The following is a 141,655-nucleotide window of genomic DNA, read 5'->3' as shown; positions in this document are numbered from 1 at the left end:
CTTAAAAAACACAGTGGTCACTATGTCAACAAGCTGACACTGACAATGCTAGCATGCTAATGTTTGCCATTACAATGTTTCCCATGTCACCATGTGGGCAACAGACCAAGCGACAAACAGCAATTCTGATCATCGTTGTGATTTTGGACTGTAAGTTGGACAAAACAAGCAAACTGAAGATATCCCTTTGAGCACTTGGAGATTACAAATTAATAATCTATTCTCAAATTCACTGGATATTCAGAAGTTTTCAAAACTTTTTATTCAAGAAGGCAACACGCTGCTGCCGCACCAAGTTGGCAGCTGACAAGCCTGGCAGGACTTCCCTCAGTCTTTCTCCTCACACCATCGCCCTCCCTCCGCAGACTCTCTCGCTTTCTCTTTCTACATCTTGTTAATTTCAGGGACATGAAAGGTTCTCCGCAGAACAAAGTCAGTCTTTTGTTTCCTGGCATCAAAGGTTCGAAATCTCCTTTTAAGCCTCCTGATGACCGACTTTAAAAAGAAAGAGAAAGGTGTGCTCAGCTGAAGAGCAGAGTGGAGAGTTGACAGGGGGAATAGATCAGAAACAACACTCCAGCTCCTCTCCACCTCTTTTCCTCTTCATTTTCTCTTCCCCACATCATGACGAGCTGTGTAATGTCAACTTTAAATTAACAGAAGGAACAAGCAAGAAAGAGAAAAAAAAACAAAAAACAGGGAGACAGATGGAGGGGGAAGATTTACTGAACTGCTTACGTCTGTTCATGCCAAGGTGATGCACATTATATACAACCCACATTATTATCGCGTTGCTGTCATCACTTGTTAGCTATAGCCGTGACAAGGAGATGTGTTCTGCGCAGAGCCAATTTATTCTGGAGTGTTATGTACAGCAATCTTTTTAAATTCGTCTTTTTGATGGTGTGATCTTTTTAATTGAAAATGCCCTCATCACCTGGTGTGTGCAAATCAAGCAGCCACATCCGACCTCCACCTCCCAATATCAACAATATCAACACCATAAAAGCAGAAATTAGAAGACGTTAATGGGCAAGTTCAGCCCAGTTGTAGACATTTTTATCCAACAGATATCCAATACAGCGATCAGAACAAGAACAAAAAGAAAGAAAAAGAAAAGAAAGACTCATTAACGCTGGAAAGCAAATGGCTGAACATGAGAGAGCTCCACATGCGCACACTGACACACACACACACACACACACACACACACACACACACACACACGAAAATACACTCCCTAATCCACTAACATATTCTTTTACATGTTGTTGGCATATAGTGCACCACATGTGATCAAATCCCTTCAGATCTCTCTGTATTTTGATTTCATTGGCTCAACATGGAAACACATACACACACACACACACACACACACACACACACACACACACACTTCAAATGCTCTTTGCTTCAACACATGGGTGGGATAAATCCTTATGCATTATTTATAGTTGGCCATTTTAGTCTCACACACAAACACATGCGCACGCACACACACGCACACACACACTCGTCTCGTCTTCACAGTCGATGTGCATGAGATAATGATCCCAATGAACATGTGTGTCACCAGCTTTCTGCCACTTGCGTCAGTGTGGAAGCACTCCCACTGTTACATGTTTTACACATTGTGGGTGAAGAATGTGTCATTCTATTGGAAACCTTCTCGGTTAGTCTTGAATTTCTAATCTTTAAGATCTTAGTCTTTGTTGATTTGGCAACACCTGCCCTTGCAGTTGGTCCAAATACGTGCAGTTTAATGCTACAGGTCCCTGAAATCCAGGAGCAGAAAACCCTCCTTGAGGAGTTAATACAACAGAGGAGCAACTGTTGCATTTGTTTAACATAAAGTGTATTTAAGACAGACTACAGTTCAGCATTTCTGTAAGATTTTCTCTGAATTATCACTTCAATTAGAAAGACAGATCGCTTATTTTCAGCTTTTCTGTCAATACTAGGTTGTATCATAGTATAATTTCCACCAGCGACTGAAAGATCAGACTTGCATACTTCCCTCATGGAGCTAGAGAACGGCCATTCAAATGTGTTGAAATGTGCAAAAGGTTGGGGAATTAGATGGCTGTTAATCAGAAATGTTTTCAGTCTGCTGTTTTCAAAGTTTTCCAGCTCTGCAATTTCCCCTGCACAAAGTGACAGTATCCTTCAGACATCTATCAAACCTAATATCTACCACAGGGTTTTTAAAGGAATGAGACCAGAGAGAAAACTGCTGAATTGACGGGACAAACTGATCAGAATAAGGACAGAATGGAAATGGGCTGACCACTAGCCCAAGGACCACAGGCCACAAGAAGAAGATGCCTTTCACACCTGAACAAGTCTTCTCTCGTCTTCTCTTCCTTTATCTGGAAACCTTCTCTCTCTTCAGCAGGGGAGGTAATCTTTGGAAGTCTTGCAAAACTAATTATGAAGTCATTAAATCCAAAAATGAAGACGCACAGTCCGGGTGCTGCACTGTGCCCTCGCGGTCAATCAATTCAGAATCGCGCAAGATAGGCACTGCGATTCTTCCCTCAATCGATTTTTTCATGTAACAATCTTGTTTCTGTTAAACGCAGCTTCCAACGATGTAACCTCCCAGCTTTTCAATCCATGTATACGACTGGATTTCATTCTCCTCCTCTATTTCCTTCCATTTGAGCGCTGTGTGCTTACCATGTTCCTGGAAGCAGAGTTCACCACAGCTAGACGTAAAGTCTAATTTGAGTTTAAGGTCAATTTAGTCAAAGACTCTGAGGCTGTGAGTTGTTGAGATGAATTTCAGATTACAGGTTGAAAAAAGGAAAGATGGAAGTAATGTGTACACACCATATTATATTATATATTATACAGAATCAGCTGTTCAGCACGACATTTACAGTGATGGGTGGTTGAAAAATACAATTAATTGCTTTGCAGTCAAATTAGAATTGGAATTATTTACGCCCCAAGAACACCACTGTGATGTTCACATTTCAAAGAGTCTTGACTAGAACCAGTTGGAATTACAGAGGAGGTCTCTGTGTGACTGACTCACTTGATTTCTCTCTCTCTCTCTCTCTCACACACACACACACACACACACACACACTCACAGACAGTCACACAGGTGCACATTAATGGACAGTCGAGATTTGTTGGAATGGAATGAGGACGGCTAGATTGGATTTCCAGGCGAATCTCATTTCAGTCAACTCTAATCTGAGAGAGAGAGAGAGAGAGAAGGGGGTTGGGTTGGAAGGGGGTGGTTGGGGGCAGTATGGGGGGAGTATGTACTGCCCGTTATCATGGTTGCCACAGTGACGTGCAGAAGTGTGTGATGGGAGACGTGGCCTTTTTTGCAGAGCTTTTTAAATTCTGCTACTTGGAGAGTCTGTATCTGAGGATGTGTGTGCATGAGTGTGTGTGTGTGTGTGTGTGTGTCTGAGAGATAAGTCCTTTGGTCCTGTGATCCTGTGAGAAGAGTGCCAAGGCTTCAAGGAGACTTGGTTTGACCCCTGCCACCAACAGCTAGTTCCTGGAGTAACTATTAGGTAAAAAAAAAAAAAATTTAAAAAGAGCCCTTTTCAGAACCATAGAACTGAAATCAGGAAACAATTAGGAACTAAATATCCCCTTTGCTGATTACTGTTTGCTTTTCCACCACATCTGAAGATCAGGCAAATTAGGCCGATGAAGGATTAAAAAACGACTGAGGCATTTAAGATGCAATTTTCACACAGAGGAAACAACAACAGCCTACAGAGTCATCCTGTTCTTTGTATTTACTGTTGTGTGACTGATGTTTTAAATGATCTAATGAATAAATGCAAATGAGACGTGCTTTAACCGCAATGAACGTTTCAAATATTTTCCCTCTAATCGCCAGTCGCTTTCAGCAGCCACTCCTCTCCACTCGACGCTCTTCGCTTTTTTTTTAACTACTCGGGAAGCCGATGACATAACAAGCTGCGTACACAACGCTGACATATGATCATCCTGACAAACTGATATGGGAAAGGTGTCAGCAAACAGTTGCTTTTTTAAAATCCAGCAGGCTCCGAGTCAACATAAGTCACAATAGTCACTCTCCTCTTAGCTCTATTTAGGTCTCCACCGACTCCTGAGAAACACGTGTACTTCTTATGTAAATATATGTATATTACAACACGTCATTTGTTAGCCCTGCATTCTGCCCCAGTAGGTCCTGAACCTGCAGCTTTTTTCACACAGGGAAGCATCGTAGAGAAATTCAGTTTAGTTCCTCGTTCCTCTGCAAACTAAGGTAAAGTTTCTCAAATGGTTCTGCGAAAACAAGTCATGAACACTTTTCTGAAGTGTTCATGATGCTGAAAGCTCTGAATCAGTCATTGTACTACACACCAAATCTTATGTTTGTATTACTGTGTTCTGACTGTTTATGCCCCTCTTCAAAAGATCCAAATCCAACATGCATCGTGTCCATTATTGTTTGTTCACTCTGAGTTTGAGGTCAATTTATCAGCCGACTAACACAAAACATTCGATTTCCTTTTATTCTATTGCCCGCTTTGGATTTTCCCCCGCTTATGTTGAGAAGGTTTTGCTTTGTTCTAACAGCGTTATTCAAAAAAAAAGTTGTGCTTGTTGTGCTTCCAGGCAGCACAACATCAAGACACACAGACCAGAGGACCAAAAAAACTAAAGGCAACAAGCAAAGAGATGAAAATGCTGCTTTTATTGCCAAATGTGGACCTTGATTTTAGATGATTGGATTTGAAAAGCAAAGGAATACAAATTTGGACAGACGGGGTGTGTGTGTGTGTGTGGGGGGGGGGGGGGGGGGGGAGGAGGCAGCAGCACAAGAAAGCTCTAACATGTTCGTTCTGTTGGATGGAAAAGGATTGCAAAATAATGTTCACGGGAGGAAGAAACACATGGAAAGAGTGAGAGAGAGGCAGGGAGGGAGAGTGGTTGAGCGATAGCTATAAAAGTCCCATTAAGCTCTCAGCCTTGATTGCTCTACAATTAAATGTCCATTTTCTTTGCCTGCATAGACAAGGTTGGCAATTTCACCTCAGCAGTTGGTTTACTCTGTGTGTGTGTGTGTGTGTGTGTGTGTGTGTGAGTGTGTGTGTGTGTGTGTGTGTGTGTGTGTTTGTGTGTGTGTGTGTGTGTGTGTGGGAGGGTGCGTGCCCGAGTGTAAAAGCCAGCCATTAGTTGTTGAGTCTGAGTGGTGTTGCTAGACATTCACACTTACACATCGGGGGCCAAGTTCCAGTAGCCTGCCAAATTGATTTCAGGTCAAAATCAGTTAATTAAATAAAGACTCCAACAGCTCCAGAGTCCAAAACCCGGTGTCTGTAATCATACTGTGTTTACCCTGGAAGTTGACATGAGGGAGAGCAGTTAAACAATCTTCTGTGTGACAGGGTGGGAAATAAATCACCAATAAAGCTTTCACAGAGTATTTCATCAGGCAACAGCGATGCACTGGAGTCTCAATGGATGCTATTATTTGGATGATGTTTGGGAAGCTGGAGACAGCTGGAGAGAGTGCACGTCAGCGGCGGATGCATCAGGCATTTTGATGTTCGTTCTGCTGTGTCTCGTGGGCTGTCCTGGTCAAACTGGCTGACTGGGGATCGGCTGGCTCAGAGGATTGGTTTTCCTACACTGCACTGGCATATGCTGGTCAAATCATCTGGTTTAATGATCATTTATGAAGAATGCAAACAATTATAATCACTTAATTATTCACATCATCATACTGGTATGTTAGCTTCAGAGCTCTTGATACATTTCAGCATAGAAACAGCTACTGTGACGCACAGTAAGCTAGTTGGGCTTGCTGTAAACCAGTTTGCGTGGATGGTTGTCTTGAGTCTTGAATCAGTGAGGTGGTGTCAGCTAATATAACCTCCTCATGAATCTGGATGTGTGTTACCAACACTGAGAAATGTGCAGGAGGTGAGCCAAGGTGATCAGGACACTGATTTTATCATTGTACTTCACTTCCTGTGTCTTCCTGCCCTTGTGATAGTTTGATTTGTTTCACCTGTGTCTGATTAGTTCACCTCCCTGTCTCTTTGTGTGTGTTCCCCTTTGTCAGTTCATCCATTGTAGATGGATTAGATCAATTACCTGTTTGTTGGACCCTTGTTCATGTTGTTTCAAGTTTCTCGTCTGTTTGTGAGTGTTCCCTTGGATTCCCTGCCAGTTTTGGATTCTTGCTCACGGGGACTTCACCTGCTTCTTTTGGATATTTGTATTTTGCTCCTCTTTTGGTTTTTGTTACCGCATTGCACTTTTACTTTGCTTTTGACCTCACCTGCCTCACCCTCCTGTAAGTCTCTGATTAGTTTGCCTTTTATTATTATACATATTGAACTGCACCAGCTCCACCTTTTGTTTGGTCTGCATTCTGTTTCCTTGTGACAGCATTGTAACAGAATGAACCAACCAAGGCATGAACCCAGTGGACATATGTACCCATTTGGAAGAGATAAAGGAGCATTTCTCTCTATTTGCTCTTCTATTGGAACAATTCTCTGGACACTCAGAACAGGTGAAAAGCCTTTACCCCCTTAGAATACAATTGATTAAAGCGAGGCTGGAGAAGCTCTCCATTCGTCCTCCTTTCGTTGCAGCTCTGCTAGCCCCCAGCCAGCTCCAGTCGATTAGTCACAGGCCTGCTAGCATCCTGTTAGCTCCAGCCCTTAAGTCAGCTAGCTGACAGCAGCCTTTTCTGCAGCCATGTCCCGTTCCTGATTTGGCCCCGGCAAGAAAGAAGTGGGGTTCCCAACGACAACGTTGTGCCACACTGCTGCCCAGCTCTGCATCCTCACTGCTGCCCAACTCCTCCAGAAGGATTCAGCCTTTGCTGCCAGCATCCAGAAGGGTTCTGCCTGTGACCACAGTCTCCTGAGAGGTTCCATTTTCGCCACCAGCCTGAGGATGCATGCATGTAGTCCAAATGGTTCAAACAGCTTTCAGTTTACTTTAGGTATATCTCGGATAGGCGTTTTAAGCTAATTTTCTGTGGAATGGTATGAGGTTAAAAGGCACATGCTTGTCTGTAATGAAATTCAGTTTAGTGTTTTCATAAAAAGTCTAAGTTTGGATAATAAACTGTTTTGGTAAACCCAAAATCACTGCAGTAAAAATCAGACAAAAATGCTTGTTCAGCAAAGTGAAAAATTCCTTTTGGCAGTGATACATAGTTTGATTGTCATTTCATTTCATTTATTTGGATCTGGTGGAGTAGGCCACTGAGCCCCAGGTGGAACAACTAGGAGACAGATCGACTATACCAGGGTGGTTTACCTTCACTGGTTGTCTGGTGGACTCAGGACAACAGCCAAGATCCATCTGCTGAAACAGCAGTCCATTACCATGAGGTGTAATCAGCTGAACTTAAAATTATAAATAAATAACATCCAGACATATGATGACTAAAATATTTTACCTTGTTAAAACACTAAGCTAATCAAGAAGAAGTTTTAATAGTCCTTTAATTTTAGCTACATATGAAGTGAAGCAAAGTAATGTTTCTCAGGTAATGCTCGTCTGCTTTAACAGCGCAGTTTAGACACTTTTATAACTGCTGATTAATTAAATCTACAGAGTGAAACATGACAGAGTTAACAGAGGATCTCAGTAATATAGTCCCCCTGGTCAGGTAATAAACATTACAATAAAGCACGCTGTGACCTTTCCTATAACTCATCACACAGCGTGGTGACAGAGGGGCCCTTCACGGGTCCGTAATTTAATGACTATAACATCTGTAACGTCAACAATGTGGGATGAGATTGTTTTGGGCAAACCAAACATCAGGAGGACATAAAGAATCCTTGTTTTGTCGATAGATGCTTTTTACAACCAGGAGAAATATCCTTCAGCAAAAACCATTACAGTATCATGAATCTGTGAGAACAATCAGCGGTGGAAGCAGTGGAAAGAAGAAATACCACACTTTAAAAATACAAGGCCTGCATTCAAAATCTCTACCTCTAGTTAGGTAGAGGTACAAAAGTATTAGCATCAATATGTACCTAAAGTACCAAAAGTAAAGGCACAGAACGGAGAGGTTTCATACTGGTACATATTACTGCATTGTAATTATTACTACATTACTAAAGGCTTAATCTATAATAATACATCCATTTTTTGGTTTATTTCAATCTGCACTATAACAAGTTGTGAGTAAAGTTATCAAATAAATGTACTGAAGTAGAAGTATAAAGTAGCAGAAAATGGAAATACCCATGTAGAGTACTAGTACATCAGAGCGCAGCACTTGAGTAAATGTACTTAGTTACACTCCACCAGTGGAGAAAATTATCAAACATTGACTAAAATAAGACTAAAATTAAGTTTAAAATGACTAAATCTTGTCTGGAACAAAAGGAAAATACTAAAATGTGACTTTAAATTAACTGCAATTTTTCAGTAAGTGACTAAGAATAAATTAAACACTCTTGTGAAAATGGGCGTCACCGTGGTTTTACATGGGACATGAACCCCTGTCGCCTTGCTTAAGTTGCTGTGAGTGTCTAATGTTGGGGATCATGGTTGGCTTTACATTGGAGTAAGTTGAAAGTCCGGTGTGTGTCAGATGCTTAGGGACATGACCAAACATCTGTATTTGAGAGCAAACCTTCTACGTGTATCAAGAGTATTCAGTATCTCATCCCACCTGCTTTATAACATGGAAGCCAAAAACACAAATGCATTGGATAATCATTGAAAATGTGGCAGACCCTGTTGTAAGTGGACTGCAGTGTTTGAAAAAAAGAAAAAAAAAAAGCCTTCAAAAGTCCTTTATGGTCGTCTGAAAGCCTTCGCCTGTAAGAGCATCACACTGTGGGCATCCCCGCAGCTCAGTCCTGCATCTGTCTCAGCACGACACATCGACTGAGGAGAAAGGAGAGAGAGGAACAACAGCAGACACACAGACAAAAGGGTGAATAATTGAGCTAAGTTGTTTTGGGACCCACTCAGGTCTCTCTGTGTGTTTCCCCAAACAGGACACCTCTGACCCACGGCCCATCACTGCCAGTCTGCCTCTGTGCCTCCATGAAGACTGATGCCCGATATCTGTCACTCATCAGTGTATTCCCCTCGTCTTGTCTGACAGGTACGCTGCAGAATAAGTGAGTTCCCCTTCCTACTAATTAGAAACACAAAGGCCCGAACATTTGTTTGTCACAGTGAAGCCAACGATTTTAGCTACAAATGTTTGCTTGGTTGCAGGCTTGTTAAATTAGCTTGTTGGCAAACGCTTGTAAATGACTTCAGCTTGTAATGAAGTTATTCCAAGTCGATACTTTGTGCCAAAAGATGAATGTTTTTGGTAAGTAGCTGCGTAATAAGCAGCATGATGTACAGGCTGCAGCTCAGGGCAATGAGGTCCACTTTGCATCAATTGATTTACCCAGTTGGGCTTAATTCTGTGATAATGAGCGCCTAGATTGCTCCACAATATTGCTTAGTCACAAAATTAAGCATTTGCACTTTTTTTTTTCTTGTATTTCTGTTTTGCCTATGCCATGTTTGCATCGAATACATTTTCCTCATGAATACTGTATTTCTTGTTTGCCCACGTGCCATTTGCTCTGCTCTCATGTATATTCACATGTGGATTCATTTTGCTCGTTGTAGCCCTTTTTATTTTCCTGTTGTTATAACTCAGTCACCCCACGGGCAACATTAAAATTTCATTTGTTGTTATTTCTTTTATTTATGCTGTCTACTCACATAGTTGTACAGCAGCAGTTAAAGCGTCAGGAAACCCAAACACTTGTGTAGGTTTTAGCTGTGCTTAATGCTGATTTTCTGTTGTTTTTTTACCTTTTAATGTCACGTCTCTGCAGCCAAAGGATGATCACAAGAAGCTGATTCCAAATATAGACCTGATGAGCTTATTTAGCTTGAATCAAGAGAGAGCACTGACTTGACAGAATCACAGAGATGAGTTTAGTTTTATTTGATGCCGGACAGAAGCACATCTCAACTAAACTGGATATTTATTGTGTTTGCAAGGCATTTATCAGCGATGAGACCATAGAGAACCACATCACAAAGAAGATAACGTTTGCCACAAATGAAGAGTCACACATATTTAACAAAATAGTATCACAAAGTTAGCATGGCAGGCATGAAATGTTTCGAAAAATAAACCAGAAAAATTCCATGAAGCTGCGAGCTAATTCTGTCTTTAGTGTCGGATAGCAGGAGCTGGCTTTCACACTGTCTAAAGTAGCGGGGCCTGCTCACTCTCAAACTTTGTGAACAGCATGCTTTAGTGAATGCGGGGCTCCTTTTTCCTGTTTGCATAATGAAACCAGACAGCAGCACTAATGTGAGTGCGACAGTTACTGCAGTTACATTAAAGCAGAACTCTTTAAGAGGATCTTAAATGTTCGAGAGAGCAAGGTGAAATCCAGCTACCTATTTCACCGCGTGTGTGCCTCAGTTTGAGCCCGTCTCAGTATGTTAATTTGCTGAACAGCTCAGGCACAATCAGTATTGACACTGACAGCTTCAGTAACACCAAATACCTTATTGAATAAGGCATTTCTTTTCTCCGAGGCATAAAAGTCAGTTTAGAAAATAGCAAAACCTGGTCCACATGTCTATTTTTTACAGTGCTTAGTTGCTGCATGGATCTGAGGGTGGCATTGTCAGTCAGCCTGTCTGTCCGTCTGTCTGTCTGTCAGTCAGTCCAGCACTTTGGTCCAGATTGAAAGATGTGAAGATGATAGATATACATGGAGTGGATACATGGAGCACTGCGGTACTTTGCCAAGCTCTGAATGGCTCATTCACTCAGCTTGTCTGAGCATGATCAAGAACTGTTTAAGGACAAAGAAAGCATTTGTCACATTCTTTAACTGTATCTCAACAGGGACGCCTTCTCCTGGATAAGTTATCTGGACTCGCTGAGTCATCAGCGGTGAAAAACACAGCTCTTCGTTTGACATGTTTCTCACTGTCATTGGATTGAATATGGACCAGTTTGACGGCAATGAAGTTAAGGAGGCCACGCCATTTTTTATCATCCTGTTTTCTTCATGTTGTGAAGTTCTGGATTAACTCAAAATGACTTAAAGTTAAGATTGAACTTTAATGTGACTAAAAGGCATTCCACAGTTAATATCAACATAATTAAATGTGATTAACCTTCATGCGTTTTCTGTCCGTGGCTTCAAAGGCTTCAAAGACGTGCCGTTCTCTGCCTTCAGGAAGATGTGGTCCCAAACCTGATTGGAAGACAATCTTGTCATGGATGAGCTGAAGAACCCACCTCAGGCAATGTGCCTCTTGTCTGCTCTGCATAATGAACTGAACTGCATTTTAGCTTCACTCAACAGGTCGTGCTGAACCTGCACAGAGGTGAGCTGACACCCAAAATGGCTGTGCCAGCTCGGGAAGTTCAACCCGCCTCCGGAGCTGCTGATCCAGGTGCACTCTGCAATCATCCAGTCTGGTCCCTGTACATCCATCACTGTCTGGTTTGGATCAGCCACCAAACAGGACAAGAACAGACGACAAGGGACAGTCTGGACTGAAAAAAATAGAAAAATCACTGCTGCCAGCTTGCTCTCTATTTAGGATTTTTAGGTCTCCAGAGTCGGGAAACAGGCAAGAAACATCACTGCAGATCCATCACACCCAGGTCCAACTTCTCCCCTGCGGTAGACGCTACAGAGCTCTGTAGAACAAAACAACCAGACACAAGAACAGCTTCTTTCCACAGGCCGTCACTGCGACGAAGAGTTAAACCAGTCATACAGTGTAACACTAAAACATTTACTTATGTACAAATGATATATTTATAGTTTAAAAAGCACATTGTAGGACATGTGCTGTAAAGAAATCTAGTGCTTTATCCATTTCATTTTTATTCCTTTGTTGCTTTGTTGACCTTTTTGCTGTGAATATGTATATATGATACTTAGTTCAATCAGCCGCAATGCTGCTATTCTTCATATTTACACCAACATCATTCCAGCTAGTTAAAACCTAATATACAGTCCAGGAAAAGGAAGACTCCCTCACTTAGATAGCATTTCAAGTCATGAGCCACCGCTGAAGTGTTGTGTAATGAGACTGAATGATTCATTGGCCGGATCACGGTGAGCAATCATTTATTTAACACATTTCTAATGTTATTTCAATTACAGTTTCGATCCTGCCCTGTTCATTCCTGCTTTAAATTGATTCATCCACATGCTCTTAATAACGGCTGATTTATAATCCGACTGCTGTGGAAATCCTGCATAAATTCAATGAGTTACATGCTCATTTGATATAAACAAGTAAAAATCTCAGTGAGGAAAACAGGTTTTTTTTGTCTCGCTGTGTCCTGTATTTTACAGCACTGGAGAGACGGGCAGGCAGGCTCACCATTGTGGCCATAATCACATTTAAGGACTACAGCGTTATGGCCACAGTAACCATATGCTGTTGTTGGATGATTTAAATCTCCCACCATCCCCTTTTCCCCTGCCTCTCTATCTCTTGCTCTCTCTTTGCTTCTCTCTTTTAGCCTCATGAATACTGAGTAGCACATCAAATATTCATGCCGCACACACACAACACACACTCACGCATGTGCAGGGATGCACGCACACACACGCACGCACACAGCCGCACACAGGCTTGCCCTTGCCCCCTCTGTCTTCTGCACTTGAACGCACCCATACACACATATAGGTACAACGCTGCACTTATTCACATGCTGCGAGAGAAAGAACCAGCTCAAACCAAGTGGCCATGAAAGTTTAATACACCGGGTGTCCACCGGATTCGCTAACAGAGACACACATACACACGCGCGTGCGCACACACGGTGTACACAGACACAGACACCCCACATCTCTTTCTTTTTCACTCAGAGCCATTAAAGTTTAATCTACAGGATGTCAAGTGGATTCAATTTATTGAGCTGTTTGTAGCACCTGTATTTTTATACTCCTTAAATATTTAAAACATTTTCATACTCCAGGATACAGCCAACATCATCATCATCATCATCTTAAGCCACTGTAAGTTTGGGCCAGCCATCAGGACTGTTGCACGGTGTCATATTCATCAACAGGAAAGAAAGTAATACGGCTCCTTATCGCGGTATTCCGTCAGGCATGAAGCTGTGCCAACTGCAGTCTGCTGTAAATCTGTACACACAGCTAACCTTTGCTCAAGACGCTGTCCTTTAGAGGCCTGTGATTGGCCAGCATGTCCACTGTTAGTCAATGTAATTAACTATAAATGAATGAATCTCAGTGAAAGTCAATGCATTTTGCAATTCAATAAGTGAAAGCATTGTCACCATTTTGTGTACTCTATTTACCTTTGTAAAAAGGATGAATAAAGACCCAAAAAGATGACGTGACCCTCCTGAAATGAATTCAAAGGAATAGTTTAACATTCTGTACATGTCTCCGCCAACAACTCGGAAGATCCATTATAAACTGTAATGTAAAAACAACACCGTCCTTTCTGTGGAAGGTGTGTCTCATTATTTCTTGACAAGCAACATTTTACCGAGCCACTCAGCACTTCTGTGCAGCGTTTACATCTACAGCTGTAAACACTACAGTACACTGCAGTGTGTCCTGCTGTCGATCACCATATTTTCAGTGCATAATTCTCTCTAAAATGGCAAAGTGTCATTTTTGCATTTCTACTCATGAACAAATTAAACAACAAGATACAGCATGTTCATTAGCAAACTTCAGGGGTGCTGGTGAACATATTTCAGACTTAGATTTCAGACTTTCTACTTCTTTCTTACTCTTAGAAAGAAAGTAGAAAACAGCAATAATAACCAACAGTGGTGGAAGAAGCGTCCTGATCCCACCCAGCTGTTGAACGCACCCTGCAGTTAGAGCAGTGTCAACACTGTCCAAGCTTATATTATAAAGTTATCATTTATTGGTAAGCATGAGTGTCATCTGTGGACTTTTGGTACAGATTGGAGGAAACAATATGAGGATATTGATTGGTCTCGGTTTGTCACTCTCTGTGGAGAAAAGTGGCCTCCAGTCATGCACACGGCGGCTTGAAGGAGAGAAATCTCAGAGAGGTATTTCAAAACCTGGGAAAATGAAGGCAAATCTATCTACATGGCTAGATATCAATAGGAGAAAGAATAGGGTTTTTCTTATATTTGGGTGAGGTAAGCCTTTTGAAACCATGATCTCAAGCTCACATGATAACTACTTGAGTTTTTCACTTCTTTTACAAATGCAGCAACAACTGAATTGTGTAATGAGGACAAGGAGACGTCATCCTTCAGCAGGCAAGTCCAAATTCCACCACTGGTGCACATAAGCCCATGCTGAATACCCTTGACAAAAATACAGGGTCCCTGCCGCTTCCTGGAGTGCTGTTTGTTGCCATTGTTGACCTTTCAACCTCCCTCTGGAGGGGGGTGAACACACGTTTTTCTTTGGAGAATTGAGAGTATCACTTAAAAAGAGGCAGGTTTCAGAGAGCCGCAGGTTTAAGTGGAAGAACACAAAGGCTGCAAATGCGAGATCAAAGTGGTGGAGGATGTCTGAAAATGAAAGACAGAAAATGGAACAGAGGGAGAGCAATGCAATCAAGGCGTGAGAGGGGGAAGGACGAGGCGAAGGAGGGGAAAAATTAAATTAAGTAGATACAGATTGTAACAATGGATTCATTACCGTAATAATTAATGGACCACTTTTGAAGTTCAAGAGTGCTCTCATAAACACCTACACTCTGTGGCCAAAAGTATGTGGATAATCCAATATTTCATCCATGTGTGATTGCTGAACATGTTATTCCAAGACCAGGAACATCAACACGTTGCTAAAAGAGCCTCTGCAACGTGTTGGAACTTGGCTGCACAGATTTACTCCCATTCAGCCACCAGAGCATCAGTGAGGTCAGCCTGTGGGCGATAAGGTGTTCCACTTCATCCACGAGGACAGGGCTGAACTTTTCCTGGTTTCCTTGTTTGAAAAACACTTTTTCAGAAGCTAAAGCTATATGAGGGTGAGCTATATGACGATATGGCCCATCTTTGTAGGGAACCAATCTTGCTGTCGATCTGGTGCTTGTTATAGATCACTGCTGTTTTAACTGAACCACAATCAGGAAAACAGCTTGAAAGCTTGTTTGAATAATGGTGTTTGCACCCAAGTTGTGCTCAAGTTAGGACAAGCAGATCCCACAGGGTGAGTTCACTGCATGGTCTGTGCTGATTTTCAACCATTTGTCCAATGTGTATGCAGCAATCTCCTCTCCACTTCCCTCACATGTAAACTGCAAGCTATAAACACAGATCAGCCCACAGTGCATTATTCTGCTTTGTTTCAAGAAACTGACACCCATCTGTAGAACATTTTGGAAACAAAGAAAACTGCATCTGCTGTAAACAGAGTCAAGTGAAGATCAGAGGAAAGACACAAAGCAGATGTGAGTATCATTTTCTTCAACAAATGGCTGCAGTCAGGGAGAGAAACCAAACCGTAATGCCGCCAGCCTTCACACTAAAGTTTCAAAAAGAACAAACAGAACAACAGCTCTGAGCTCTAAAAGCTCTAAAACTTAGTAAGAACACAATGTTTGGCAAAGCTCCCTGTGACTCACCAGCCGGGAGTACAGAGAAGGGAACTGTATAACCACATTAACAAGTGTATTTGATGATTAAACAGGCTCAGTCATCATCTTAGAGGCTCCCGCTACCACCAAATAATTCCAGCTGGTTCAGGACCTTGCTTCAGGACCTTGGACAGCTCCTGTGGTGCTGGCAGCAGCAGCAGGATCAAGGCCTCGCTGTGAGCTGGAACACATGGTCCTGAGAGGAACCAGTGAAGTAAAGCTTTTCATGTTAAAAGACACTGCAGGTTCACTATTAGCATGCCCATACATACAGCGAAAGAGATATGGGTCGCTGCAATTGCTCTTCTTCTTGACGGGACTGCAGGACATATACATATTTCTGTCGAAAACATACATGTGAATTAATATTGAATTCAATTAAGTTGTACGATTCAGCTGTTCATTGTGCCCACAAACGAGATACAAAATACACTTCATTTCACCCAGTGTAGAACATGAAAGCGGGGGGCCGCTTTGGCCTCACTGCTGTATGTTGGGTTACTTCAGGCTGTCCATGGTCATCTCATTTTAAAAATATCCGTTCTGTTTATCAGCTGCCTTGAATGAGACACACATCCCCACACAGACACACAGTTGCCATAGGGAAGAGTACAGGTAGACAGTGTTTGATAGTCTGCCTGCCTCTCTCTCTCTCTCTCTCCTCCCTTCTCTTCATAATCTCTCCTTCTAGCGATCATATCCCCCCCTCCCCACTCCCCCCCTCCCTGTCTGCCCTTCTCTCTCCCCCTTTCCTCCCCATTACTGTCACAGCCTCTTTCTTCCCCTGACTCACATTTCCTGTCCCCCACTTAGCAAAGCGAAGAGCGACAACTCCTCTGCCTTGATATTCCCTCAGGGGCCCCTGCTGAAAAATAAAAACTGGTGTTGCCCTGATGCTGATCCCAGTGTAAATGAGCTTCCTCTCAAGAAATACAAATCTATCAGGTTGTACAGGTTACCAGCTGTGATAATGATGTAAAAAACACACAGTTAAAACAGAACCTGTTCTGTTAATGTGGAGAAAATCACTTGCTAATACAAAGAACACACAACTGTGTTTTTGATTTGATTTCCCCTTGTGACTTTGTGACCTACCTGGCTCTTGGACACACTTCGCAAAATTCCATAATATTTCACAAGTCAATGACAAGTTGATGCCCTGTTATTAATACTTAATAATGTGCCATAAAAAGCAGCTTTTGAACATATCTATATCTAATTAATGTGCTACCCTGAGGGGCCCTGGAGAGGCCCAGGTGCCTGAACATGGGTCACACCTGAATAAAACTGGTGTGCTATCAACCATATGCTTACATGGGCATAAAAAGACTGGCCTTGGCCATGCCTGATTAGAATTAGTTTAACATCCATAGTGATCATCTCAGGGGTCCCAGAAGCAAACAGAGTCTGCACTTGGGACTTGCCTGATTGTAATTAGTGACCATAATGTTAATCGATGCGGGAGTCATACAGAGGCTGTCCTACAACATGCCTGAATAAAACTGATCTCATATCCAAAAGGGGTCATTCTGAAGGGCTTTATCAGCCATGGGACATGCTTGCATGTTATACCTGTAGGGAGGGCCATTCTGGGGGTTTTACTGTGCAGAGGCCGCCTATGGGATTTTACGAGGTTATAATTAATGTATCATTCCTTATATGGGGCCCACAGTGGAGTAAGAGGGAGATAGGCATAGAAAAGGTCTTTATACTGTCTCCACATCCTCATATCTCCTCTCTCTCTTAAAGGGCCAATGGGCTGCTCTCTGGGGTGCTATAGGTGCAGAGATCAGCTTTTTAATATCAGTAAAGTTCGGACTGTTAAAATTGATTAAAGTTATCACTGTAATCTATCATTGATAGCGGGGGGACATTGTGGGCCTGCCCTCATTAGCAAGTAAAGAGGATTCTCAGAGACAGGAAAGGAAGGAGAGAGAAGGAGGGCTGGAAAGGAGAATGAGGAGGACACAGAGAGGAAACGAGAGAGTCACACAACAGATGAACACAAAGGGTGAGAGACAGTGCTGTGTGGATTTACTGCAAGGGAGAGTATTGTATTTTTGCATTATTGAAGTATGCTTGATAAAGGTGGTTTGTGTGCTTTTCTGGGCTTTCATGTGTGTTTCTCTGTACTTGGCTTGAAATGACTGAAGTGATTAATTCAAAGGCACTCGGCACGATTCCTGAGGAGGCCCAATTTGACTTGAAATAAATCAATGAAGTTGGTGTGTAAAGCATTCTACACAGAGTGCAAGCATGCTAACATTCATATACGAAGTGCAGGAATCTGACCTGCAGCCTAATGACATTTTTTCTATCTTAGATGCAGAACTACATATTTATCAGGTGCACCGTGATTCTAAAGTGCTATCCTCTAAAAACTGCATTTGAAATGCTGCTGGGGGTGAATACTAAGCAAACCTGTCATAAGTGCACCAGATGTACTCTGTTTTAGAGACATAGTAAGACACCACAGCAAGTGCTCCTTCTGCAGGAATCAGGAATCAAAAGCACGCTGAAGCAAGACAGGAACTGAGAAATGTCACCGACATGCAGAAATGCGAGGATTCTTTTTATAAGTTAGCAACCAACATGAGTTCACTCACTTTTTGGAGGAAAACCCATGAAAAAGTGTCAGCTGCTGGAGTGAACTGCACAGTCTGATTCATATAGGGAACAAATTAATCAATAAGACAAGTTACAATCATTCCCATTTTCATTTCAGGGGCACCATTAACGTCATCCTCATTCACAAACATGCAGTCTGACATACACCTGCAGAATTATTATGTCATTATTTATTTTGGGGTTTTGCTGTCTGCTGTCCCTATTTTTTATACTTACTGAACCAAAGACCAAGAATTAGTTGCCAATTTCCCAAAACAGTTGCCAGACATTACTGTGGAGCCCTGTATGGGCTTTTCCTTTGTCAGTCGTTCCTCTTGTGCCCACTGGTTGTCTCCACTGAGTTTTCCTTCTGTCCACATCACCTGATTTGGATGCCCAGCTGCTTCCCAGCATCAGTTAGTCTGTGTGTTTACAGAGAGCAGTTCACACTAAAGCAATGTAACCAATTAAAAAAAGGACAAGATTGTTCTTATTATAGATAAGCACAGATGTCCATAATAAAATGAATGATGGCCCAGATCCATATAGTCGCCTTTGTTTCAGGGGCATGGTATTGTGCATGTCGGCTCAATGTCACACTGTCTTGGCTTACAGGGACATTTGAATAGCACGGACATATTGCTAATGTAATTACACTGGTGCTTTTCCTGCTACAACAAAATGTCTGCTCTGAAAAAGGCCTCTAGTCACGGGGCGGCTTCGAAAAAAACAAAGACAAATAATCCATTCATAGCTTGTTGTAGAGTTTCATTACGATAAACTCATAAATAAACATGTTGTCGGGTGTTTGATATGATTCAGTCACAAGTCCAATAGTCTCAACTGAGATGACCTCTGCTACAATTATTGAGCTGATTTCGAATCCTGTCCACACTCATGGCCACGGCCTCATTACAGCTTGTCTTTGGTTGTCAATGATTAGTTATACATGACTGCCATCTTGTGGCAGCATGTGAGAGATGAGAGATGACTGAATATATTCACATATCACCAATAACTCTAAACGAAGCAGTATTCCTTCTTACTGCTTTACTGTGTCAAATATATTGAATCAAACTGAGGGATGTTATTGTTAGATTGTGGTCTACAGGTTGTTGACTGTGTAACCTGAAAGGTCACTTAGTGTGATTTCCCCCATCCCTCTCATCTGCTTTCACTCCTGACAGATGGCTATACATGATATCTAATCAATGCTACACTGGCTGCCGATAAGAAGCCTTTACTCTTTTGTGATAGCCTATGAATACATATAAAAAGAAGCTGCTTCCAACAGGTTTGCTCTTAATATTTCGGTGTAGGTGTCTGCCTTCAAAGTCTTTATTGATTGAATCCTGCTCCCCAGCCTCTGGGCCAACACACCAACATAACAGCCTCTTTAGCACAGCACTGGATCAAACTAGTTAGTACATACACGGCTGAGGTAAGATGTGACGTGCATGTCCAGCATGTGCCAATGAACTGTGTGTATTTTTGATATGATTTCTAATGATCAATAATTTCTTGTCTTTCCTTTTCATCTGTTATCACGTACTGTCCCCTCTGTAACTTTGACGTGCAAGCTGATTTTCCACAAAATGCTCCCAAAGGAACGAGCAGTTATTCCAGTCACACCTCTGCCTTAAAGGCAGCGAGAGAGGAAGACAACGAAATGGAATGGTGAAATGGAAGATATCACTATATTGAACGTATGATTCCAGTGAGAAACATGCTGTCTTCACTTACAGACTATTTTTACAGAGGACAGAAAACTTTCATCACAACTAATGAGCCTATTAGTGCGTAAGTTGATTGAGAGAAACAAAAAAAACAGCATCAGATTCCCTGTATGTGTTCACATGCTTGGCCAATAAAGCTGATTCTGATAGAACACAAAGGTGCAGCCATGACAGCAGACACGGCTTCAAATATGGATGTTGCTGCAAAGAAGCTACTAATTATAAAACGTGGATGCTTCACACACATCTTCAACCTGGCAGCACAGGAGATCGATACAATCAGCACAGTTTCAAGGTGGACACCCAAGATTAGTGTCACCAGTTCAGTATCTGACCAAATGAGAACTATGGTCACAGTCTCACCTTCTGTTCCTGAGTTCTGGTGTTGAATAATGGCCAGAAAAATGTTTTTGCAGATCATAATGATGTCACAGTGTCACCTTTGACCTTTTGAATATAAAATGTCATCGCTTCATCATTTTATCCTATGAGACATTGGTGTGAAGTTTGTCATAATTGAAGTATAGCAGCAAAAAAAAAAAAAAAAAAGGGTCACATGACCTTTGACCTTTGACAACCAAATTTTAATCAGGTCATCCTTGAGTCTAACTGGATGTTTCTGAAGAAATTCAAATGCAAATAGGGGCAAAATGACAGATGTCAAGTGAAGGGATAGACAGACGGATGGACAACCTGACAACATAATGCCCTCAGTCACAGCTGACACCAGCATGGAGGAATAAGAAGGAAGCAACAGCAGACAGTAAGACAGACCTCACTGTAGCTCTAGTCCTTGAGCATATTCTCATTTCAAGCTGAAGGCGATGTTGCCCTCGATCCTGGCTGGACATGTGCTGTAGTTCCCATTTATCATTTACAGTTCAATGCAGTGATTCACGGTCCAGCTAATACAATGCTACAGCACGCTGTCATAGCGAATATATATGATCATTTTTCACCTTTTTTCACATGGTTTTAAAGAAATGAAATTGTGTTCACCTCTGTCTTTGTGTGAGGATGAGTTACATGTTTTGCTATGGCTGGTATTCTTCACCTGTCCAGCAGGTGTGTCTCTCATGCTCCACACACCTGCTGCAGTCTGTTTCATTAGCCCTTCTGGCCTCTTGTTTGCCTCCCCACCTGTTACCGATTGTCCCTAATTATGTTCCTGACCTGCGTTTAATATGTCCTGAAATCCTACATACCTGCAGTGTTTCCCAGACTGTTTAATTAAACAGTTAATTAATTGCTTTGTGTGCTGCATTTGAGACACAAAGGTGTTTTGAGGGCACATCATTGTTTGAGGTGAGTAACATTACAGCACCCACTGCAGGTCACGTTAGGTAACATTAACATTATCTAAAAATCTCACCTGTCAGTCTCCTCATTTCCGTTGGCTGACATGTCCAGCTGGTCAGTGGTCAAACAGATTATTTATAGGCTTTTGTTAAGAAATAAACTGGAGTAACAGTGAACTTTTAACATTACAGAAGAGACAGCAGAGGTGTCAAGAGACTCAGCTGAAAGACTTTCAGAGCGGGGAAGCCGGGCAGGTGGTTTCCATATGGGGAGCAAGAGAGACGGCATCCCCTGAGGGAGGGACAGCAGGTGTGTTTGACAGTCGGTTAGAGTCGTTTCAGTAGTTGTTGGTGTGTGGGGAAAATATTTATTTTGTTTATGTCATGTAGGTGCAGGCAAACGCTGGAAATCAGGGTGGAATCCTCTACGGCTGCAACTGCCCCACTTTAAACACTGGCTTTATGTTACTCCACATGCTAAGTTTAACATTTGCATTTAACAGTAGAGTGAATTTGAGCCCTTTTTCCTGCCTGACCTCATGACCACATGCTAGTTTCTAGTCCATAATAAGTGTATTCTCCGTCACTTCTTGGCTGGTATTAAACTCCTTCTAGAGTGGAGAGGTGTCCGTGAGTCCGTGGTCAGGTCATCATGTCCATGTTTGGATTATTGGTTCTGATTATTGGTCACTGCCCAATCTGTTAATACACTGCATAGGTCGAATCTATTTTCATCTCGGTGTTCATTGGCTATTCCAGTTGCCTCTTCCATTACTTCACCTCCTGAGTCAGGACATGCATCGCTGTGTCTTTCTTGATCCCTGTCATCATCAACTGTGTGGCAAATACACAAAGTGCTGAACACAGCTTAGACACACTCTTTGCTGCCATAGTTTGTGACTCATGATTCTCGTCCATTTATATTAATATCGTGGATTTTTGACCTCTGCTACTGCTTTACTCTGCACATGTGCTGAAAGTGACCACTCACTGGCAGATTCTGCATTCATTATGCAGAAATCTGTTTGTGGAGATTGTGGCCTGCTGAGACAATGGAACAGAGTCATTGTTATCATCATTGTTGGTTTTATTAGCTCTGCATTTTTCTACTCTTACAAGTCAAAATGAATCATGAAAAGGACCAAGATGCATATGTGACCAGTAAGGTTGGTTAGTAATACAGAAAAGATAGGTCAGATCTAAGACTCTAATCCTGAATATTCATCACTATAATCTGGTATAATGTGTTCCTCCAAGTCTGCAGTCTTAATGATCACTCGCCTTAGATATAAATCTCACTTTTTATATTTTGCCTTTAGGTGTGTGATCACGAGGGAGCATATCAGCAAGCCAGCAAAAGCAGCCAAGGTGATCACAGCCACCCTCAGGTTCCTGGCAGCTGTGTTAGCATCCTCAACCTGTACAAGATACTGGACCACAGTCTTCCGGTGCACTTTAGTCTTCACTATTTCCACTGTCTCACAGGTGTAAAGGCCAGAATCAGAGTAGGAAGGTCTGATGATGAGACCCTGACTGAGTATGGTGTGTTGGGGACCAGGAAGGAGGATGCTGTCCCAGAGGCGCCATCTGATTGGGAGGTTTGTCTCAGGGGAACATGGGAGGAACTGAGCCATCTTGATGGTGAGATGGACGATGGCAGGCTTCTCTTTCGCTGGGGAGGAAATCAAAATATATATATATAATTCAATATAGACAAATATTCTATGTTATGTCAGGAGGCAAGTCACATGAATCGTGGTAATGACTACTAGGATATGTGAATGTTTAACTTACACTTGAAGATCGGGCACATGCTGATGTCTCCATCAGTCAAACTCTGAATCCTGCAAGAGAAATACCTCTTTCAACATGAAGCTCATAACACACAATTACTCATTAGAAACATGGTACTGAACAATGGCTTACATGGACCCCAGTACTGCACCAGCAACAGATACACATTGGCCTCTGATCTTGTCCCAGCCACAGTACGGGTCTCTGGCAAGGAGGCAGTCATCACATGATGTGTAGCAGCTGCACTCCCTGACATTAACTTGAACAACAACGTTATTGGTGCCACTGTACAGCTGGCCCTACAGAAACAGTTTACAACAGTTTAGAGCTCGGCATCAAGTAGGACATAAAACTCAAGTGAGAGGATTGGGATATTTGACCATATTGGTTGTGACTTTAGTCTTACTGTTGGAGAAAGCTGGAGAAAGCTGACAGGCTGAGGAGTTTGAAACAGCTGCAGCTCCTCGATGATGCGGCCATCCTCGCCATCGAACATCACTGCCTTCTGCAGCCAGCCCAAGTCTGAGGGGGACCTTCATCTGTCAACACACTTCATGCGTGACTTGTGTAATTGGTATCGATGCATGTCTGGTCGCATACCTGTGCCAATTAGCATAACCTGATGACTTCGTCCATCCAGTGATGTGACGTGGTCGACGACAATTTTGGAAAATCGAATCCCCGCGCGGACCAGTAGAGGCTTACCAGTCATCGGTGTGACCGCCCCCTCCATCAGCGGGTGGTTCTTTACGAACAGCAGATTTTTGTCTGAGAAGTCAAGAGAGGTCATCACACCTTTGGCCCGCAGTTCATCGTTAATGCACTGTGAGAACAAGAGCATAGCAGATTACATCAGACGTGAGTGATGGGTAACTGTCATCTAAATGCTTCTTTTAATAAACAGAATGACTCCTTATAATAATGCGTTCTTTAAATTGTTCTTGCTTGATACTTGCCGAACCAGGGTGAGGGAATGGCTCCTCTCCTGTGTATGGTTCCCAGCTCCGAGTATCCCTCTCAGTCAAAAACCTCCCACTGAACACCTGGCTGATGTCTGAAAGCTGATATGCACAGACAGCAGACTGGCTGCAGACATCTGAGGACTCCCTGTGACAGACGATACAGAACATTTCCTGTTATTTTCTATTGCTACTCAAGCGATAACTTCTTTACACCTTATGTTCTCATACTCATCAGCTACAGTACATACATCCCAAAGCAATGAGGCACTTACTGTGGAGAAAGGCAACTTACAAGTCGGTGGTGAATGTGGCGTAGAAGATGCTACGCTTCCAGTTATTTTGGTCTCTGAGAAGGAAAACATCCTGAATCAGGGATGGTGAGGCAGCAGCACCCAGTGGACAGTCCAAACGGGCCTTCAAGAAAGAAGTCCACTTTTTCTGCAGGGTCCTTTTGCCTCCCAAATCACTCTAACACAGCACACATATTGAGTAACATTAGCTTAGCTTACACTTACAGTACAGCTAGAGGATGATAGGCTTATGTATTAGATGATCTTAGAGACAGACCTTACACACACGGGCGATCCTTGACACCTGGATGCTGTCATGACGTTCCTCTACAGCATTCTCAGCGAAGAACAAGAAGATGTGGTCGTCTTCGCCATCCTCACTGTTTCTGCTTGCTTCAACGAGGCTCATGGAAATGATGGTCGGCTCTGAAACCAAACAGTTCAGAAGACAGTTTCATGAGTCATGAAACAGTTCACTGCACCTTACATATCTGAGAGCAGCTTACCGTTGAACCAGGAGCGTTTCATTTCAGCCTTGAGAGGGTTCAAGCCGTGTCTCTGAAACATCAGCTCTGTGCCCAGAAAGTTAGAGGAAACGGCCGAGTACAAAGTGTTTCCTGCCAAGGGAAAGGGAAACTGTGTGTCATTTTTGTTGTGAAAACTACAAGCCAGACTTTACTTTTTACAGCCAGATATTTAGCTGAGGAGAGTAGCCATGAATAGCCAAAAACCTGTAAGCAGTTTGGTACCCACCATCCATGAGGGAAGCAAAGCGTTGGTAGGGGTCAAAAGGAACTTTCCCCCTACCCACCTGCTTCTTTCCTTCCAGAGAGGCCTTTCCATTTCTGAAAGTCTGTTGAAGGAGACATTCATGTTTATGTCTATCAGTCCCATTTTTAAATCTAAACATTTTGGGAAATACACTTTTTTTTGCCACAAATTAGATAAGAAAATCAGGACCACTCTCATGTCTGTATAAGAAATATGGCACTAGAGCAGCAGATGGTGAGCTTAGCTTAGCACAAAGAGTGCAAACAGAGACAGCTAGCCCGGCTCTGTCCTAGAATGACAAAATCAGCCCACCAGCACCTCTAAAGCTCACTAACAACAAATTTCTTGCTTGTTTAATCCATACAGACCAAAGTGTAAAATCTGCTTCCAGCCATTGTGCTAAGCTACGCTAAGCTAACCACCTGTTGTCTTGAGCTACATATTTACCAGACAAGCATGAGAATTATAAAAAACATTATTCTGTCCAACAATGTAGCACACACTGTACCTGTGCAGCTGTTCAATGAAACGTGTTAACATTTACATCAAATGGAAGCTGATAGACACCCTGTATTTCACTATGACAACTTATTTAAACACATACAGCACAGGACACAGCAGGTGTCTTCAGAGGTACAGTGTTTGAGTTACTTACCATATAATCACAGGCAGGGCTGAAGGCATTTGTCCCACACACCAGCATTTTACCGTCCTCTGTTGTGTGTAGAGTCCGGATGAAATTATCACATTCCTGTTCAAATGAATGAAACTTGACACTGTACACTGTGTTGGATGGTACAAACTGCACTAACAGCTGATGAGATTCACTAATGATTCACTTCTCACCGTACCTGAGTGTCCTTGCCCTTCATTTGACACAGGGCTTTGTCTGCTGAGCTGACCGTCCATTTGGCCTGGAAGAAAAGAGAATTAGCAATGATCAAAAAGCTCTTGTGTTTATAGTGTCAGTGGAAACATAAAGTGGTTATAAAATGGTTCTGACAGATAATAATCTACTAGCTCTTACAGCTATTGATACAAAAAAAAATAACTGCCTGTGATGCTACTTTCAATGACTTCTTTAAACCTTTGTATTTCAACAGGTTGTTTACTGGAATACCTTTCTTTGTTCTGTCTGCAATGCTCTGTTCTTTACTTCTTTCATGCTTTATTCACAGGGCCCTTTGTTCGGCTTGCTCTTGGAAGGTGCTATTTGAGTCAACTTGACTTACATTTGAGGAACCACTCTGGCTCATTTATTCTAATATGCCACTTAAGAAAGCATAGCTTGTTTGTGAGTCATTGCTCTCACACGAAGGAACCGATGATGCTTTTTGTTGTTTTCCAGCATGTGAAAAACTAACTCCTGCGCATTCAGAGGTTGTGATTTGGCTTCAGAGACAGCCAGTGTGTTGGGTACAGCAGCCCAGTCAGTCTTACCTCACTGGTCTTTTTTGCGATGTCATCCAAGGCGAGGGTGAGCACTTTCCCTCTGGCGCCGACGACAAGCTGGCCGATGTCATGTCTTATCATCAGAGAGCTCAAACCGCCAAAGCCGGACTCTTTGAACTGTTTCAAGTTCATGTCTGAACCAGGAGCAAAGCGCTGGAGGTTACTTTTCAAATTCATTGTTATTCCAATGGTAAAGGCTCTGTGTGGATTAATGTGTGCTTTGAGCGACTGTCTGGTGTTACATTTAGTGCTGTGCACAATCTGCAGTTGATGTGCAGTGTGCAGTATATAATGATACTGTCTCATTTAAGGTGTGATGCTTCCTTCAGTGTGCCATGTGGAGTCTGCACTGGATGGCTCACCAGGGAAAGACACAGTCCTGCGGGGTTTGTTGCTTGCTGCAAGGCCTCTGCTCATGATGAGGAGGAAATAAAAGAGCACCACAGGGGATCTCCTCATGTGCTCTAAGACGGGAGGAAAACACCAGTTTAGAGCAAATTCAGCTCCCATTTGTAAACCCTGCTGACAGAAATTGGATCATCATCGTGCATATTGTTCAAGGATTTCTCCTAACGGTGGCTGAGTGTCTGCAGCTTATCGTCTCTCATGTTTTTGTCTTTTCTTTCTTACCTGTTGGTGATGCCGTGTCCTGAGAAAAAAACAAGTGATTTGTTGTAAAGCAGTCAATATTTGTCTTGTTCCCTGTCACTCACGGTAGCGCAGCAGGTTAGTGACAGTCACACCTGTTGTGTTTCAAATACAAGAGAATCTGGACGGAACTATCGAGGATTCTTCTGAGTACATATTTGGCTAATGGGATGGAATAATGACAACTACACTGAATATAGCGACAGACGATGATGGTATATTCCTACAGTACATGTTTGACTGTCATTCAAATAATAATGATCCATTTTCATGTACAGGTAAAGTAAAATATTGTACCTATAATAAGCTTTAAAACAGACTTGATGTTAGTGCTGAGAGGCTCTAGTATCTGTTTTAGTAAACTGTTTTTATAGGCAGCAGTGATTGTAGTGTAGTGATGGTGTTAATTACAGAAAATTTCCAACTTGCTGACAAACGACAAATGTTTAATTCCAGGTCATATGTTTGGGCTGTAGATGATTAGCTCTAGCATTCCCTTGCGGGTCTATAAATCAACTAAAACCAGCATCACTTAGTCGCAGTTTGTCCGTTCTTAGTTTTAGTGACAAACTGCAGATTTTGGTGCGACTACAACCTGAAACCACTAGAGGGAGCAGCTGATCTGTGATTCCACACGACTTCTGCTCTGACGGTCGAAATCATGACAGGGACGATGTTTTGTTTTGTTCTGTTTTTTCTTCTCATAAAACATAAAGGTGTTTTGAACTTCAAGCTGAGGTTCAGTGACACAGTTACGCTTATTTGCTGTAAATGTGTCTTCTCTGGCCGTGCACAGATCTGAGTCTACACAGAAACTTTCACCATATGATGCTTTGAGAACTAACGTTGCATTTTCCACATATAAATTACAATTTCACACGAATGACAACAAATAACTTACTTAAAATTCCTAATATAATTTTATCAATTCTAAGCTTCTTTAATATATGGCGAAATCTATGGTTAAAGAAAAAAAAAAATCCTCATACACCAATGGGGAATTTGCCTTTTCTAGCAATACAGTATAACCTCAAAATATTCATATCTTTTTATTATCATTATTATTTTCAATATCTTTTTTTTTTTAATAACTCTTTGTCTTGCAGTATATCCAGTGAAGTTTTGCCATCTGGACTTTAATGTCAAACTTTCATTCGACACAAACATCAAGCCAGTGAATATAAGTATCTTCATATAGGTTTGCATCATCTGTTATACGTTTAATGATATGTTAACATTGCAGTTTGATTTTAAGCAAAGAACAGCTGTGTATTTAAACCAGAATAAACATATGTCTGAGACAGTATGAAAATATAGAATTTACTGTCAAATACTGAGAATTTCAAGACACATTTTTACATTATGTCCTTAAATATTCAATTAGGTCTATCTTAGTTCTTATACTTCATACATGCATTTGACTTAAATTACAGTATTTGCATAATAATAAGTCTGCTTGTCAGGAAAGGCCTGACGCAAATTACCGCCTTTCAATGTCTTTTTTCCCGCCTTTCAGTGTATTTTTTCCGGCTTGTGTCATAAATATTATTTGATGTTTCCCACTCAAGTGAATCAAGTTCATGTCCACCAAGCCCCGCCCCTTCGCACACGTGAACCACGTGGCCCCGCCCCCTCCCGCAGGCTCCGATATTATTTATGGGCGTTGATTTCCGGTATTTAGCGTCTGGATTTTCAGGTTCCACAGTGTGTCGTATGTGTGTGTGTTGTATGTGTGTGTGAGTGTGTGAGAGAGTTTGTAGTGTGGTTGTAACCGTCCCCAGCTCGGATACTGTCACCGCCTTGCACCGCAGGCAGGCACCGTGTTCCTACATGCAAGTTACCGTCGCGGCTCCACAATCGTTGGCCAGCAATGACCGAAAGCCCCGCGACCAAGCAAGCCAACGGGGACGTGTGTCAGCGTGTCAAGAACGGACTGAAACCGGAGAAAAACGGCTTGCTGAAGAGCCTCCACCGCTGCCATGAGCGGCAGCCCAAGCACCACTGCCACCCCGAGGAGGAGGAGGTGAGGCCCGGGATGGGACGGGGAGGAGAGGCTGGTGAAGCCCGGGGAAGCATCTAGCTACTGTGTGGACCCGGAAACACCCGGACGATGCTGTCACTGCCGTCACTTTCTTTAACTCCTGTGTTATTAGGATATAACACGATAACAGCTTCCATTTATTTACTGAGTGCTGACAGTTTGTTGTTCTCGAGCTGTGGTTCTCTCGATTTCTGTTGCACAGAGTTAACGCCGGACTCCATTAGACATACTCAGATTTAAATAGTTTTCGCTCTGTCTTAATGTTACACACTTCCTCGAAACATGAATCAAAAGCTTTGTCTGGATAACTCCGAGACGTCCTTTAATTCGGCGCAATCATATTTGCAACAGGCAGCATATGAGCGCATTAATATCTCAACTTTATGAATGGGCTCATACTACGCTCCACCACCCCCTCAGTCGATTTCGAGAGGAGATCGTTTAAAAAAGCGGATGTTACAACTCCTGAAGCTGACATTGCACTGAATTTTCACAATGTTTAGTGAACAATATGTATGCCGAATTTAAGAAGGGGTCCAGCTGTAGCCCCAGATGGTGAATTTGATGGGAGGCACAAACTGGGGATAGTATAAATCCTAACAAATCCTAAAAGAGTCTGAATTGATGCACATACCATCCGAGCCAGTCAAACAGCTTGGGACAGTTCACATTTCTCATCTTGCGTGATAGCAATAAGTCTGCATCTTTATCTCATCAGTTGAGTGTGTGTTAATCTTAGAGGAAGTGGAGTGTGTTTTAGAGTATGCTTCTTTACTAATCTATTGCATCCTCCTTTTGGTCTCAAATTGAACTATAAAATTCTCCTTTTTGGCTCATTTCAGGGTGTGTATTGGCTGCAATCTTCTCAGCGGTTAATGTCTGGTTGTAAAAGTTTGGAAAATGTGACTTTATTAAAGCGGGTAACTCCATTCCAACTAAGAAGCAGTGATGAGTCAGTGATGTGGGAGACACTGAACCAGAGCACCTGTTCAGTTAAAGCTGTCCATTGAGACTGCATGCATGCTGTGAAGCAGCTTCATCCTCAGTGGCTAATGAAATTTCCACACTTGGGTGCACTCTCTGCAACTTGTCCCAATTAACAAGTCCCCTCTGACTATGTGATTAGATGCTGTCTGTCTGTCTGTCTCTCTCTCTCTCTCTCTCTCTCTCTCTCTCTCACACACACACACACACACACGCGTGCATTTCATCCTGTGGATATTTTGAGTATTTTTTAATGAATTTGAGTCTGAAATTTGCACTGCTGATTTAAATGAAAAGGGATTTGTAGGAAAACAACAGCAGGGAGCCACCGCCGACAGGTCAGTCTCATCACTGGACATTGTGGTGCTGGACAAACAGCCAGTTTCTCCTGCTGATGTTTCAGTAAACTGGGTTGGGTTGGCTGAGAAACTGAGCGCCTGGTGACTGAACCTCAGCTGATTACAGTTCATGCAGATGTCAGCGTTGCTGCTTTGTAAGGTATTTGAGAGAGAGAGGCATGACCGGTCACATGCAGTGCTAATAGCCATGAGCGCAGAGTCAAGCATGATGGGAAGGCAAAAATTGCATGGCATCTGGAGTTCCTGTCTATCCACTTATTGCGATAGAGAAAATTGTTTTGAAAAGAATGTTCTTGATAGACGATCATACTTGTGTAAAGTTTATTATTGCATTACAGGCCACTCTGCTCCACATGCACAGATTTACATCAGCACAACCAGCTCATCCCTTGTTTGGCTTATTTGGCAGTCACGTCTTCCCTCCCTGGCCTGTGTCAATGTTTTCTTTCCTGTATAGTTACTGTGCAGCCGAACCGGAGCTTAATACCGCGTTGGCCTTCGTATCCTCCTCCAACTTACAATTTGGCTGCACATAAGTCACCTTTAAGTGAGTTAGAGGAACCTCAGCCAGCAATAACAAACGATAAAGTGTGTGTTTTCTCATTAGGACTGAAGGAGGGGGAGTCACAGGAAGTCAGACTGTACATTTGTATGAAGTATCCCAAATGTGAAGCTGTGTTCCAGCTCTGGCGTTAGCTGTGGAAAATTTTAGAAGGATAAATTATAACTTTTTACAGGCTAGACTTGTATACATAACCATAGCATTAACATGTGTTTTTGTCCTGCTGTGTTTGCACTAAGTTCATTACTCATGTGCTGTACTTCAGTGCAGTTTTGAAGTGCTTGTGTTTTAGTTGACTATTTCCATTTCATGATACTTTATATTTTTACTGCTCAACATTTTGGAGGCAAATATTGTATTTTTTTTGCTCCATTACATTAACCAGCTAATGTATAATGATAATGATGATAATAATGAGTACTACTATAGATTAAGCTGCTCAGCAGTATGTAAAGTAGTAACAGTTAGCCACACACAGCAATAGCCTTAATTACCCTCTCTTAATTACCACATTTTATTTGACAATATTCGTAGTATTTTGGTTTTTATGAGTGATTTCAATTGTGGTGATCCAGTACAGTAGATTTTTTTTGTTTTCCCCGTTCGTTGCCCAGGTCCACGTGCCGTCACACCATGGCAGCCTGTACAGCCGGCGCTTCATCGAGTCTTTCGAGGAGACGCCCATGCTGGTGGCGGTGCTCACCTACATGGGCTACGGCATCCTCACCATCTTCGGCTACCTCCGCGACTTCCTCCGTCACTGGAAGATCGAGAGGTGCAACATCGCCAGGGAGAGGGAGGAGCAGAAGGTGAGCACACAACACGGCACGATTTCTCAACGTCACCTGGGTTTGTACAGTCAGCAACGCGCTAAAAGCAGGAATGAGCAGATGCAGGTCTGGAGGAGCTGTCACTCATCTGAACACGTTTGGATTTGTCTGAACAAACCTGACTGTGATCCTGGTGGTGTATTTTTGGCACTCTGCTCTTGGAAACCGTTTCCCTATAGAGGTGGCAGTTGAGCAACATGTTGTTATGATTTCCAGCAGCAGGCACATGCATTGTGCAGTCAGCGTGCCTATACCACAGTATAATGCCTGGAATGTTGTGATTGTTGCACGGTGACGATGCAGTGAGCAAAGCTGCTGTCAAGGAAAAGACGGCCAGATGAGTTTCAGGTGTTGAGTGGAACTGATTTTAGAACTGCATGTTGCCTGGTGACTGAACGCCTTGTTCGTGTAGAAACAAGAGTGTGTGTTGACGGAATGGACTGGATCCATTAGTTCCTCTGCTAACCTGATTGAACCACAAGGCCTCCCTCCACCAGAAGCTATAGGCTCTCATATACCAGCCACATTTCAAGCAGTGTTGCTGCAGGAAGTGTGCATTTGGTAAAGAATACCTCAAACCATCTGACGAAACACTTGGCAGTTCAGCAAGAATTTAGCGCACCTCATGTGTCAAATGCAAACTCACAGAGGTTAATGTGGCATTTCAGGTATTCTCCCAAAGGTGTCACAAGTCACTGCGTTGTGCTTTTAAGAGTGCATTTTTTTGTCAACGTGCGACTAACTGTGGAATTATCAGCATATTGGGAACACGTCCTTGGCCGCTGACATTGTTTTCAACCTGTTGTGTAACATTTGATAGTGAAGCCCATTGTTTTTAAGTATTTGGTTTAGTTCAGGAGAGGAAGCTAGTGTGACAGACGTGGGGAAGCCATTAAATCACGGCGAGGATATCCCCTGGATGTTTCCTCCAAGAAACCAAGGAAAATGAACGCCCCGAGTCATGTGTTTAAATGTTGAAGATTATATTTCCAGAGATTGAATTCCTCCCAGCTAAGCTTTTCCAGAGGTACGAACGGCATGTCGCTCTCTGAAGTAGTTTTCTGCTTTTCTATAAGAGTGAAATTCCTCCCCTCCCTCCTCCTCCTCCTCATCATCATGTTCTCTTTATTCATCCATGTGCAGGACTTTGTGCCCCTCTACCAGGACTTTGAGAACTTTTACACCAGGAACCTCTACATGCGTATAAGAGACAACTGGAACAGGCCCATATGCAGCGTCCCTGGGGCCAAAGTGGACCTGATGGAGCGAGCATCCCATGACTACAACTGGACTTTTGAGTAGGACAGACCTTTCGTTAAAGATAGTTAACACTATAATCTCTGGCCTGGGTGGGAGAATAGCAAAGGGTGCTGCATGTTTAATGCCCTCAGTCAAGGATTAGCACTAACTATGCTAACACTCTTATCTCCTCCTTAGCAAATACCAAGAAAAGTTACTAGTCTACAGTGACACTGAGCCTGTTAGCTGGAAAGAGTATAAGTACAAGTATAAGTTACTGTGTTTTCTGTTGTGAAGTTTTATGAAAGGAGAAGCTGGAACGAAATGAAAGCAACTCTTAAGCTTTGATGGTGTAATATAATGGCACCAGCAGTCATTATTAGTCATCATTCATCATCTTTTAGAAATCTAGATAAGAAAAAATGAAGCAGGACTGCCACGAACAATTATTTTCATTCTTGATTATTGTGATGATTATACTAATCCTGATTAATTGGAGGATAATCCTGATGATCATCCTCCAATTAATCATTTACAAAGTTTTGCTCTTGAAATGTTCAGTTTACTGTAAAAGAAGACAAAGAAAGCCAGGCAGTATTTACACATGTCTGGTCTGGAATCCGCTCATTGTTATGTACAAAATGATGTAGAGGATCATCCGTTTCAGCTCAGCTCAGGGTACCTGCTGATGCTCAGTACCCAATACCAGTGCGTTGTTTCACAACAAGGAACTCCTGTCAATCATTTTTCTGTAAAATAACATGTGGCCAACTGTGGCTCTAAAGTCTGAGGCAAAGTGTGACTACATGAATGTAACTGATAGCAGTGGCTCTGACTTTTATTATGACCTTGAAGAAGAAACTGTGTTTAATTAGGCAATGTCAATCTGGCATATTAGTGTACCCTTAGATCTCTTATTTATATAATAAATAATATAATATATTAATATATAAATTGAAAAATCACATCTTCACATCTCTTGTTTTGTCCAACCAGCAGTCCACAGTGATATAAAACATCCAATTCTCACATTTGATGAGCTGGAACTAGCAAATGTTTGAGCACTAAGACCTCTCTAAATATCTTTAATAATCAGACCTTAAGAGTTAGACATGAAGTAACACCTGAACAACACCCAACACACCCTCTGCTCCACCTTTTTCCTCTTATGCATGCGGGAATATTCGGTAAACTTGTACAAATGTAATGTAGTTCAACACAACACTAAGCCTGTGACATCAAAAATGGCTGCAGAGTTAAAACAACACCTCTGGTGTTGTTTTAACATCAACATCAGATACATTTTTCACAAAAATGCACACCATGCTTCTCAAATGTTGCCGTTATTGTAGGGCGAGTCAGCTGTATTCTATTAGAATATATAGAATAGCTGTCATTATCCTGTCCATTATATCTAGACACTGTTCAGAAAGACAGCACTGTGGCTGACAGTGCTGACATGGCAGAGTCATCACATCATGTTTAATTTGAAAGTTGTCATCCTGCTTCTGTCACATATAATTTAGAATTGTGATCCGAGCCGTATTCTGAATTTTATCATCACTCCAACCCAGCATGTGTGATCTTGACTCCACAGCTGCAGTGGAGGTGTTCAGTGGAGGGGCAGTGAGGTGTGTGAAGTCAGACATCCCACACTGCGACAAAGAGAGCAGAAAGCAACATCAGAGAACATGGAGTGCCGGGTGGGGGGGTGGGGGGCGACAGCTGCATCAAATCCAAAAAAAAAAAAAAAAAAAAAAGCAAACAGGCCTTCCATGCTGTCCACTTCAATCTCGATTTTAATTAGCTGTACCAGTCACTGTTATTAAGTGCACCAATAAGCCTGCAACAACATTAGCTTCCTCTCATTGATTATTTCCTCTGTCTGATTATCTCCTCTCTCCCTTCCAGGTACACAGGTCGGGTAGTGCAGGATGTGATTAACTTGGGCTCGTATAATTATCTCGGCTTCGCTGAGAACGTCGGCCCGTGTGCTGAGTCTGCAGCCGAGGTCACCGTCAAGTACGGCGTCGGAGTTGCGAGCACCAGGCAGGAGATTGGTACAAGCACACGCCAAAACACACGCACGCACCATTACCTCTGCTTTCACTTAAGAGCATGAATGTGCAGGGATGACTTCAGCACGGCAAACAAAGCGTCACAGCTCAGTTTGTGCAGAGGCGCAGTGGAAACTAACACAGTAGAGTCTGGCTGTACACGTGGTGTTTGAATGCAAATATCAGCTTTATTTCTCCTACATCGTAGATATTGGTTTTCTTAATTGCTGCACATTTGGACTTTTTTCTTTGGGTCTGAGACGCTGGTGCTCGAGTGCAACATGTAGTGGCAGTGAATGAATGTGGAACCCTAGGAGCCTGCAGCCAGTTAGCCTAGCTAGCATAAAATCTGCAGCAATTTAGCATTTTCACACTTTTTCTGGACAGATTAAACAAACAAGACGCAGTGTCTGACAGCAATTAGTGAGTTGTCCGGGTGCTCCTGTCACTCTTGGACAGAGCCAGGCTCGCTGTTTCCCCCTGCATCCAGTATTTATGCTAAGCTAAGCTAACCAGCTACATATTTTGCATACAGACAAGAGAGTGGTATTGGTCTCATTTTACATGTAGGAAAGCAGTAGGCCTGTTTTTTGAGTAAATGCACAAATTAAAACAAAATAGAAAATAAAACGATCAAAGTAGCCATATTTTAAAATGTTGAAGCTAAACACGACAATGGCAACATCATCCACAGATGTCTCTCACAGAGTAGAAAAGGTACATATGATGTTATCTTGATGCGTGTAAAACTTTGAGTTCAGTTGTAATCCATTCCAGGACTTTGGGGAAAATGTTAAAGCAGTGCGTCCAACGTTCTGCACTTACTTAAGATATCTGTATCTGAAGTCAGTCTGCAGGGCGTGTGTGATAAGATCCAGATCACTGTGGGGGAAGTGAAACTTGACATATGGTTAGCAGATTTCTACTGATAAAGTAGAACTGCTTACACTTCTTCCCTAATCTTATAAGTTGATGCATGCATATACTGCACAGTATGTACACATCACACAGCACTGAGAGGCAGACTGAGTTTGTAGCTCATGGAAGTTTGATGATGTGAGAGTTGCATCAATCTTAATACCCAGCAAGAAAGCGAATAAGCATATTTCCATAATGTCAGACGACAGTGCTTCTTTCATTTTTACCAAGCTCTATATAAACACGGTCTTAAAGGTTCTGATTGGTGTATGTCTATGGTGATCGCCTGTTTGAACTCAGGTAACCTGGACAGACATGAGGAGATGGAGAAACTGGTGGCTAAGTTCCTGGGCGTGGAGGCAGCCATGGCGTTTGGGATGGGGTTTGCAACCAACTCCATGAACATCCCAGCACTGGCTGGCAAGGTAAGACCATAGACAGTACGTGTTTCCATGTAGAACTGTTTACTCTTGCAGCACACTTTTGCCAGCATGCCTTATCTCTGCTTGTTGGCTTGCTATTTTTATCCTGGTCAGATTTCCTTCATGTTGTCACAGCACTTTCTTTCCTCTTTTTCCCCTCTCTCTGTCTGTCTGTCCTCTGTCCCACAGCAACACACTCTGCATTATGTGAATGTTAAGTTCGCTTTAGCCTGTGCACTCATGTATTTACCTTTGATGAAATAAGTTTCCTACCAGGCACTTCTGTTTTCTTTTCTGTGCAGAGTACATTATCTTTGACAAAGCTGTTCCATAACATCATACTATCACAGGTCACCAGTAGCCCCAAATACACAGATACACAATACCACCGTCAAGCCTCGTATCAGAAGGGAGCACTTCCTGTTAGCATAGGCCACTGGTGGCTCGACTGAGTGAAAAATAACAAAGAGTCCAGAGCAGTCTGCTTTGTCACGTCACTGCTGACATTGTTTTTCAGGTAGATATTTAAATTAATTTGTTCCTCTGAAATGATCAGTGGTGGAATGCAGAGAGTTTATTTAGCTTGAGAAGTGAGGCAATGTTCTGAACCCATGAAGGAGCATTTAGTCCTTCAGTTTATCAGAAGAATTCAAATTCAAATTTGGAGATACGTGGTTTTCACTTGGCAGGAAGGATGCGAAATACTAAAATGTGAGTAGAAAGTGAGGTGCAGTGGAGTCAAAATATATAAAGCTTGAAACACTCAACTACAAGTACCTTGAAAGTGTACTGAGTTACATGCCACCACCTGAAATGATGCAAACATGGAGTCGCTCAGTGGCTTTCCTCAAACAGCAAACGACACAATCGATAAAGCAGCATCGTCAGTGTAATTAAACACAGAATGATACCTGACAGACCTGTATGTGTAACACTGTCTGCTGTCTCAGATGGACAAAAATAAATCAGACCGACTTCAATATGAATAAACGAGTCATGCATCTGGTGTCCTGCAGGGCTGTCTGATTCTGAGCGATGAACTGAACCATGCCTCTCTGGTCCTGGGAGCCAGGCTCTCCGGGTCCACCATCAGAGTCTTCAAACACAACAGTGAGTCTGTGAATCTGTCCCCATTAAGTACTGTGTGTCCCCCCACCTGCATTTTTACTGTACTTGCACCCACATTTATCTGTTAGTCAGCTCCACAGTTTCCATTTATTGCACTTATCTCCATTCAGTGCTATCAAGCTGCTAACAGTGGCTCATTCACTAAAACAAGTAAACTGAGTTTATCTTCAGGCTGTTACATTAAGAAGCTCTTGCTCTTGCAGAACATGGATACATGAATTATGAAGTGTAATACTTTGTGCATGTAATTAGTTGTAAAAACTGATGAGCCACCAATTGTTTAATAGCTGTTTAGCTTTAGGCTTAATGCTAAGCAGTTAGCAGCTAATGGTTAACAACCAACCTTTTCTCACCTAGCCATAAGCTACCAGCTAACTAGCCAAAACTCCTCATCTTGCCACTTAAAAGTCAGTTCACTATCTCGTTAAATTGAGCTTATCTTGACAGCTGCATCCACAAAGAAACCAAAAACCCCAAGTTATTTCCAAAGTAAATGTGGTTTGGTTTATTTTGAACGGGTGACTGGTTGTCATTTTCTGTGGCAGCTGAATTTCTGAGCGTTCGTCTGCCACCGCTGTTGATACCGCAACTTTGAACACTTCCTTGATCTTCCTGTCAGACATGCAGAGCCTTGAGAAACTGCTGAGAGAAGCCATAGTTCACGGGCAGCCCAGGACTCACAGACCATGGAAGAAGATCCTCATCGTGGTAGAGGGCATTTACAGGTATCTTATCTAACTCCTGAAACATTTGAAGTTTTGTTTGATAGTATCTCTTCATTCTTTTGGTTAGTTTCTGAGCTTTGTGCGTCGAGGTTATTGTACTGTCAAAGTGTTGGCGCAGAACACAACAGAAAGGGTGTTATCAGCGCTGAGAGTGAGCCCATTGGCAGGGACATCAGTGTTTGCAGAATTTCCAGATAACCGCGCTAAAAGTGTTTGTAGCCAAAAGCAGTGGAACAATAGGAGTTACCCATTTTAAAATCCCCAGGATTTCCTTCCTGGTTTCAACATGAACGCTGCTGAACGTCGTTGCACAAGCAGTTGTTTCATCAGATCTTGTGGTCAATTGATTTTGGCTAAAAGATCAATACTGAGCACAAACACACTTCAGCTGTTTTTATTTAAAATCTAGCTCTGAAATTCAGTCTCATTTCTTACCTTTTTAAGCCAGTTCCCTCTATTAGCTTTAAAATCAGACAAAGCGTGTACATCAGTGGGAGTCTTACACAAACACATGAAAAACAACAGGCTTCCAGAAGCAGCACTTGTCTTCTATTGATGGCTCTTGTGGTTCCATTAGGTTCAGCAGTATCAACACTCCTGGGACTGGATTGCTGGTTGACAGAGCGGATTCAGTGCTTGGTTAGCTCTCACTGGTTGAACACTCAGTGACTGGGGTCTGCAAGAAGCTGCACTAGATAGCAATCCACAGCTGCAAGATGCAAGCAAATCATGCACCTTTTGGCTGCTCTCGGTTAACATACCTTTTATATGTTTACGTCATATTTGAGACAGGTCCCAACTTAGACCTCGACTGGAGAACAGCCCCTCCCTTGAGCTCACATATCCTGGGCTGTCAGGATAGAAATGAGCACATCAGGATGTTTGTTTGACACTTGTTATAACACCTTGTACGTTTCCTTTTCCTTCCTGCAGCATGGAGGGCAGTGTAGTGCGCCTGCCAGAGGTGATCGCCCTCAAGAAGCGCTACCGGGCCTACCTTTACCTAGACGAGGCCCACAGCATAGGGGCTCTGGGACCGAGGGGGAGAGGCGTGGTCGATTACTTTGGGCTAGACCCCTGTGATGTGGATGTCATGATGGGCACTTTTACCAAGAGCTTCGGCTCTGCAGGGGGATACATCGCGGGGAAAAGGGTGAGGATGGAGGATTGTAGGTTTATTTTATTGGCCTTTTGTTTGCTTTTATAAGGCAGAGCTGTAAAGTGACAGGGCATGGAGAGATTCCAGTTCAGCAGCCTGGTCTTTACCAAACAAGGCTGAACAGCAAACAATCTGTGACGATCACAAGTTACAGTGTCAAGTGACAAAGTCTTTAGTGTGACAAAAAGGACACCTGTCATCTCAGCAATGTGGATTTGCAGCCTTGCAGTGAGTGTACGGTGCATTCCTGACATATTAGGCCTGTCCTGTTCACTGTGATGATGTCAGTTTGTCAAAACTAAAGGACAGGCTCACAGAAATCTGGACTTCGTGAAGACGACTGCTTTGTTTCCAAGTTTAAAATGGATGAAAATCTTCTTCCACCACCGTTATTCTCTCAGTTTCTCACATTTCTAGGAATGTGCCATCAAGTTACAGGATGTAGCTCACAGGAAAGTGTCAGTGACCTGCGTGCAAAACAATAAGGATGAGTCATAGTCTTAAATGTTTTTTTACATCATTTTTTTTAATCAGTTTTTCTCAGAAGTACAGTATTTTTTTAAGTTTTCTACATACAAATGCAGTTTGCATTGAATATCAGAATGTATGAATGTTGTTGCAATCTAGGCAGAACAGTATGTGTAGATATAACAGTAATATTTTCCATGATTTTCAAAAACAGCCTCTTCTTCTCACAGTAAAGTAAGCCATGCCGAGCCTCAGTCACAAAGAGTCCCGAGCTCTCCGTGTTAGCAGAGACTGTAGAGTGAAGCTCTTCATGCACATCTGCTTACATCTCCTGTGTATCTGCTGGGTTTAGGAGCTTATTGAGTACCTGCGCTCCCATTCCCACAGTGCAGTCTACGCCACCTCCATGTCTCCTCCTGTGGTGGAGCAAATCATCACTTCTATGAAGTGCATTATGGGAGAGGATGGCACAACGATCGGTGAGTGGTACACTGTGGAGTTTCTCTACATATGTGAAGGTTTCCCTGCTGCATTTCACATAATTCCCATACTGTCTTGTGAGTATGTTTTGTCTTTCAAGCATTATGAAATGAGCCCTGCTGCCCTGTGCCTTTTTTTAGACATGAAACAGGTGTTAATTTGTACATAAACCCTAAACTGGGATTCCTAAACTTGATAGGGCATCGCTTTGTGTGTCAGTGTCTTAAAATATTAATTGTGACAAACGCATCATGTCCCTTGGTATCCATAGAAAGAAACTACAAAACTGTTGTTCTTAGCAGGCCTGTTTTATATAAATAGCATCAAATGCTTCAAAGTAGCTTACCAGCTCAAACAAGATCATCAAGGGTTCATTTATGATGACATTAGACATGTTACTCTTCAGATGGATGAAGCAGCTGACACCAAGAGACTCGTGATGAGTAACAGTTAGCAGCTACTGTCATAGCAGAACATTTAAAATGAACTGAGAGTGACAACCATCAGACGTAGCCTCGCTGCTCTCGGTTTGCCTGTTTCAGGGGTCTGATCTTAGCTGCTGTAATTGTCACCAGTGGCCACCAGGTGTCAGTGCACACTAATGAAATGTAGGACAGACACCACAGCAGCCTTCTCTGAAACCCGTTACTCCTCAGAGAATTGAAGCTGCACCACTTTGACATACAGTAAATAGTGTCTCTGCCCTCCAGTGGATGTTTTTTGCATTTATCAAAATTAAACTACACTGATTTTAATTGTGTTGTAAATTTAATACAAAGACTTACCAAAAATATGAGCCCAGACTGTGAGCAAACTCTAACCTCAGTCATGGCCTGAAGTTCAACTATCTAACCCAAATGAAACCCTTTGGTCAGAGCTTGTGATGGACGGCACACAGCAGGGGAGGAAAAACTGCTTGAGCAGCTCAATGCAGAAAGTTAATTGGAGTTGATCACGTTCACCTGCTGCCTCAGGTGGCTGTGAAGCACAGCCTGGCATTTGATTGGCAGATCCTTGCATTTGGCTCTGCTATTACAAAGCCAGTCCAGATAAATCTTACTTAGGTAAAACCTTTTTGTTGCTGGCATAGTCTCAATTATTTAGAAGGTCAGAAAAACACATGGACCTCTGTGTCTTTGCAACAATCTGTCAGGAATAGTTTTTTCTGAATAGTTGTGAACCAAATGTGTGAGCGAACTAACAAAGATCGCAGTGTTGTGTTTGATGCAAAACCAGCATTTCAAAGAAGTCAGTGAATCTCCTGATCTCATGTGGGAGAAAAACATTACAGAGAAACTGAAAACCTGATCTCCCCGTGGTGCCTGCATGCTGTAACAGTCTGATGTTTTCTCACGCTCGCTCATGAATGTGATTGTTTTCAGCTGCTTGTCAGCCCTCCCTTTTCATCTTTTCAAAGCATCATCAAGCTCTAAATACTTTTTCTTTTTTTGTATATTCCCAACCAGAAACATCAAATCTGGCAGAGAGAAAAACAAAGAGAGCAGTCTTTGTTTGACTTCCTATACAGTTTATTTCACTGCAGCACCTTTTTCCATTGATAACATGAGACTGTGTGTGTAGCATGTTCATGTCGAAATGACCTTATAAATAATGGTCAGCACGCTGTGAATAAGCTCTGAAGAATATCAAAAATCCGCCCTTTGCAAACCTTTGACAGAAGTTTGGTCAACATTTCAACATGTTTCTTATCATCCCAAGGCTGTGACCGTGTGCGACAGCTGGCAGAGAACACAGTCTATTTCCGCAAGAGGCTTCGAGAAATGGGCTTCATCATCTACGGCAACGAGGACTCACCTGTTGTACCCATGATGCTCTACATGCCCGCCAAGATAGGGTGAGCCTGAGCTTTGACCAGCTGCTGTTAGACTTTAAGCACTGACCGACAGTTTCAACTTAAGATGCATCTGGAAAACGATTTTAAGTGTTTGGTTTTTTATATATAATATATATGTATTCAATGAACTGCCCATATTCATCCAATCAGAGCAGTGAAACCCTTTTATTCTCAGGTCAACACTGAGCTGACGTGCCATGTTAGTGCCTGTGTGGAAAGCATGTGCGTCATCGTTGCTGTGTCTCCTCATGTTTGTCCCACCAGAGCGTTTGGCAGGGAGATGCTGAAGAGGAACATCGGGGTGGTGGTCGTGGGATTTCCAGCGACACCCATCATCGAGTCCCGCGCGCGCTTCTGCATCTCAGCCGCCCACACAAAAGACATGCTCGACAGGGTAACAAATCGCTTTCACTCCTGAGCGGCTTACTTTGAGACGGAGGGGAAACAAGATTAGTCATGGCATCTTAGTTTGGGAAGATTATTAAAATATGGAAACAATGTACGGACTAAACACTCAAAGCATCGTTCTTAAAAACTTTTTAACTATTTGTAAGAGACAACGTTAAACAGAAGTGTTCCCATTTGCTGCATTGTACCAGTCAGCGGATCAATATCCAAACCCTATCGACAGTAAATTCCCCATCAACAGGACAGTTTGAACCTTTATCACACAATATTATGAAAGCCTGCTAAATCATGGCCACTAAAAATTCTCTTCTGATTGGTGGGCAGGTGTTTGTTGGTCAGTCTGCAAAACCAGCTTCACTCTTCTTTATTTTTAGACTGGAAGTGTATTGATGTGTTGACTATCCTCGCATATGGCTCTCTGCTTTGCCCACACAGGAGAAAGGTCTGGCTGAAGCCGCAATCGTTCAGTGAAAAACACACTCTGGGTTGTTAGAATTAGTCGGAATTGTCAGTCCCGAGCTTTACTGAACTACACTCACAGGGATTTTAGCTAAATATAGTTCCGGGGAGGGGTATGACTAATTACAAGACTTGTGCACAGATCAAGTTTTTGTCAAGCTTGTAGCTCATTAGCTCGATAATTGATGTGTCCAGGAGGAGGAAAAGGGTGCAAATACATAGAGGGTGCATGTTCTACCACTGGCAGGCTTGTCTCAGTAGGTTTTACAAGCTGAGGCTGATTTCTCTTCACTCTTTACAATTAGGGCCCTCCTGTTTATAAGTTGGACTAATGACCTCCAAGTTGTTTGCAACTCAGCCAAGAGGTAATGATGCCATTAAAGGGCAGAAGTCTAACGGGAGGGAAGTGTGTAATTGGAAGCATGCAGGTGGGATCTCTTGTGACCCCAAATGTTTGCTTGTGGAGGTGTCTTTGAGTCGCTTCAGATGCTCAGAATCCCTCCCAGCTGTGCGTCTGACATCCCTGCAGCAGATGCCTCTAAAAAGACGAGTCTGCCGCTCTCATCAGGAGTATGAGGAAAAGTTCACTCCAAGTTGCAAACCTGAGAGTAAAGTGTGAGCCGGATCACTCTGCAGGGTCGTGTGCGGTGTATTCACGGTGAATTCTCGGTGTTTACAGTTCAGACCTGCACTCTAGCCGTCCTCTTCACTCATTGTGTTGCTCTGCATAAATCCCGACTGTTCAGCTTTGATTGCTCTTGGCGTCGCATCAAAAAGCCGCCCACTCTTTTCATCGAGGGCTCTTCCTCTGCTGTGCTGAGCTCACTGCAGACCTGCCTCCTCTGCAGCGTCTTAAACATCAGCCTTTCTCTCATTTTAACAGAAATATAGATCATTTCACACAGCGAGTGAACCTTCTCCTATCTAAGTGTTGTGTCCTTGTGGCTCAGTTGGCTCGAACGCCTGCTCTGTCTCCAGGAACTGCTGCTGCATCAGGGGCTGTTGTTCCTCCTCTTATTCTTGCCCCTCAAAAAGTAAAACAACGTGAAGACAGGGAGTGGGAGTGTTGTAGTGCTGTAGTGCTTTTATCTGTCCTGATGTTAAAATCTCTTTGTTAGTCTTCCTCTTTGTATCATTCTCTCGCACTTTGATGTGTCATGTCGATTTGTGTGTGTCTTTTATCTGCTGGTGAGCTTTCACAGTTTTGCCTTTTCCTTCAAACGCGCCCACGCATGTACACATAAACCTAAATGATTTTACTGTTGTCCTTCTGAAGACATTTCATTTCACTGTGGTCATTAATGCCCAGACTCTGAAGCAAATGTTAAATCGCACTAATCTGCGCTGACTTCTTGAAGGACAGATCAAGAAGACATTATTTGGGGCATTCTGCACTCAGGGAGATCTAGTAATACCATCCAGGTACATTGTGTGGCAACTAAGGATGGCCCTGAAACAGTATCACAATATTTCTCTGATAATGATATTTTTGATCATATGACAAAATACTGATATATTTTTGGTTTAGTGCTCAAAAAGCTGTTGATACTCAACCAGGTGCTTCTGCTCGAGGCGGTGAAGTTTGTTGTATCGCCCCTCTCTGTTACAGCTTTCTTGCACTTCTTACAGATTACCATGGTTTAATGGGTATCTGATCTTTTGCAACCAAACCACTTCCACACTACTGAAGTCGCTTCCCTTTTTGGAGCAGTGTTACTTTTGCTCTCAGCCATGTTTTTTATTGCAGTGCATGATGGTACAGTACAAAGCCAATGGCAAAACAAAAGCATAGATGATACAGATTTCCTAGAAGTGCCACAAAAAGATGTAAAGACGCATAAGGTCAAAGCTGCACAAATGTTTTTTGTATTAAAGAGTCAAAGGAGTACGTGTAATGAGAAGGGGGTCACTCATCCAAAGTAACAAACCCACAGAGAGTGATCACCTGACTGCGGTTCCCCTCAGGTCTATGGAGCCGTTTAGCATTTTATCTTATTATTTTGGTTTGCAGGCCCACAGCTTTACTGTTTTGGCTAACTGCTCTCATTAACATCATTGTCAGATGCAGCAGGCAGCTGTTTTCAGCAAAGATAAGCGCTGAAAACCAACTGCACACTACCTGCTACCATGCAAACAGCATGCAGGCACAGTTAGCGACTAGCTGTGAGCATAGCAAAGCATTAAGAAAAAGCTCAAACAAGATTGAGTATTGAGTATTTGTGAAGTGGACAGAAACACAACTCCAAAGGGATAATAGTGTTGCTCCGTTTTTTGCTAACACACTCACTATGGTAACTTTGAAGCTTGTTGCACCACCCCCTAGTGGCCAAAGTAGGTACTCATGCAGCTTTAACTCAAAACTGTTGGAAATATTGTTTTTGGTACAAATTTTTTATGACACAATGTGAAATTTCCAGTTACCAGACGCATCAAATTGCATGAAAAGAAAAAAGAAACAGTAATTAGTGGAAGCATGAACCGTTCCACATTAATACAGGGTTTTTTTTTTCCCTTGTGTCATATCTGAAAACCCCATAATGAGGCTACAATGCAACTGCAGTGTCCTCTGTTCAAATCCAGCCAGGGGTCATGTTACCTTCAGTTATATGCAACATTGCACCGAGTCATCCCCAAGTCATATTGTTATTGTTGATCACACAACTGCTTGAAATATAGAAAGCCAGAATTACATTACCCCAACCGTGCACTTTAAGACCGAATATCTTCAGTTTGGCTGAAGAGTTTCAGCCAGAATGAACACTTGCCGCTGTTCAGATGACACATCTGTCTGAAGTCATCTCCGTCTGTGCCCTAACAAGATGTCCCAGTGGTGACCTCACCTCACACCTGAGTAATAGTAATGAAAAATTGGAAAGATTGGGTCTATCTGTAGCATTAAAGTTAGTGCTGTTTTCTGTTTCAGCCCAAGTTTGTGATTTAACCTTAAAAGATAGATGTGTTTTTCCATAAAAAGTCTTGCTTGGTGCAGCTTTAAATTTCCTGGAGCCCCATATTGCCCTTCATGGTGACAGCTTTTTTTATTGTATAAATGTCTCCACAGGCGCTGAGTGCCATCAGTGAGGTAGGAGATCTTCTTCAGCTCAAGTATTCCCGACACAGAATACAGCCGTCTTTGGCGCGGCCCTTTGATGATAATGTGTACGAGGACATTGACGACTGATGGACCCCTCCTCTCCTGAAGTGGCGTGAACCTGAACGGCCCCAGAAAATGCAGACCGGTTCGAGATGGATCAAAAGTCTTCCACAAGGACTGAGATGTGCATAGGTGCCCCTTTTCACTAGCTTGCCACAATGTAACCCCCCGCACAACAAAAGGAAAAACCATCACCTGATTCTACTTTGCCTTACCTAAACATGCAGAACTTGTGGTGAACACACACACACACAAAAAAACAGCATCTCTGCTTTTTTTTTCCTGTACACTTTTATTTCTTTTTGGATATTATTTTGTGTATTAAGAATATTTTTATTTAGTTTTCTGTGTGTATGTCCGCGGTGCTTGTGGTGCTCGTCATGTTAAGCCTTGTGGTTGGTGTATGTGAAGTGGACAAATGTCTCTGAAATTAGGAGCCTTCTTTTTCTTAAGACGAATCTCGTTTGTCCATCCAGGATCATTCGGATCAGTGAGAGCAGAACGCACTGGATGATCACATTACATTGTTGTCGTTCCACCTTTGCTTCTTCTAGACAGGCTAAAAACATACAGTAGAACAGCAGAGTTCAGCACGGCACCTCCATCAACAGGGGCATGCAGCATGACAAGAGGCAGCTGCCAGATATCAGATCATGTTGAACAGCAGATCAGTGCCATGATCAATGTAATGACAGATAGTTTAACATTTTGGGTGAGCTGTGTTAATAGATCAGGACCATTCTCATGACTGAAAGGTAAATAATTATGAAAAATCAATGAAGTAATTCTTCTTTTTGTTGGTAAATATGAAGCTACAGCCAGCAGGCACTTAGCTTAGCCCAAAGAGAAATACGTCCAGCTGTAAGTTCCCATAAATCCACAAAATTGTTGTTTTTCTCTTTTGATTTTGAACCAATCAAACCTCCCCATTCCCAGTCTTTATGCCAAGCAAGGCTAATAACCTGCTTCCTCTAGCTTTCACACAGACATCAGAGTGGTTTTGATCTTCTCACCTAAATTTAAAACAAAGCCCAAAATGTCAAACTGTTCTGTTAAACGCAGCTCAGTAAGGGTGTTCAATGCTGAAGCTGATACTTACTTCATTGGCATTCATAGAAGCCATGAAAAACTGCTGAACACAAAAATTCACAAACTACAGCTTGAGGACTTAATTTGGCCAGCCTTCAGTGTAATTGTATGTTTTTGTCCTTTTTTTTTTTTTTTTTTTTTTTTTTTTAACTTAACCAGCTTGGTGTGCATTTGTTAAGCTATCGTATCACAGACAACCTCAAAGATCAACACAACTCACAAACATCACAAGGCCAAAGTTGTGACCATCATATTGGTCTTTTTTTTTTTTTTTTTTTTTTTTTTCATTATTCAAAGGCCACTTCATTGGTATCAAAGCTCTAGTGAAAAGCTTCAGTCTCGAGGGTCAGTTTAGTCACTTCAGAAAGTGTAATGACTGAAATTGAAATGCTTCTATCTCTAGGCCAGACAGGAGGACATCTAATCTATGAAGATTAAAAGCGTCTGGATGTGATTCAGTGCTGTTTGTAAAACCCGTCATTTCCACCCTATCTCTCGGGTGCTTATTAGCAAACAACCTCATTGCTTTGTGTCTGATAATGTTTAAATGCCTTGTACAACGAAGTGCTATCTCTGTGCCGTAACTCAAAAGTCATTAATAACTTTAATCAGTGTGATTGCGGATGGGCTTGTGTGCTCGCTTGCATGTTTTTGGGTATTAATGTGTGTGTTCCTGCACTTTCACCTTGCTTTTCCTCCATGTACACACCTGTTTATTAATCTCTAGGTTTATCTTTACACTGTGCTGCTGAACTCTGGGACAACAATGCTCCTGAGTGAAGGCGGCTGTGAAAATCCCACATGCATACATTCACACTTGCATGTATGCACACTGATAAGTATTCTGTAACCACTCGTTCCTCATACTAATGCATGTACAGTAACAATTAGTCATTGAAGCTGCTCTGCACCACACCCAGTGGTGCTCAATGGCATACACTGTTCTGCTAGATGTGACTTTTTTGAATGTTGTCATAAAATTCCACTTCATTCCAGAGAACGTTAACATATCTGTCTGGGCTGTGGGGAGGTTCTTTTTTTTTTTCTTTTTTTTTTTTCATATTAATGTTTGTCTGTTACTGTAAACGGGAGATGTTTGTGTAGTTTAGTTTCCGTACTGGTCTCAAAACCGGAATCTAGTTACAAATGATTGTCCATGAGCTAAAAGCTCAGTTACAATGTTACTCATCTAGATACAGAATGTCTTTTTATGTGTTTTTAAGTTTGTGCAGATGAGAGGCGTCGAAAGATGCAGAAGAAAATGTCAAAATGAAAATGTCAAAATAGAATTATGTAAAACCCCAAGACCTTACGGCCCGATGTGTAATGATGCTATTCTCAATATAAATGAACAATAACCAGATGCACTGTTGTGACACTTCAAAGAATACATTTGGTCTTTGATAGGCCATCTGTGATAACTACAGTATGTGCCCTTTACGATCTTAATCATTAAACCGCTCTGGGTTAGAAAAAGAGACGCACAAAGGCCGAAAAGCCTTCAAGCCTTTAAGGTCTGTGAGCTTTGTTGGTGCGAGATGGAAGATGGTCCCACTATTTTGTACAAAGTTTATATTGTTTCACTGAAAAGGAGCTATTCAGAATATTTTGTTTACTATAGGGTAACCCAAGAACTATGGTTATCACTATTACTGGCAGCTTTTGTTTAAAGTGCTAGAGTGTGCCAATAATAGAGGCAATCATTTCAGTGGTTCAGTGCAAGTTACCACCCATCAGAGATAATTATTTTCTGATATAGTGCCTTTTGAAGCAAATGATTTTCTAAGAATCCTCACTATATTAAGTGTCATAACTTGGATTGTTCATTTTTACAGTCTCATTTGACTTGTTTTACTACTTTGTCTTCAACGATACTTAAGAATAGCACTGGATGTGTTCTCTGTGTTGACTAATTTCCATGCATTTGTTCATAGAAAGTACACTATTTGCAACATATCAGGAAGTTAATAATACGTATGTTAAGTGTCACCCATGTCAATGGTATCAGTAGGTCATTAAACAATAAAAAGCTGTTTTGAATTGCCTTCTTTTGTTAAGACTCAACGTTAACACACATCAGTTGATAAACTACCTTTATTATTTATTTCTTTTTTGTTTGATGTGATGATATTGTGTTAACATTCATTTGTGGGAGTGTTAAAATAGTGTAGGTGTCTTTGAGTATTGGCAATTAATGCAGATCATCTTCAAAACTTTTCTGACTGGGAACGTGGAAATTAGCTTGTGACTACAGCGGCATATCAGAGGGCAACAGATAAACATGCCAGGGCCCTACCCTGAGGAAACAAACATTAACAAGTCACATGAGCTATCTTAGAGCAATAACCCAGTGCTACTTTCACGGCTTTGAGTAAGGAAACACTATCACTGGCTAACCACAGCAGGTAGTGAGGTTATGAATGATGCTCAAGAATATTATAGCCAGATGAAGTTGCTGTAGTGTAGGTAACACTAGCAGCTTTGTCCTGTCTGAATTTGACCCCAGTCAAACCTGTTAACAGAGATATTAACTAGGCTTTACAAAGATGTTCATTAGTTCACACCCTCAAAGCCAGTCTTCTTTGAAGGTTTCTGTTTAAAATACGAATGATAAATCTGTGTCTTGCTTGTCCAGGTGTGTGTGTGTTGGAACAAAATCGTATGATTTTACATTTTTCCTAATCATACTTAGGGCAAAATTAATGCTCTTCTTTATTTGTCTCCTAGAAGGATCACCATCTGCTTATTGTATGGTAGCTTTTGCCCAGTATCAAGTTGCTTCTATGATGTTCAGGCCGTGTTATAAAAGAAGTCATGTGTAAACATCAAAAACTCAGTGACGTCTAATGGACTTAATGTTAGCTAGCTAGCTGCAGGCGATGCCAGCAACAGCTGACTATTGCCCTACACGCAAGAAGGAAAACCTTGTCAGGCAACAGCAACAGTAAATAAGGGGAGCAGATGAACCATCAGTTTGATTAAGAACATATTTTTTAGGAATATGCATGTATACACAATATGGATGGAAATAATAAAGTCTTTAAAGCTCAGGTCCCTCTGTAGGGCCTCAGCATTATAGAGGTAATGATGCAAGCACTGTCTCACCTTGAAGTCCTTCAATTTAATTTCATATTTTCCATTAGCGGTGCATCAGATCAGATGTGTTACCCAACAGAGGCAGTGACACACTCGGTGTGTTTTAGCCATGCAGTAGACCTGTGACTGATCTGTGCATGGCGTGTGGTGCATACAGAATGACCAGCAGCTTCAGCACATGCTCACAAGCCACGCACAGCGGCTGTGTTCACTGCTGCTGGTCGACATGAGCAGCAGCATATAGCAGATGGCATCTGAAAGCATTTCATCACTGGTCATTACAAGTACTTGGAGGAATGAATCATTATATTTCATACATTGAAGGGGACACAACCCCCTGTCCTCTGTAGTGATTGCATGCTTGCATCACTGGCAGGTTTTTTCAGCTTTAGCAAGATAGCTAATGTTCCTTCAGTTATATAAATATATTTCTCTGACTTTTTAATGTTTCTAGCTGACCCATTTTCAAACAGCAGTCCTGTAATAAGGGTCTTAAATATGCACTTGACACCACTGATGAACCATGTGCCATTAGAAGACACGGAAATAAACAAGAACTGCACTTGTATTTGAAGGAGCAACTGCTAGTATTATACAAGAACAAAGAAATATCATGCTCTTGTTTCATGCCAACATAGCCATGTGTCAGCATGAAACAACACATAACCATACAAACTAGTTCTTTGTTAAGACATTATTTGCCCTTTAAGGTCACAAGAGGAAAGGCTTTGAGGTTGAGGACTAACCAATGTGTTTGGCAATCCTAACGCTATCTGGAGTAACACTATCATTATCACTGGGATTTCTAGGGCTAGCATCTGCTTGATGAGGAAATAGCTACTACACAGTGGAAAGCAATAAAAACACTCCAATGCCCTGCCCACCTGATTGTTTACGCAACTGCTTTTACTTGCAGCGGTATTTAAACCTCAAGTCCAAGTTTTCTCTTCTTGCACTCTTCAGTCCTGCAGCTCTTTCTTTTTCAACTCACCCCTCTTATTTCTGACTCTCATCCTGCAAAAATGGCCACAGCTGGTAAGGTAGGTACATAATTCCATAATTCTTTTATGAACAACTGGGATGTTCTGAGTGTAGTATAAGTATATACAAGTACAGTAGGTAGTAAAACAAAACAGCAGAAAACAATGCATCAAATAATATATTTCACATGATGAGATTCTTAATTGCTCATTATGTTTAAAATCTGAGTGCATTTTATGTATATGATGTTAATTCAGGGGTTGAAGTGAGGACAGTGTTGATACCTTCTGTGCTGTTTTGATGTAATTCTCTTTGCACGGGTATTTCCCTCAAACCAGCACTCAGTTATTATTTTGATTGCAATATGATTAAATTAAAATAAATTAAACCAGTCTCTCTTCGCATGTCCTGTTTTGACTTGGCACGCAGTTTGAAACCATTCAGACAGTTTTGCACAACTGTGGATATTGGCAAAGATGAGGGACTAGTAAGCCAAAAAAGATAAACTGTAGAAGCCCAAAAATTTGCTGTTGTTCCAGAGTGGAATGAAAAAAATCACTAAAAACTTCATTTCAAGCCAATTCATTTATCATGTTTGACAACAAGGGATTTACTCAGCGGTTTACTGTCCTCAGTGGTGCCAAACTTGCCAACCCCACATTAAATTACACTGTTCTAATAAAATGCATGTTTGTCAGATAGTGTGTTGACTTTCAACTGTTGCTTTTCACGTGATGTTTGTTTTTCCAGGAGCAGCAGTTTCAGGGAAATGGAAGCCACTGTGCTTCATTGTTAATGTGCAGTGAAAATGTGCAGCCCATTTGTGTAATGTTTGCTATGATCAACATTTGCATGGTGGTATAAAAGACAATCAACTCTCCAAAAGGCACAGTAAAACACATTAAAATACCTGAAGTCTTGCCAAGTTACTTTTGATGCAACTGAAATTACACTTGCTACTCTACTTGAGTGGGCGCTGGAAAGTTTTGAGAAACTGCCCAGCACCTTTCCTGAACCCATCCTCGTATAGTTTAAGCGTGGCGGCACACAATAACGTGACATTTCATGTGGTGTCACTGCCCTCCAGGTCATCAAGTGCAAGGCCGCAGTGGCCTGGGAGCCCAACAAGCCTTTGGTGATTGAGGAGATTGAGGTAGCCCCACCTCAGGCCAACGAGGTCCGCATCAAGGTGAGAGGCATCCACTTTCAAGACTTCCACACACAGAGATATCTCACCGCTCATTTGAGTAAAGCCTCAGTGACTGGGTGTAGTTTGTAGTAGTGACGAGTAGAACCTTGTTACAAAGAGTACTCAGATCAGTTTTTCATTGTAATGAGTAACATAATGGAAGTTTTGCAAGTAATCAGTTATTTAGTTACATTTTCAAATAAGGATCCATTAATGTTAAAACTGCACCATATTCCAGACAACACTGTTTCTGTTTCTCTCCTATGTCTTAGGCATAGGTGCTTATAAGTAGAAGTTGTACAAGCTCAGCTCCACAACGCTCATGTACCCACGGTTTCTATTTACTTTGTGTCCCTCAAATCAGCTACTGGATAAGTAGGCTAGACCTCCACTGGTGTTCATACCTGACCCAATTATGATGTTAATCTAAAACTATATAATATCTATAAATAAACAATAAATGTAAATTTGACAATTGCTCAGCTAACTGCCGTTTCCAATGCGGCTTTAAAGAAAGCACAATACCCAATGTAAAATTGTGGTTGTTGTCTTGGTGCAGATTGTGGCAACTGGGGTGTGCCACACGGACCTGTATCATCTGTTTGAGGGCATGCATAAAGATGGCTTCCCAGCAGTCCTTGGCCACGAGGGAGCCGGCATTGTAGAGAGCGTCGGGCCTGGAGTCACAGAATTTCAACCAGGCCAGTTACAAATTTCATTTGTCTGACAGCTTGTGTTTCTTTCCCTGTTAGATTTGTGTGTAGACAAAAGCATATTTGTGCCATTCAACCAAATAAACCTGTTTCCCCTTTGATATGTTGTTTTGTAACTTGGACTAAAATTCCTTTGACGTGGCAACATTGTTTCTGAATTTCAGGAGACAAGGTGATTCCTCTGTTCATCTCCCAGTGCGGAGAATGTCGCTTCTGCAAGAGTCCTAAGACCAACCAGTGTGAAAAAGGATGGTGAGCTCATCTTTTTCTTCTACCTGTAAATTTCATTCACCCAGGATGTGTTCAGATGGTTATAGACCCATCTGAATCTGCTTTCTATGCACTATGTCTCTGTGTATGTCACAGTGCACACTAAGCAACTTGTGGTGGTGTCTGATGATGACACAGAACAGATTGCTTGGATCTTTGTTTTTTCCTTTTATGACATACCCTTCATGTTATCAAATATTCGTTCCACCCTTGAATAGAAGGAGCAATGCACAAGTTAAGTCTTATTGTATTTTCATTTTAGTAAATTCTCTGTTCAGGGCTGCTGATAATCATGGTGCGATGACAACAGGAGAGACCAGGTTTACCTGTAAGGGCAAGAAGGTGCTGCAGTTTATGGGAACCAGCACCTTCTCTGAGTACACTGTGATGAACCAGATAGCTGTGGCTAAGATCGACCCTGCTGCTCCTCTGGACAAAGTCTGTCTTCTGGGCTGTGGGGTCTGCACAGGGTATGGAGCAGCAGTTAATACTGCTAAGGTGTGTATATTTGACTTTCGTGAATAGTTCAGTATGTATTGTTGAAGGCTAACACTTACTTTGATATACTCCTCCTTCCTGCGCCATTGTGTTAAAGGTCAGACTTTTGAAGTGAAACATAGTAATTGCCTGTGGCACTACAGTATTTATCCCAACCTTAGGTGTCATACTGACCAAAGTCTGTTGTACTTTAGGTGGAACCAGGCTCCACATGTGCTGTGTTTGGCCTGGGAGCTGTTGGCTTGGCCGCAGTCATGGGCTGCAAGGCTGCAGGAGCCAAGAAGATTATCGCTGTTGACATCAATCCAGACAAGTTTGAGAAGGGCAAGGTGTTTGGTGCGACTGACTTTGTGAACCCCAAGGATCACAATAAACCCATCAGCCAAGTGCTTTCTGAGATGACTAACGGGGGAGTGGACTTCTCCCTGGAATGTGTCGGGAATGTGGGAGTCATGGTAAGGCAGATGAAGAGGTTTGCATAAGGATCTCATGTAATTTGGCTCAAGAGGGTGCAGTATATTTAAGGTTCTTCACAAGCGGAAGTGTTATCTAAACTACTAAAGCACACATTTTCTCAGCTGCTCTCAGGTTTTGAAAGCCTGTGGTTGTAAGCACTTTGTCCTGTTTCTCCATCTAGCGCAGTGCCTTGGAGTCTTGTGTGAAAGGCTGGGGTGTCAGCGTGCTGGTTGGCTGGACTGACATGTACGACTTTGCTGCCAGACCCATTCAGCTCATCGCTGGACGTACATGGAAGGGCTCCCTGTTTGGAGGTGAGACCCCTGGCAGTCAAATACTGCATGACCATCCCCACTAAGCAATGGCACAACTTGAACTGTTACAGGCAAAGGTTATCATTTGCCATTCTTGATTGACTGTCAATCTCAAGAGGGCGTCATGTGGATGAATGCAACTTTTCAATGATAATGTGACGCGCAAAAACCCCCATCCCTTATTTTTGTTAGCTTCTCTCTCCGTCTTTTTGTTAAGATAAACGAGCCAAGTAAACTCAGCGTACAGCTGTTAACACAAACAGACCTGACTAAGCTGGCCCTGCCACACAATCAAGTCCACAACACCGCCAGAAACAAGTAAAGTGACACTGGAAAGTGGGTCAATCTCACCTGTGTTTCCGATAAGGCCGACATCTTTTTTGTATTGACTGGCAAACAGCTGATATGGCTAATTAGCTTTAGCTTTAAATTAGCATATTAATTAACTCTGTTGAACATGCATCACAGATGTATATGGTTCATTAAAAAGGGGTTAATTGTTCAGCTCATGCACGGTAAACCCTGCATTCCTTTCTTGCTAATTGGAACACAAAGGCATTTCTTCTATGTGTGGCCCATTAAGAGCTGGTGCAGCCAAAAGGCTTTGCCTAAAAGACCTGAAATCATTTACCAGAACAACTTGTGCTGGGACAATAACCAAAGGGCTGTAAGTTAGACCTCTGAAATCAGTCAACAGGTATTATTAAGAGAGGACTCTATTTGCTATTATTTCATTATGTGTGTTTTCTCTGGGGCTCAGGGTTTAAGAGTAAGGATGGCGTGCCTCAGATGGTCAAAGCTTACCTGGACAAAAAGGTGAAGCTGGATGAGTTCATCACTCATAACATGACCTTGGCCCAGGTCAATGATTCCATTGAACTGATGAAGCACGGAAAATGGTACATTTACACTCCTATACTTTCTCCATCATTCATTGTTTACCAACTAGTGACACGGATAAATCAATAAGTGCAAGTCTTATAATTCTGTTGTTTTTGCTTCACAGCATCCGGACAGTCCTGAGTGTTTCTCCACAATAAAACCACCGTGTTGCTTTCAGTGACATCAGAATCATTTAATGGTCTGCAGCGTTGTTGTTCTGAGTCTCAACACAGTATTCATACACTCAATAAAGAGGTTTATCAAAATATGTACAAACCTTTTGCCTGACTTTGAACAACCAACACTTTTCAATGAGTTATGAGGAGACTGTGAGAATCACCTGCAGTGTTCACATAAGCAGGTGGGTGTTCTGGTTTGGTTTTGTTGTTCAGGTCAGATTTACTGCCTCCAGTTTAGCAGTAGTAGTTCAATGTTGAAATGTCAGTGTTTGCTTAATTTGGCAGGCAGTGGCGCAGTCCAACTGAAGTCCGAGTGAAATGAAATAGCATTGCTTTGTCTGCTACGGCATATACATCTGCTGTGCAAATCACTTGTCCAAAGATCACCTTTGAGGAAAAAATTTAGAAACTACTATTTTGGTTTGATGATGGCACCACCTAGCTCTGTGTTTTTTCAACAGAACACAGTAGGAGGTATCCATCTACCTACACCATATTTCAATAAAAACAATCAAGTCTTATATAAAGCAGTAACATCAGTGTTCAGAGCAGGTAGTCACACTGAGCTGGACATCAACCTGCTGTACAAACAGACTTTGAGTGTCAACTAAGTTTATCAGCCGCATTATGTAATGACTCTGATCTGTGGTCAGTGTTTGGCCATTTAGCTTACTTACAGCCCTACGCTACCATAAATCAATTCCTAAATCACATGTTGTGAAATATTTCCACCACCATTTTGCAAGAATTTCTTGTATTTCTACCTGAACAAAATATTTACACAAGTAATGGAGCCTGCACCTGAATTTCCCCCACTCATTCTCGCAAGTGTCAAATAATAGCATCAGTCGTTAAATGGATTGATCATATTACAATGCTTTGTTTCATACAGTGGCCACAATGATCTGTAACAGTGACAATGAGAATCCTAAACAAGCATTGCACAATTCAGTTATATCATGAAATTATCATCATCTAAGAAAAAATATAGTTTGTACAACATAAAATCACATGATCAATTATATTAAATGAACACTAATCATTCAATGTAAATATGATCTCATAAGTACAATCAAATAAGCTTCAAGTCAACTTACAGTTCAGCAAGCTTCCTTTTTGTAGCTTGAAGACAGTTACATGATGGGCTTTCTATATGTTTTAGTATATTTTTTTCCAACAGATATGTGAAGAGTTGAGTAAAACACTGTAACCAATGGTAGATGATAGAAGCAAATATTGTAGTAGAAGTTTAATACTAAATTTGCTCAAAAGTACAGGAGAAATAGAGAAATGGAGAAGAAGCACATAAAAGGTCAAGATGGTGATACTGTGCAGGGATGATACTGTACAGCAGAGATCATGAGGGCAGGGCGCCTGTATCATGGATCTTTGGGGTTTTCCATGGCCTTGCAGGTGTCTTTGCAACCTCTTAGCCGGTCTTAGCCGGTTTTAGCCGGTGTTGTTTGTGACCTTACATAACCCTGTGTGTCCTTATATAACCTTACTGTATTCAATCCATGTTTGAGTGTCTGTTATAGTCATGAAAGATTGAATGGTCTTATAATCACACTATGATTTACTATGCTTTAATGAATGCTGGTTTGGGATGATTCAATATACTTTACTATGTTTTAATGTACTCTCAAAGTGCACTTAAAGATAATGTGATTGTGTGACATGTCTTTATACTTTATATGCAACTATGGCAATAAATTGTAATTTGGTAATGTTTTTAAAAAATAGAGCCCATGACAATCAGAAGCTAATGGTGTAATTTCAAAAGAATAGAAAGAAAATAAAAAAGAGCATCCTCAAGATGCACCTTTAATGTGTCAGTACAGGTCTGAGAAAGATAGGGAAAGCCCAGGCTGAACAGCGGCCAAAAGATAACATAATGGTGTAAAAAATAGAAGAATCCTAGAATAAGAGAAGATGCCCCAAGGGCGGGGTAGACCTTGAGCTGAACTGTATAAAAGACGGAGCACTGACCATTGTAAGTTGGAACTTCTTCAGAGTTGCACTCTGTGTGTCTCTGGGTGTTTTTTCCCCTTTGTTGCCTGCAATAAAGTATTTTTGCTTCTCGGACCCTGACTCCTGCAGCTCCTTTTTGAGCACTTTTCTCGGACAGCTGAATTTGACTTTTCTGGCCTGTTGTGGATTGTACATTCGGCCTTCACATTCCACGACAATGTCAAACCAGGAGCTCCCCCAGACCCTTTTCAGAGGGGTGGTCCACCTGGCTTGCTTGGGGGGCACCAGTGGGAGGCTAGTAGTTGTATCAGAGTGGCCATGGCCATGGCCTCTTGGCAGCGCCACTGGTCAAGCCCTGATGAAGGCCACACTACCCAGACTCTTTCAATGTCAGTGTAACACCTGTCAGCCCCGATTCTGAACTGTATGTCAAAGCTGGTAACAGCAAAACTAGTACATTTCGGATGCTGTACCTCATGAGGCCTTGACCTTATGCGAGTCAAGTTTCCATCTAAATGTAGTGCAAATTTTAACTGATGTCAAAACAATCAGAACAAGCAAATGCAAATTAACGCATATTTTCATCTAGTATGGTTAATATTAGGAGTTGGCTTCATCCAGACAAACAGTTGGTGGTGCTGATTCTCAAATCTTGTGCCATTAAATCACTGCAGACAAAGAGGGTGCAGCAAGATGGTATAAATTAGAGAGTGCTAGTCAAACCTTAAAACCATGAAAAAAAAAAAAAAAAAAAAAAAACCTCAGGCTGTTGAAGGCATCATCAGTTCATGTTAACGATTTGCATCGTTCTGGGTGAAATCGTAAGTTTGTGATAATGAACACAGAAACAGAGGCCACCATCATGTTTGCACACCAGAACCACTGCCACTGCACAGGGACTGTGAGAGGACTAAATAATGTCATTTGCTAACATTTGTTTTAGATGACCTAAAAGCAATGGAGGTGGACACAACAGGGTGGCAGCTTCACTGTTTTGACATCCCTGTATCAATCTGGTGCAAAGTCTGAGTTCTCTTAAGGTCATTCTCAGTGGAAATAAATACCACTATATGTTTTGTAACACACCACAGATGTCTGCAAAGTCAGATGTTGCACAACCTTTCTCATTTAACCTTAAATGTGCTACAAGCTTGTTAACAGTCTGTCGGACACTGGGGTCACTGCCCCCATCTATTGCATCCAAATGCTTTGCCTTGCTACCTACCTATATATATATATGTGTAAGATGACAACTTTCAACTGCACTTTATCCTATGTAGTTTCCAAATATAAAGAAGACATAACAACACACATATTAACATCGGAAACAATAGTACACACATATAATATTTCCTAGAATCACATAAAGAAATGTCACACCTGAAACTGAAACCCTCTCAAGACAGATATGAAGAAAAAAAATCTGAGTCATTTTCAGTGTTTGTGTGTGTATTTATAAATCATCAATACTGACAGGCATGTTGATTGATCCATTATGAAGCCTATCTATCTATCTAGACCCTTGCATGCATAATGTTCGACTAAAGACTGGCCATGCTATCTAAGCTTTTATTTTGACTTTTTTTTTACATTTCACTTCCGTTTCCTGTCTGTCCCAGATGAGAAATGACAACAGGAATTTGCAGAAATCAAAATCGGTCAGTTTTATTAATTTTTGTTTTATTAACACGTGACTTCCGTCTTTGGTTTTAAATTAAATAAGGAGTTGGCTGAGCGTACCTGGACCTCTTCATCCTTCAATCGAAAAGCGACAACTGCCCCAAATGAATGACGGACAGTCAGCTGATTCCTGGCCCCTGCAGTAACGTGTGATCTAACTCAGCATCGAAGGAACTAAGCATGTCCCAAAATGTCAAACTGTCCCTTTAAGGCCTGTTCTCCAACTTCTCTTTTAATAAGCACCCCAATTTTGAGAGGTACGGTGTAAAAGGAAAAAGTTGTGGTGACTGCTGCCTGTATATTGTTCACTGGGAACTGGGACTGATAACAAGTCCCTGCCCATGTGAAGGTTTGTCCTCAGCTCTTTTATGCTGTTATAACAGGCTGTATAACCTCAAGTTCAGGGCCACTTGTTGTCCCCCTTGTCATCTGTCTTAACTCATCTCTCGCGTTTTCATTCTCATCTCTGCACCAACAATGGCCACAGCTGGAAAGGTAAGTCATTCAACACGTGGACACTCATATTTATGTGTTCTTTTACAGACACACACACACACACACACACAAAATAAGCGTACTATACACCACCACTGAAGTACCAAAAAGCAATGAAATTGTATCTCGTGACTAAAAGGTTCATAATAATCCATTTAATACACTGCAGTGCGGGTTACAGCTCATTGTTCAGTTCACGGAACATTGTGTGAAGGGCGGGGGGGACGTTCCCTGAACGTTTCATAACGCTCCGTGAACGTTGCCCGAACCGGAAATGTTTGGCTGGATTGCTCCTAATGACACTGTTTATACAAGCTCATGCCTTAAAATAGAAAACCCATACAGCTTTGACGGTGACAAATGTCCTCATCAGCTCAGCATTCATTCCTCGCCTTCATTTACCAGCTGTCTGTCGCGGTGTCAACAGGGCCATCTGCCCGCAGCGAGCGTCCCTTCCCGTCGGCGCTTCAGCTTTGCCTCGTTTTCCTCGGCTTCAGCGAGCAATCAACAGCGCTGAACTACTACTGCAAACATCGTCGCGTTGTTTTCCACTCATCTTATCAATTCATACTGAGAGCAAAACAGGCAAATAAATAGTAATGGTATTAAAGATTAAGTGGTCTGAAGTTACTGAAATGATAATCTGATAGCGTCATTGTTTTCACACATTATACTGAAAACACAGGGCCAGCTGTTAACTGTTCATTGCAACAACAACAAAAAAGTCTTTGTCTCAGTTTATATTATCCCTCAAAACCACATCTCAATGATTAATTTGTGTCCACTGAATTTAAAGTGCGTTTAAAGTTAGCACCCAAGTTTAATGGGGTTATAGACTATCATTTTGTTTTTAAAATAATATAAATCTTGATTAAGATGGGACGGGATATGTCACTGTGCAGCTCACTTGCATCTTTATATCCTAAAATCAACTGTATATCTTATATCTGTTTTCATCAGTTACCATAACTATCTATAAGGATTACAGTAACTTTATGTTCGGTTTAAATCTATCTTACATATCTCTCAAAGGATGTAAACTTCACGCCTTTCTGGTGTCAGTACTTAAAATTGTCCAAAACGCTGGGATTGAAACATGATTATAGACAGGATGTTAAATAGTCACTAAAGTGGACAAACACCTCACTACAGTCAAATGTATGATTTTCTCTTCTCTCTCTGAGGTTCCTCCTCATGGAACTGGTACAAGCTGGCCTAAAGATGGAGCTCACACCAAAACAGTGACGTCACAGTTACCCACAGCCACCCTGTGGTGAGCTAACATATCTTATCACATATAAACAAAGCATTATGATAAGACGACTTCTTTGTTCAGCTCCTGCGTCCTGTAAAAGCTACAGTCGGTGGTTTGATGTAACACACAACACAAGCTCTGTGCTTACCCATATACATTAAAAACCAGCAGCCACAAAGCTTTTCCTGCATACATTTGTCTGATAGCCTTTGTGGAAGTGTGTCCCAGTTCCATACAATATGCTAACTCTAAAGAAAAAAAAACCCCTCTGATCTTGAGAGTGCAAGAAACAAGAAATGAATGTATTTGGTGTGTACAGGAAGTCTCTGGTAGCACACGACACAGGACCCGTCAGCCTGAACAGCCGGTCAGCATCAAAGGAATCAACCTAGAAAACTTGGAATCATTTTCTGAATGAGGTGCGTTGTGTGTCTCATCTTCCATCCTCACTGACTTCATGGTGTGCTGGAGTCTCCTACAGAATCCAGCGCAGCATCAGTACATTTAAGGGATGACCCAGCACCTGTCCACCCCAAGAGAGACAGATCTTACTCTCTGCTGGCCAGTCTACACCAGTCTTCCTTTCAACTGAATTAAACAGAGCAAAGCAAAATCAATCATAAAAACACATTTACCGTCTGTAACCAATGCTGTGTAACAGGTTGGTTTTGGTTTGTGAGGGAAACAAGGAAATAGTTTGTTGAAATGCAGAGACATGCAGTGAAGCCGAGTGAAGTCCTGTGAAGTGATGTAAAGTCCTTTCCTCCAGCTGTTCTGTGGACACACAGGACAGGGAGTGCAGCATCTGCTCTGACCACTGTTGTTCATGGCGGTCCAGCACTGTTTGTCAGGTTGTTATCTGTACACAGCAATAGTCATCCTGCACCAGTGACTGTGTGTTTTTCACATGTACCAGGCAAGTTAAACATGATGGTCTGTTTATCATTATGAGGTCAATGCAGTGCAACAATATCATTTAATGAATAAAAACTGAAGAACAACACGATTCAAATTTGCACAAAACCACAATGCATGTTGGTATATGTCCGTTAAAGAAGGGATGTGCGGTTATATGTAACTGTGCAATGACTCTAATCAGTTTTACATTTTGAGGCGATACAGTTTTTGAATTGACTTAGAAAAACAGCATTTGTATTGGTTTGGTACTCTGAATCAGCGAGAAAACCGAGTTGAGTATTAGTGTCATAATGGGTGAGCTTGTAGGACCCAAAAGCACAATGGTAACAAAAACAGGAGGCGAGACCAAGTACCACATTAGACAGCTGACAATCTGGCAAAGACTGGAGTGAAGGACCACAGTTTATATACTGTCAGCATTGATTGCTTGATGCTGTAAGCGTAATTTTTACAGTCCGGTACATTAGCTTGCTAAAATATAGGGAATGGGAATGTGATGTCATCAGTAGCAAATCTGCAATTTTTTGAGGATACCAACCATCAGTTGTACACCGGCACCTCACATCTAGCAAGGTAACTTACCCTGCACTCATGTTATGTTGTAATAATCAGAAAAATGAGTTTCTGACTGGGAAAACTGATGTGAACACCCCCTCAAGTTAGAACAACAACTTGGAAAGTCGGCAAAAATTTTAGTATACAACTTGCTGACTTTAACGTCATTTATGGAGAAATGTGGTAGACAAAAGTCAACAAGTGGTTGATTGTAAGACACCTTTTATTTATTCATGTATTACAAGCCAATTTTGGAGTGTGGCACTGTCCAAATCTCCGATGGAGTTTTGCCAGATGATGTTAATGGGATATCCACAGCAACATGCTGGAGGCACCAACAAAACTGGAGAGCGATGTGCCTTGCACTCCTATGGCCCCTCCTATGTTAATTAGTTCATTACTTCTCAGTCCAGTGGTGGCAAGTTCATCAATCCACCACTCACATTATCATATCCTGTTTTGACTTAGCGCATAGTTTGAAACTATCCAGTCAACTTGGCACTGCCTTCCCAGTGTGTCCCCAGCAGTGGTCCACAGTAGTATTTGTCATACCTCGTGCTGGGTAATTTCATGTGGTGTCACTGCCCTCCAGGTCATCAAGTGCAAGGCAGCAGTGGCCTGGGAGCCCAACAAGCCTTTGGTGATTGAGGAGATTGAAGTAGCCCCACCACAGGCCAAGGAGGTCCGCATCAAGGTGAGAGACATCCATCAAGGTATTGATATTAACATGAAATAAAAGTGTCAGAGTAATTTGGAAGTGTTGATACTACTGAGCCCACTGAGAGTGAACACTCATAATAAGCCTTAATTTTAGTCATCTTTGTGCTTTCACTGTTTGGTTACTCTCTTCGGTGCAGATTGTGGCGACTGGAGTGTGCCATACGGACCTGTACCACCTTTTGGAGATTAAGCAAAAAGATTGCTTCCCAGTAGTCCTTGGCCACGAGGCAGCTGGAATCGTAGAGAGCGTTGGTCCTGGAGTCACTGAAATTCAGCCAGGTCAGTTTTGGGTTGCACTCAGATTTATTCAAACAAATTACATGCTTGACTAAAAATTTGTTAGTTTAAGCCTGACACTTTGAAAAGTCACTGACCCAGTGGTAAAAACCTCTAAAGGTCACTGTTGACACATATGGCATTAATTTTGATGTCAACGGAAATGTAAAAAATGTTATTTATGGAACTGTATGAGGTAAGTAGACCAAGACCTATTTGTGCTATTTTGCCAATATTTTTATGCCTCTGCACCAACAACAGCTGAGCTCGAGGCATTATGTTTTTGGGTTGTCTATCTGTACATTCCACTCTCGTAAGTGTGATATGCCATCTTGACTGATTTTCTTCAAATTTGGCACCAACGTTCACTTGGACTCAAGGATGAACTGATTAGATTTTGGTCATCATAGGTCAAGGTGACTGGGACTTCAACTTGTGACTTGACGGGTTGGCAGAGGTACACAGCCGCAAACAGTAATTCTGTTTTTTTTTTTCCAGGAGACAAAGTCATCCCTTTGTTCATTGGCCAGTGCAGAGAATGTCGCTTCTGTAAGAGCCCAAAGACCAACCAGTGTGTGGACGCATGGTGAGCTCAATAGGCACTCATCTCCTGCCATCCACTCCAGTTTCACTTCATTACCAAATTTTATTTAATTAAATTTAGTAAATTTAGATGTTGTCTGGTGATAAAAGAGGACAGATACTTCAGATCTTTGTACTTACATATATATAATTGTACTTTATCTATCTATCTATCTATCTATCTATCTCTCTATCTCTCTCTCTCTATATATATATACACACACACACACACACACACACACACACATATAGTATTAACATTAACGGAGCACTCATATTTTGTTTCAGGAAAGGCACTGGACGTCACGATGTGACGGCACCACCAGACTCCAGGTTAACCTGTAAGGGCAAGACATTGTTGCAGCTTGCGGGAACCGGCACCTTTTCTGAGTACACTGTGGTTGGTGAGATTGCTGTGGCTAAGATCGACCCTGCTGCTCCTCTGGACAAAGTCTGTCTCCTGGGCTGCGGGGTCTGCACAGGATATGGAGCAGCAGTTAATACTGCTAAGGTGTGTTTATTTGACTCTTGCAAATAGCTTCATTTTTCAACATTATCATTAAATTGAAGCAATGGAATGAGACATTTTCTGTAAAATGGCAATACATTTGACACTTTTTATGACATAAAAATTACAAAAATTCGTAATGGAATGAGTAACCATCCATTCCAAGACACAAAAATCTTTCCATTGATAATTTTGTATAGAGCATTACAAAGTCCAAACGAAAGTGCCACATTGACCAAAGTCTGTTGTTCTTTAGGTGGAACCAGGCTCCACATGTGCTGTGTTTGGCCTGGGAGCTGTTGGCTTGGCCGCAGTCATGGGTTGCAAGGCTGCAGGAGCCAAGAAGATTATCGCTGTTGACATCAATCCAGACAAGTTTGAGAAGGCCAAGGTGTTTGGTGCGACTGACTTCGTGAACCCCAAGGATCACAATAAACCCATCAGCCAAGTGCTGTCTGAGATGACTGACGGAGGAGTGGACTTTTCCCTGGAATGTGTCGGAAATGTGGAAGTCATGGTAAGATGATTTGATTTCATCTGCTTCAGGAATATCATGAAGACGTGTCACTTAGCCGTTACAATGACAACCTTTATGCCGATCAGACTCAACTGAGCTCGCTTGCTCTTTTTTCCAGCAGTAGTTATTGGAGAGCTGTCAATAATAAAGTTACCCAGCCCACATTTCCTCAACTGGTCCACAGATTTAAACCTGCAACCTTCTGGTTACAAACCCACTGATTTTGTGCTGTTTCTCCACCTAGCGCTCTGCCTTAGAGTCTTGTGTGCAAGGTTGGGGTGTCAGTGTGATTGTGGGCTGGACAGAGTTGCAGGATATTTCTGCCCAACCCGTTCAGCTCATCGCTGGACGCACATGGAAGGGCTCTGCATTTGGAGGTGAGACAAATGTGACCATAACTAAATGGTTGGAGGCTTGTGTTCTGTAATTTCTCAGTTATTTGTATTCTGTATGACTGAATGCTCTTATTCTGATTGTTTTGTGACTAAGGCTTTAAGGGTAGAGATGCAGTGCCTCAGATGGTTAAAGCTTACCTGGACAAGAAGCTGAAGCTGGATGAGTTCATTACTCATACCATGACTTTGGACCAAGTCAATGATGCCATTGAACTGATGAAGCATGGGAAATGGTAGGTTTACTCTCCTAAATACTTTCTAAACCATTCATGACTCAACAACAACACAGATAAATAAATAGGTGCAGGTCTGCTCACTTCTCAAATATTTCTCTTTCACAGCATCCGGCCGGTCCTGAATGTTTCTCCACAATGAGACCACTGTGATGCAGTCGATGACCCCAAAGTAATTCAGTAATTTACCAGACCACAGAAAAAGGAGATCAAACAAATTCTACACAATATACGTGTTTGATCTTGAGCAATCAACACTTCAGAATTATCTACAGTGTTCACTAAAAGTTAAACACGGGAAGTGTTCATAGGGCAAAATAAATTGTCTGAACAGATGGCCTCTCTGGTTTCCTTGTTTGTGTTGTGGTTTTATTGTGTTGTGTGTCATAGAAATAGCATTTACATTATAGGTTTAGTCCAAGAATTCCGTAAGTCGTAACTATTGTGCAGTGACAGAAAACCTTTTGAAAGAATATCACAATTGTTTGGTACCGAGGGTCATTTCATTTTCATTCATTTTCATTTTTCAAAGCCAAAAACATGAGCAGAACTGTAAGAAATCCCCCTTACATTAGCTTTCCTGCGTAACTAGCTTACAAGCAAAAAAGTAGCAATAATCAGTAGTGTAGTGCAGGGTATACACAGGTATACAGCGTATAACCACTTATTTTTCAGCCAGCATTGCGTATACCCACTTACAAATCCCCTCTGATGTGCACCATTTAGTAGTGTGCTGCAATTATTTTTTCCTCTGATGGAAAAGGCATGACCCACCTTACTCTGCCTATGATTGACTACTACTCATTGTTACCTTCGTTAGTTGGTTTGGTGGGTAAGAATATCAGGGTAAGCCAATCAGAGGCAGAGAAGGAAAATAATTGTCGCCTGAGGTCTACCTGCTTGCCCTGTTGGGTAATAAGGTCAATAATTAAACTGATGACAGAAAGAAGGAAATGAAGGAAATATGAAGCGAACAACTCAAACAACAATCTGCTTTCAGAAGAAACGACGTCGCGATGCTGTCAGTGCTACTAGCCAGCAGCTTATCGAACGATGGTGATGCTAACATTACGTTGCTGCTAGACAGCAGCTCAGCTCACAATAGCTCAGTTCCCGCTCCCACTCACTGATCTGCTGCTGTTAAATGACAATGTGCAAATACTACTGGCACATTTTTGTGTGAACTAAATATGCAAAAGTAGTCTTATATGTCAGTGTTAATAACACAGGGCGTTTATCCTTTGCTGGATAGGTCACTTTAAAAAAAATGGGGCATAAATTAAGAGTATACCCATTTCTTCAAGCACCATTACACCACTGGCTATAATTAATACTTTTGTATTAGTAATGGATCACATGATTACTTGTATATAAAATAGATCATTAGTAGTAATGAGCTACGAAGAATTATAACCCAACTTTGCCATTCCTCTCAGCTCTATGGAGCATTTCGGGGCTTTTACCTCGCTGATTAGTGCAGCTTTTCTGTTGTCATTTACCCTCTTTTACCCGGAATTCTCGGACTAAACATATTCCACTTCTCTGGCTGACAAACGCTGTCATCAAGTTGTAAACAGGCTTTCTTATAATCTATAATCTGCCTGACTCAGTGACAAGAAGGTTACGTGCAGTAAACATTCATGTTTACTCATTGTCAAAAAAGACAGAATGTCAAAGCCAGACGAAAAAACTGAATAGAGTAAACAATAAATTACTGTGACTTGGCTGCAGTAAGTCTGCCTGTAAAAAGACAGTGAAAAATGATGAGTCATAACCAACCTTCCATTGCAACATGGTCAGATTCCAAGGTCCAACGTTTATTTAGTTTTCACTCGATCACACAGAGTTGCAAACTACTATTTGTATTATTTGAAGTGGAAATAGTTAACCTGTCTCTGTCCAAAGGGAACAAAATCCACCTAACTGACACCTCTACAGTTTACTGATTCATAGGCCATATCTTGTTGAATCTCTACAAAAACTGAAGCATATATGCAACAATTTGCCATTTTAATGACTGGTAATGTGCTGAACAGAGCACGGCAAACTGTTTCCAGTATTTATTCATAAAATATTTTGCTGTAAAAAAAGATTTACATTCAGTTGTGGTGATTGCTGTTTTTTTAATGTGCAAGGGTCACATATCTTTCACCTAGATTTTTAGTCACTGGGAATTGCTAACAAGTTCCTGCCCATCTGAACGTCTGCCAGAATGTATTATAGTGCTCTAACATATAAACCCCAAATTCATGATCACTTGTTGTCCCTTCTGCACTCCTGTCCTGCAGCTGCAGTCCTGATATAACTCCTCTCTCGCTTTTTTATTCTCATCTTTGCAGCAAACATGGCCACAGCTGGTAAGGTAAGTATTAATCAGTGTGTGGGCACTCATATTTATATGATCTTTTTATGTTGACAGACTGAAAATTAATGTCTTATAAATGATAATGAAACAAAACATCAAAACACAATGAAACAGAATCTTATTAAAACAATTTACATGAATATTCATTTGGATGTGCTTCTATATTGGATTCAGTTAACACTTGTGCATGCAAGGATTATTCAGTGGCTGGAGTGTGGATGACCTATTCCCACTGTAAATCACCCATGATATAAGAACTACAGCAGTCCAAAGCAGTTCTGATTTGTCTGTTACTGCACAGTTTATTCTGAATATCAAATTCTCCCATACTAATGAGAGTTACTAATGTGCTAATAATGTTACTTTCTGTCAGATTAGAATTGTTTAAAAACTTGAAGAGAACCTTTGAGAACTGCATCCAAAATAATAGTGTGTTCTATAGGTTTGACTGGTACCTTCAACTCTTCAAGAAATTTGAATGTGACAGTAACAAACCATTTGGTTTACAAATTGACCAACCAACAAAACTCCATTGTCAAACCATGAGCAATAAAACAGTGATTCAAGATATCACTGTTTTATTGCTCATGCTCAAATCATCATATTATCCCAACTTTTATTACTTTTTGATAGGCATACCTCTGGGTATGAGCGGCAAAAACAAAAGAAGAAAAGATTATTTTTCCCCTGCCATGTATCACAGTAACATCCAAACTTGGTATGATTTGTTGTGTAAATATTTACTGAAGACTGGTATAACCAATGGCATTTGAATAAAACCAAACTTAGCTAGCTAGCTAGCTGTCTCCTAATTTCTGTTCATATATCTGTCTCTCTGTCCACTCTGGGTCACTGAAATATATTGTAATAAATTTGAGTCATACTTTGAAGTTAATCAAATAAGGGTCAGACCAACAACAAAGCTCCCCTAGCTGGGACCAAAGTCAAGTACTCCCTAGCTTGTCTCCTGTCCCCATGCAAATAAAATGCACAAATACACTGCACATCTGTACATATAAATTACAATATACTGTATCATAAACTTGCATGGTGTCACTGCCTGCCAGGTCATCAAGTGCAAGGCAGCAGTGGCCTGGGAGCCCAACAAGCCTTTGGTGATTGAGGAGATTGAGGTAGCCCCACCACAGGCCGACGAAGTCCGCATCAAGGTATTGATATTAACAGAAAATAAAAGTGTCAGAGTAATTTGGAAGTGTTGATACTACTGAGCCCACTGAGAGTGAACACTCATCATAAGCTTGTCCCTTTAGTCATCTTTGTGCTTTCACTGTTTGGTTACTCTCTTCGGTGCAGATTGTGGCAACTGGAGTGTGCCATTCGGACCTGTACCTCCTTTTGGAGAGTATGCAAAAAGATTGCTTCCCAGCAGTCCTTGGCCACGAGGCAGCTGGGATTGTAGAGAGTGTTGGGCCTGGAGTCACGGAAGTTCAGCCAGGTCAGTATATATACACACATACATATACTGTATATATGTCTGTGTGCTTATTTTGTGCATTCTTTCCAACAATGAGATGACAAGATTGATTTGTCTCATGTCTGTGTGGAGGGGAGTATGGAGGAACTGGGATGTGATTCGCTTTGCTAAACTTGGCATAAAGACAGGAAACTTTCATTCAAACATGGGACAAAATTTAGTATTCTCACAGTAATGACCTGTTCAGAATTTAGTCAGTTCAAACGCACCATTTGAAGTAGCAGTTTGCCCTTTGGCACTGCAACGCGCATTCTCAAAATCCACTATCAGTTTGCCCTGTTGACCTATCAGTAAACTCAACTAAAAATGAAAACGAAGGAGCACCAGAGTGAGCAAAGCCATGCTGAAATTACCAACAACGATCAGACATGGGATAGGTTCCAGTCAAGCAGCAATCTCAGAGGCTGAAAAATAAAGTGCCATAAAGTGCAGTGCAGTTCCTCAAATTACCATTTGAGGGTCTATACTGCAATGTGTCGTACAGGTTATAGATGGTGTTCCAGCTGCTCGGCATTTTGCCTGCCGCACCTCCTCCGGTGCACTGCAGGGTCAGCTGCAGGGTCATCAGCTGGTGCCTACTGTCACTGATGTTTTGCCCCCTAGCCAGTAAATCTCTGGGTGGGGGGCAGTGGTTGTTTAGGGACAGCTCCCTGCCACTCCCTGCAGCTGACCTTATTGGGGTGTCTGGCCCCATAAATTGTCCCACAACCAGTAGCTAGCTCCCTGATGGCCCTCTGCAGACTTGTGCCTGTCGTTCCAGCAGCACGGGGAAGTCGGATCGCTGACCTTCCCACAAAGCCCCTGCACCCAACTTCCAGCCTGCCCCTCTGCACTCTGCAGCCAGAGTTGTGTACTTGAGCCACTTGAACTCGTGCACAGCTGGTATTCCCTCCTCCTAGGGAACAGTCATCTCAATGATGAGGACCTTCTTGGCAGTTGTGGACCACATCACGATGTCTGGTGTTAGGGTTCTCTGCATGATCTCTGTTGGGAAGACCAACTGCCCCTTTCCACTGATCTCTCCTTGTCTGATGAAGGGAATGCTTGGTGGTTGGCTGCCTGAGGAGTTGTTTGCAGCTCCCCTGCACCTCTCCAACATCTCCACCAGCTTCCTCAGGACCTGGTTGTGCAGCCATGACAAGCGCCCCTGAGCCAGTGCAACTTCACATGATGACAGGATGTGCTGGAGGCCTGCCTTGGTTTTCCCACACAGGGGGCACCTGTCTTTGCTCCCAAACCACTGAGAGAGGTTTTGCAGACAAGGAAGGGTATCATATGCTGCACTCACTGGGAAACTGAGGGATGCTTGCAGGGGTCGCCAAATGTCCTCCCAGGTTATGACCCTGTAGATAGTGTCCTCCCATCGGGTCCATGCTCTCTGTTTGCTGTGGGACGCAGCCTTGACGAGGTAGCGCTCTTGCTCATGAGACTTCCTCCATGACCATGGTCTTCCTTTGCTTCTTGGAGGCTTTGAACCATAACTTGACTGGATCTCCCCGGCCCAGCCCTGCCCTGCCTGGCTTTCCTGGACTCTACCCAGGACCTCTTAATGCTGCAGCTTGCTGATGGCTTGGTCCACCTCTGCCTGGGCCCTCCACTTACGCCCTGTGCGGACATCCACTGCTGCACTGCTTGTTGACTGTTCAATGGATCCCTTCAGCTCGAAGACAAGACGCACCTTCTCCTGCTTGTACCTAAGATTTATATACTTGAGCGGAAGCTGCAGTGTGTTCTTGCCAAAGAGTCCTGGGTCTGAGAAGCAGCAAGGGAGGCCTAACCACGTCCTGACGTAGGTGTTGTTGCTGCCATTCAACCTACTGGCCATGGTTGATTGAATTTCAGGAAGCTAGCTGGCAATGCATACTGCAAATTGGCTTTCATAATAGTTTGCAGAAACTATTAAATTTATCCATTTTGCTGTATGTTTTCCAGTTTCCAGTTTTGGAAAGTGGAAGTTAACAATAACACAGCTATTGACAAACCACCACTACTGTGTAGCATCCTCTTGTGCTCTCAATAAGACAAATTAGAAATGTCGATTTTCTGCAGGATGAGCATTTACCTCATGGTAAATGGCCTAGATTTCATTTCTGACTGTCACATGGCATTATTGTTTTTGTCTTTCAGGAGACAAAGTTATCCCATTACTCATGCCCCAGTGTAGAGAATGCCGCTTCTGTAAGAGCCCAAAGACCAACCAGTGTGCACGGTGAGCTCAATAAGTACTCGTCTCCTGCCATCTACTCTATTTTCTCTTCATCCCCAACTTTTCCTCGTTCATTGTCATCTGATGATACCAGAGGACAGATACTTCAGATCTTTGTACTTAAATTGCAAGCACTGAGTGAACCTGTTAACAGGACTAAAGTGCAGCACTCATATTTTGTTTCAGGGGGCCCACTATGCAGAAAGACATGATGATACCACCAACCACCAGGTTTACCTGTAAGGGCAAGAATTTGATGCCACTCTTTGCAGCTGGTACCTTCTCTGAGTACATTGTGATGAACCAGATCGGTGTGGCTAAGATCGACCCTGCTGCTCCTCTGGACAAAGTCTGTCTCCTGGGCTGTGGGGTCTGCACAGGATATGGAGCAGCAGTTAATACTGCGAAGGTGTGTTTATTTGATTGTTGCAAATAGATTCACTATTCTTCATCATTATTATTAAATTGAAGAAGGAAATGAGACATTTTTGCCAATATTATTGACACTTTTTATGACATTAAAGACTTAAATTTCCTTATTGGAAAGAGTAACCATTCATTCTGAGACACAAAAATCTTTCCATTGATTTTTACTGTATAGAGCACTACAAAGTCCAAACTAAAGTGCCACATTGACCAAGTCTGTTTTCTTTAGGTGGAACCAGGCTCCACATGTGCTGTGTTTGGCCTGGGAGCTGTGGGCTTGGCCGCAGTCATGGGCTGCAAGGCTGCAGGAGCCAAGAAGATTATCGCTGTTGACATCAATCCAGATAAGTTTGAGAAGGCCAAGGTGTTTGGTGCGACTGACTTTGTGAACCCCAAGGATCACAATAAACCCATCAGCCAAGTGCTGTCTGAGATGACTGACGGAGGAGTGGACTTCTCTCTGGAATGTGTTGGAAATGTGGAAGTCATGGTAAGATGATTTGATTTCATCTGCTTCAAGAATATAATGAAGATGTGTCACCTAACCATTACAATGGGAACCTTTATTCCAATCAGAGTCAACTGAGCTCACTTGCTCTTATTCAAGCAAGCAGTAATTATTGAAGAGCTGAGTTTCATTTATTTAAATCTGGATTCTTCTGGTTACAAGCTTTGTGCTGTTTCATTTATTTAAATCTGGATTCTTCTGGTTACAAACTTTGTGCTGTTTCTCCATCTAGCGCAGTGCCTTGGAGTCTTGTGTGCAAGGTTGGGGTGTCAGTGTGATTGTTGGCTTTACAGACTTGCAGGATGTTTCTGTCCGACCCATTCAGCTCATCACCGGACGCACATGGAAGGGCTCCTCAATTGGAGGTGAGACAAATGTGACCATAACTAAATGGCTGGGGGCTTGTGTTCTGTGATTTCATAGCTATTTGTATGCTGGAAAAGACTGAATGCTCTTATTCTGATTAATTTGTGACTAAGACTTTAAGGGTAAAGATGGTGTGCCTCAGATGGTTAAAGCTTACCTGGACAAGAAGGTGAAGCTGGATGAGTTCATCACTCATACCATGACTTTGGACCAGGTCAATGATGCCATTGAACTGATGAAGCACGGAAAATGGTAGGTTTCCTTTTCTAAATACAATCTGAACCATTCATGACTCAACAACAACACAGATAAATGAATAGGTGCAGATCTGCTCACTTCTCAGTTACTTTGTTTCACAGCATCCGGACGGTCCTGAATGTTTCTCCACAATGAGACCACTGTGATGCAGTCGATGACCCCAAGGCAGTAATTTACCACTCTCTCACAGTTATATTCATACAAATAATACAATGCACAGAATAAGGAGATTCATCAAATAATACACAATATACATGTTTGACCTGTTCACTAAAAGTTAAACACGGGAAGTGTTCATAGAGCAAAATAAATTGTCTGAACAGATGGCCTCTCTGGTTTCCTTGTTTGTGTTGTGGTTTTATTGTATTGTGGGTCATAGAAACAGCATTTACGTGTCTACAGCATTGTCTGTCATGTCTCTGAATGCTCCGTGAAACTGCATTCACATAATTTTAGCTCAGGTTTACTCAAACCTGCTTCATTACATCAATGTTTGCTTAACTTGGTAGAAAGTGTAATTATTCTGCCTGAATGAGATGCCGGTTTTGTCACTGAGCAGTGCTTCTGTCTGGTTTTAAGAAATATATATTGCAGTTAAACAGGAGACACACTAAATGAAATTATATGAAACCATATAACTACATAATCACAGCTAATGTTGAAAGGAGAGCTCATGATTGCTCTGTTTTTTGGATCCACTTTTTCTAAAATCATTATCGTTGTCTTGGGAAGACAATAACTAATTCAGCAGATTTGAACACACTGGATTTACGGTGGTTGCTTTTATTCAGCCTTGCACACTTAGTACCAGCCTCCCAAAAAGAATAACACAGGCTGTCGTAGCTATAATATGACAATTGTTTATGTCATCTCTTTCTACTTCATTTGACAGAAGTAGCAACGCAACCTCACATTTTTAATTTCTACAGGTAAATTTGTCCACTGACAGAATCGCATCTGTGTTTGTTTTGCTGTAATCATGTATTCATCATCAAATTGAAATAGCATCCATAATAGTCGATAGATGGTCAATAACAATCATTGAACACATTTTTTTTCACAACCCCTGCGATGTGTATTCCTACTTTCTGCAGAACACTTGTGACTTGTTGCATGTGGAATCTCAAGTTTTTTTCATTTCAAAAGCGCCTATGGAAGCCGAAAAAACAAGGACGTTGACGTCGCTCAGATTGGCATCACCGGGGCCCCACCCTGGAGCCAGGCCTGGGGTTGGGGCTCACAGGCGAGCTCCTGGTGGCCGGGTCTTTGCCCACTGTACCCAGCGGGGCACAGCCCGAAGGAGCGACGTGGGCCTGCTTTCCCGTAGGCCCACCACCCGCAGGAAGGACCAGAAGGGGCCGGTGCTTTGCGTTATGGGTGGCAGTCGTGGGCGGGGGCCCCGACGACCCAAAACCTAGACAAGGACTCTGGCTCATTTGATAAAACAACAGAACATTTTCCTCTATGAATTGTTTTACTGTTATTTATAACTGCAGTTATTTTATTGTTTGAGTCATTGTGATTTTCTATAAATCGTGCACTATTAGGCACAGAAAACTGCCCACCTCTGGACTTTCAAAATGTGAATAAAATTAAAAAGGAGACAGTATCTTTATATGACAACTTAAGATGTGTGGTGGTTTGGGAAATTTCTATTATTTTCTTGTGTACTGTGGAGAGGTGTGGGGCTTGGTTCCTGTGTGTCCTTTCTTGGCAGAGGCTTGATGTGGTTCTCCAGGTGGCTTGGGAGCTGGCTCCCACACAGCTGAGACTCATCACAATCAAGCACAGCATAAAGACTGGACTGCAGAGGACTTGTTGCCAGATTGTTTCTGCTGCTTAGCGGTACAGTTGGCCGCTTCACAAGTGCCACCTATGAGCAGAAGTTTACATTTAGTCCACAACCAGTCACCACGTAGTTTCATCTGTGCCTCCACCGCCACGTGCCCTCAACGCTGTACTCACACCACACAAGCTCTGTGCTCTGCACCTCAGTGCCCCACCTACTATTACCAGTGTCACAGGGTGTGTGTGTGTGTGTGTGTGTGTGTGTGTGTGCGCGTGTGTGCATGCCGGTGGCTGGGTTGCGGGTCTGCTCCTGTTACCAAGGGCACCGATTGAATTGCTGTGATTAGCTACACCTGTCCACAAAAACGGCAGCGACTGTGATTGGTGCACGGGGGGTGGTTAGTTTCTCCCTTAAAAGACACAGGTGTGTTGCATTGGGGAAGGAAGTCAGACCACAGGGCGATAGGCAGCCGCGGAGTCAAGAAGGAGCGCACCGGGGCGAGAGAAACGGAGCTGAACGGTGGCAGCGGGAGGCCATAGTGACGACACACCGCAGGTAGAGGGACCAGCGCGTGGTGGACCCGAAAGATCCGTGCGGCAGGACCCGAAAGAGGAACCGGCGAGCGAGAGAGGGAGAGAGAGAGAGAGGAGGCGCCGTAAGCTAAGTAACCTCTCTTTATCTTCATGACGTCAGGGGCGCGCTGATTCCCACAACCTATACAAGGGGGACATTCATAGTTGTGTCTTCCTTCCCCCCTCCCTTTATCATAATTTATTTAATTAATCTGTATTTATTAGTTTGGTTGGTGTGGATATTTATCCAAGAGTGTTTTCTTGTTTGTTTGGAATTTCTTTTGATGCTTGTGTTGGAGGGGGAAGAGACACTATGACTGTACCCCTGTTCATGGGATGGACCTGCTGTACAGGGGTTATCAGACTCTGAAGTAATTCAGCCCTTTTTCACATAGGCTCCTCGCTGCCATACCTGTGGATGCAGCCACAAGGCTAGCTGTCTTGCAAGACGAGGCCCCCCAGGACCCTGAACTCCTAGCGGCCGGTGAACTGTGGGCTTTTCGGGAGGCTCTAGCCCTGGACTATTTTAACAATTTTTTTTATGTGTTTTAAATTAAATAATTGTTCCTACTAAGGCTTCCTCTGTGTGCTGATTAGCAGATTGCTCCCCAGTAGAGCTGTAAAGAAAACCATTAGGGGTTTCAACCCCGTTACACCAGGACTCCCAGCAACGAGTTTCCAGCATACCTGGAGTCTCCCTTCATTATCAACTCAGTAAATTCCTATTTTACCCTTGCCCCCTGTCCACGTGTCTGCTATTGGGTACAAATCCTGCCTAAACATAACAGGACTCTCAGCCTCTATGAACCAAACTGTCCTGGTGGGGTGAGTCCACAACTTTTTGAGACAATAAAAATAGCCAATATGATTAGCTATGACTGCTACAGGACCTGAACCAACTCCTAACACACCCAATAATGTACAATATGATAATCAATCCTCCCAAAGACTTGTTTAAATCTCTACCCTGGGCACACTGCACAACCACCAGTTTGGAAAATAGGCTTTTTGAGACAATTGCTGCACCAAGCATGCTGGTCAAATTTGCGGCTGACTTGATCCTGATTTGCTGTGTCGTCACATACATGTGGGCAACATTGATCTCACCATCGAGGCAGCTGTACTTTTTGAACCAGCGTCTCAATTGAGCAATTACATTTTTTCTGTGTCATGGTAAAATTTACTCCTAGTCTCATGTGCAGTGTTGCAGGTCTCTGTTTTCATTTACTGCTACTCACTGCTCTAACCAGAGTTGTTCTTTTCAAATTTCCTGACTCAGTGGCAAGAAGGTTTTGTGCAGTAAAAGTTCATATGTGCTCATTGTCAAAAAGACAGCATGTCAAAACCAGACAAGCAAACTGAATAGAGTAAACAATGAATTACTGGGAGTTGGCTGTAGTAAGTCTGCCTCTAATCAGACAGAAAAAATGATGAGTCATAACCAACCACCTTCCATTGCAACATGGTCAGATTTCAAGTTTCTTTTCAAAGTTCAAGGTTCATTTAGTTTTCACTCTACAACACAGGGTTGCACCACAAAATGCCAGTTGTACCCCCTTTATGCTACACCAAAAAAAACTATGGAATACACAGAATGAGTTTAAAAAGCTGCTCTGTGGTCTGGTGGTAGGACAGCAAATACTCCTGTATCGCTTGGCAGAGAGCAGCAGGGTGAACATGCTGTTGTCTTTTCCTATCCTTTGGGCACTACACAGGCAACTCAGCTCACCGATGTCATTGATGCTCTGTAGGTGGGGAGTAATGTTGTTCTGGATGGTTTTAGCTGAGGAGCACTCCTGTCCTGGGCTGTACACAAGTCATGCAAATTTGCAATGTTTCTAGTCAGAATGCTTTTAAGGGGCCTCAGTGCACGAAAGATTTTAAGTATTGCAGTATCCATCTCTTGCCACTATTAACTTTTGGGTCACTGTGCCAACCAATGTAAAGTTTAACTTTCCTGTAAGTCTTGTTATGACATTTTCACTCTCATCATTACCAAACTGTGTTAAAGGAAGAGTTTTGGGAAATTTGTTTTGCTGTAAAAAGAGATTTACATTCAGTTGCGGTCATTGCTGTTTTTTTAATGTGCAAGGGTCACATATCTTTCACTTAGATATGAGTCACTGGGAATTGATAACAAGTCCCTGCCCATCTGAACGTCTGCCAAAATGTATTATAGTGCTCTAACATATAAACCTCAAGTTCATGATCACTTGTTGTTCCTTCTGCACTCCTGTCCTGCAGCTGCAGTCCTGATATAACTTCTCTCTCACTTTTTTATTCTCATCTTTGCAGCAAACATGGCCACAGCTGGCAAGGTAAGTATTAATCAATGTGTGGGCACTCATATTTATATGATCTTTTTATGTTGACAGACTGAAAATTAGTGTCTTATCAATGATAATGAAGCAAAACATCAAAAAAAAAACAACAATGAAACAGTATCTTATTAATACAATTTACATGAATATTCATTTGAATGTGCTTCTATATTGGATTCAGTTAACACTTGTGCATGCAAGGATTATTCAGTGGCTAGAGTGTGGATGGATGTAATACAAAAGGCCTTTTTCCACTGTAAATCACCCATGATATAAGAACTACAGCAGTCCAAAGCAGTTCTGATTTGTCTGTTACTGCACAGTTTATTCTGAGCATCAATGTCTCCAATAATAATGAGAGTTACTAATGTGCTAATAATATTACTTTCTGTCAGATTAGAATTGTTTAAAAACTGAAGAGAACCTTTTGAGAACTGCATCCAAAATAATAGTGTGTTCTTTAGGTTTGACTGGTACCAGGGGCGTCACTAGGTTCTGAGGACAGGGGGGGCTTAGCCCCCTGGAGATGCACAGGATATGAATGAATGTAGTAGACATTAGGAAATCCAAAAAACAAATAACGAACAAGAACCGGGATATAACTTTCCCACTTTTGGACAGATTTAGTAGAGATACTCAATTGTTTTAGGCCACCATTAAATTTTAATGAAAACACATGCCAATTTTTTTTTTTTTGATCACATTAACACCATCAACAAGAAAAACACAACAGATTTAACAGACATACTCTACTGCAACAACAAAAATAAACAATAAACTCAGGAAGTCTGTCAACAAAAAATACCTATGTACATATATTACACAACACATTACACAACAGTAGCTGGCTACTTGCTGGGTGGCAGCATCAAAGCGTGCCGTCTGTTTTTAATAATATCTATCTATCTATCTATCTACCTACCTATCTACCTATCTACCTATCTATCTATCTATCTATCTATCTATGACTCACAAATGACTCCATTCTGTGAAATCCTTTAGACTCACCTTTCCAGTAGAGGTCTCTCCCCTCTTACTCTCTGTGCTCCTCTGTGCTGCTGACTCCTACAGATCAATTATATAATAATCATTATTATATTATTAATTAGCCTATTATTATTACTATCATCATTATTCTTCTTCTGATTATTACTACTACTAGTAGTAGTAGTAGTAGTAGTAGTAGTAGGCTAGTATTAGCCTGCTTATTATTACTATTATTATCATTATTATTATCATCCACTCATGATAATGATAAATTAATCATAGTGGAATCAGCTCAACTCAGTAACCCGCAGTGTGCATCCATAATGTGAGAGAAACACAACTGATGCTGTGCCCCCAAAGGCTGAAGAGAGCGCAGGGCACACTTGACACTACAACCAGGACCATAATATTAGCTACTGGCTAGCTAATTAGCATATGCAGTGTTCCTTTATGGCTGGAATCTACCTCTTGGCCGCAAAACAGAGGTAAAAGACGTGAGCCGCGATCGCCTATACGTCTTTTTTTTTTCATTTAATTTATTTATATTTTTTCTTTTTTTGTAAAATGGGAAATGCTTGGTTCATGGTTCAATCTGCTGTTAACTGTGGGCTGGAGCTAACTAATTGCTACCAGCAGTGATGAATACTTACTTTTTTGAAAAACCTTCGTATATCCATTCTTCTCCTACTGCTGCTCTAGTCAATAGTTGGCTCTGTGTGCTGCAAAGGTAGGTACACACGCTGCAACGCGCTGCAGGGAAAACATGGACTGGATTCTCAGTGATGTGGGCGTACTCTACACGGCCAAGTGGAATGGACTGGGTAATGGCGCAGTGAAGGGGCTCTCTACCTTACACCATGAAATAAAGGGAAATGGACAGATTTATGATTATAAATTAATGACAGGTAATGTGAATATTTATTTTAACTCCTATTCTTGCCCTATTATATAAAATTTGTCAGAGATTTTTTTTGTAAAAAAAAAAAAAAATCAAAAAAAAAAAAAATCAATAAAAAATATCAAATTATTTAGGGGGGCTTAAGAACATTTTGGGGGGGCTGAAGCCCCCCTAAAATAGGCCTAATGACGCCACTGACTGGTACCTTCAACTCTTCAAGAAATTTGAATGTGACAGTAACAGACCATTTGGTTTACAAATTGACCAACCAACAAAACTCCATTGTCAAACCATGAGCAATAAAACAGTGATTCAAGATATCACTGTTTTATTGCTCATGCTCAAATCATCATATTATCCCAACTTTTATTACTTTTTGATAGGCATACCTCTGGGTATGAGCGGCAAAAACAAAAGAAGAAAAGATCGTTTTGATTGATGCTCTATGTCCACTACCATGTATCACAGTAACATCCAAACTTGGTATGATTTGTTGTGTAAATATTTACTGAAGAATGGTATAACCAATGGCATTTGAATAAAACCAAACTTAGCTAGCTAGCTAGCTGTCTCCTAATTTCTGTTCATATCTCCGTCTCTCTGTCCACTCTGGGTCACTGAAATATATTGTAATAAATTTGAGTCACACTTTGAAGTTAATCAAATAAGGGTCAGACGAACAGCAAAGCTCCCCTAGCTGGGACCAAAGTCAACTACTCCCTAGCTTGTCTCCTGTCCCCATGCAAATAAAATGCACAAATACACTGCACATCTGTACATATAAATTACAATATACTGTATCATATACTTGCATGGTGTCACTGCCTGCCAGGTCATCAAGTGCAAGGCAGCAGTGGCCTGGGAGCCCAACAAGCCTTTGGTGATTGAGGAGATTGAGGTAGCCCCACCACAGGCCGACGAAGTCCGCATCAAGGTATTGATATTAACACAAAATAAAAGTGTCAAAGTAATGTGGAAGTGTTGATACGACTGAGCCCACTGAGAGTGAACACTCATCATAAGCTTGTCCCTTTAGTCATCTTTGTGCTTTCACTGTTGGGTTACTCTCTTCGGTGCAGATTGTGGCAACTGGAGTGTGCCATACGGACCTGTACCAACTTTTGGACAGTAATCAAAAAGATTGCTTCCCAGCAGTCCTTGGCCACGAGGCAGCTGGGATTGTAGAAAGTGTTGGGCCTGGAGTCACGGAAGTTCAGCCAGGTCAGTATATATACACACCTACATATACTGTATATATGTCTGTGTGCTTATTTTGTGCATTCTTTCCAACAATGAGATGAGAAGATTGATTTGTCTCATGTCTGTGTGGTGGTGAGTATGGAGGAACTGGGATATGATTCGCTTTGCTAAACTTGGCACAAAGACAGGAAACTTTCATTCAAACATGGGACAAAATTTAGTATTCTCACAGTAATGACCTGTTCAGAATTTAGTCAGTTCAAACGCACCATTCGAAGTAGCAGTTTGCCCTTCGGCACTGCAACGCGCATTCTCAAAATCCACTATCAGTTTGCCCTGTTGACCTATCAGTAAACTCAACTAAAAATGAAAATGAAGGAGCACCAGAGTGAGCAAGCCATGCTGAAATTACCAACAACGATCAGACATGGGATAGGTTGCAGTCAAGCAGCAATCTCAGAGGCTGAAAAATAAAGTCAACGCAGAAGTGCCAAAAAGTGCAGTTCCTCAAATGACCACTTGAGGCTGGCTCCAAGGGAGTCAATCCCCATAAACGCCATATAAGGACAAGTTTACAGCCCTGGACAAAATCTGTTTTGCTCTCTGTTGCTAATTTCCCTGTGCAAGACAACTGTACAGGGGTGAATATTTATATAACAAACTCATTTCAATTATATCAAGGCTTAAAGTTATGCACAATTATGGGCATGACCACTTTGAGCAGCACCACTTGTTTTTGGATGAGCCAGAAGTTTGGTGGAGTCAGACACTGCCAAGATGGCCACAGCCAGAGCAACTGACACTGATCTTCACACGGGATCTTCAGAAACCTATGAGTGATGTCACGGAGACTATGTTCATGTTATATAGTCTGTTTGAATAAATTTGAATGCAACCACAAATTACATTTTCAACCTTAATGTCAATGTTATAGTTTTGTCTTTTAGCTTAGTTATTTCCTGTTTTATGTTGAAAGAGTTTCTTTCTTGTGCTATGTTTTGTTTTATTTCCTGCCTTTGCTGTCCCTCATTATTTTTCCCTCTCTTGTCTATTTAGTCAGTGGCTGTATTTGGAACCACTTCCTACATACTACCAACAATCACAGTGTGCAGTATGGACCATATACTCTATACTGCAATGTGTTGTACAGGTTGTAGATGGTGTTCCAGCTGCTCGGCATTTTGCCTGCCGCACCTCCTCCAGTGCACTGCAGGGTCAACTGCAGATTCATAAGCTGGTGCCTACTGTCACTGATGTTTCGCCCCCTAGCCAGTAAATCTCCGGGTGGGGGGCAGTGGTTGTTTAGGGACAGCTCCCTGCCACTCCCTGCAGCTGACCTTATTGGGGTGTCTGGCCCCATAAATTGTCCCTCTTCCGTAGCCACAACCAGTAGCTAGCTCTCTCTGCCTCCTCTGCTAGCTCCTTGATGGCCCTCTGCAGACTTGTGCCTGTTGTTCCAGCAGCATGGGGAAGTGGGATCGCTGACCTTCCCACAAAGCCCCTGCACCCGACTTCCAGCCCGCCCCTCTGCACTCTGCAGCCAGAGTTGTGTACTTGAGCCACTTGAACTCGTGCACAGCTGGTATTCCCTCCTCCCAGAGAACAGTCATCTCAATGATGAGGACCTTCTTGGCAGTTGTGGACCGCGTCACAATGTCTGGTGTTAGGGTTCTCTGCATGATCTCTGTTGGGAAGACCAACTGCCCCTTTCCACTGATCTCTCCTTGTCTGATGAAGGGAATGCTTGGTGTTTGGCTGCCTGAGGAGTTGTTTGCAGCTCCCCTGCACCTCTCCAACAGCTCCACCAGCTTCCTCAGGACCTGGTTGTGCAGCCATGTCAAGCGCCCCTGAGCCAGTGCAACTTCACATGATGACAGGATGTGCTGGAGGCCTGCCTTGCTTTTCCCACACAGGGGGCACCTGTCTTTGCTCCCAAACCACTGAGAGAGGTTTTGCAGACAAGGAAGGGTATCATATGCTGCACTCACTGGGAAACTGAGGGATGCTTGCAGGGGTCACCAAATGTCCCCCCAGGTTATGACCCTGTAGATAGTGTCCTCCCATCGGGTCCACGCTCTCTGTTTGCTGTGGGACACGGCCTTGACGAGGTAGGGCTCTTGCTCATGAGACTTCCTCCATGACCATGGTCTTCCTTTGCTTCTTGGAGGCTTTGAACCATAACTTGACTGGATCTCCCCAGCCAAGTCCAGCCCTGCCTGGCTTTCCTGGACTCTACCCAGGACCTCTTAATGCTGCAGCTTGCTGATGGCTTGGTCCACCTCTGCCTGGGCCCTCCACTTATGCCCTGTGCGGACATCCACTGCTGCACTGCTTATTGATTGTTCAATGGACCCCTTCAGCTCGAAGACAAGACGCGCCGTCTCCTGCTTGTACCTAAGATTTACAGACTTGAGCGGAAGCTGCAGTGTGTTCTTGCCAAAGAGTCCTGGGTCTGAGAAGCAGCAAGGGAGGCCTAACCACGTCCTGACGTAGGTGTTGGCGCTGCCATTCAACCTACTGGCCACGCTTGATGGAATTTCAGGAAGCTAGCTGGCAATGCATACTGCAAATTGGCTTTCATAATAGTTTGCAGAAACTATTAAATTTATCTATTTTGCTGTATGTTATCCAGTTTCCGGTTTTGGAAAGTGGAAGTTAACAATAACACAGCTATTGACAAACCACCACTACTGTGTAGCATCCTCTTGTGCTCTCAATAAGACAAATTAGAAATGTCAATTTTCTGCAGGATGAGCATTTACCTCATGGTAAATGGCCTAAATTTCAATTCTGACTGTCACATGGCTTTGTTTTTGTCTTTCAGGAGACAAAGTTATCCCATTACTCATGCCCCAGTGTAGAGAATGCCGCTTCTGTAAGAGCCCAAAGACCAACCAGTGTGCACGGTGAGCTCAATAAGTACTCATCTCCTGCCATCTACTCTATTTTTTCTTCATCCCCAACTTTTCATTGTTCATTGTCATCTGATGATACCAGAGGACAGATACTTCAGATCTTTGTACTTAAATTGCAAGCACTCAGTGAACCTGTTAACAGGACTAAAGTGCAGCACTCATATTTTGTTTCAGGGGGCCCACTATGCAGAAAGACATGATGATACCACCAACCACCAGGTTTACCTGTAAGGGCAAGAATTTGATGCCACTCTTGGGAGCTGGTACCTTCTCTGAGTACATTGTGATGAACCAGATAGCTGTGGCTAAGATCGACCCTGCTGCTCCTCTGGACAAAGTCTGTCTCCTGGGCTGTGGGGTCTGCACAGGATATGGAGCAGCAGTTAATACTGCTAAGGTGTGTTTATTTGATTGTTGCAAATAGATTCACTAGATTCACACATAGGGAATGAGATATTTTGTGTAAAATGCCAATATTATTGACACTTTTTATGACATTAAAGACTTAAATTTTAAATTTTTTCCTTATCGGAAAGAGTAACCATTCATTCTGAGACACAAAAATCTTTCCATTGATTTTTACTGTATAGAGCACTACAAAGTCCAAACTAAAGTGCCACATTGACCAAAGTCTGTTTTCTTTAGGTGGAACCAGGCTCCACATGTGCTGTGTTTGGCCTGGGAGCTGTTGGCTTGGCTGCAGTCATGGGCTGCAAGGCTGCAGGAGCCAAGAAGATTATCGCTGTTGACATCAATCCAGATAAGTTTGAGAAGGCCAAGGTGTTTGGTGCGACTGACTTTGTGAACCCCAAGGATCACAATAAACCCATCAGCCAAGTGCTGTCTGAGATGACTGACGGAGGAGTGGACTTCTCTCTGGAATGTGTTGGAAATGTGGAAGTCATGGTAAGATGATTTGATTTCATCTGCTTCAAGAATATAATGAAGATGTGTCACCTAACCATTACAATGGGAACCTTTATTCCAATCAGAGTCAACTGAGCTCACTTGCTCTTATTCAAGCAAGCAGTAATTATTGAAGAGCTGAGTTTCATTTATTTAAATCTGGATTCTTCTGGTTACAAGCTTTGTGCTGTTTCATTTATTTAAATCTGGATTCTTCTAGTTACAAACTTTGTGCTGTTTCTCCATCTAGCGCAGTGCCTTGGAGTCTTGTGTGCAAGGTTGGGGTGTCAGTGTGATTGTTGGCTTTACAGACTTGCAGGATGTTTCTGTCCGACCCATTCAGCTCATTACCGGACGCACATGGAAGGGCTCCTCAATTGGAGGTGAGACAAATGTGACCATAACTAAATGGCTGGGGGCTTGTGTTCTGTGATTTCATAGCTATTTGTATGCTGGAAAAGACTGAATGCTCTTATTCTGATTAATTTGTGACTAAGACTTTAAGGGTAAAGATGGTGTGCCTCAGATGGTTAAAGCTTACCTGGACAAGAAGCTGAAGCTGGATGAGTTCATCACTCATACCATGACTTTGGACCAGGTCAATGATGCCATTGAACTGATGAAGCACGGAAAATGGTAGGTTTCCTTTTCTAAATACTTTCTAAACCATTCATGACTCAACAACAACACAGATAAATGAATAGGTGCAGGTCTGCTCACTTCTCAGTTACTTTGTTTCACAGCATCCGGACGGTCCTGAATGTTTCTCCACAATGAGACCACTGTGATGCAGTCGATGACCCCAAGGCAGTAATTTACCACTCTCTCACAGTTACATTCATACAAATAATACAATGCTCAGAATAAGGAGATTCATCAAATAATACACAATATACACTGTTCACTAAAAGTTAAACACGGGAAGTGTTCATAGGGCAAAATAAATTGTCTGAACAGATGGCCTCTCTGGTTTCCTTGTTTGTGTTGTGGTTTTATTGTATTGTGGGTCATAGAAACAGCATTTACGTGTCTACAGCATTGTCTGTCATGTCTCTGAATGCTCTGTGAATCTGCATTCACATAATTTTAACTCAGGTTTACTCAAACCTGCTTCATTACATCAATGTTTGCTTAACTTGGTAGAAAGTGTAATTATTCTGCCTGAATGAGATGCCGGTTTTGTCACTGAGCAGTGCTTCTGTCTGGTTTTAAGAAATATATATTGCAGTTAAACAGGAGACACACTAAATGAAATTATATGAAACCATATAACTACATAATCACAGCTAATGTTGAAAGGAGAGCTCATGATTGCTCTGTTTTTTGGATCCACTTTTTCTAAAATCATTATTGTTGTCTTGGGAAGACAATAGCTAATTCAGCAGATTTGAACTCACTGGATTTACGGTGGTTACTTTTATTCAGCCTTGCACACTTAGTACCAGCCTCCCAAAAAGAATAACACAGGCTGTAGTAGCTATAGTATGACAATTGTTTATGTCATCTCTTTCTACTTCATTTGACAAAAGTAGCAACGCAACCTCACATTTTTAATTTCTACAGGTAAATTTGTCCACTGACAGAATCGCAACTGTGTTTGTTTTGCTGTAATCACGTATTCATCATCAAATTGAAATAGCATCTATAATAGTCGATAGATGGTCAATAACAATCATTGAACACATTTTTTGAGTTCACACAACCCCTGCGATGTGTATTCCTACTTTCTGCAGAGCACTTGTGACTTGTTGCATGTGGAATCTCAAGTTTTGTCATTTCAAAAGCCCCTATGGAAGCCGAAAAAACAAGGACGTTGACGTCGCCCAGATTGGCGTCACCGGGGCCCCACCCTGGAGCCAGGCCTGGGGTTGGGGCTCACAGGCGAGCGCCTGGTGGCCGGGTCTTTGCCCACTGTACCCAGCGGGGCAAAGCCCGAAGGAGCGACGTGGGCCCGCCTTCCCGTAGGCCCACCACCCACAGGAAGGACCAGAAGGGGCCGGTGCTTTGCGTTATGGGTCGCAGTCGTGGGCGGGGGCCCCGACGACCCAAACCCTAGACAAGGACTCTGGCTCATTTGATAAAACAACAGAACATTTTCCTCTATGAATTGATTTACTGTTATTTATAACTGCAGTTATTTTATTGTTTGAGTCATTGTGATTTTCTATAAATCGTGCACTATTAGGCACAGAAAACTGCCCACCTCTGGACTTTCAAAATGTGAATAAAATTAAAAAGGAGACAGTATCTTTATATGACAACTTAAGATGTGTGGTGGTTTGGGAAAATTCTATTATTTTCTTGTGTACTGTGGAGAGGTGTGGGGTTTGGTCCTGTGTGTCCTTTCTTGGCAGAGGCTTGATGTGGTTCTCCAGGTGGCTTGGGAGCTGGCTCCCACACAGCTGAGACTCATCACAATCAAGCACAGCATAAAGACTGGACTGCAGAGGACTTGTTGCCAGATTGTTTCTGCTGCTTAGCGGTACAGTTGGCCGCTTCACAAGTGCCACCTATGAGTAGAAGTTTACATTTAGTCCACAACCAGTCACCACGTAGTTTCATCTGTGCCTCCACCGCCACGTGCCTTCAACGCTGTACTCACACCACACAAGCTCTGTGCTCTGCACCTCAGTGCCCCACCTACTATTACCAGGACTCCCAGCTACGAGTTTCCAGCATACCTGGAGTCTCCCTTCATTATCAACTCAGTAAATTCCTATTTTACCCTTGCCCCCTGTCCACGTGTCTGCTATTGGGTACAAATCCTGCCTAAACATAACAGGACTCTCAGCCTCTATGAACCAAACTGTCCTGGTGGGGTGAGTCCACAGCTTTTTGGGACAATAAAAATAGCCAATATGATTAGCTATGACTGCTACAGGACCTGAACCAACTCCTAACACACCCAATAATGTACAATATGATAATCAATCCTCCCAAAGACTTGTTTAAATCTCTACCCTGGGCACACTGCACAACCACCAGTTCGGAAAATAAGCTTTTTGAGACATTTGCTGCACCAAGCTTGCCGGTCAAATTTGTGTCTGACTTGATCCTGACTTGCTGTGTCATCACATATATGTGGGCAACATTAATCTCACCATAGAGGCAGCTGTACTTTTTGAACCAGCGTTTCAATTGAGCAATTACATATTTTCTGTGTAATTGTAAAATTTACTCCTAGTCTCACGTGCAATGAAGGTTTAATCTATTGACAAATGAATCTTGTGTGGTTGATAATAATTCTGATTGTAAAGGTTATCTATGTAGCACATCAAAATGAGAAGTGCTGTTTGGCCCCTCCATGGTTTAGATACTCTGTACACAAAGAGTTTGGAGGGTCATTTCATTATTTTTCAAAGCCAAAAACATGAGCAGAAGTATAAGAAATACCCCCTCCATTAGCTTGCCTGTGTAATGAGCCTACAAGCAATAAAGTTGCGATAATCAAAACTGTTGTATTAGCAGTGGATCACATGATTACTTGTATATAAACGGGATCATGAGTATGAATGAACCACCAAGAATTATAACCCAGCGTTTCAGTGTCTTTTAGCTCACTGACTCGTGCAGGTCTCTGTTTTCATTTACTGCTACTCACTGCTCTAACCAGAGTTGTTCTTTTTGAATTGCCTGACTCAGTGGCAAGAAGGTTTTGTGCAGTAAAAGTTCATGTTTGCTCATTGTCAAAAAAGACAGAATGTCAAAACCAGACAAGCAAACTGAATAGAGTAAACAATGAATTATTGGGAGTTGGCTGTAGTAAGTCTGCCTCTAATAACCAACCATAACCAACCACCTTCCATTGCAACATGGTCAGAGTCCAAGTTTCTTTTCAAAGTTCAAGGTTCATTTAGTTTTCACTCTACAACACAGGGTTGCACCACAAAATGCCAGTTGTACCCCCTTTATGCTACACCAAAAAAAAACTATGGAATACACAGAATGAGTTTAAAAAGCTGCTCTGTGGTCTGGTGGTAGGACAGCAAATACTCCTGTATCGCTTGGCAGAGAGCAGCAGGGTGAACATGCTGTTGTCTTTTCCTATCCTTTGGGCACTACACAGGCAACTCAGCTCACCGATGTCATTGATGCTCTGTAGGTGGGGAGTAATGTTGTCCTGGATGGTTTTAGCTGAGGAGCACTCCTGTCCTGGGCTGTACACAAGTCATGCAAATTTGTAATGTTTCTAGTCAGAATGCTTTTAAGGGGCCTCAGTGCACGAAAGATTTTAAGTATTGCAGTATCCATCTCTTGCCACTATTAACTTTTGGGTCACTGTGCCAACCAATGTAAAGTATAACTTTCCTGTAAGTCTTGTTATGACATTTTCACTCTCATCATTGCCAAACTGTGTTAAAGGAAGAGTTTTGGGAAATATGTTTTTTGCTTTCTTGCCTTAAGTTAGATGAGAAGATCTATAGCACCCTCATGTCAGTACAATTGAGCAAGAGCCAGCAGCTGGTCAGTTAAGGTCAGCATGAAGAGTGGATGCAATTGGAAATAGTTAACCTGTCTCTGTCCAAAGGGATCAAAATCCACCTAACTGACACCTCTACAGTTTACTGATTCATAGGCTATATCTTGTTGAATCTTTACAAAAACTGAAGCATATATGCAACAATTTGCCATTTTAATGACTGGTAATGTGCTGAACAGAGCACGGCAAACTGTTTCTAGTTTTTATTCAAAAACTATTTTGCTGTAAAAAGCGATTTACATTCAGTTGCGGTGATTGCTGTTTTTTTAATGTGCAAGGGTCACTTATCTCTCACCGAGATTTGAGTCACTGGGAATGGATAACAAGTCCCTGCCCATCTGAACATCTGCCAAAATGTATTATAGTGCTCTAACATATAAACCCAAGTTCATGATCACTTGTCGTCCCTTCTGCACTCCTGTCCTGCAGCTGCAGTCCTGATATAACTCCTCTCTCACTTTTTTATTCTCATCTTTGCAGCAAACATGGCCACAGCTGGTAAGGTAAGTATTAATCAATGTGTGGGCACTCATATTTATTTGATCTTTTTATGTTGACAGACTGAAAATTAATGTCTTATAAATGATAATGAAACAAAACATTAAAAAACAATGAAACAGTATCTTATTAATACAATTTACATGAATATTCATTTGGATGTGCTTCTATATTGGATTCAGTTAACATTTGTGCATGCAAGGATTATTCAGTTGCTGGAGTGTGGATGGGTGTAATACAACAGTCCTTTTTCCACTGTAAATCACCCATGGTATAAGAACTACAGCAATCCAAAGCAGTTCTGATTTGTCTGTTACTGCAGAGTTTATTCTGAATATCAAGTTCTCCAATTATAATGAGAGTTACTAATGTGCTGACAATATTACTTTCTGTCAGATTAGAATTGTTTAAAAACTGAAGAGAACCTTTGAGAACTGCATCCAAAATAATAGTGTGTTCTTTAGGTTTTACTGGTACCTTCAACTCTTCAAGAAATTTGAATGTGACAGTAACAGACCATTTGGTTTACAAATTGACCAACCAACAAAACTCCATTTTCAAACCATGAGCAATAAAAAGTGATTCAAGATATCACTTTTTATTGCTCATGCTCAAATCATCATATCATCCAAATGTTTATTACTTTTTGATAGGCATACCTCTGGGTATGAGCAGCAATAACAAAAGAAGAAAAGATTGTTTCTCCCCTGCCATGTAACACAGTAACATCCAAACTTGGTATGATTTGTTGTGTAAATATTTACTGAAGACTGGTATAAGCAATGGCATTTGAATAAAACCAAACTTAGCTCGCTAGCTAGCTGTCTCCTAATTTCTGTTCATATATCTGTCTCTCTGTCCACTCTGGGTCACTGAAATATATTGTAATAAATTTGAGTCACACTTTGAAGTTAATCAAATAAGGGTCAGACCAACAACAAAGCTCCCCTAGCTGGGACCAAAGTCACCTACTCCCTAGCTTGTCTCCTGTCCCCATGCAAATAAAATGCACAAATACACTGCACATCTGTACATATAAATTACAATATACTGTATCATAAACTTGCATGGTGTCACTGCCTGCCAGGTCATCAAGTGCAAGGCAGCAGTGGCCTGGGAGCCCAACAAGCCTTTGGTGATTGAGGAGATTGAGGTAGCCCCACCACAGGCCGACGAAGTCCGCATCAAGGTATTGTTATTAACACAAAATAAAAGTGTCAAAGTAATGTGGAAGTGTTGATACTACTGAGCCCACTGAAAGTGAACACTCATCATAAGCTTGTCCCTTTAGTCATCTTTGTGCTTTCACTGTTTGGTTACTCTCTTCGGTGCAGATTGTGGCAACTGGAGTGTGCCATACGGACCTGTACCAACTTTTGGACAGTAATCAAAAAGATGGCTTCCCAGTAGTCCTTGGCCACGAGGCAGCTGGGATTGTAGAAAGTGTTGGGCCTGGAGTCACGGAAGTTCAGCCAGGTCAGTATATATACACACATACATATACTGTATATATGTCTGTGTGCTTATTTTGTGCATTCTTTCCAACAATGAGATGACAAGATTGATTTGTCTCATGTCTGTGTGGTGGTGAGTATGGAGGAACTGGGATATGATTCGCTTTGCTAAACTTGGCATAAAGACAGGAAACTTTCATTCAAACATGGGACAAAATTTTGTATTCTCACAGTAATGACCTGTTCAGAATTTAGTCAGTTCAAACACACCATTTGAAGGAGCAGTTTGCCCTTTGGCACTGCAACGCGCATTCTCAAAATCCACTATCAGTTTGCCCTGTTGACCTATCAGTAAACTCAACTAAAAATGAAAATGAAGGAGCACCAGAGTGAGCAAAGCCATGCTGAAATTACCAACAACGATCAGACATGGGATAGGTTCCAGTCAAGCAGCAATCTCAGAGGCTGAAAAAAGTCAACGCAGAAGTGCCAAAAACTGCAGTTCCTCAAATGACCACTTGAGGCTGGCTCCAAGAGGGAGTCAATCCCCATAAACGCCATATAAGGACAAGTTTACAGCCCTGGACAAAATCTGTTTTGCTCTCTGTTGCTAGTTTCCCTGTGCAAGACAACTGTACAGGGGTGAATATTTATATAACTAACTCATTTCAATTATATCAAGGCTTAAAGTTATGCACAATTATGGGCATGACCACTTTGAGCAGCACCACTTGTTTTTGGATGAGCCAGGAGTTTGGTGGAGTCAGACACTGCCAAGATGACCACAGCCAGAGCAACTGACACTGATCTTCACACGGGATCTACAGAAACCTATGAGTGATGTTACGGAGACTATGTTCATGTTATATACAGTCTGTGGTTGCATTCAAATTTTTTCAAACAAATTACATTTTCGGCCTTAATGTCAATGTCATAGTTTTCTCTTTTAGTTTAGTTATTTCCTGTTTTCACAAGAAAGAGTTTCTTTCTTGTGCTATGTTTTGTTTTATTTCCTGCCTTTGCCTTTGCAAAATAGTTTCAGCTGTCCCTCATTATTTTTCCCTCTCTTGTGTATTTAGTCAGTGGCTGTATTTGGAGCCACTTATGACATACTACCAACAATCACAGTGTGCAGTATGGACCATATACTCTATACTGCATTGTGTCGTACAGGTTGTAGATGGTGGTCCAGCTGCTCAGCATTTTGCCTGCCACACCTCCTCCGGTGCACTGCAGGGTCAGCTGCAGGGTCATCAGCTGGTGCCTACTGTCACTGATGTTTCGCCCCCTAGCCAGTAAATCTCCAGGTGGGGGGCAGTGGTTGTTTAGGGACAGCTCCCTGCCACTCCCTGCAGCTGACCTTATAGGGGTGTCTGGCCCCATAAATTGTCCCTCCTCCGTAGCCACAACCAGTAGCTAGCTCTCTCTCTGCCTCCTCTGCTAGCTCCCTGATGGCCCTCTGCAGACTTGTGCCTGTCGTTCCAGCAGCATGGGGAAGTGGGATCGCTGACCTTCCCACAAAGCCCCTGCAACCGACTTCCAGCCCGCCCCTCTGCACTCTGCAGCCAGAGTTGTGTACTTGAGCCACTTGAACTCGTGCACAGCTGGTATTCCCTCCTCCCAGGGAACAGTCATCTCAATGATGAGGACCTTCTTGGCAGTTGTGGACCACATCACGATGTCTGGTGTTAGGGTTCTCTGCATGATCTCTGTTGGGAAGACCAACTGCCCCTTTCCATTGATCTCTCCTTGTCTGACGAAGGGAATGCTTGGTGTTTGGCTGCCTGAGGAGTTGTTTGCAGCTCCCCTGCACCTCTCCAACAGCTCCACCAGCTTCCTCAGGACCTGGCTGCGCAGCCATGTCAAGCGCCCCTGAGCCAGTGCAACTTCACATGATGACAGGATGTGCTGGAGGCCTGCCTTGCTTTTCCCACACAGGGGGCACCTGTCTTTGCTCCCAAACCACTGAGAGAGGTTTTGCAGACAAGGAAGGGTATCATATGCTGCACTCACTGTGAAACTGAGTCATGCTTGCAGGGGTCGCCAAATGTCCCCCCAGGTTATGACCCTGTAGATAGTGTCCTCCCATTGGGTCCACGCTCTCTGTTTGCTGTGGGACACGGCCTTGACAAGGTAGCGCTCTTGCTCGGGAGACTTCCTCCATGACCATGGTCTTCCTTTGCTTTTTGGAGGTTTTGAAACAGAACATGAGCGGAGCGGAAGCTGCAGTGTGTTCTTGCCAAAGAGTCCTGGGTCTGAGAAGCAGCAAGGGAGACCTAACCACGTCCTGACTTAGGTGTTGGCGCTGCCATTCAACCTACTGCCCACGGTTGATGGAATTTCAGGAAGCTAGCTGGCAATGCATACTGCAAAGTGGCTTTCATAATAGTATGCAGAAACTATTAAATTTATCCATTTTGCTGTATGTTTTCCAGTTTCCGGTTTTGGAAAGTGGAAGTTAACAATAACACAGCTATTGGCAAACCACCACTTCTGTGTAGCATCCTCTTGTGCTCTCAATAAGACAAATTAGAAATGTCGATTTTCTGCAGGATGAGTATTTTCCTCATGGTAAATGACCTAAATTTCACTTCTGACTGTCACATGGCATTATTGTTTTTGTCTTTCAGGAGACAAAGTTATCCCATTACCCATGCCCCAGTGTAGAGAATGCCGCTTCTGTAAGAACCCAAAGACCAACCAGTGTGCACGGTGAGCTCAATAAGTACTTGTTTCCTCCCATCTACTCTGTTTTCTCTTCCCCAACTTTTCCTCGTTCATTGTCATCTGATGATTCCAGAGGACAGATACTTCAGATCTTTGTACTTAAATTGCAAGCACCCAGTCAACCTGTTAACAGGACTAAAGTGCAGCACTCATATTTTGTTTCAGGGGGCCCACTATGCGGAAAGACATGATGATACCACCAACCACCAGGTTTACCTGTAAGGGCAAGAATTTGATCCCACTCGTCGGAGTTGGTACCTTCTCTGAGTACATTGTGATGAACCAGATAGCTGTGGCTAAGATCGACCCTGCTGCTCCTCTGGACAAAGTCTGTCTCCTGGGCTGTGGGGTCTGCACAGGATATGGAGCAGCAGTTAATACTGCGAAGGTGTGTTTATTTGATTGTTGCAAATAGATTCACTATTCTTCATCATTATTATTAAATTGAAGAAGGGAATGAGACATTTTGTGTAAAATGCCAATATTATTGACACTTTTTATGACATTAAAGACTTAAATTTTAAATTTTTTCCTTATCTTTCCATTGATTTTTACTGTATAGAGCACTACAAAGTCCAAACTAAAGTGTCACATTGACCAAAGTCTGTTTTCTTTAGGTGGAACCAGGCTCCACATGTGCTGTGTTTGGCCTGGGAGCTGTGGGCTTGGCCGCAGTCATGGGCTGCAAGGCTGCAGGAGCCAAGAAGATTATCGCTGTTGACATCAATCCAGATAAGTTTGAGAAGGCCAAGGTATTTGGTGCGACTGACTTTGTGAACCCCAAGGATCACAATAAACCCATCAGCCAAGTGCTGTCTGAGATGACTGACGGAGGAGTGGACTTCTCTCTGGAATGTGTTGGAAATGTGGAAGTCATGGTAAGATGATTTGATTTCATCTGCTTCAAGAATATAATGAAGATGTGTCACCTAGCCATTACAATGGGAACCTTTATTCCAATCAGAGTCAACTGAGCTCACTTGCTCTTATTCAAGCAAGCAGTAATTATTGAAGAGCTGAGTTTCATTTATTTAAATCTGGATTCTTCTGGTTACAAGCTTTGTGCTGTTTCATTTATTTAAATCTGGATTCTTCTAGTTACAAACTTTGTGCTGTTTCTCCATCTAGCGCAGTGCCTTGGAGTCTTGTGTGCAAGGTTGGGGTGTCAGTGTGATTGTTGGCTTTACAGACTTGCAGGATGTTTCTGTCCGACCCATTCAGCTCATCACTGGACGCACATGGAAGGGCTCCACAATTGGAGGTGAGACAAATATAACCATAACTAAATGGCTGGGGGCTTGTGATCTGTGATTTCATAGCTATTTGTATGCTGGAAAAGACTGAATGCTCTTATTCTGATTGTTTTGTGACTAAGACTTTAAGGGTAAAGATGCAGTGCCTCAGATGGTTAAAGCTTACCTGGACAAGAAGCTGAAGCTGGATGAGTTCATCACTCATACCATGACTTTGGACCAGGTCAATGATGCCATTGAACTGATGAAGCATGGGAAATGGTAGGTTTCCTTTTCTAAATACAATCTAAACCATTCATGACTCAACAACAACACAGATAAATTAATAGGTGCAGGTCTGCTCACTTCTCAATTACTTTGTTTCACAGCATCCGGACGGTCCTGAATGTTTCTCCACAATGAGACCACTGTGATGCAGTCGATGACCCCAAGGCAGTAATTTACCACTCTCTCACAGTCATATTCATACAAATAATACAATGCACAGAATAAGGAGATTCATCAAATAATACACAATATACATGTTTGACCTGTTCACTAAAAGTTAAACACGGGAAGTGTTCATAGGGCAAAATAAATTGTCTGAACAGATGGCCTCTCTGGTTTCCTTGTTTGTGTTGTGGTTTTATTGTATTGTGGGTCATAGAAATAGCATTTACGTGTCTACAGCATTGTCTGTCATGTCTCTGAATGCTCTGTGAATCTGCATTCACATAATTTTAGCTCAGGTTTACTCAAACCTGCTTCATTACATCAGTGTTTGCTTAACTTGGTAGAAAGTGTAATTATTCTGCCTGAATGAGATGCCGGTTTTGTCACTGAGCAGTGCTTCTGTCTGGTTTTAAGAAATATATATTGCAGTTAAACAGGAGACACACTAAATGAAATTATATGAAACCATATAACTACATAATCACAGCTAATGTTGAAAGGAGAGCTCATGATTGCTCTGTTTTTTGGATCCACTTTTTCTAAAATCATTATCGTTGTCTTGGGAAGACAATAGCTAATTCAGCAGATTTGAACACACTGGATTTACGGTGGTTGCTTTTATTCAGCCTTGCACACTTAGTACCAGCCTCCCAAAAAGAATAACACAGGCTGTAGTAGCTATAGTATGACAATTGTTTATGTCATCTCTTTCTACTTCATTTGACAAAAGTAGCACCGCAACCTCACATTTTTAATTTCTACAGGTAAATTTGTCCACTGACAGAATCGCAACTGTGTTTGTTTTGCTGTAATCATGTATTCATCATCAAATTGAAATTACATCTATAATAGTCGATAGATGGTCAATAACAGTCATTGAACACATTTTTTGAGTTCACACAACCCCTGCGATGTGTATTCCTACTTTCTGCAGAACACTTGTGACTTGTTGCATGTGGAATCTCATGTTTTGTCATTTCAAAAGCCCCTATGGAAGCCGAAAAAACAAGGACGTTCACGTCGCCCAAATTGGCGTCACCGGGGCCCCACCCTGGAGCCAGGCCTGGGGTTGGGGCTCGCAGGCGAGCGCCTGGTAGCCGGGTCTTTGCCCACTGGACCCAGCCGGGCACAGCCCGAAGGAGCGACGTGAGCCCGCCCTCCCATAGGTCCACCACCCGCAGGACGGGCGGGGGCCCCGACGACCCAAACCCTAGACAAGGACTCTGGCTCATTTGATAAAACAACAGAACATTTTCCTCTATGAATTGATTTACTGTTATTTATAACTGCAGTTATTTTATTGTTTGAGTCATTATGATTTTCTATAAATCGTGCACTATTAGGCACAGAAAACTGCCCACCTCTGGACTTTTAAAATGTGAATAAAATTAAAAAGGAGACAGTATCTTTATATGACAACTTAAGATGTGTGGTGGTTTGGGAAAATTCTAATATTTTCTTGTGTACTGTGGAGAGGTGTGGGGCTTGGTTCCTGTGTGTCCTTTTTTGGCAGAGGCTTCATGTGGTTCTCCAGGTGGTTTGGGAGCTGGCTCCCACACAGCTGAGACTCATCACAATCAAGCACAGCATAAAGACTGGACTGCAGAGGACTTGTTGCCAGATTGTTTTTGCTGCTTAGCGGTACAGTTGGCCGCTTCACAAGTGCCACCTATGAGTAGAAGTTTACATTTAGTCCACAACCAGTCACCACGTAGTTTCATCTGTGCCTCCACCGCCACGTGCCTTCAACGCTGTACTCACACCACACAAGCTCTGTGCTCTGCACCTCAGTGCCCCACCTACTATTACCAGGACTCCCAGCTATGCGTTTCCAGCATACCTGGAGTCTCCCTTCATTATCAACTCAGTAAATTCCTATTTTACCCTTGCCCCCTGTCCACGTGTCTGCTATTGGGTACAAATCCTGCCTAAACATAACAGGACTCTCAGCCTCTATGAACCAAACTGTCCTGGTGGGGTGAGTCCACAGCATTTTGAGACAATAAAAATAGCCAATATGATTAGCTATGACTGCTACAGGACCTGAACCAACTCCTAACACACCCAATAATGTACAATATGATAATCAATCCTCCCAAAGACTTGTTTAAATCTCTACCCTGGGCACACTGCAATTGCTGCACCAAGCATGCCGGTCAAATTTGTGTCTGACTTGATCCTGACTTGCTGTTTCGTCACTTACATGTGGGCAACATTAATCTCAGCAGATCGAGGCAGCTGTACTTTTTGAACCAGCGTCTCAATTGAGCAATTACATATTTTCTGTGTAATTGTAAAATTTACTCCTAGTCTCATGTGCAATGAAGGTTTAATCTATTGACAAATGAATCTTGTGTGGTTGATAATAATTCTGATTGTAAAGGTTCGCACATCAAAATGAGAAACTGCAAAGTACCATTTGGCCCCTCCATGGTTTACATACTCTGTACACAAAGCGTTTGGAGGGTCATTTCATTATTTTTCAAAGCCAAAAACATGAGCAGAAGTATAAGAAATACCCCCTCCATTAGCTTGCCTGTGTAATAAGCTTACAAGCAATGAAATTGCGATAATCAATACTGTTGTATTAGCAGTGGATCACATGATTACTTGTATATAAACGGGATCATGAGTAGGAATGAACCACCAAGAATTATAACCCAGCGTTTCAGTGTCTTTTAGCTCACTGACTCGTGCAGGTCTCTGTGTTCATTTACTGCTACTCACTGCTCTAACCCGAGTTGTTCTTTTTGAATTGCCTGACTCAGTGGCAAGAAGATTTTGTGCAGTAAAAGTTCATGTTTGCTCATTGTCAAAAAAGACAGAATGTCAAAACCAGACAAGCAAACTGAATAGAGTAAACAATGAATTATTGGGAGTTGGCTGTAGTAAGTCTGCCTCTAATAACCAACCATAACCAACCACCTTCCATTGCAACATGGTCAGAGTCCAAGTTTCTTTTCAAAGTTCAAGGTTCATTTAGTTTTCACTCTACAACACAGGGTTGCACCACAAAATGCCAGTTGTACCCCCTTTATGCTACACATAAAAAACTATGGAATACACAGAATGAGTTTAAGAAGCTGCTCTGTGGTGTGGTGGTAGGACAGCAAATACTCCTGTATCGCTTGGCAGAGAGCAGCAGGGTGAACATGCTGTTGTCTTTTCCTATCCTTTGGGCACTACACAGACAACTCAGCTCACCGATGTCATTGATGCTCTGTAGGTGGGGAGTAATGTTGTCCTGGATGGTTTTAGCTGAGGAGCACTCCTGTCCTGGGCTGTACACAAGTCATGCAAATTTGCAGTGTTTCTGGTCAAAAATGCTTTTAAGTGGCCTCAGTGCACGAAAAATTTTAAGTATAGCAGTATCCATCTCTTGCCACTATTAACTTTTGGGTCACTGTGCCAACCAATGTAAAGTTTAACTTTCCTGTAAGTCTTGTTATGACATTTTCACTCTCATCATTGCCAAACTGTGTTAAAGGAAGAGTTTTGGGAAATATGTTTTTTTTGCTTTCTTGCCTTAAGTTAGATGAGAAGATCTATAGCACCCTCATGTCAGTACAATTGAGCAAGAGCCAGCAGCTGGTCAGTTAAGGTCAGCATGAAGAGTGGATACAATTGGAAATAGTTAACCTGTCTCTGTCCAAAGGGATCAAAATCCACCCAACTGACACCTCTACAGTTTACTGATTCATAGGCTATATCTTGTTGAATCTTTACAAAAACTGAAGCATATATGCAACAATTTGCCATTTTAATGACTGGTGCTGTGCTGAACAGAGCACGCCAAACTGTTTCCAGTATTTATTCAAAAACTATTTTGCTGTAAAAAGCGATTTACATTCAGTTGTGGTGATTGCTGTTTTTTTAATGTGCAAGGGTCACTTATCTCTCACCTAGATTTGAGTCACTGGGAATGGATAACAAGTCACTGCCCATCTGAACGTCTGCCAAAATGTATTATAGTGCTCTAACATAACCTCAAGTTCATGATCACTTGTCGTCCCTTCTGCACTCCTGTCCTGCCGCTACATTCCTGATATAACTCCTCTCTCGCTTTTTTATTCTCATCTTTGCAGCAAACATGGCCACAGCTGGTAAGGTAAGTATTAATCAATGTGTGGGCACTCATATTTATATGATCTTTTTATGTTGACGGACTGAAAATTAGTGTCTTATAAATGATAGTGAAACAAAACATTAAAAAACAATGAAACAGAATCTTATTAATACAATTTACATGAATATTCATTTGGGTGTGCTTCTATATTGGGTTCAGTTAACATTTGTGCATGCAAGGATTGATCAGTGGCTGGAGTATGGATGGATGTAGTACAAAAGGCCTTTTTCCACTGTAAATCACCCATGGTATAAGAACTACAGCAGTCCAAAGCAGTTCTGATTTGTCTGTTACTGCACAGTTTATTCTGAATATCAATTTCTCCAATAATAATGAGAGTTACTAATGTGCTAATAATGTTACTTTCTGTCAGATTAGAATTGTTTAAAAACTGAAGAGAACCTTTGAGAACTGCATCCAAAATAATAGTGTGTTCTATAGGTTTGACTGGTACCTTCAACTCTTCAAGAAATTTGAATGTGACAGTAACAGACCATTTGGTTTACAAATTGACCAACCAACAAAACTCCATTGTCAAACTATGAGCAATAAAACAGTGACTCCAGATAAAAATTAACTTGAATCACTTTTATTGCTCATGCTCAAATCATCATATCGTCCAAACTTTTATTACTTTTTGATAGGCATACCTTTGGGTATGAGCTGTAAAAACAAAACAAAAAAAGAAGAAAAGAATGATTTTGATGAAAAATTGATGCTCTATGTCCACTGCCATGTATCATAGTAACATCCAAACTTTGTATGTTCTGTTGTGTAAATATTTACTGAAGAATGGTATAATCAATGGCATGATCCTGTGAATACAACAAAACTTACTCTGTCTCCTACTTTCTGTCTCTATCTCTGTCTCTCTGTCCCCTCTGCCTCACTGAAATACACTGTAATAAATATGACTCGACGAGTGGAGTCGCCTCTTCAAAGTTACACAAATAAGGGTCAGACCAACAACAAAGCTCCCCTGTCGGGACCTAACTCAACTCCTCCCTAGCTGTTCTCCTGTCCCCATACAAATAAAATGCACAAATACACTGCACATCTGTACATATAAAATACAATATACTGTATCGTAAACTTGCATGGTGTCACTACCCACCAGGTCATCAAGTGCAAGGCAGCAGTGGCCTGGGAGCCCAACAAGCCTTTGGAGATTGAGGAGATTGAGGTAGCCCCACCACAGGCCGACGAAGTCCGCATCAAGGTATTGTTATTAACACAAAATAAAAGTGTCAAAGTAATGTGGAAGTGTTGATACTACTGAGCCCACTGAAAGTGAACACTCATCATATGCCTGTACCTTTAGTCATCTTTGTGCTTTCACTGTTTGGTTACTCTCTTCGGTGCAGATTGTGGCAACTGGAGTGTGCCATTCGGACCTGTACCTCCTTTTGGAGAGTAATCAAAAAGATGGCTTCCCAGTAGTCCTTGGCCACGAGGCAGCTGGGATTGTAGAGAGTGTTGGGCCTGGAGTCACGGAAATTCAGCCAGGTCAGTATATATACACACATACATATACTGTATATATGTCTGCATGCTTATTTTGTGCATTCTTTCCAACAATGAGATGACAAGACTGACATGTCTCATGTTTGTGTGTTGAGTATGGAGGAACTGGGATGTGATTAGCTTAGCTAAACTTGGCATAAAGACAGGAAACTTTCATTCAAACATGGGACAAAATTTAGTATTCTCACAGTAATGACCTGTTCAGAATTTAGTCCATTAAAACGCAAGTGAAGTAGTAGTTTGCCTTGCACTGCAACACGCATTCTCAAAACCCACTATCAGTTTGCCCTGTTGACCTATCAGTAAACTCAACTAAAAATGAAAATGAAGGAGCACCAGAGCAAGCGAAGCCATGCTGAAATTACCAACAACAATAAGACAAGGGATGGGTTGCATTCAAGCAGCAATCTCAGAGGCTGAAAAATCAAGTCAGCACAGAAGTGCCAAAAACTGCAGTTCCTCAAATGACCACTTGAGGCTGGCTCCAAGAGGGAGTCAATCCCCATAAATGCCATATCAAGATGCCCAATTTTACAGCAGAAATAAACAAGTTTGCAGCCCTGGACAAAAAGCTGTATTGCTCTCTGTAGGTGATTCCCCTGTGCAAGACAACTGCTCAGGGGTAAATTTTTATTTTATAATTTTTTTATATAACTCACTCATTTCAATTATATCAAAGCTTAAAGTTATGCATAATTATGGGCATGACCACTTTGAGCGACACCACTTGTTTTAAGATGAGCCAGGAGTTTGGTATAGTCAGGCACTGCCAAGATGGTCTCAGCCAGAGTGACTGACACTGAGCTGCACATTGGAAGCATGTTTTTTGATTTTGTCCCTGCCTGTCTTGCTCATCTGGATTCAGCTTTAATTATCAAAGCTCACTTATTGTTCTTTAACCTGCCTGGCTGTTTGCCCTGTATTTGTTTTCAACCCCTTGTTTCCCTGCATACCTGCATACACAAGAGTGTGAAAGTTTCAACCTGAGTTTTTGACCTCATGGATGAGAGTGAAGTTCAGCCAGAGTTTTGTCCCCTCTGCCATAACAGAGCTGAACAGAACATCCAAACTGTAATGTGCTACATTTCTGTGTTTGTGTATGTAAAGTTTGAGAACGTGGTGTCGGTGTATGGTGTGGGATTCATGTGTGTATCAGTCAGATTTGATGCTGTCTGTCCGGTTTGATATACCTGTGTACTCTGATGTTGTACAGAAGGTGGAAACAATTTCCTTGCAGAAGGACAAATACATTTCAATCTAATCTAATCTAAGAAAAAAAAAAAAAAGTAGCAGCCCCAGTGACCAAGACACACATAAACACTTAACACTGAAATGTCAAAAGAAATCACAAAAAAGTGTAGTGTATGAGGTAAATAAACTATTTACAACTTCAATTTTTTGTACCAAATTGGCCTAAACTGCACTTCTGACTGTCACATGGCATTATTGTTTTTGTCTTTCAGGGGACAAAGTTATCCCATTACTCATGCCCCAGTGTAGAGAATGCCGCTTCTGTAAGAGCCCAAAGACCAACCAGTGTGCACAGTGAGCTCAATAAGTACTCGTCTCCTGCCATCCACTTCTCTTCATTCTCAGCTTTTCTTTGATGTCTGATGATACCAGAGGACAGATACTTCAGATCTTCGTACTTAAATTGCAAGTCCTCAGTGAACCTGCTAATAGGAATAAAGTGCAGCACCCATATTTTGTTTCAGGGGGCCCATTATGCGGAAAGACATGAAACCACCAGCCACCAGGTTGACCTGTAAGGGCAAGAATTTGCAGCAATTTTTGGGAGTTGGTAGCTTCTCTGAGTACATTGTGATGAACCAGATAGCTGTGGCTAAGATCAACCCTGCTGCTCCTCTGGACAAAGTCTGTCTCCTGGGCTGTGGGGTCTGCACAGGATATGGAGCAGCAGTTAATACTGCGAAGGTGTGTTTATTTGATTGTTGCAAATAGATTCACTATTCCTCATCGTAATTTTTAAATTGAAGCAACAGAATGAGACATTTTGTGTAAAATGCCAATAAATTTGACTCGACTTTGACTTTTTATGACATAAAAGACTTCTTATCAGAAAGAGTAACCATCCATTCCAAGACACAAAAATCTTTCCATTGACTTTTACTGTATAGAGCACTACAAAGTCTAAACTAAAGTGCCAAAGTCTGTTTTCTTTAGGTGGAACCAGGCTCCACATGTGCTGTGTTTGGCCTGGGAGCTGTGGGCTTGGCCGCAGTCATGGGCTGCAAGGCTGCAGGAGCCAAGAAGATTATCGCTGTTGACATCAATCCAGATAAGTTTGAGAAGGCCAAGGTATTTGGTGCGACTGACTTTGTGAACCCCAAGGATCACAATAAACCCATCAGCCAAGTGCTGTCTGAGATGACTGACGGAGGAGTGGACTTCTCTCTGGAATGTGTCGGGAATGTGGAAGTCATGGTAAGATGATTTGATTTGAAGACATGTTACCTAACCATGACGACCTCTATTCCAATCAGAGTCAACTGAGCTCACTTGCTCAGCAGTAATTATTGAAGAGCTGATTGTCATTTATTTTAATCTGCTAGCTTCTGGTTACTCCTCCCTGAAATGCCACCTTATTATGGTGAAGGAGTTTGAGCCCTAATGACGTTAGGAGCTATGTTGCTGGATAGGGTCGCCCAAGGCAAGTTGGTCCTAGTTGAAGTGCCAAGCGAAGAGCAACTCAAAAGACCCATATGAAGACAACCAACAAGGACCAGTGTACCCTGCCTGGAGGCATACCGGGGCTCTACCCTGGAGCCAGGCCTGGGAATGGGGCCTGCCAGCGAGCGCCTGGTGACCAGGCCTTCACCCATGTGGCCAGGTCGGACCCAGCCCCAAGCAGAGACCTGGGTCTGTCTTCTAGTAGGTCCAATACGTACAGGAGGAGCCATAAGGGTCTGGTGCACTATGGAACGGACAGCGGTCCAAGGTGGGGGCCTTGGTGGTCCGATTCCCAGGCACAGAAGCTAGCTTTTGGGACATGGAATGTCACCTCTCTGGTGGGGGGAGAGCTGGAGTTTGTGGAAGAGGTTGAGCGGTACCGGGTAGATATAGTCTGGCTCACTTCGACTCATAGTGCTGTCTCTGGAACCCAAGTCTTCAAGAGGGGTTGGACTGTCTCTCATGCTCATGAGAGGTGGAAGGCAGGGGTGGGCTTTCTGATACCTCCCAGACTCTCTGCCTGTATGTTGGGGTTTACCCCGGTAGACAAAAGGGTTACTTCCCTGCGCCTTCGGGTCGGGGAGTGGGTCTTGATTGTTTGCGATTTCGTGTCTAACAATAATTCAGAGTACCCACCCTTTTTGGAGTTCTTGGGATGAGTGTTGGATAATGCTGGGGAAGAGGGAGTAAAGCAACTCCACGGCAGTGGAGCCCCGGAGGTGGTTGACTGCACTGAGCATCTCAAGGCTCTGGATGTTGTGGGGCTGTCCTGGTTTACACACCTCTGCAACATTGCATGGTCATCGGGGGCGGTGCCACTTGAGTAGCAAACCGGGGTGGTGGTCCTCATCTTTAAGAAAGGGGGCTAGAGGGTGTGTTTTACCTACAGAGGGATCACACTCCTCAGCCTCCCCGGCAAGGTCTATGCCAGGGTACTTGAGAGGAGAGTCCACTTGTGTTTTGTAGATCTGGAGAATGCCTACGACCATGTTCCCAGGGGCATCCTGTGGGGGACGCTCCGGGCATATAGGTGGCCTCAAGAGGGGCCAACAGAGGGCCATCTAGTCCCTCTACTGATGGAGTATGAGTCTGGCCCACATAGCCGGTAGTAAGTCGGACCTGTTCCCAGTGAGGATTGGGCTCCTTCAAGGCCGCCCTTTGTCACTGGTCTCTTGTTTTTAGGTGCAGCCGAGTAGTGGAAGGTGTCGGGTTTGGTGACTTGAGGAACTCGTCTCTGCATTTTGCGGATGACGTGATCCTCTTGGTCTCATCGAACCCTGACCTCTAGCTCTTGCTGGGGCAGTTCGCAGCCCATTGTGAAGTGGCTGGGATAAGAATCAGCACCTCCAAGTCTGAGGCCATGGTCCTCAGCCGGAAGAGGGTGGATTGCCCGCTCCAGGTAGGGGAGGAGGTCCTCTGCCAAGTGGAGGAGTTTAAGTATCTCGGGGTCTTTTTCACAAGGGAGGGTAGGAAGGAACGTGAAGTCAATAGGTGGACTGGGGCGACGGTGGCTACAGTGATGCAGGCACTTAAACAGTCCATTGTCTGTGGTGAAGAGGGACCTAAGCCAGAAGGCAAAGCTCTCAATCACCTATGGTCATAAACTTTGGGTAATGACCGAGGGAACGAGAATGGGAATACAGACGGCCAAAATTTGTTTCCTCGGCAGGGTGTCTGGGCTCAGCTTTAGAGATACGGTGAGGAGCTTGGACATCTGGGAGGAGCTCAGAGTAGAGCCGCTGCTCCTCTGCACTGAGAGAAACCAGTTGAGGTGGTTCGGGCATCTGGTGAGGATGCCTCTTGGACGTCTCCCCAGGAAGATGTTCTGGGCATGTCCATCAGGGAGGAGACCTCGGGGCCAACCCAGAACACGCTTTTTTTTTTTTGATATATTCTGTGTTTGTATGTCTTTGTTACATGGTGTATCTGATGTAGCAATTTCCCTTTATCCAAGACAAATTTCTCCCCAGGGAGACCAAATAAAGTTACTTTGACTTTGACTTTGGCTGGCCTGCAAACACCTCAGGAATCCCCAGCAGGAGCTGGTGGAAGAAACTGGGGAGAGAGCTGTCTGGGCTTCCTTGCTGGGGCTGCTTCCCTCCCGTGATCTGGACCCAAATAAGCAGAAGACGAGGAGTGCTTCTGGTTACAATCCCACTGACTTTGTGCTGTTTGTCCATCTAGCGCAGTGCCTTGGAGTCTTGTGTGCAAGGTTGGGGTGTCAGTGTGATCATTGGCATAACACACTTGCATGATATTTCTGCCCAACCCATGCAGCTCATCGCTGGACGCACGTGGAAGGGCTCTGCATTTGGAGGTGAGACAAATATGACCATAACTAAATGGCTAAATGTTCTGCTATTTCTTAGGTATTTGTATTCTGGACAAGACTGAATGCTCTTATTCTGATTATTTTGTGACTAAGGCTTTAAGGGTAGAGATGCAGTGCCTCAGATGGTTAAAGCTTACCTGGACAAGAAGCTGAAGCTGGATGAGTTCATTACTCATAACATGACTTTGGACCAGGTCAATGATGCCATTGAACTGATGAAGCATGGAAAATGGTAGGTTTACTCTACTATATACTTTCTAAACCATTCATGACTCAACAACAACACAGATAAATGAATAGGTGCAGGTCTGCTCACTTCTCAGTTACTTTGTTTCACAGCATCCGGACGGTCCTGAATGTTTCTCCACAATGAGACCACTGTGATGTAGTTGATGTACCCCAAAGCAGTAATTTACCACTCTCTCACAGTTAAATTCATACAAATAGTACAATGCACAGAATAAGGAGATTCATCAAATAATACACAATATACATGTTTGACCTCAAGCAATCAACACTCTTGAGAATCATCTGCAGTGTTCACTAAAAGTTAAACACGGGAAGTGTTCATAGGGCAAAATAAATTGTCTGAACAGATGGCCTCTCTGGTTTCCTTGTTTGTGTTGTGGTTTTATTGTGTTGTGTGTCATAGAAACAGCATTTACGTGTCTACAGCATTGTCTGCATAGTCTAAACAGCAGACACACTAAATGAATTATATGAAACCATATAACTACATAATCACAGCTAATGTTGAAAGGACAGCTCATGATTGCTCTGTTTTGCCCATTGTTTTTTGGGTCCACTTTTTCTGAAATCATTATCATTGTCTTGTGAAAGCCATTTCTGATTCAGCAGAATCCATGCTTGGATTTAAACATTTTTATTCAGTCTTGCACACTTAGTACCAGCCTCCCAGAAAGAAAGAATAACACAGGCTGTAGTAGCTATAGTATGACACTTGTACTGACTTGCTGTGAAGTCATGCATATGTGGACAACCCTAACCTCACAAGCTCAAGACAGCCACACTTCTTAGAGCTGGTCGCCATGGCCTCCCATCATGCATTTCCCATCATGCCCTGGGTCTTGTCCTCCACTGACTGCAAGACCTAGTTGATGATGGGAAATGTCTTGCTGTTGCCTGATGAAAGAGCTGATTGGCTCATAGTTTGACGGCAGACACCACACTCTGTCAAAAATCATAATTTTCTGTGTAATTGTAATATTGAATGCTAGATCGTATGCTATTAGTCTCATGTTGTGCAACCTTTTAACAAATATATCTTTCTGGGTTAATATAATTACAATCACAACAATTACGGTTATTAAAAAAAGAGAAATTACAAAGTGTTTTACAGGGCAGACATTAAGGATAGAATATATTTAAATAATTACAAACAAATAAACATAAGAAAGCCCAGCAACAACTTGAAGATGTTTGTCAGGCAGAGAAGTGGAACATGTTCCTTCCAAGAATCCCATAGGTTAGAAATATTGACAGAAATCCTATTGAAAGAATAACACAACTGCTGTAAAGTCTAATTATGTCTGTGACTGAAGGAAGCTTATGTCTTGTAGTCATTGCTGCTTTTCCTCCTCGTGTATGGCCATGTATGTAGCTGTGAGGACATTTGGACTCCTGATAAGGTAGTTTAGTCTAAATTTAGGGTTGTTGTTATGTTTTCACACAGAGAAACTGGACCCAAATGCTGAACATAGACAGGATGAGTGTTTTTTTGTTTGTTTTTTAAAAAAAGCAATGGTTTAACGAACAGCTCAGGAATGAGCAAGAGATGAATCTTGAAAATCCCCCCACAAAAGGCTGACGAGATGAATGAGAGTGAACAGGCAGGGAGAGTGTCCAAATCCAGATTACTCACAACAAACAGACTGACAGGGTGTGGACGGGAAGTAAGGCACCCGGGCAGGAAAGCAGGCAAGAAAAAAAAAATAGCACAATACTCAGGTTGTTTCAGGGGTCTCGGTTGTTACCACATGGTTGAGCGGACAATTCTATAAAAGAATACTAGCTTGAAAGCCGGTCCTTAAATACCGACGCAGTAGGTGAGTCTTGATTGCACCAGACCTGCCAGCTACAACCTGCAGTGACACCTACTGTAAATATAAACAGACAGGAGACAGACGGAGAGGGAAACACAAAGACACAACAAGAAAAGAAGGGGAAATCTGCCTAATCTTTGTCTGATTCTCCCCTCAATTCTAGTGTTGAACAAAAGAAAAGTTATTTAAATTAAATATTAAATATCACAATCGACATCTTAATTAATACATTAATACAGTACATATGTATGGCTACATATTATGTAACAGTAACTGCTAAAGAATAATTATTTACACCAGGTCAAAGTTCAGTTCTGATTAATTATTGGCTATTTATTGCTGCAGTAAAGCATAAGAAATCTTGAATGACATCAAATTATGGTCAAGATTTGGGGATTAACATAAAATAGAACTGACCTGAAGAATAAAATGCCACTTCTGCGAAAAAATAGAGAGTATTGCTCATTCCAGATGTTTGCAGTTTTTGTATTTCTTTAGGGCTTTAAATGACTTTCTTTGCTTTCCCTTAATTCTAATTGCACGATCAATATATACAATAACAAACGAACGAATAAATAAATATACAACTAAATGAAATCTAACAGATCTCAAAGCGAATTAAATATTGGCAAACTATATTTCTCAATCCTAAAACCTTTCTTAAAGCTGCTTGGGATAGAATTAGGACTGGGATAAAAATAACTGTTTAAATGTCGTCTATACTGTACTTCTTCGATAATACCTTTCTTTTTTTTTTCACAATGCTCCTCAAGACAGGACGGAGAAAGCGAGCATTAGAAAGTGGAGTGTTTGTTATCCAGCACAGGCAGGGTCTTTGGTGATTGGTCTAAACTCTGATAAGCAGTCTACACTCTTCCCTAAGCTTGCAAGCGAGAGTCTGGTTGTGAAACAGCATGGCGACCGCAGGAAGGGTAAGCATGACTTCTCCTCACGTGCGGTCATATCAGAATAATGAACTTTTGTAAATGTTTGAATGGATTTGAGCTGTTCTACTCCTTAAAAGGCTGAGAGCACTCTTTGCTTTGCTCCGTCCAGTGCTTGTGGAACAGAGGGAATGTTTACAGTACTACCGGAAGGGTATGCAGGGTGGGGGTGAATCTGTCTGGCTTTTTACTGGAATATTAATTGTACTTAACAACTGTTAAAGTCATAAACAGTCCCTCTGTTGCATTACAGACAATTAAAGGGTTAGGATTGACCGGAGGGTTTTGTGTGTCTTTTGGAAGACTAAGTATTTGTGAAAGTACATGTTGAGGGGAGTGGGGGAAAAAGGTCGAGGTTTGTCCTGAAGAATGTTTTTATTGGTCTGTTATCTTCAGTCTGTGGAGAAACACAGTAGAACAGCTGATGGTGAAGTGACTCTTCCTGTTTTCTATAACCTGCAGTAAAAGGAGTGTCCACTCTAGCACTGAATGGGTTAAATGTCCATAGATTTGTTATCATGAGTGATGCCAGGCCAGCTGAAGGTCCTTCTGTCTTGTAGGTGATCCGGTGCAAAGCTGCAGTAGCATGGGAGGCGGGGAAACCTCTCGTGATGGAGGAGGTGGAGGTGGCACCTCCTAAAAGTGGGGAAGTTCGCCTCAAGGTAATGAACCAAGGCCGACGTATTTGCTATTGATAGTCACATACCGAGGTTGCACTTTAACAATGGGATTCTCAGTTTCAAGTCAAGAAGGACAAAATTCTCACATATCACTTATTTATATGTCTCACATCACAATATGAAGATCCTTCATCAGGGCATTTGAAGTATGCGGGTTCAATTGGGTAATATACACAAAGGCACAGTTAATATGCAGCAGGGAGTTGGATCCAGTTTTGGAGTTTTCTTAACCCAAGGTTAAATCTGATTCAAACCCCATTACACACAATATGATGCTTCACAAAACAATTTCTCTGGCCATCATTGATTCACTATTAAGACCATACACTAGATGGCAATAAAGGGACATTTGAATGACCCTCATTTTCCATTGTAGATGATCTTAAGAATGATCCAGTGGTCACATTCATGGTTTTGTGAGTTTCAAAAGATTACAAACAGTCCTGACCTGAAAAGCATTTCAAACTGAATTCATCATGAAGTCCATTTCATAGTACAGAGTGTGTATATCCAAAACATTTCTCTCTGGGCCAGTTTGTGTAGAGCATCGCCTCCTCTAGCAGACATCATGACTTTCTCAGTGCTACAGAATTTTAATGAGGAGGGTGATTTGCTTCAGTATAATGTTTTGCCTGTATGGATTGCAGTTTTGTGCTCCGATATTCATTATTTAAGGAGTTGTTTTTGTTTGTCCAATAAATGCTTGACCACAGGGACATAAAAACATGTAAATGTACTTCTAGTTTATACTGTAAATTCACAAATAGGATTTTTCCTCCCAGTGTGGAGATGATTGAGGCATTTCAGATTTGTTTTAATGTAGCATCAGTGATTCAGAGATTGCTCTGCATGACGCACATGCCTGTGCCTCTTGAGTGTTTCTTTTATCTGAGAAGCACAATGATTATATTCAATAGAGAAACAAGCCTGGCTTGGATTCTTTGTTTGTTGTGTTTTAGATAGGAGATCAGAGCAGGAGGTGACAAGTTGTATGACTTTCTGAATAGAGCATAACCTCTTTCCTTGAACCGACTGCTAGCAGCAAGCAATTTTGAATTGTGTGAAGTGTGAACAGCTTTGTGGAATTTTAGATCCAAACAGTTGATTGTGTCGGTGCTAAGTTTACAAGTGAGTTTCAGGAAACTTGAGCTGTTGTAAAGATATGACACAAAGTCCTACATTACCCCTGGTGTCCCCCACCCAAAATAGTAGATAGTTGTATCTGTCAGTGATATGGGTTGTCATTGGGGTCAAGCATAACAGTTTCCTCCCATTTTCCCACAACAAATCCAGCCACAGAGGGTGTGTTGCGGTGCCAATTGCAATTCCAGCCTGTTGGAGTTACCAGTTGGATTCATATTGCATTTAGTTGTGACTCAGAACAAGGTGAAGCAGTTCTAATAGGAATGCATTAGGAGGACTTCTGTGTTGTTGCTCTCTTGGATAGTTAACCCTCACCCTAACCACATGTTTTCCACACCAAGGAAACCTTTATTGTGGTCTGACTCCAAGTTCCAGCACTCAGAGATGCAAAAGGTGTACTTGTTTGTCTAAGACTGGACATCTTTCAAAAAGAAGTCAACATATTTTGGTTCAGTGAAAGAGCCTCTTCCTGAGAGAATTGTCCTGAGAGGGAGTGCTGTAGGATGTTTGTGGATTTAGGGAAGACTAAATAATGGGGTCCTGGTTAGTCAGGTAGGCATGCATATAAAAATGTTGCTGCCAGCTCTTCAGTCACTGTATGCTGTCTTAATCATTTAACGATAATCAGTTAAAGGCAATGCTGTTACCACGGAAGTTACAGAAGAATAAGCACTCAAAAACAAGGACAAAAGCAATAAAATGAGGGCAAATTGCTTATAATAAACAAGCAAACAAATTATCTGCAGAACAGGAAAATGTCATGTCCAAGATTAAAAAAAAAAAAAGTAAAAATATCTTGTCTCAAAGACCATACTGTTATCTTAAAAGCAGTGTGGCCGCAATAAAAGCATGTACATTCAGTATACAGTACAAGTCTAATCTACACATATAATGAGCAGCTCTTCCTATAGCTTATCTATAATCAGTTGTTTACTCATTTAGTGTATGTGCAGTCCAATGCAGCAGTGTACTTTGACCATTTAGTTATTTCTGGTTATATGTTGAAGAAACGACTTTACTGTAAATATATTCCTTTATTTATCTTGCACTTGGGCACAGTGTTTACATGACTAATATAACCTTTACTTGAAGAAATCCTCACTAATCAGTAATTAAGCAGAGGGTTTAAATACTTACACATAACCTTCGATTCATGAACTGATTGATTTCCCCACATTACAGCAGATATTCATCTCTAGGTAAGAGCATGGATTAGATCACATTACTTTATTTCAGGTTGTGGCCACAGGGATCTGTCACACTGACTCCTACACACTGAGTGGATCCGACCCTGAGGGAGTTTTCCCTGTTGTTCTGGGCCACGAGGGAGCCGGCATTGTGGAGAGCGTCGGCGAGGGAGTCATCAAGTTTCAGCCAGGTTTTCACTGTTTTCTCTTCTTGCTGTGAACAATTGTTTCATGTAATGTAAATGCTCAAATGTAACATTCTGTTGTGGTGTTTTAGGAGACACGGTCATACCCCTGTACGTCCCACAGTGTGGAGAGTGCAAGTTCTGCAAGAATCCCAAAACCAACTTGTGTCAAAAGATCAGGTAAAAGTCTTGGGTGCAAGCACTGTGCAACTGTGCAGATCAGCTTCTAACATGAAAATCTTGCCTTGTGCAGCTGATCTGTTGTCAGATCTGTGCTTGTGTCTTGTTCTCCAGGCTCACTCAGGGCAAAGGCGTGATGCCAGATGGGACATCCCGTTTCTCCTGCAAAGGCAAGAGCCTGTTTCACTTCATGGGCTGTAGCACATTCTCTGAGTACACAGTAGTGGCTGAGATCTCCCTGGCCAAAGTGGACCACAGGGCCCCTCTGGACAAGGTGTGTCTGCTGGGCTGTGGCATCACCACGGGTTACGGAGCTGCTCTTAACACCGCCAAGGTGAGTCAGCCCCCTCCCTTCATGTTACTGTGCTATGATCAGTCATCACAGTCATTAATTGTCATTCTCTTTTAGTACAAGAGCGGAGAGATCAACTAGTCACTTTTCACTCACAGTGAAATAACTCAACATCTACAGGATGAATTGGTATATTGCACAGACATTCATTGTCCACAGAAGACATATGATATTGACTTTGGTTGTCGTCACCATTTGTGGTTTGGAGTGAAATGTCTTGAAAACTATTGGATTGATTGCCATGAATTTTGACACTGACATTCTTCAGGATGAGATATAATAACTTTGGTGATCCAATGACTTCTCATCCAGAACCATCACGATAATTTGTCAAATATTTTTTTCTACCCACATACCTGTAAAACTAGCCACAGCTTTAAAAATGTAGGTTGTTGAAAATGGTAAACATTATGCCTGTTAAATATTACCATGTTACATTGTCATTGTGAGCATATTGGTGTTAGCATTTAGCGCAAAGCACCCACTGCTGATTTTTAATATGGATTTACTCTTTATTGGATATGAGCCTACAGTATTTACCTGATCTCAATGAAGAACACAGCCAACCTGAAGAAGAAAGCAGGCAAAACGTGTTGGCTCCTTTCTATTCAACAGTTCTTATTCATTCTTATTCCCCTCTGCTGTGTACTGTGTCATTAATCGCTGCAGAAACATGCTGACCTGTACTTGCCTCTCCTGTACCTCACCCTGCAGGTGGAGGCCGGCTCAACCTGTGCAGTGTTTGGCCTTGGAGCACTGGGCCTTGCAGCAATCATGGGCTGTAAGGCAGCCGGGGCGGCCAGGATTATTGGAGTCGATCTAAACCCTGACAAGTTTAAAACTGCTCGAGAGTTCGGTGCCACCGACGTGGTGAACCCTAAGGACCACAGCAAGCCAATCCAAGAGGTCCTGGTAGAGATGACAGACGGAGGTGTGGACTACTCCTTTGAATGTGTGGGCAATGTGGCAATCATGGTGAGTGGAGAAATAATGATTCGATATTACTGACCAGCTCCTATATGAAGTAATTCATCTCTGCAGGCTGAATAGCATGAATTATGATAATCTGTCATGGCTTAATTGACAGAGCTTTATAAAGAGCAACCGCAGTGGTTTTAGAATGAGAACAGTCTTTAGTTATACAGTACATTTTTATATGCTTTCTTAGAATTATGAGTAATTTGAATGTAGTGTAATTACCACTATTTAATTCTTGCCAGAAGTCCAGGTCGGACGAGGCTGCAGTGATGATCAGGCACTGTTTGGATCAGGTTGATACGATGTTGTCTTGATATTGACTCTTGGGGTGCAGAGGGCAGCACTGGAGGCCTGCCATAAAGGTTGGGGCACCAGCGTAATCATCGGGGTGGCCGCAGCCGGACAGGAGATCTCCACCCGGCCCTTCCAGCTGGTGACTGGACGCACCTGGAAAGGCACTGCTTTCGGAGGTAACGCGCTAGTTGTTGTGAGGAGGAGGTTCCTAATTCAACATAGTCTGACAGGAGATTCAGGTGATATTTAAAACTCATTCACTAGCCATGCTGGTGGTGGAATGGCTTTAGGGGTAGCAGGGCCGGTTGGTCAGACCACCACTTTGCTCCAGATCAAATTGTCTCAACAGCTACTGGATGGACCATCATGAAGTCTTCTACAGGCACTCTTGGTCCTCAGAGGACGAATCCTAATGACTTCAATGATCCCCTGACTTTTAATCCAATGCCTCTAGCAGCTTCACATTGATGCTTTTAGTGAAATGTGTCTACAACTATTGGATTGATTGCCTTGAAATTAGGTTCAGTCACTCACGTCCTTCTCAGGATGAATTGTGAAAAACTTTTCACTAAGCACCATAGAAGCTTTCATCTGTTTAGCCTGTTTGCTTCATGACCAAATACCTGTTAACAAACAAAATCCTCACAAGGTTCAGCTGTAGTGTTTAGTGCTAATTAGCAAATGTTAGTATGCTAACATGCTAAACTACTATGAAGGACATGGTAAACATTATACAGCACCTGCTAAACATCAAAATATTAGCATTGTTATTGTGAGCCTGTTAGCAGGCTGGCATCAGCATTTAGCTCAAAGCTAAAAGTACAGCCTCACAGACCTGCTAGCTCGCTGTCGTCTCTCAGTCTTTCCACAGTGGCTGTCGGACTGTGCTTAATTTAAATGAATACAGCTGTTGATTGGATATAGAAACCTACTCATTACTGCACAGAGCAAACTAATCATTAATTTCCTACAATAAATGTGAATCTGGAGTGAAGCCAGGCTGTTATGCAAGCTTTTACTCCATGTACATGGAAAAAAAAGTGTGGATGTAGATCTACAACAAATTTATTTGGTTTTTCAGTTCTGTGGTAGCTCGGTTGTGTAACATCTATAAATCAGATATCGTGTTTGCTTTTTCCAATGTATGAATATCTCACCCATTTAAAGAGTGAGGCCGTATTTGTACAATGAAAGGATTCAAGGCTCATTTGAGACCGTACTTTCACATAATGTACACTTGACATGTGTACATATGTACACACTGAGTCACACTCAGTACTCTGCCCTGCCCATAGCCTGTCAGTAACTCTATGCACCCATAGACAAAAAGAAGCATTAGCATTTTGTGCAACCACACCACTGCTTTCCTCTACTTAACATGTTCATTTTCTCTTTTCTTTATTCTCTTTTCTCTCCCAGGATACAAAAGTGTCGACAGCGTTCCCAAACTGGTGGAGGAGTACATGAACAAGACGCTCAAAGTGGATGAATTTGTCACTCACACTCTGCCCTTTGAGAAGATCACTGATGGTTTTGATCTCATGCATGCTGGGAAATGGTAAGCCTCGATTAAACTTATAGATTGAAGTTGTTTATGTGTTCCGTTTGTTATGTTAATGTGCAGATTAGTCTCGTGTCCCTTTGGGTTTAAGATGTGTTACTGCTTCCCTCTGTTGAGGACGAATCTGGGATGTGATTAGACAGGATTTTATTATCACTTGCACCAAGAGTGGCCTTTCCTCAAACCAGCACCAACTCAGTCAGTAATGTAAAACCTGATTTCCATAATCTCATCCCGTTTCTATCTTTCAGCATTCGCGTCGTCCTGCAGTTCTAGATGCAGAGGAGCACAGAAAACCATGATCTCACTCCATGTTTACCCTGCTCAGTTTAATAAATAATCTTTCAATTCCCTGTTCAAGTCTGTTTTATTTGAACAATGCGTAGTCAGACACCTCTTTGATCAGTGTTTCCTCCCCTGAAGGAACACACATACACAGAGAGAACGCTGTCAACGAAAAGCAGAAGAACCAAAACAAAATTATTCTGAAATATTCTTTGATCTAGACTGAATGAATAATAAGGTGGTGCAACCCAAACAGCCAAATGGCATCAGTGTTGAAGGTTGTTAATTGATGAGGATTTTTTTGAGTGGTTCTTTTCAATAATAGCTTGGACATCAAGGCCTTAAGACGTTGCAGAACGTCTTTTGATGCCTCCTCCTGTAGGATTTGAGTACATTTTGTAACTTATCACTGTGGATATATGAGTCTCTCTGAGCTTCGGTGACATGCTTTCATTTCCAACATGTTGACTCAAACTGGAAGTGACTTGAGAAAATTACTACGACATGTTGCACTCAGCTATGCTGTACTTGGTTAGGCACATGACAACGGCCACGCTTCCTCCACGCGCTCAGCAGGGGAAAGAATTCCCATCGTGGTCGTGTCAAACGATGTCATCCAACTAATTCTCCTCAAAACTGAGTATGATATGATCATTTCCTGATTTCCAGGATTGAACAAACAGCTACTGTATAAGAAACAATGTGCAATCTGTGCAGAAGTCACTGCTTGAGATGATGTAAAGGAAGAATGCCTTTAGAAAACATTTTACTGAATATGCTGTATTAAAGTCAATATAGATAAGAGTCTTCTGCTTTGTGTTACAAAACCCCCTTTAAACTGGAAGCTATCATTTTTACACTTCAGTTTAGGATTGAAAAAAACAAGATAATCTGCATAGAGCCAGGCATGGTGTTTCCTCCGTTTTCACTGTTGACAGGCTAAGCTAACCGCCTGTAGCTTCATATTTACTGTACTTACTTAAGAGTGATATCGTATTGTCTAACCAGAGCTTGCATACTTGCACCATTATCACACAAGTTAAACACATTATGACTTTCAAAAACGCATGGCACAGGCATAGAGCCAGCCAAGCCATTTCCCCTGTTTTCACTGTTCACAAGCTCAGATAACCGCCTGTAGCTTCATATTTACTGCACTTACTTAAGAGCAATATCGTAATCACAGCTTGCATACTTGCACCATTACCACACAAATTACACACATTATGACTTTTAAAAAGTCATGGCACTAGTGATGAAATAGCAATTATGTCGCAATGCTGTTTACCAGAGAAATGTTAAAATAAGGAGAAATGGCTGCAACAGTCTGCTCTGTAGGCTAATAATGTAATGGGCACTGAAACTTGTGCTAATAGGTGTTAGTATTGTATCTGCACATGGTGTGATTCAGTATTTGGCACTGAGTATGCAAGGAGAGCATTTTGTGCTTAAAGAATTTTGCATTTTGTATCGAAACAACTAGCACAAGCTTCCTTCCATGTCATGAGTTATCTTACATTAGTCAATGTGGACTAAATACTTAATACAGTAGTCTTGAATAAAGTTGATGGCGAGTCAGGCATGTTTAAAGAAGCACAGGAACCCTTCATCGCAGGTTCATGAAGTTAAATATTTACTGATACATGGTCACGCTAGTGTAGCCCGAGTGAACCAACTGTGTCAAAATCACACCTCAAATGGCGTTTTTCATTGAACTCCACCGAATTTAAAAAGGCATTAAGGCTAACAGATACCCAGACAGTCATTTCCTGTAAGAAAAGGCTGATGAATTAAACCACTTTAGGGATTCAGATCACCAATCTATTCAAGGAGAAAGTCATCAAACACAAAGCTACAGAAGAGTCATTTATTACTCCATTAGAAGAAATACAAAGATGGCAGAGAAACTGTGATCACATTAGTCCTCTGAAAATGTAGAAATAATGACTGCTGCTCACACCATGAGAATCCCCACATCAAGGTAAATAGTGAATGTCAAGATCAGGGGAAACATCAGCTCGTGTGCCTTGAGGGATACAGAAAGTTTTAATTCCTAGATTCACACATTAAGGCTCAATTTGCTACACCAGGGCAACTGGAAACACAAGACACTGTAAGAGTATTCCTCAAAGCCGGATTAACAAGTTCAGCGCTTGAACGACTTTGTGCTCAAAGTCATTATTCTCATCCTGGATATCTATGTAGATGCTCTGTGGTTGCGTCACAATTCTCCTAGCAACCGGAGCTGACGTCCTCTGCTGGAAAACTGACGGTGCACTAATAATAGCCACATTCAGGATACGACAATTTGACTGCATCTACCGGACACGTCAACAGGATCATACAATAGTGACAAGCGACCTGGTACTGTGCTTAGCTAACCAACAGGCTGCCATGAAGCAATACATCAACTGATTATTGATCACTTTCCTTTCAAAACTGTGAGAGAAATCAGTTGGGACATGTGTTGATTTTGCTGCAGCCAGGAGATGGTTAGCTTAGCTTAGCCTGTATTAGAATAAATACAGCTACCCTGGCTCAGTTTGAAGGAAGTAAAATCCACCAGCAGCTCTAAAGCTCACTCATTAACACATTAGGTCTCTTTGTTTAATCCATACACTTTGTAAACGCCACAAATTGTGGTTTGACAAGGGGGGGGGGGGGGGGGGGGGGCGTGCCAGATTATCTCTTGGCCAAGCATACATAACCATCCGGCTGCATGGCTCCAACAAACGAGATATAATGCATCAATTACAGAGTTTTTGAGGTGCTGGTTGGCAACTGTTTCTGACTTTGATCTGAGCCAGGCGAACCTTTTTCCCATGCTTCCACTCTTCATGCACAGCTAGGCTAACCGCCTCCTGGTTGTAGCTAAAAATTTAAGTATGAGAGAGGTATTGATCTTCTCATCCATTTCCAAAAACACCTCATTTAAATATGTGTGCTGAAATTGTTCGGCCTTGTGTTACTTCCTCTATCTAAAATAAGCTTTGAGTTGCTAGTTGTGGAGGTTGTGACGCTTGTTGACCCAGTTTCCTGGAAAACTCCCCTGTCTTGAGTATTGCCGATTCTTTTCAGTCCATCTCTGGGAAATTCATGACGTCTGATTAAGTTAGCAGAGGCTGGAGGAAAAGAAGCGAAGCATGGGGTACGAGTTGGATTTGCCCTGAGCTCCACACACCACAGACGACAACTTGCCAGCCAGTAACTCTGGGTGACATGACTCAGAGGTCAAAACAGGCCTGATGTCAAGCCCAACCACGAAGCGAAACCAAAACCTAATAAATACTTTCATATGTCCTTCAGAGGATACAGTTTGCACTAATAAAGTGATCCACGTTTGATATAAGACACATTCAAGTACTTCCATTTAATTTGAGGAACCGACTTTTAATTCATAGAACATCGAGAGCCACAGTTAAACTGCGCTCTGGGAGTGGTGCCTCTTCTTTGAAATGTGTTTGTGTGAGTGTGTATGTGCGTGTGCGTGTGTGAGGCCCAGAGGTCCTGGGTGTGTATGTGTGTGTGGGTGTGTGTGTGTGTGAGTGTGTGTCTGGAAAGTCCAGTCCTTGGTGCGTTCAGGTCCAGCCTACATTTGGCTCAGGAAATGAGCCCGACCGTTGTCCTCTGGGCGACGGGTGAGGATCTCGCAGCCGGTCTCCGTCACCAGCAGGGTGTGTTCGAACTGAGCCGAGCGCTTCCCGTCTCTGGTCACCGCCGTCCAGCCGTCGGGCCACGTCTCGTCTTGCCAGCCACCTGAGACATTACGCACCAGCACACACACACGGCTTTGGCTTACACAGCATCAATTAAAGAGAGTAGTAGAAACAAAACACATGAGTCTGGCACTGACTCACTGGATACCTGTGGGGTGTGAAGTGTTTTTTAAGATTTTAATGACCTGTTTTAAAGCATGACTGAGTCTACTGTATCACTCATCCCTTCACTCACTGAGATACTAGAGCTACCAGAATTATCCCTGCTACAAAAAGGCAGCCACACTCACCTTCACATATCATGGGCTCAATGGTGAACACATGGCCAGGCTTCATAACTCCGACTGCTTTGTTTTCTGGGAAATGAATGAATACAGAAATCATCCTATTGCGGGAGAACATGCAAGAACTTTCAGAGCTTAAAACGTGTTTGCTGGCAGGCGTGTGACGACTCACTGGCATAATGTGGCACATTGGGAGCAGTGTGGAAAAGTCTGTGGATGCCGTGGCCACAGTAGCTCCGCACCACAGAGAAGCCATTGGCCTGAGCGTGCTTCTGGATGATGTTACCTAATTCTCTATAGCGAATGCCAGGCTTCACTGTCAAAACGAAAACAGAGCAAAGAAGAAAGCATGAGGGTCACATGTCTTGGAAAAACTGGCTGTAGTTTATAATCTGAGAAGTACTGGAACTCTGAGGCAAATATGGATGTTTCAACATTTTTTTACATGAAAGAATTTAAGAATTATGACCACAATATGTACTGAATGGGACATTTTACAGTTATTCTGAGCACTTTTCATCCATGTTATCTTAAAAGCTGAGATTGAAAGTTCATTCTTGACCTTGGAAACAGGTCAGAAACAGAAAAGTACTGTTTCTAAGGTCACCAACGAGCATTCGATGTCAACATGCTCTCTGGTGGACAAATTATGAAACGGCAACGCTGTTTCATAATGAATTCAAACACATTTTGAATTGCATTTCTGTTCTGCAGTTTCTTCTGACTCATAGGCTAAAATACACGCTGAGACTGATATTCAATTTATCCCCAAACGCAACAGCCACATGATGTGTAACTGCACAGAAGGTGAGGTTACTAAGATCTCCACGGAAGATTTCTAGTCTAATGGTATTCTGCATGCATACATCAGTAAAATCAATGCAAATATCAAGCTGGAATTCCTACCAGAGTCGATGGCTTGCATAAGGCATTCATACGTGGTCTGAACCAGTTTCTTTGCTTCTTCATCCACGTCTCCGACAAAGAAGGTCTCATTAAGGTCACCATGGAAACCGTTGTGGTAGACTGTGATGTCCACTGCGTGAGAGTAAAGCGGTGAATATGTCAGAGCTTTTGTGATCTGTGACAAACCGGATTCTATTCCGTTTAACACAATGCGAGATAGAGGTGCTGTGATGAACAATGACACATCATGGTAAGCGCCGGCTGAACATGGATGCTTACGAAACATCCAGCCATCTGCAAGGCCAAACAACGTGTCGCTTTTTAGAAACTGCTGATGAAACTGGAATTGCTCGTGTTTAAACTGGGACTTTTCCCACTTGAGGAGAAAAATGGAGAGCAGAGAATGTGACTGGCAAATCCCCACTGGTAATGGTTAATGAAACAATTTGTCTTGTCGGACCATGCGGCGAGAGATGAGTGGCTGGCAAGTCCTCCATCAGACACTCTGAGGGGAGCGGCGGATGGACGACATCGCCTTAGCAGGAATATTCATAAAGGGGCTAAAATTGGCCAAGCTCCCGCTGACAAAATTTCAGGATGCTGGTACAACCATTTGTCATGGAACACTTCTCTACATCCAAACTCAGTCAAGAAAGTCACAACAAATGTGGTACTGCAACTTTAAACTCATTTACTTTCAGACAATTATGACCAAAGAAAGAGAAAAAACAGTAAGGAAATCGCAGATATGAGCGATTATGGTCTCAAAATCATGCAATGAGCATACCGTTGAGGATGTCTCCGTCTTGTAGTAGTCTTCTGTCTGGGATGCCGTGGCAGATGACTTCATTGACTGATGTGCAGCAGGATTTGGGGAAGTTGTAGTAGTTGAGAGGGGAAGGGTAACAGTTCCTTGCTGTACAAGCCTGAACAGACAAAGCAGGTTGGTTAAAGAAGATGGCAACAAGGAAGGAAGACAAGAAATTAGTGACCCCTTTCACGTCATTTAGCTGCCTCAGTACTCAAAGCAGCTGGTGAGGTCTGTTCAGCGCACAGTTACTCTGCCTCACAATCCTACACACTCGTGTGTGTGTGTGTGTGTGTGTGTGTGTGTGTATGTGTGTGTGTGTGTGTTGAATGGATCAGATAGTCAGACATGACAGTGTGTCCGCCTTCAAGTCAGTACAAAAGTTAACTGGAGTTGAACTGATGTTCCACAGCAGGGGGCTTCGTTCTGTTCAGAAACTCAGTGTTACATAATTTATTAGCAGCGTCTGTTCCACAGCAATTATTACACCAGATTCAAACAAGACTACGAGTCCACAGCCGCACGAGCTTTCGACTAAATGTCAGGATGCTGGCATGCTCACGATGACAATGCTACCGCGTTCACAATCTCACGTGGGACACCATGAATGTCTGTGGAAACTTTTGTGTCATGCCTCAGGTAGCTGAGAGTCTCTCATGTGGCTGATGGGATGTTTGTTTGTTTGTGGATATATACCAGATGCACAGCGTGGTCAATTTCCTCTGTTGTGACACCTGGTTTCACCATCATGGCAGCAATGTCCAAGACTTCTCTGGCCAGCTGCAAAAAAAAAAAAAAAAAAAAAAAAAACACGTCAAAACCAAAGTGGATTAAAAAGAAACCAGAGGATGCAAACCATGGCAACGCCATGACGGCGGCCTGACGTCAGTTCGGTTACCTTGCACACCACTCTCATGCCTTCAATGTCCTCAGGAGACAGGATCTTGATCTGTGATGTCCCCTTCAGAAACTGCTCAGACTCAGATATCCCTGTGCGAAGGAAACAAAAGCAGACGACTGTCATCATTCACATGTCAATGCTCAGTGACGCTGATTAAAACAGGACCTTGCAAAGCAGCTGTCTATCATTTCTTTGACACAGCGTAAACTTGGACCGCAGCAGCTGGTTTTACAAACTCCCAATTAATTTTGTTAACGTCATAAGTGACAGCTGACAATAAGCCATCTGGTACTGAGAAGACACAAGGCATCATCATATTCTGTGCATATAAGGCAATAGTTGTGTCATGATATTTGATATTCCAGATTTCTGATGAATGCAAAAGCAACTTGCAGCACTATGGAACTACAGACAACTAGCTGCTCCTGCAGAGAATAAGCTACATCTTCAGCACCTGAGCAGAGGCAGACTCTAATGACACTCACGCTGTCGACTCAGAGGAACAGAGAAGGGCTGTTACATGGAAAAGAACAGAAGCACGGGTGTCACACGCAGTCACTTCGACACTGAATTAAATGACCTGTGTTCCCACTATAGATCCAACACGATTGGAACATTACTCTCGGATTGAAAAGCACATTAGGGCAGTATTTCAGTACAGGTTTGGCCAATCGCTGGAATCAACAATTCACTGATTCATAATTTATTTACTCAACAAGATGATTGCTGGATGAACATGAACAGTTGCCTAGCAACCTGGCCTTTAGACAGGTTTGTCAAATACAGCCCTCCCTTTGACCTGAAGAGCCTCCAGTGAGCGCGACAATCAATTGGACTTACTTACGCTTTGATACAGCTGCTCAAAAAAAGAAGCAAAGCATGAGAGAATCACATTGTGCATGTTACAATATCTTCATAATGGTACGGCCCACCTTCTTACACATTCATCAGAGGTAATAATTACCATTTTATATGTTGTTTAAAACCCAAAACAGATCCCGATTTGGTTTAGCTCCATAACAGTGCTGCACTCAAAAACATTAGCTGGTAACAACTGCGCCTCGGTCCCTGAGAAGCCATCAGTGGAGAATGAAAGGAGACTGTAACCATGACTACCTGAGTATGGATCTATGCAGTCAGATGACAAGGATGTAGAGGTTGCCATGGTTGCAAAATGAATGGATGGTTACAATTACAGTTGAGCCTTAATAGGTAATGGTTGTTTACCGGAGCAAAATCCACTCCACAATTTACAACATGAGCCTTCATTAGGAGAAAGGTGCCTACGTAATCTTGAATGATTGTCAAGTCTTAAAATACCCAAAGAGGAACTGAGAAACTGCATCAAGTTCGAATGTAAATGCATTCAAAAGGCCCCATTAAGCAGCTGCTCATAGTAAAACTGAATGAAATTAACTGCACCGAAAAGATACTAGCATTACCAATCCTTCTGAGAACACACATCTCTTTCTGCAGCTGCATACAGCTTTCAGCCACTTGCTTGAACCACATAATAAAAGTTTCAAATGCAGAAACTGCAGACAGCTGTTTGGGAGAGACAACAACCCATTATGTCAGCTGCACCACAAAATCATTTTGTTCACTTAGGCTGAATGCAGAACAAACGAGTGACTTTTCCTTCTACAAAAGTGCTGCTCTTGCACTTCATAAAGTTCTGTCTTCAGCATTGCCTACAGGGGCGCAGACTGTCCAGTTTGTGTAGCGCTCTTTAGCCAACAGCACAAAACATATCAGCTTATCTGTGTATTCATGCAAAAAGTTATATAAAAACACATGCATGGATGACCACTTTGTCCAGACCATTGTAACACACTGGGACAGCCCTTCCACAGCTTGCAACTCAGAATGTGCACTCGCGTGTTGTCAAATCCATGCCATCAATGACTGGCAGCTCTGTTGAAGTCATCTAAAATCAATCCACGTGTGAACTTGGATTCTTCTATGTTTCTGAACTGATTCAGAATCAGCAGCAGCTGCGTTCGGGCACATCTTGAGTTCATTTAATAATTAGCCTTGCAAAACAGAGGTGATGTATTTTGTGAATACTCTGTACCTCATCACCTACAGGCGAACATTAACAGAGCACCAAAGTCCAGCACGAACAAACAAAACCAGGTGACTAATTATGTTTTGGAAAGCAATTCCCTGGTACCGAATTTGCAGAAGAGAGGCTGTCCTCATTTGTGGCTCAGTGGACAAAGGACACTGCACTGGAGTTACAGCTAAAACACAGCCACCGCTTTCTTTTTATTGAATCAAGAATTGATTCTGAATCAAGGTGGCACTAGAGTCAAGATTTAAGGGCACACAAAATCATTAATAATCATCCTCCGGGAGCCAGGAATAACCATGACAAATGTCATGTCAACCTGGCCGGCAGTTGTTGAGGCATCTTGCTCTGAGGCAAAGTGTTGGACAAACAGACAAACAGGTGGATGGACAGACTGACCAACATCATTATTCTTAGGTCCTGCAGCTAGCAGGGCAAAACATGCTATAAGCACCAAGTTCGCCAGTAGAGTACAGCAGTATTAGGTGACTGTTACTCCTTCTTCCACTTAAATCATAATATCTTATTTTTGCATGTGTTTTGCTCTTTTGCGTGGGACAAAAGTAGAACGGTTACCTCGGGGATGATCAGAATAGTCAGGTCTTTGGATGTTACCAGGCACAGGCCTCATGGGAGTCTACACCAGGGGCCAAAGAGAGGACAGAAACGTTACATTATGGAATTCACATAAATCAGCACAGAGATAAGAAAATACTTAAAGCAAGCCACAGTTTTGTAAATTTTATATGACTCTGTTGTCTCTCAGTTTCTTTTTTCCCCCCAGTGCTGCCCTACATTCTTTCTGGGAGGCACTTCAGTGCTATGAAATTTTAACACAATCACAGTGAATATACAGGTATCAGTATATGACTTTGTATTGGGATTTTCCATGGTTTAAAATACATAGTGTGGTGTGTAGGAGTGACTGTTTATCACCACCAATGTAATGTCCAAAGCCTGAAATCTGTCAGGGTAAAATAACATCATTTCAGCTAATGGGGTGCAGAGCTGTGCCACAAAGGGACAGCTGACATTTAAAAACTGAGGTAGAAAGTTAAATAAAAAGGTCATGTACATCGAAACTTTTACTTCCCAGTCACTGCCATAGTTATAGCTGGAAAAACATGGTCACAAAAAAGTATGAATCAGTTTAGAACCACTGAATACAACCAACTGGAGACAAAAAGGGCGCATTGTTTATGTATGCCTGCACTTGGGTCTTCTTTCCATTCTTCATTTAATGACTCATACATGCCAAAATACAGCAAAAATTTACCAGTGGGTAGTGAGGGCGTAGTTTTCCTGTGTAGCGATAGCCCGGCCATGGGTCTGTGTTGATGTCCTTCTCCACACAGTTCTTAGACTCATTCTGGTTCTTGTCCTCCTCTGACAAAACACAGCACAAGATCTCTGAAGCATCTGGCACAATTGTGCTAGTTCACAGTCAGGGGATATCATCTGTTCTCCCCTCTTGAAACAAGCTCTAACTGAACACTGTGTGTAACCTATACACATACAGTTGTTTGTTTCTAAAGCCCAATAACCCAGTAAACACAGTGCAGAACTGACAGTGATCAGTAGTACATACTTGCTTTTTTGTGCAGCAGCTTGTGAGACACCCAGCTCCCTTTGAAACATTCCTGGAAATTAAAACACAAACAGACACTATAAGTGGGGACATTCAAGGACAGAGACAAATCTATGCATTTTTATGACTGATGCAGTCCGAATTGTGCTCTAAGGTATATGTCTGACAGTCACATGCATGGTCACCGACCCATTCAAATCCAAAAATCACACCGTGACAGATCTTACGCCATAGAAAGTTCCCTCAGGGCAGAGATCCAAATATGTCTCTGTGTATATATTTAACACAGTAACTACCATTTACTGATCATTTCATTGGCGTTTGTGCCTTAACAGTGAGAGAGAAAGACGGGAAATAAAGAGAGCAGGATCAGGTTGCATGCTAGAACTGCCGTCACAGCAAAGACCTCTCAGGTCAAATACCATGTCACCACAAGACCATTCAAACTGTCACCCCACCTACCTATTTATAAAGCCTTGGATTTAATCAAAACAAGACCCTTCTGCAACTCTTCTATTTTAATGCTGAGACTTTTTCCAGTGTTGTGTCTTCTGCAAGCTAAATTTGCCACACACCAGCATCCACACACTTCGATATCAACTCTCACGTGTGACTCACACGACTTGTGACAAGCCCTCTGTGTTAAAGTGAAAGACAACTGGTGGCAATGAGTTTCTCAGAAGTAAAAGTTGCTCCTCAGCCGAACTTTACCAAGTGGAGAGAAGCTTTTAACGTAACATTCAGCCGAGTAGGAGGCACGGCCAAGAAGTCATTCATCTTTAAAGTGACAGATTTGTGGCTGGGGTTTGGTCTCGTGGGAACCAAAGTACCAGGATCAAACGTCGTGGCACCAAGTGATCCATCACGGAACATTAACTCTGCTGCATTTTACAACTCATTTTACAACTATCTGTCATGACTTGCAGTCTACAGCATGACTGCAATCCCCGGCTCCGACACAATATCAAGTATTTCATACGCAGTTTTAAGCTATCAGCCAAAGAATTTCACATTATAGGCTTTTCATTTTGACCAGGGACGTTATACCATTCACTTAAGCTAACCGGGCAACAGTTAGCTAGCTAGAGGTTTTCCCTCGGCCTGCTGGTGCAGAGATAGCATCAGTTACAATCACTGACTGCATTATTCACTCTCGGCGATCTGTATAAAATTACACAGTCAGAAGCCATTCGTTAACAGAAGGTTAAGCCGTCAATAGCGGTTCACCCAGCACCGACACATGTCTACCTAGCTTGACAGTTAGCAGCCTCGTGATGACATGCAGGGCCTTAGCATGGAGCAACACCCGACGTTTGAACCGGACAAGCCGAGGAAGCAGCAGTACCTGTGAACAGAAATAGGAGCCCTGAATACCAAGCTTGATACATGTGGGACACTGAAGTTTGGCGTCCTTGCTGCAGCCTTCTGTCTCACACTCCCTTCTAGCCTCGGTGCTCGCCATGCCTTCGTCTGTGGGAGGGGTGGAGTCGCGGAGAAGCAGCCAGCCAGCGACGGCACACAGCGCATGTCCGCCGCGGAGCCGTCACGTTGTGCAGCTCGGTCCAATCAACAGAAACTTTTCTAACACAGATTTGTAAGATGGCGACCGCCGAACCGGTGAGCACTTTCTCCTAAGAACATATCAAAACATTTTGGGGGCCTCTTGCTTTAATTCCGGCTTGAGCCCACATTCAAAGTTTGTGAACAACTTTTAACATTAGTCCTCGACAGGGAATTGGCCGCTGTTACAGTCACAGGTGCTGTTTTGACTAGTTTCAAGTTTGTCTTCTGTGCCACGACCGAAGCGTAAAAGAGGAGTGCTTGTGAGTGGAGATGTCCCAACTTTAAGGCTGACGTTAAGCTAACCGAGGTGCCGTTCACCTTTGCCAAGAGAACCGCAGCGATGTCCATCAGTTACTTTGGCATTGCTTGGGCTAACTGCAGAAGTAAATACCCGTGTAACAACTACTTTAAATAGGTATTGTTATTATGAACTACCAGTGAATTCGGCATGTCACGTAATAATCTACTGAGTAGAAATAGCAGTTTTGTAGCTAAATTATGAAGTGTCAGAAGTGGCTGACAGAGCTGCCTGCTGACCTCTACGATGCAATGTTAGCTACTTAACTTACGTTCGTGGCGGAGGTTAACGTTAAATTAGCTTGATGACGGACACAGCCGGAGTGACAGCTTTATTTTTCTTTTTGAACCAATTGACCACTATTCGGTGTATAAAATACATGTCGAGTTTATGGGTGAATGGCTCTACCGAGCAGTGTTAAACTGGCGAGATGAATGGAAGTTACATGGTGTTCTTGTACAGCCGCGCCTTAACAATGAAGCTGGAGTAACTTAAGAAAGTTGCTTGGCAGCAGTAATGGGGTCCGTAAGTGTTAGCAACAGAGTTAGCTACCCAAACTTTAGCTTCCCGTCACCGTGAAATGTGGACCAGATGTTCATATCGTGTTTCACCAGTGAACGCTCCCGTCACGGAAAAATGACGTTATTTATTCATTTCGGAAGAGGAGCAACAGTAACTTGTTGTTTTGTCGGGTAGGGTCTTTCTAGATTTTGCCTTAATTTAACGTTAATTGCGCCATGACTGAAGGGTTCACGTATTCAATCAGAAGAGATGTGACGTCATTTGTTGCGTGATGATTCCTCCAGTTTGACCTACACTGGAAAGTAGGGTCTTTTGAACTGGAAACAGGAGCCCGATGCCTACGCCCCGCATATGCACAGCAGTATTCACTTCGTCATTTCTTTTTAGGAAACCAGCCCAAGTCCACCTCACCCTGAAGAAGATGCGGCAGAGGAGACGGGACAGGAGATTGTGAGCCCAGACGCCTACATCAAGCACCCCCTCCAGAACAGGTTAGGCCCTGCTGCTTCAAATGGATTCAAGACAGCAAGTTCGATTGAAGCAAGCACTTTAACATACATATTCCACCTAAGATTTAAATTTTTCAAAATGATGTAGGCCCACTACATAACTTTGTAACCAATGTCAGTGGATAGTTTAGGGGTGAGGGGATGGGAAGTGTTTGAGCCCTTTGTCATTACCTGACTTAATCACCAACAATAATCAATTTGTTTTTAACCTCTTAGTAGTTAAGTCAAGCAGAAAATCCAAATATTTGCTGACTCCTGCTTCTTAGATGTTAGCATTTGCTGCCTTTCTCAATTTGATGCGGTTGTAATGGAATATCTTTGGGTTTCGTAATGTTGGTCCAACTAAATGTGAAAACATGTTTCACAACATGTCATGAGGATCTTTTCTCAGTTATTTTGAATTTCATAGACTGAACAGTTAATAAGCTACAGTAGTAACAATAATAGTTCATTTTAGTTGAATTGATTTTTTTCCATTTTAATGAAGTCACAGTTAATGTAAAATGCAGCTTTATGTGATCACCCACTAATTGCGCTGGGATTCTCCCAGATGTTATTGTGTGGACCTGTATAAATGTGACACTGGAAAAACATATGCACCATCAACTTCAAAGAAAAGATGAAGATCTTGTGTGGCTCACGTGTCACGCAGGACGTCTCATATCCTCCTGAGAGACGAGGGAAAAAAAGTATCTTTCAATTTCATTCTTTTTTTTGTGAGTTCCTGCCTCTTTGGAGCTAAAACAACGACTCACAATTTAGAATTTTGTAAAAATATTTTTATTTTAGATTTTACAGCATGTCCACTGCAGTGGACTAACAAAACCATATTACCATAACACAACGAAATCATAATAGGCTGACAAGAAAACAAGAATGTCAATCCATTTTTTAAATGAAACTGGACATTTGGCCTGTATCTTTTGTTGAACTACTGAAGAAAATTGACATTATTAAACATTCATAACAATCTATTTTTCCTAACAAAAAGTTTAACTGAACTCTGACTCCAATTTATGATTCCTGACATGTTCATAAACAAGAAAATATATGATTACCATAGTTAAAAAAAAAACAAACAATATCTTAACAATAGTTTACTTACCTTTTCTCTTTTCCTGGCATTTGTGTTTTGCTGCAGTCTCCATTTTGTCTCAGAATGAAAACAAAGTTCTCCTCATCCCACCCAAGCACATGAAATATCACTGGAAAGGCTGGGATAGCTCTACTGAGCACACCAGGACTTAGTAGGGTAGCACAAATGAGTCAAAAGATATAGACCAAAACCAAGTGTCCACTACAGAGGACACAAATGAACAGGCTGGGTCTCAGGAGGATATGGAAGTGAAAGCAAGCCATGAATTGACCATCACTGAAAACAATGAACCGTGTGTTCACAAGGAGGAAGCTGCGCAATTCACAAAACTGTCAAACATGTCAAAAAACCCAAATAAAAGTAGAAAATACTCTCGTCTCCAAATTTGAACATGTCCGCTTTCCAGATATGTTGAGTAGGTACTTAATCAAAAATTCAATTTCAACTTAACTCTTCAAAAAAAAAGTCTAATTATGTTAAAAGGACTGTAGTTATAGTGAGCTTTTCTAGTTTTACCTAACAACACAAGCCAGCATGCCCCTTTATGTGAAAGTAAATATGAATTACTGATTACATTTTGAGAATTTCTTTAACTCTGAATTTATTCTAGCAAATTAATTCAGAATATATCATGTAAAGTATAATGATTTATTTTAATGTGCCTGTAGTTAATGACTCAGCGGTCAGCAGTGTTTCCAGTGGACCTGCTGTCCTGTCTGTGTCTTCATGCTTTTAAAGTGGATTTTCTCTCACAGTCCAAACAAATGCAGTCTGCTGGGTTGGAGACTTTATTTCCCCACAGTAACGCTGTGATTGTCTGTGGCGTGGTGACCTATCCAGAGTCTTTCAGTCTTTTCCTCTCAGTCCACTCTCAGACTGGTTCCAAATCCTTTCTGTGCTGAATACAAATAAGCAGTGATTTAATAATTTATGTATATTTGAATTCCACAAGAATATTTGTGTACAAAAGGGTCAAAATAAGCCAAACCCGACCAAAAAGCCAGTCAGCTAAAATAGAAGTTGGATTCTAAAGACTTCAGTCTAATGGTAAAATATTCACACAAATTGACCATTGAAGTGGTGGAAAATGGCTTCATTGCTTTAAAACAGGTTGGATAAATTGGTAAATTATTTCAAACATGATTTTCCATGCAGCTAATTTATGCTAGTGCAGGTCAAACAACATTAGCCTATTAGCATGCATTCATGTTACTGACCTGCTTGTTTCCTTACAGGGTCATCTGGTGCATGAGACTATCCGAGCATGCACTGAAAGGCAAAGAAACACCCTGTAAAGGTTCTTTTAAGGGACTGTGCCTATATGCTGCCTCAGATTATGGCCTAAAATGAAACATTTGAATATTTTACCAGACGAGCACAATGAGATACACAAATATTCCATTAGCTTAAGCCTACCGACTATTAGATTGTCATATTTGCTTGTCAGACGTTCTGCTATGCATATACAACTCAACTAAAGGGAACTTAAGTTGTATCTGCTTATTCTATCCTATTCTGGCATTTATTTGGACTGTGCTCTCTTTTAAAAACACCTTCCAAACCCACTGACAGACTCACTGCTTCAATGGATTTACAATACTGTCAGCAGCTACAGTTTTCTTTATTATTCCTCAACCCAAAGAGCTTAAGGCGGTAGCTGAGCCATTAGAGGATTCAGTCTCGAACTAGTATAACGCAGCATCAGAATGAATTAAACTAAGAGGGCGATGGCTTGATTTACGGAACAGTTTGTCTCGGCAGCATCCATGTGCATCCATACGCCTCTCATTTGCTCCAAAGCACAATGGCTTTTGGTTACTTTGGCTCACCTCGTGTTTAATTAGGGGCTTGTTTCATTTATGCAAATTCCTTTTCCTGTTTTCGCCCAACAGATGGTCTCTGTGGTTCTTCAAGAATGACAAGAGCAAAACATGGCAAGCCAACCTGCGACTCGTCTCGAAATTTGACACGGTTGAAGATTTCTGGGCGTAAGGAGCAATAAATCTCTGAGTCTTTTTGTGTTCCTGTGCTTCCGTGGAGTGACTGAAGCAATAAAATGTCCTACTGTTTTTTTGAAGCACTGTCAGATCTGCATGTTTTGTTAATGCTGTGCTCTTCTCATTTCAGTCTCTACAACCATATCCAGTTGTCAAGCAACCTGATGTCAGGCTGTGATTACTCCCTCTTTAAGGTACATTTGATTTATTTACTGTTAATGTAAATGTGCACAGAGTGAGGAGTTCAATACAGAGTAAAGTAGAATTAAAAACCATGTCAAAATATTGCATGCCAGTGTCCTCTCCGAACTAAAAGAACCATGTAAAAGGATAAAACAACATCTTTCTTTCGATCATGTCTGCATGATGAGATGTACACGTATGGCAGCTGACATCATTCACACTTTATACAGGAAATACAAGAATAAAAAGTTATCTTTTGGCAGGTATTTGAAAAACAGGGATCTCACAATTTCATTTCAAACTGATAACCTGAGAGAATAATAATTCATTTGAAAATGAAATAACCAGCTGAGTCAAATTGCAAGAATTTGACACCAACAGAATCAAACAGAGCTCCTGCAGAACAGAACAGCACCTGATTGAACTGACAACACAAAGACTTTCAGCTGAAACAACAGCGTTGTTCCTGGAAGGTAGACAAACAACAACAGATGTAGGCGGGATTTTTCTCTGACTGAATCTGTCTCTGCCAACTCAGAGCCCATCCGCAAAACAGCTCATTTAACCAGATGTGATGACAGAATATGAGAGGCGTGTGTGGATGTTCAGTAAGTTGAATGGCAGGAGGTGGCCAGGAGCTATTAACAGTACTGTATTTGAGATGGTTGATGATAATAAAGGGGAAAGCAGCGATCAAATATTTCACACTTTTTACAAAGCACTGCTATGTGTGTTGAGGCAGAGCTTGTGTACAAGGGCAAAAATGCAACTCAAGAAAAAGACGTTAACCAAAAATTCAACCGCCACAGGACACGTTGAGTTCTTGCTACCTGTTGCACAAGTAATTTTAGCATAAGCTTTTAATCAGATTCAAAGGATTTCTGCCGTGAGTTGGAAAATGTCTTACAGGCACAATCAAAATCATGGCGAAACCTCACTTTTTCAAGGCTGTGTCGATGTTTTGGTGCTGTGGTTTGAGACATGTATTGACAGTGTGAACCACTGCTGCAGGATGGCATTGAACCCATGTGGGAGGACGAGAGGAACAAGCGCGGCGGGCGCTGGCTGATCACACTCAACAAGCAGCAGAGGAGATTAGACCTGGACCGCTTCTGGCTGGAAACTGTAGGTTTGGCTGCTGTGCTTTGTTACCCAAATGAATGATCGTATTAATCATTTCTTCCCAAAGTAGTACATTTATTACCTGCTGGCAGCCATAATTAGTTGCACCTCTCTTATCATTACATGTGTCACACCGCTGAAATGACTGATTACGTTCTCTCATTCCTTTTAACACTGAAGTGAGCCACAGATCAGAGTGTTTTAGCGCTGTCATCACCATCGTTCATAACAAAGCCTTCTGTGATACCAAAAAAAAAATATATGTTATTGCTTTGACTGTATGCTGAGCTGATGCTAAGGGCTCATAACACACTACATTTGCAGTCCACACAGTGTTGGGGTGAGTCCTCTTGCTGCTCCAAAGGTCACTGACAGTGACACAGACATCCAGCGAGCTATGACTTGTTACTTAGGAGACCAGACAGCGCTGACTGTACTGTCAGCACTGGAACTACTGGTCTTACTGGGCTGAAAGGAGGCACTTTCCTGTTCAGTGACATTCTCACCAAGTGTTTTACTACATGTGAAGCTGGAAACTAAATATTTCTTCATGATGGTGGGCAGTTTCAATGAACAGGACCTGTGTGGATGTCTGCCTGAAGTTGGACATTTCAGTGACAGATCTGCTCAAACAACGTGTCACAGGAAGAATGTTAAAAACCGAAACTAATCGAATGACAGGAGGTCTTCTTAGGGACCTATAAACAGGAGGCTGGAGTGCTGCCACCGAAGGCTGGAAGCTGCATTGTAGCGATACAAATGATGAAAGCATCAGTATAATTTACTCTTCACCTGCCCACTAGTGGCAGCACTGCAGGAGCCCTGTGCCATCTTACATTGGACATGGTTTGTACTGACGAACAGAAAAGACCTTTTTCTGTCAGTTTTCCAATGAGTTTGTATTTCCAGCATTCTTCACGCAACAAAAATATTATGAGCGCATCTGTGACTGAAATGTCCAGGTTCTGGCAGATATCCGTGCACCACGATGCATAATGCACCGTCCTGGATCTGGGCCAGTGATGTCGAGCTCAAAGACTGATCATCCGAATCCTTGTACTTTGTTCTGTCAGACCGAATCCTGTGAATGGCTTTTATGTTCTTCTGTAGTCCAGGCTGGTTTCATGCTCATTCGTTTGGTTTAATAATGTGCTGAAGGGACGTTTTGGTCATAATGGGAATAGGAATTCCATACCATGGGGATAATATGAGTTTGAATTATATGTATTTATGTAGAAATTACCAAGGGCAAAACGTAAGATATTCAAATGCTGTTGAGATATGAATATTTTTGAATAGCTTTTATCTTCTCCTTCATCCCAGCTCCTGTGCCTAGTTGGAGAGGCCTTTGACGACTACAGTGACGAGGTCTGTGGAGCCGTGGTCAACATCCGCACAAAAGGAGATAAAATAGCCGTCTGGACATCAGACTACGAGAACCGGGAAGCTGTGACACACATAGGGTGAGGCGTGACTCACGTTCATGAATACAGCTGATGAAATTCTCTGCATCCTCTTACGGTGTCATTTTCCCGTCAACAGGAGAGTTTACAAGGAGCGCTTGGGGCTTCCCATGAAGATGACTATTGGCTACCAGTCTCATGCAGACACAGCCACCAAAAGCGGTTCAACCACCAAGAACAAATTTGTTGTTTGAGAAATGCCCGACGTGCCTCTTTCATTTTCTTGTCTTATTTGTTGTTGGTGCATATGTTTACTTTGCTGCAAAGACACTGCGGAATGCAATCTGGAAGACAAAACCTAATCTAAGACTACATGCCAAATGTTTCCATAACCTGCCCAGGACGTGAGCCACAGGAAAAACCCCATGGAAAACAGATGATCATCAATCTTCCTAAACACTAACAATGAGAGGTATTAATAGTGGATGAGAGTTAGAGTGCTGCATACTCCACAAAAGAAACTTGTGTTGATTTTTTTTTTTTTTTTTTTTTTAATTCAGGGAATCCTGAAATACGAAAAAAATGTAAATTTCTTTCCCTATTTTCTACAGCATTGTTGGTTTGCTGTAATCCTTAATGACATTAAACCCTTTTTAATTTATTATTAATTTGCCTGCATATTATTAGATTAGAACCTTGTTTTATGCTTATTTTTGCCTTGAACTCTTGCATGTAATCAGCCTTTTTAAAGTATTTCATGACTCATATTCATTTGAGTGTTAATATAATTAAAATGTTGGTTTTGCAATTATTAGTTGTTAAATTGTGTAATACTTTTTTTGCAGCCTGTGATTGGTACATTCCTTGTTATAAATGATCTGCTCTTTGACTTGGAAGTGGTGCTGTATTGTAGGATATTGGCATTTATTCACTGAGGATGTTTATAGTAGACCATCCAACAGTTTCCTCCCAATGGTCTACATTCCCACTGTATAAAATAAGAATACCTTAGGAGATGTGGTGGTGCCCAAGTGCCAAACTGAAGCCTTCCCACTCCAACCCTCCATCCCAAGATCCCTTAAAATGTCAGTAGAAAAAGAGCTTTGAAAGAAAAGGTTACTTTGGCTTCCCTTACATGGCTTCCCATCTCAGTTAGTTTCCACCTTTACAAATGTCACTTCAACATGACAAATGTCATCACGTTCTTGAGTATCGGCACTCTTTAAGCCAGCAGGCGAATCATCCACAACTAGATCCTTCTTGATCTGATGAAGCGTTAAGTGACTGTAGAAGCTTCATTAGGTCCTTGTTGCAGCTATGGCTTGGTTGTGGAAGTAACCTTTAAAGGCCAGCAGATCTATCATGTAAGACGCTTTGCAAGCATGCACCTAAATGATAAGCACAGCAGTTAAGTAGAGTGCTTAATACATTTATAGCACCTTTCAAGAGTAGACATCACAAAGTGCCCACAGTAAGCTAACACCTGTATGACTAAATCATGCGGTGAACATATCATTTCCACTGCAGTATATAACACTGTGATCTGGAAGGGGAATAAAACAACACACTCTACAATCAAACACTACACTGAAGCCGGCCCTCCTTCCATCAGTGATGAAGGCCACCATGGCTATAATTAATGCATGTAATCTAAAAGTTGTTATCAAGATGGATATGGAGGTAAAAGAAGAGTAGCTACACGCTTAAGTACACTGCATCAAGAAGTTCACCATGAATAAAATATAGCCGAGAATGCCCATTGAACATAACACTGCTTTTCATAACAACAGCACATCATCATTGCTCATGTATGGTACCTCAAATTTACATAACCATAACACTTCAGTTTCAATCCAATAAATCCCTCTTTTTTTGTGTGTTGTTGTCTGATCTGGTCTCTCGGTGATCATAATGTTACACTGTGCTATTTGTAGTGTGAATATTAAAAACAGAAATATCGAATAACTCCTCCGTGTCTCTCTCTGTGTGCATCTCATCCTTTTTGATAATGAATTAAGCTGTTTAGTGAGCATCAAAGTGTGTATGCTGTTCACCCAGTTTGGTGGTTTATTAGGCACACCTACCTCATCCCACCTTCATAAAAGTTATTATGTTCATATATTTTTATGTTCAGCGGTGTTGATTCAACTTGTATTGTGTGACTGTATTGTGCCATATTGAGAGGTGGATTGTATTTAGTCCGTGCCCTGACAAAATATCGCCTCTCAGTGAAACATTTGATATTATCGTATAAAATGGCATAATGAAATCTGCCTTGAAATCATCACTGTCCACAGAAACTGTCCACCAGCACAGATGAGTATTATATTTTGGATCTTTCTGTTGTGAATACTAATAAAGCCCAAATGTCCCGGTCTGTGCAGACAGGTAAACACGAGGCCACTGACACCGTCACTTTATTAAATGGGGTGACAGACTAACCTTGGCAGCAATGAACGCAATCAATGTGCTAAATTGAATTGAGCACAGTTTCTCAGTCTCCAGTCGGCCCCAGTTGCTACAGGGCCTCCTTGTTTTCCAATCAAGGGCACTTATCAAAATCCCAAGCCTTCTGATGCAAGACAACAGGTGAAATATGTCGGACAGGAAATAATCCACAAGGAGAAATAACAAAGGCTAAAATCAGACTGCCAAAAGAAAACAGCCATTACTAATCTGTTTTAGAGCTATAACTCTGATCTAGAATAGAGCAGAAAAGCACAAAGAGCCAAATCATAAAATATTATTTCTGTGGAATATTTATCCAGCCGACTTGTTTTAGGGCTGGTCAGGGCTTGATGCTGTGGCTCCAGGCAGGTTTTAATAGGTAATCATTTCACTGCTGTCCATCACTTTACACTGGAGGGAGCTGCAACCCCATTTAACTTTAAACTGGTGTTTGTAAGGCCAGTAGGCAGTACGGGATGGATTTGTTTACAGCCATACGTCTACATCCTGCAGGCTTTCATCTTAATAGGCAGTGATTTAGGGGCTCAGTGTTGTGTGGATTACACTGCGGTCTTGTCTGTCTGGGTATTTCCTATCTGGGACTTTGATGGTGGCAGCTCACAATTCAGAGGAAAAGAAATGAACTTAGTCGAGGCAGCAGCACAAGCTGAAAAATGTATCGTGTGTGCAGAGGTGAAGAGGGATTTTCAGACAATCAACAAACGCATAAAACATCAAAACAACTTTTTTGTGTGCCTTGCTATGACTGGCAGCGTGGTGGGTGAAGAGTAATGTCTCGAAACAGTGCATACTAGAATGAGATTACAGAGAAAAAAATCAAAGTTATGTGTATTATATACGGTGTATGTTGCCAGCAGCAATAATTAGGACATTACATTGTGTAATACCCTTACAGCTAAAGGATCTAAGCCAGAGCCATTTGTGAAGCTCCGTGCTTTATCATCTTGCCATTCTGTGTATGGCTGATCAATTTCCCCAGGGTCCATTCGGACGCTCACTTCTCTCCCTGTAGTGTAGAGATCAATGGCGGAATTTGTTAACCCAGATTAAATGAATGAAGAAGGTAATCAGAGAGGCACTTAGCCTACTTTGTGGTCATGTGATTGAGACTTCTTGGATTACATTTACAGCCTGGACACATCCACTTATACATATATATAAGGACCCATGAGACACCATCACTGAACAAACACAGAACACAATCATGCAGTGTAAAGCAGTCAGTGAACACATCATGGGGGTTTCGCTATTGATCCAAACTCCCAGCAGGCCTACCTGTCTGAGCCTGTGTATGTACTGTATCTAAAGCCCAACGGCTGACAGCCAAGTAAGAAACATCATATTATCCCCATGTTGGCTTCACACTGCTGGCTCCCAGTGCAATGTCGGATTGATTTCAACATTTTATTGATCACCTTTAAGCCTTGGAGCACCAATTCCTGTCGCTTTACTTTCAGCTGTTTCAGGTCTGAGGGAGGTCTCTGATCCCTTGAGCGACTTTCTAACTTTGTGCCCTTCTCTAATACTCACTCTGACATTCTGAAACAATGAAATTTCAGTACCTGGCCAAGAAATAGTTTGGTATTTTAGGAACCTTATGTGCTTGCTTGCTGAAAATAATAATGTCTGTCTATTAATAATGAAGCTAAAAGCTAGCACAAAGAGGAAGCAGGGGGTGAAACCAGCCTGGCTATCTAAAGCTTAAAAAAATCTGCCTGCCAGCATCTTTAAAGCTCACTAAATAACACATTAAATTTAATTCATCCAAAAACGATATGTTGTGGTGTTAAGTTAGCACGCACTCTTCCAGTGTTGTGCTACTTTAAGTTAAGCTAGGCAACTGCTAGCTGTAGCTTCATATTAAACACACAGATATGAGAGTGATGCTGATCTTCTCATCAAACCCTCAGCAAGAAAGTGAATAAATGTATTTCCCAAAATGTCAAACTATTCCCATAAGCCATTTGTAATTTGACCTACTAGCTGCTTTGGTGTGTGGTCATTTTGTGACTTTCAGAATCTGACTTTTGCTCACTTAATCATTGCTACAAACCACTTTGCCCTTTTCTTCTTTCCTTTGCTAATTGAAAAATTGACATTTAGTATGCATTGTGTTAATTAACACAGTGATTTGTTTCTTTAATACAGTGTTTCTCCATTCTGTCCTCAGGACCCACAGTGCTGCTGGTTATCTATCTTTCCAGGTGGTTAATTGCTGTTAATTACATTCACCTGGCATTGCAGGTGTCAATCAGTCCCTCATTAGGTAGCTTGAATAAAACCCAGCAGGGCTGTGAAAGCACAGGATGGAAAACCACTGCTTTGAAAAGCAAATGAGGACAAAAAATAGCCAAAATGAGTCAACCAATGAGTTATAGCACTTTGAAAATAGCTTGAAGATGATCAATAGTATTTCTCATTGTTAATTTGAGCTGCACATTCATCTAACTTCCAAAGCATGGTGACGTCACCCACTGGCAGGGTTCACACAAACTGGAGTTAATTAGTGTAGCCTTTTGTGACGTGTCATGGTGTTTGCACTTGCAGTTATGTATTAAATTGGCTGGTAATAATAGTCCCCTGTGCACTCCCTATCATTCATCTATGACAAATGTGCTCGAGAGATTCAGTAGTCACGTTTAATTTGCTGTCTCGATTCATTGAGGTGAATATTTCCCTAGCATTTCATTTCATAACATTTTGTTATGTCCCGGCCACAACCCACTGGCAGTGTGAACAGCACGGCACGGCTGAGTGACTGCAGATTAAAAGCCTTTTTCGACATTTGGGGATTTTAAACCAATCAGACAATGATAGTAAATCTTTTTTTTTAAGGTAAACAGAAAACATACAATCTTGAATGGTGACATTGTTTCTGAAGTATTTCAAATCTAGTTTAGATCCCTTACTTTGGATCTTGGATGGATATTAAGGAATCTAACCAGGCTGCAACTTCCCTGGTGACTGCAGATCAGACCACAGACTGACATTTGCATTCACTCATTCTGGAGCCATGTTTGTGGCCACCTGCTGGTTTTACGCCTGATATTGTCCTTTCAGCACTGTTTTCACCTACACCAAGTCGTGGGAGCTCATTAGCTGCCACATGCTGCAAAATGCTCACCAACTTTTTTTTTTTTTTTCGTTTCTAACTTTGTCTTCTGTTGTGCTGGACAGGGATTTACAGTGGGTTTTTAGAGCATTTTGAGAAAACAGCTGCCTGTTGCAGCTGGAAACAAGCTAATGAGCGTGGTGAGACTGATGAAAACAATAATGTTGAAAACCAAAACAATGAATTAAAGGATATTAAAAACCTCCGCAGCGCTGAGGGGAAGCGAGTGATAATTCCCTGTGAGTTTGAATACAAGCGACCCTGTTCTCTCACACACACACAGTAATTTGATGCATTGTTGATATAAACACATTAATTAGTGCAGCTTTAAACATGTCATTTTAC

General features: G+C 42.1%; 11 protein-coding genes across 13 annotated transcripts; 9 read left to right on the top strand and 2 right to left on the bottom strand.

Moving 5' to 3' along the window:
• Positions 1–22,539: 22,539 nt before the first annotated feature.
• On the bottom strand, positions 22,540–26,972 carry LOC143331928 (semaphorin-4E-like). The gene is made up of 14 exons (XM_076749092.1): positions 26,876–26,972; positions 26,502–26,647; positions 25,913–25,975; positions 25,717–25,812; positions 25,044–25,143; positions 24,797–24,907; positions 24,568–24,716; positions 24,293–24,468; positions 23,995–24,145; positions 23,639–23,861; positions 23,445–23,560; positions 23,171–23,337; positions 23,039–23,088; positions 22,540–22,916 (listed from the first exon to the last, which is right to left on the bottom strand). The coding sequence occupies exons 1-14, from the start codon at positions 26,970–26,972 to the stop codon at positions 22,540–22,542; spliced, it is 2,022 nt and encodes a 673-aa protein (XP_076605207.1).
• Positions 26,973–28,853: 1,881 nt separating this feature from the next.
• Positions 28,854–49,542, top strand: LOC143331986 (serine palmitoyltransferase 2-like). Its single transcript, XM_076749177.1, has 12 exons — positions 28,854–29,184; positions 31,722–31,916; positions 33,081–33,235; positions 35,088–35,236; positions 36,452–36,576; positions 37,590–37,683; positions 38,321–38,426; positions 39,360–39,579; positions 40,406–40,532; positions 42,253–42,388; positions 42,653–42,782; positions 46,317–49,542. The coding sequence occupies exons 1-12, from the start codon at positions 29,032–29,034 to the stop codon at positions 46,434–46,436; spliced, it is 1,710 nt and encodes a 569-aa protein (XP_076605292.1). The 5' UTR covers positions 28,854–29,031; the 3' UTR covers positions 46,437–49,542.
• Positions 49,543–51,549: 2,007 nt separating this feature from the next.
• On the top strand, positions 51,550–56,170 carry LOC143331596 (alcohol dehydrogenase 1). Its single transcript, XM_076748646.1, has 9 exons — positions 51,550–51,634; positions 52,663–52,764; positions 53,324–53,465; positions 53,642–53,729; positions 54,026–54,245; positions 54,440–54,700; positions 54,883–55,015; positions 55,776–55,914; positions 56,022–56,170. Exons 1-9 carry the CDS (start codon positions 51,617–51,619, stop codon positions 56,053–56,055), a joined length of 1,137 nt encoding a protein of 378 aa, XP_076604761.1. The 5' UTR covers positions 51,550–51,616; the 3' UTR covers positions 56,056–56,170.
• A 4,011-nt stretch (positions 56,171–60,181) lies between these two features.
• On the top strand, positions 60,182–66,488 carry LOC143331629 (alcohol dehydrogenase 1-like). Its single transcript, XM_076748705.1, has 9 exons — positions 60,182–60,222; positions 63,543–63,644; positions 63,808–63,949; positions 64,445–64,532; positions 64,817–65,039; positions 65,293–65,553; positions 65,798–65,930; positions 66,043–66,181; positions 66,290–66,488. The coding sequence occupies exons 1-9, from the start codon at positions 60,205–60,207 to the stop codon at positions 66,321–66,323; spliced, it is 1,140 nt and encodes a 379-aa protein (XP_076604820.1). The 5' UTR covers positions 60,182–60,204; the 3' UTR covers positions 66,324–66,488.
• A 2,025-nt stretch (positions 66,489–68,513) lies between these two features.
• Positions 68,514–73,940, top strand: LOC143331649 (alcohol dehydrogenase 1-like). Its single transcript, XM_076748737.1, has 9 exons — positions 68,514–68,543; positions 69,614–69,715; positions 69,861–70,002; positions 72,169–72,250; positions 72,434–72,656; positions 72,903–73,163; positions 73,414–73,546; positions 73,661–73,799; positions 73,907–73,940. Exons 1-9 carry the CDS (start codon positions 68,526–68,528, stop codon positions 73,938–73,940), a joined length of 1,134 nt encoding a protein of 377 aa, XP_076604852.1. The 5' UTR covers positions 68,514–68,525.
• Positions 73,941–78,454: 4,514 nt separating this feature from the next.
• On the top strand, positions 78,455–86,170 carry LOC143331650 (alcohol dehydrogenase 1-like). Its single transcript, XM_076748738.1, has 9 exons — positions 78,455–78,484; positions 81,205–81,306; positions 81,452–81,593; positions 84,397–84,478; positions 84,662–84,884; positions 85,133–85,393; positions 85,644–85,776; positions 85,891–86,029; positions 86,137–86,170. The coding sequence occupies exons 1-9, from the start codon at positions 78,467–78,469 to the stop codon at positions 86,168–86,170; spliced, it is 1,134 nt and encodes a 377-aa protein (XP_076604853.1). The 5' UTR covers positions 78,455–78,466.
• Positions 86,171–90,346: 4,176 nt separating this feature from the next.
• LOC143331648 (alcohol dehydrogenase 1-like) lies at positions 90,347–96,207 on the top strand. Its single transcript, XM_076748735.1, has 9 exons — positions 90,347–90,376; positions 91,459–91,560; positions 91,706–91,847; positions 94,456–94,537; positions 94,718–94,940; positions 95,170–95,430; positions 95,681–95,813; positions 95,928–96,066; positions 96,174–96,207. Exons 1-9 carry the CDS (start codon positions 90,359–90,361, stop codon positions 96,205–96,207), a joined length of 1,134 nt encoding a protein of 377 aa, XP_076604850.1. The 5' UTR covers positions 90,347–90,358.
• A 4,108-nt stretch (positions 96,208–100,315) lies between these two features.
• LOC143331658 (alcohol dehydrogenase 1-like) lies at positions 100,316–107,283 on the top strand. 3 transcript variants are annotated; one of them, XM_076748757.1, is made up of 10 exons: positions 100,328–100,345; positions 101,481–101,582; positions 101,728–101,869; positions 103,351–103,427; positions 103,513–103,543; positions 103,623–103,822; positions 104,072–104,332; positions 106,763–106,895; positions 107,004–107,142; positions 107,250–107,283. In XM_076748757.1, the coding sequence occupies exons 1-10, from the start codon at positions 100,328–100,330 to the stop codon at positions 107,281–107,283; spliced, it is 1,137 nt and encodes a 378-aa protein (XP_076604872.1). The 3 variants fall into 3 exon arrangements, with proteins under 3 accessions (XP_076604873.1, XP_076604872.1, XP_076604871.1); XM_076748758.1 differs by lacking the exon at positions 103,513–103,543 and having other exon boundaries at positions 100,316–100,345; positions 103,351–103,432; positions 103,603–103,822; XM_076748756.1 differs by lacking the exon at positions 103,513–103,543 and having other exon boundaries at positions 103,351–103,432; positions 103,579–103,822.
• Positions 107,284–109,846: 2,563 nt separating this feature from the next.
• LOC143331614 (alcohol dehydrogenase class-3 chain L) lies at positions 109,847–116,831 on the top strand. The gene is made up of 9 exons (XM_076748677.1): positions 109,847–109,905; positions 110,478–110,579; positions 112,977–113,118; positions 113,205–113,292; positions 113,407–113,626; positions 114,359–114,619; positions 114,957–115,092; positions 116,336–116,474; positions 116,729–116,831. The coding sequence occupies exons 1-9, from the start codon at positions 109,888–109,890 to the stop codon at positions 116,751–116,753; spliced, it is 1,131 nt and encodes a 376-aa protein (XP_076604792.1). The 5' UTR covers positions 109,847–109,887; the 3' UTR covers positions 116,754–116,831.
• A 1,784-nt stretch (positions 116,832–118,615) lies between these two features.
• On the bottom strand, positions 118,616–128,514 carry metap1 (methionyl aminopeptidase 1). Its single transcript, XM_076748751.1, has 11 exons — positions 128,382–128,514; positions 127,037–127,088; positions 126,725–126,834; positions 126,025–126,085; positions 123,375–123,466; positions 123,173–123,256; positions 122,456–122,594; positions 121,669–121,800; positions 120,935–121,078; positions 120,769–120,834; positions 118,616–120,518 (listed from the first exon to the last, which is right to left on the bottom strand). Exons 1-11 carry the CDS (start codon positions 128,496–128,498, stop codon positions 120,352–120,354), a joined length of 1,164 nt encoding a protein of 387 aa, XP_076604866.1. The 5' UTR covers positions 128,499–128,514; the 3' UTR covers positions 118,616–120,351.
• Positions 128,515–128,561: 47 nt separating this feature from the next.
• Positions 128,562–136,537, top strand: eif4eb (eukaryotic translation initiation factor 4eb). Its single transcript, XM_076748752.1, has 7 exons — positions 128,562–128,653; positions 129,807–129,910; positions 132,917–133,012; positions 133,152–133,215; positions 134,216–134,329; positions 135,650–135,789; positions 135,869–136,537. Exons 1-7 carry the CDS (start codon positions 128,636–128,638, stop codon positions 135,981–135,983), a joined length of 651 nt encoding a protein of 216 aa, XP_076604867.1. The 5' UTR covers positions 128,562–128,635; the 3' UTR covers positions 135,984–136,537.
• The last annotated feature ends 5,118 nt before the right edge of the window (positions 136,538–141,655 follow it).

The sequence above is a fragment of the Chaetodon auriga genome, chromosome 14 (genome assembly GCF_051107435.1).
Source record: "Chaetodon auriga isolate fChaAug3 chromosome 14, fChaAug3.hap1, whole genome shotgun sequence".
Taxonomy (NCBI): domain Eukaryota; kingdom Metazoa; phylum Chordata; class Actinopteri; order Chaetodontiformes; family Chaetodontidae; genus Chaetodon; species Chaetodon auriga.
This window is presented reverse-complemented; position numbering and strand designations above follow the sequence as displayed.

Bases quoted from the DNA above. Each gene is read 5' to 3' on its own strand.
- LOC143331928 (XM_076749092.1), bottom strand. From the start codon at position 26,972: ATGAGGAGATCCCCTGTGGTGCTCTTTTATTTCCTCCTCATCATGAGC. The intron at 25,813-25,912 runs GTACGGTGAGAA...TCATTTGAACAG, and splicing joins TGAAGGGCAAGGACACTCAG to GAATGTGATAATTTCATCCG. The intron at 24,717-24,796 runs GTAAGCTGCTCT...GTTTGGTTTCAG, and splicing joins GAAACGCTCCTGGTTCAACG to AGCCGACCATCATTTCCATG.
- LOC143331986 (XM_076749177.1), top strand. From the start codon at position 29,032: ATGACCGAAAGCCCCGCGACCAAGCAAGCCAACGGGGACGTGTGTCAG. The intron at 31,917-33,080 runs GTGAGCACACAA...ATCCATGTGCAG, and splicing joins GGGAGAGGGAGGAGCAGAAG to GACTTTGTGCCCCTCTACCA. The intron at 42,389-42,652 runs GTGAGCCTGAGC...TTGTCCCACCAG, and splicing joins TACATGCCCGCCAAGATAGG to AGCGTTTGGCAGGGAGATGC.
- LOC143331596 (XM_076748646.1), top strand. The intron at 54,701-54,882 runs GTAAGGCAGATG...TTCTCCATCTAG, and splicing joins TCGGGAATGTGGGAGTCATG to CGCAGTGCCTTGGAGTCTTG. The intron at 55,016-55,775 runs GTGAGACCCCTG...TCTGGGGCTCAG, and splicing joins GAAGGGCTCCCTGTTTGGAG to GGTTTAAGAGTAAGGATGGC.
- LOC143331629 (XM_076748705.1), top strand. The intron at 65,554-65,797 runs GTAAGATGATTT...TTCTCCACCTAG, and splicing joins TCGGAAATGTGGAAGTCATG to CGCTCTGCCTTAGAGTCTTG. The intron at 65,931-66,042 runs GTGAGACAAATG...TTTGTGACTAAG, and splicing joins GAAGGGCTCTGCATTTGGAG to GCTTTAAGGGTAGAGATGCA.
- LOC143331649 (XM_076748737.1), top strand. The intron at 70,003-72,168 runs GTCAGTATATAT...TTTGTCTTTCAG, and splicing joins AGTCACGGAAGTTCAGCCAG to GAGACAAAGTTATCCCATTA. The intron at 73,800-73,906 runs GTAGGTTTCCTT...TTTGTTTCACAG, and splicing joins CTGATGAAGCACGGAAAATG to CATCCGGACGGTCCTGAATG.
- LOC143331650 (XM_076748738.1), top strand. The intron at 81,307-81,451 runs GTATTGATATTA...TCTTCGGTGCAG, and splicing joins CCGACGAAGTCCGCATCAAG to ATTGTGGCAACTGGAGTGTG. The intron at 85,394-85,643 runs GTAAGATGATTT...TTCTCCATCTAG, and splicing joins TTGGAAATGTGGAAGTCATG to CGCAGTGCCTTGGAGTCTTG.
- LOC143331648 (XM_076748735.1), top strand. The intron at 94,941-95,169 runs GTGTGTTTATTT...TGTTTTCTTTAG, and splicing joins CAGCAGTTAATACTGCGAAG to GTGGAACCAGGCTCCACATG. The intron at 95,814-95,927 runs GTGAGACAAATA...TTTGTGACTAAG, and splicing joins GAAGGGCTCCACAATTGGAG to ACTTTAAGGGTAAAGATGCA.
- LOC143331658 (XM_076748756.1), top strand. The intron at 101,870-103,350 runs GTCAGTATATAT...TTTGTCTTTCAG, and splicing joins AGTCACGGAAATTCAGCCAG to GGGACAAAGTTATCCCATTA. The intron at 107,143-107,249 runs GTAGGTTTACTC...TTTGTTTCACAG, and splicing joins CTGATGAAGCATGGAAAATG to CATCCGGACGGTCCTGAATG.
- LOC143331614 (XM_076748677.1), top strand. The intron at 113,627-114,358 runs GTGAGTCAGCCC...CTCACCCTGCAG, and splicing joins CTGCTCTTAACACCGCCAAG to GTGGAGGCCGGCTCAACCTG. The intron at 115,093-116,335 runs GTAACGCGCTAG...TTTCTCTCCCAG, and splicing joins GAAAGGCACTGCTTTCGGAG to GATACAAAAGTGTCGACAGC.
- metap1 (XM_076748751.1), bottom strand. From the start codon at position 128,498: ATGGCGAGCACCGAGGCTAGAAGGGAGTGTGAGACAGAAGGCTGCAGC. The intron at 127,089-128,381 runs GTACTGCTGCTT...TTTAATTTCCAG, and splicing joins GCTCCTATTTCTGTTCACAG to GAATGTTTCAAAGGGAGCTG. The intron at 126,086-126,724 runs GTAAATTTTTGC...CCCCTGGTGTAG, and splicing joins TACGCCCTCACTACCCACTG to ACTCCCATGAGGCCTGTGCC.
- eif4eb (XM_076748752.1), top strand. The intron at 133,013-133,151 runs GTAAGGAGCAAT...TTCTCATTTCAG, and splicing joins ACGGTTGAAGATTTCTGGGC to TCTCTACAACCATATCCAGT. The intron at 133,216-134,215 runs GTACATTTGATT...CCACTGCTGCAG, and splicing joins GTGATTACTCCCTCTTTAAG to GATGGCATTGAACCCATGTG.